Below are 144,179 nucleotides of genomic sequence, written 5' to 3'. Positions count from 1 at the left end.
ACTGACACCTTTGGCATCTGACAATGAAAACTGACCCAGTGCCAAGCAACAAAACTATATAATAAACAGCATAATGATTAATAATGTTTGGTGCTCGATTTCCCTCTGCCAATGAGAAAGATAAAATAACATACCTCAATGTACTGGACATTTGCAACTTTGCTGGTTTTCTCAAGCTGAAGTCCACGTGCTAAAAGCACCTGATAAGCATACATAACTGTAAGTCCATTTGTTTATCAATCTAGATCAGAAAATTTTTAAAATGGGGATGCAAAAGAAGAAGAAGAAACAATGGATCATTAATCGCCATAGTTATTGCATATTGAAAAGCAAGCAGAGGTTAAGTAGTTCAAAATAGCACCTCTGCAAAGAATGCCAGAACACTGAGTACAAGCATCAGCAGAAAAGAATAAAAACTTGGCAGCACAAATTCCTGCATAAAAGAAGTGAATATGTTCAGGAACACTTCGGAAGCACATATACAATGTGATGAAATAGGTATAAAGAAATATGCTGAATTATAATATTTTTTACCCAATAAGAATTTTTAACTCTTCACTAGTGTTTGGTATTCGTCAGGAATCAACAATTGGTGGTATACTAGGAATCACCATGGTTTCTAGCCATCTATTCTAACCTTCCATTATGACTTGGGTTCGGCCTCACATGGCATCAATACTTTTGCTAAAAGAATATGTTTTCCCATGCCGTTCAATTTACCTCAAAGAAAAATAAACATATTCCTGCAGCAGGGCTTGCCAAAGTGCCAAATGAAAAAACCGTGACCCTGGAAAAATTGCAGTTAAACAAAATTTAAGGGAAACATATTGCAGCATTGCGGTTGAACAAAATTTAAGGGAAACGACACTGCAGCATGAATCGCATAAAGGAAATTCTCCCATTTTGAATAACACCAAAATTTCAATCAAGAAAGCAAGTCAATCAACTTACAGAGGTTGGTCAGAAGCATTTGCCCCAGCTTTTATGAGGCAGTAGCTGATTCCACCAGTTATTGATGAAAATAAACCCACCAACACAGCCAACATATGGTCGCTTCCCCTAACATTTAAACTGATTGCTTCCCCAGGTTTAACCAATCCTCCTGACACAGCTGTAGATGAAATGTGAACCAAAGGAAGGAAAGAGGGGGGAAAAAAAGGTCTTATCCTTATTAATTAATACACACACTGCTCTATTGATGCATGCTTAAGGTGCTGTCATTTTAATTGCTTTGCAATTCAATGTAAGCATTGATCCTATTTCAATCCAAAAGCTTCAGAAAATCTAATGCAATTACTATCAGTCTGTGCACTAATATGTCCCAATCTTACTGGTATCAATAGCAACATATGCACAAATGAAGCGTGTTTCACCAGAGAAGACTTGCGAATTCACATATGCATGAAAACCATTCTTGGCATAGTAAAAAAGTTTTTGTAAACTCACTTCTCTACCTTGTGTAGTAAGTATCCGTCGAAAAATGAAGAGGACACCAAAGAAACTGAGAGCAAGACCTGGAAATGGTTATGATTAAAGCAATCAATTACTATCTAATGACAGGCAATCCAACTTTGATAGCAACATTCAAGAAGAAAGAAAATGCTACCACACCTCCAATTTCTGCAATTTTCAACTTCTCACGCAAAATAATTCTAGCTGCAATTGAAGCCATAATTGGAGCTGTGAAGCTTAATACAGTAGCCTGAGATAAAGGTAATCTTTGAATGCTGGAAAGGAAGAATAGCAAACTAATTGTTATACTGAGTTTACAACTCAATTTAATCTCCGAACAATAAAGCTGACAAGAAATTGAAACTTTCTCCAAGCATAGTAAAGCAGCCAACTAAAATTTATTGGAAGACATATAAGCATAAAAGGGCAACAACTAGATGCTGTACTTCTGTCTTGGCTTATCAAAAACAACTCCCTATTGCAGGGTATCAGCACAGAATATTTTAACTTAAAGCCTAATGAGCATGTAATGCATAACAATAAGCAGGAAGCATGAATATGAAGAGAAACTTACCTATAAACAAAACTGAACAATGACAGAAATCCCACTAGGGCTCTTAAAACCAGAAGATTCCTGGCATGCATCGGCCCAAATATAGGTTGTCCACTTCTTCTCAACCATAAATATGACAATATCAAGGTAACCGTGCATCTCATAAATACAGTCTCAAACAAGGGAATAGACTGAACTGGCATTGCAAGAAAAATTACATCAGACAGCACACACAATAGGCCTTGAGAATTATTTTCATTGAAAAAGAACAACAGATGCTACTAACCCATAAAGACATCAGAAATCACTTGCATGAAAAAGTAGATTGTCGATGACAAAGCCATACACATTAACCCTGAATATCTGGAACCATTCCACACCCACAGCATACAATTAGTTAAGGATGTATCCGTTTCTATTACATGCTCCTGCAAAACAATAACAAAGTCACAACAATACTTGTCATCTCCGCATCTCAAATTATGTACTGAATAAATCACTAAACCAAAAACCTTATTTGTCCACTACTTGTTCAATTAACTAAGCAACATAATTAACCAATTAGTTAAATGGGAATGTAATTATTGTGCTCCACTAATTAATCACTTATAGCTCCAGCAATTTGGCTGTTGTTTCACAACATTTCTCTTATAACATTTTTTTTTTTGGGTTTTACTGAATTACAGCAAGTCGGCAATTGAGAAAAATTGGTGAAGCGAAAAATCAAAGCGTCCATATAAAAAGAGACAATAAGAACAATTTGATTATCTAATTAAATTAGGGTTCGATAGATACCCGAGGTTTCCTTCGGGTATAAGAGACTGAGAAAATGTTGGTCTTGGGCTTCTCAGATTGAGCTAAGAGAGGAGAAATTTCGTCGGAAGCCGTACCGCCGCCATCAGCTGCTGAAGGAGATGAGTTACACACGATCAGCTCCACCGTTGCCTGATCTCCGTCGCTCGACTCCGTTGACGTAGACGACATCGTTTTGGACATTCAAAGAAAAGTAAATGCCGTAGAATGTAGTTTAGATACAGTGCTTTACAGACCACATTACCTTAGACTTCATCGAGGAGGGAAGATAAAATGTTTTTCTAGTTCGATGAAAGTGACAGGTAAACGGTCAAGTGGGTGTGCTACGTGTCATCCACCAGCAGCCGGAGCCCACTGTTGGAGGGTTCCGTCGCTTGCGCTGACCTGAGACGCAAGTTTATACAATTGATGGACGGCAGTGATTGTCTAGTTACGGCAACGTTTTAAACTAGAAATAGTGCGCATGAGAGCCTCACAGTTCAAAGCATTCTTCGTGCAAATAGTATAAGCTCAGACGCCGCAACAGCCCAATAGTCAATTAATCAAAGTAAATAAAATAATTGCTTATAAATCATTCGAACTTTATTTTGCTTACAAACCTACTCCAAAAGAATTTTACAGATCTCCTACGATGGAGTTATAGATTTTTCTAGATGTCAAGAAAATATATGTAACTAGATTTAGAGTGCGTTTAAAATTAAAGTTGAATAGCTATACCTTAAAACCTACAGTAGTAAAGTATTGTTTGGTAAACACTAACAATTGTGACTTGAAAATTATATTTCTATGATTTTTCACTTATATAACGAAAAATATATTATGTCTTTAATAATTTTATTAAAATTATTATTTAAAATTTATGATTATTACGTATTATTAACTTTTGTTTCATAATTACAATTTTTTTTTCCACAGCAACTGTAACTTAAAATCTACAGTATTTCAATTTCAAACGCACCTTTAAAATTTGTTTGAGATTTCTTCTACTTTTAGAAGACTTAAAGGTAATAAGTTAAAAAATTAATTTTAATATTTGATAATTTTTTTAAAATTTACTTTTGATAAAATCACTATATACTATAGTAGATTTTAAAAAACACAAAGAAATAACTTTTCAAAATATAATTTAAAAAATTAATCTTATATTTAATATAATTTTATAAATATATCTCCAAAATTATCCTTATTAATTAATAAATAAAATTAGTAATTTTTTTTAAAAAATCATTACCAATTATATTGAGATAAAAAATAAAATTAATGATATAAAATATTTATTTTAGTGATCAATTATTATATACATACAATAAAAAAATATTTTTTTATAAATATCTATAAACATATTAATAAATTTTATTCAACAATATATTCAATTTAATTATTTACATTATTATAATAGTTTAATAATAAGATTTACCAAAAATATATAATTTCTTTTAAAACTCATAACACTAATGAAAAAAATTTTACTAAACGTTTAACCGATTCATTTTACACCTGATTATTTTTTATAACATAACTAATATCAATTATTTTAAAAACTACAATATTACCAAAGTGGCCCCTAGTATCAACAAGGTTGCAAAACAACGAAGCGTGTGAAATGGTAATGTCATCTACATGCAGCTCTGGCACATTGACACTCCAGAAACCGGTTAGTCCGAAGATTGCAACAGCAATGCAGCATCAGGGATTTCCAACCGAGAATGTTCAATGAGCAAACGAGTGATCTTCAAGAATAGATCTGTTCAAATTCATCTTCTTGAGTTCTAGATTTGGAACCAAAAACAGTCACTTGTTCCCAGGCGTAGAATTGGCGTTTAGAGACATTTCTATTTCTTCAAGGGAGCGTCCCTTGGTTTCTACTATGAAGTAATAAGCAAACAATGCTGACAATAGGGAGACACCACCAAAACCAGCATAAACTGGAGCAACTCCAAATGTCTCCACTAAGTCAAGGAAGAATAGACCCACCAAGAAATTACAAACCTAGATCAAAGCAAGGGGGAAACAGATTTAAATCAACAGAAATAATGATTAAAGAGAACATATCCTTCCAGCTGCAAGCAAAACACCTTTTCTTTTCTGATCCTACTAAATTTTCCAGCAAAAGGTAGAGACTGAGAAATGGAGATCATAACATTCAGTATCACAGCACGTACAAGATAGGTGCAATAACCAATATACTTAAAAAATGAACATAACATATAAAAAATGAACATAACATACCCAGTGAACAGAGAAACTAAAGCCCATGATCTTCCCACGAGTCCTGTTGCTGCTGATCTCTGGTATAACAAGACCAGTTACTGGGCCAGCTCCAATTGCAAACATGAAAATGTAACTGAAAGAAAGAATGGCCAAGATGAGCATCCATGAGGTTGTCCAAATGAATTAAAAGCAAAAATGATTTGGGTGCCATTGACCAGTGATCTTTTATAGCGTTTCCATTTTGTCATATTTCTGAAGCTATTTGATAGTTCAATGAAAAAGCTGTTCTTCAATGTTCAACAGCCACGAAAAGCTGAGGAAGTGATCAACTAGATTGATTTTCATGAGCAGCTGGGGGCAGATATAGCTAATTATCTATCTCAATCCATCATTTTGCTTTTCAAGTCCAAACTCTTTAAGAAGTAAGATAAAGACTTAAAGGACAATAAGATAATCATTCGGAAGCTGGATATTTAATTGTTTATTATTATTGCAATTTTTCTTTTTGGGATTGTTCATAATCTGCAAGGATAAAGAAGCTTACAAGAGAGTTCCAAGAATTGATAAGTTGTGGCTGAAATCTTCATCTAATGGTAAACTGATAGCACCCACTACGAGTAACATTGAAATTGCCTGCAAATAAACAGAAGATATAAGTCAAAGTACTGCAAAACTAAAATCCCAGAAAGGTAGAAACCTCTTGTTCAGCAAAGGAAAGAAACTCTCATATGTCCAAGCCTTGTTTACTTGAGCGGATAATGGCTATGTTGTGGCATGTTCTAATACTCTCAGTTTTCATTTTTTAATGCTATTTCCCCATCAAATGACAAAATTTAGCCCCAGTATTTTACTGACTCACCATTCCCAAGTAACTTCCAATTAGAAGCTTCTGCCTTCCTTCCTTATCCATTAAGTACGATGCACAGAGTGCACCTGAAATGTCCACAAGTTGACAAGAATAAGATGTTGCTCAAACAAAAAGCACAGTTCAACTTTCATACATACCCACAATATTTCTCAGATCTCAAACCTGCAAAGTTTGTAACTCCAACCAACAAGCTTGCCAGAGCACCATCTGTAATTCCAACATCTTGAAAAGTCAATGACGAAAAATAAAGTACCCCATTTATGCCTGCAAACTGTTGAAGTAGAAAAAGTGCACCTCCAATTAATGCAACTGCAGCCATACAAAGGAAACCAGTCAAGAATCAAGAATTTGTTAGCATAAACTACACTTTGAAATAAACCATTAAGATGAAATACTAAGCCCAGCACAAGGCAGACACTGGGAATTGCTAATGTCCCCAAAAAAGACAAACTGTCATAAAACTTACGACTTCTAAATATACATTTTATGTGTGTTCTCAATAAAATCTAAATTTTGCAGAACATATCATCCAAGCTATTTCATAAACTACAATGTAACATAAAAAATTAAAAATACAACAAATGCAAACTCAATAGACCACCTTGATACAACCTCTAGAGTGTGGTTCCTCAAGGAGTTCCGACCATTGGCTGTCCAAATCACTACCATCCTTCTTGATGACTAACTGAAATTCTTCAATTGCTTTGTTGATTTCAGATTCTCCCCAAAGGTTGGCAATAACAGCTTTGGCATCATTCAACATCCCTCCCTATGGAACACCGTAAGACAACCTATCGGAAATGTGCCTAAAAACAAAACTAGTTGATTTTCTATCAAAATGTGAAACAAGAATCATACTTTACATAGCCAGCGGGGACTTTCCACAGTGAACTGCATACCGAGTGCAAGAATAAAACCAGGAAGACTTGCGATATACAGCATTGTCCTCCACCTAAAAAATAGTTAGCCACTCTTTTCATCAGATTCATCTTTAAAGAAAAAATCAAAATGTATGCCCTCATCAACAATAATGTAGAAATGGCAAGAAACAGATAGAAAGGACCTCACCAATGTGGATCATCTTCTGCGGGTATTCCCAGAAACAGAGAAGTAATAATCCCAAGGCATGTACCAACCTGACACAAGGTTCCAAGTGACCCCCTGTATTTTGTTGGAGCAACCTAAAACAACACCTGGAAATGGATGAGTAAGAAGAATGACACCTAGAGCATCTAGAAGGTTAATAGGAAGCTTTTATAGTCTATCATCACCCATCAATGGTGCAGCAAGTATGATATACCTCAAACATCAACTCCAAACATTAAAATTAAAGCAGAGCAGAATCTCATGTTTGCAAGTTCATTCAGTCCCTTTATAAAGAATAAACTAACAAAAGTCTGAGTTACTCTTAATGAACTCACAGCAGAGTCCATATTTACTGATATAGTTCGTACTAAAGCCAGTGGTAGCAACTTTATACAAATATCAAGCATGTATTCCCAGCAGCTCGGTAATGTTGCCATCAAAATCTCCATAGTAATTTTCTATTGTGTCATGATGAAAGTACATTTCTAGTTTGTCTGTTTAATGCAGTCAGAAACTTTTGGATGACAAGCAACATATATAGTTTGAATCATGGAATTGGTGTGCCAGATAGGATCTACCTCATTCAGCCTTGAGGGAATATTGGATTACATATATAGTTTAATATGATAATGAAACAGGTCAAGCACGGATTGGGTTGTCTGCATCTTACCTATTCATATTATTGCCTATTATAACCGGAGATAAGTTTTTACAAACAACAAGAACACTTTCCAATAAGAAAAGAGAAGAATAACTTAAAATTTTGCTCATTCCCATTTTGTGAAAACAATTTAACCAGAATGGAATAAGGTGTATGAGTGAAAAAATTGTAAAGTCAGCAAATTTGCTATCAAGTCATACCTCAGAAATATAAATTGGAACCAGAACAGTGTTTACACCAATACCAAGGCCAACAAGAAATCTTCCCCAAAGCATTTCATCCAAGGAGTGGGCTTGTGCACTGATATAAAATGGAAGCAGTCAAAAATCAAAATCTTTTTGCATTTCATGTCAAATAGGCCGCAAGTAATAGAGACAATAATTCTGCATCAACAAGGGCAGATTGAAGAACTCAAAAACTCCCTCAAATCTAACCTTGAAGCAGAACCATGTTTAACCATATGCCCCAGAAAACAGGAACTTTTGAGAGCACTAAAATTAGTTTCTGAGAAACACCTTAATCTTAAATGCACAAGGAGATCAACAAGTGCCAAACTTCACAGCATAACAGTGAAGCCAACAAGTTTCCCAAGATGCTCTCAATTGATACTCAGAACAGTCCTAAATACCTCGCTACGAGTAAATTAAGTACAAAAACAATTGATGGGAGGTCAAGCATAAGGAAAGAATAACCGTGAATACCTTATGATTGCACCAAGAATCAATGGTATGGTGTCAATCTGGAAAGTGCGGCGACAACCGAGCTTATCTGCAAGAGAACCTGAGCTTATGCTTCCAACAAATGCACCCGCTATAAAAATGCTCACCACAAGCCCCTCAAGAATAGGATTTCCTTCAAAACCAAGCTCTTTGGCAATTGAAACAATAGGACCATTCATTACCCTGCACAGCATACATTGATTGTAACCCAAAGAAAATTCACTCCAAAACTAAAGCAGATTTTCCCCAACAGTATATTAACTATGCATTGATTAACTTTTAGCAATTTTGTGTTGTAACAATTCTGTATAAAGAGACACGTTTGCTCTAATTTTAACAAAATAAAGACACCCTATGTGATAACCAAAGAGAAAATTGGACATTCACTCCAAAACTAAAGCAGCATTTCCCCAATAGTATATTAACCAATGCATTGATTAACTTTTAGTAATTTTGTATTGTAACAATTCTGTATACAAAGACCCGTTTGTTCGAATTTTAACAAAATAAAGACTCACCCTATGTGATAACCAAAGAGAAAATTGGACATTGAAGCAATTAATACGTGAGGAAAAGCAGGTAACCATCCCAAATCAAAGCCTGCTTCAGCCTTCTGATCACGTGATAACAAATTTTCACCATCTGTTATGTAATTCATTTTATACAGGCATGAAAAACCAAAAAAAAAAAAAATCAATATTAAAATATATAACTCAGATATTTTTTTCACTTAATATAATTTCATAAAGAGGCGAATTATAGAAAGAAAGTGGGGCGAAGAACCTTGCTTTTGCTTCCAACTCCGTAACTCGGGAAGTTGCTTCTTTGCTGCCAAAACTTTGAACTTAGTCGACCGATGCGAAAAGCTAAAACGCAGCGTTTTCATTTTGGGAGGGGAAGGTGTGAAGAGAGTCGACCGGTACGACGGAACCGGACGAACAGGATGATGAAGTACGGTAGCCACACGCATCTGATCACGGAGATTTTTTTTATTTTCTCGATCGCAGCGAGAGAGAGATTAGTTCTGATCACAATCAAGCAGTGTCGCGTCGATTTTCCTTAAAGCCACGTGATCGGCACGCTGATAAGCCTGGGTCCCACACTCCCACTGCCAAAAAAGGTAATTTTAAGATTGGGGAAAATGGCGGGAAAAAACGTGGCAATGAAGAGATGATCTGGATGCAATTTGGACGCCAGGAAATGGATTAGTGCGAGCCAAACTAGTTTGTTACTGATGAATGGATGGTGACTTGACTTTGACCTTGCCGAATATTTTCGGATTTTCTCCGAAAAGATTTTAACAAAATAAAAGAAGAGGTTGGGAAATTTTGGCAAGGGCATCTCCAATCCAACACTAAACCCATCACCAAATCACCTTTTACATCAAAAATAATGTAAAATGTTTCTTTAATATAGTACTAAAATTAATACTAAAATAGTGTAATGAATAGTATTGCACCAAATATGGTGCAACACTATTCATTACACCATATTTGGTGTTAGGGAAAAAAAAATCTCAAATATCCTTATTACTTTATCTTATTTACATATGTGTCCTATTTTATATAATATTTAAGTTATTATTATTATTTTTGTTATTTTTTAATTTCATTTTTTAATTTTTGAATATTATACTAATATTTTAAATAAAAAATATTCAACACAAAAATTAAAAATAAAAATAAAATGCCAATAACATTAATTACTAGATTACATATTACAAAATTAAAAATACAAAATTAAATTAACACAAATTAAAAAAACTACTACTACTACCATAAATTAAAACAATTATTTAGTAATGTGGGAGATCATTATTAGATCCTCCAATATCATCAAAATTTAGTAATTCGAATAACTAGAGTATTACTGTTATTGTATTGTATTTTTCTATATTATTGTTGTTATTTATTGTTATTGTATTTTTCTATATTAATGTAATGTTTAATTTTCATAATGTACTAATTTAGTTAATTAAATACAAATTTAATAATTTTCTATATTTTTTTGTTAATCGATATAAAATTACTTATTACTTAATTATCTATATTAATAGTAATATTTATTGTGTTAATTGAATTAATTCTTGAGAATTAAAGGAATAAAAAGAAGAATATTCTTTTTGGTGTAAAATTTGGTGTAAATGGCTTGGAGATGAAATAATAATTTGGTGTGAAAAATGTATATTTTTGGTGTTGGTGTTGCACCAAAATGGTGTTATGCATTGGAGATGGCCTAAGTAGCCACAAGTTTTTAGGTTTTTTAAAATTAATCGCTCTACTTTTCTATCATTACTAATCAATTATAATTTTTTTGAATGAATTTATCCTCACCATTTTCATAACTCTTGTTTCTCTCGACGATCTCTCAGCTCTTATCTCAACCTGTTGGACAGATGGGTTGCTAATGATAGGCTGACTTGACCCGACTAGACCCACATATAGTAACTGTCAAGTAGTTACCAAATACAGTTTTAGGAGTTTTAGAGGGAAATTGATTTTGAATCAACCTCCCCAACCTTAGCATATAATGATTCCTATCGAACGCAGAAGCTGGATTTCTACTCCTTCTCTTCTTTTTAATGGTGAACCAAAAAATTGAACAACCCATTTGAAAAGGCATTTATACTTTGATCAAGAGGAGGTAGGCTCTTGAACTTTTTTACTTTCCTTCATTGGTATCACAACATGTTTTTTTTTGTTGGATTCATGCTTTGGTTGAGTTTGTTTCTTGAAAAAGATTGAATTCTATATGTAATTGATTTTTTATGGAATATGTGATCTGGTGGCTGTTAGTTTTGTGTTTTGAAGTGCTTGAATTATAGTATAATTTCTGGAATTGATAGAAATAGAAATGGCCTAAGGTTTAGATTGCATAAACCTTAAGAAATCATGAAACCCAAAACTTTAATTACTTATAACTTTTGATTTAGGCAACATGACATTGTGTATAATATATCATTGAAAATACCTTTTCAAGGGCTTTCTAATGATATGTAATTTGTTAAAAACAAACTTAAAACGAGATAGTTATGGCCAAAATAAGAATTTAGTCGGATTTAGGGCTAAAAATAAAAAACCATAATTTTTAGAGAAGATGATGAATAGTGCCAGAATTGGTTTTTCGATGATTTCAACTTATTATGATCTCCATTTGAAAATCCGAGGGTTATAGTCGAATTCAACACTAAAAATAGAGTTAGACGGTGTTGGACCTGACATCATCGTGCGTGTAAGGCCCATGCGCTGGCCCCATGCGCACAGTACTATAGTATGCTTGAAGCTCGTGCACTTGCCTGCGCCCGTGGGAATGTATCTAGATTAGTCTTTTTTGTGTATCTTACTATCGAGGACTCCAATTTGGGTGTCGTTGACGACATTTGATTCGAAATTTAATTTCCTATTTGTTTTTAATATAAAACTAAAATATCTAATTATTTTTTTGAAAAAATTTGGATTGAATATAGAGAGTCTCATGTATGAGCATTATATGTTAATAAATATTTCGCTTTAGTGGGACTTTGAAAACATTTTTTTTTATGGAGATTGGCTGAAATTAGATCGTATCTCGTGTTTAGTCATTTGTTAGCAATTATTGATATAAACATTATGTTATTCGTCCTAAATGCCTCCCATTAGAAAATTGTAGACTAAGGAAGACATGTTAATGACATATAGAGCTTGAATTTCACCCATTGATTTAATTGAGATTAATGATAACATATCTTATGAAGAACTTATGAAGAAAATAGAGAATTATACGATGGACTCTGATCGTTCTATGTGTATGAATATAGAAGATATAGATGAGGTCTTTAGTTGGCTAAAGTATGGAAAAGCAGACATTAAGTATCCAAACTGGGATTATTATCAACAGGTCCTCATAAATTCCTTACCTAATGATGGTAATACGCTTGTCTTTAAGGCTCGCATGTTAGAGGAGATTAAGAATCTCTTGAGCAATAAATATCATATGTTGAGGTATGAAATTGAAATAATAGAGAAGCGTTGTCTTGCTTCAAAGATGAGGCGAACCTCGCAATACTGCTCAACATAGGAGGGATCTTGAGGTGAATCAGACCTGAAAAAAGAAGAATAACAATGCTCTCATAATACTATTGAACAGCATTCAAGACGACCTTATATGTGAATTTAAGAAGTATAAGATTGTTCAAGAGACGTGGCTCACTTTGCAAAATAGGTTTAATGGCACCTCAACCACTAAGCTTAGAAGGTTTATGATCAAGTTTGATTATAATCATGTTTAAATGTCTGATCAAGTTCGCGCAAGGTTTCAAGCTACAATTGCAAGATGAGCCATAAATATAACCACAAAGGTAATGGATTTGATCATGGTTAGAAAAAGCTAGATAGTAAGAAGTGCCTAAGGGGTAAGCACGTTGGCAAGAAAAAAGAAAAATCCAAGGTGAGATGCTGTAAGTGTTGCAAGCTAGGTCACTTCGCTCGTGAGTGTAATAAGTCGAAAAATGTAAGACCCAACTCTACTTTGTTGAATTATGCTTTAGTTACAAGTTTTGTACTCTTAATTGAATCTCGTTCTGTGTGGATTGTAAACGTAGGACCAATAGACCATATGGCTCATGAATGAGATGCATTTGTAGAGTGTCGTTGAATCAGTTAGGGGACTAGATGGATGTATGTGGCTCCAGCTTTGAAGCAAAATGAATAGGCACTTGCAAATTGACTTTGCATGGTGAATGTATATTTTGTTACATGATTTCTTATATGCACTGGAGATTCAATGAAACTTGGTTTCAGATCCTGTTCTTCTTAAATTAAGATATAATTTAAATTTTTATGGTGTTTGTTTAGAGATTTTCTTAAATTCAATTCTTACTAGAACTGCGCATTTGGTTAATGGTTTTATTGTATTAGATATGATGCTTGATGGTTTATGTTATGATAATAGTTGTTTTCATATGTTACTTCTCTCAGCAGTAATAAGATAGATGCAATTACTTGGCATGCTAGATTAGGTCATATAGGGCAACAAAGAAAGCATAGACTTGTGAGAGAAGACATGTTGAGCCTACTCACTAAGGTTGAATTGCCTATATGTGAAAATCGTCTAGTTGAAAAAACAATTAGAAAACCATTCAGCAAGAGAATTAGAGTCGAAAACCCATTACAGATAATCTACTTTGACATCTATGGTCCAATGAATGTAAATGCTAAACATGAAGCTTCATATTTTATCATATTCATTGATGATTATTCATGTTTCAGTCATGTCTAATTGATTTCTGATAAATCAGAAGCAACTAGACAACAATGTTAAAGTCTTAAGGACTGATTGAGGACATGAATATCTTTTGGAACAGTTTCAAGGAGTTGTGTAATAAGAAAGGAATAGATAGACAGCTGACAATTCATAGAACTCCGCAACAATTAATTCTTCTAATATCTTATTGGGGAGATGCTTTATTAATTGCTACTATTGGATGTTTGCTTATTGTTATAGGTGTTAATATGCAAGTGTACACAATAAGTAATACACTGATAAGTATTTAGATCGTTTCCACAGGGATTGGTGTTGTAGTATTTGCTACAACAATCTTAAAAGTATTATTTCAATCTAAATTAAAATAAAATAATTAATGAAACTAATGAACTAATTAAAAAATGCAATAAGAAAAATCTCAAGTCAAATACAAAGATGTAATTAATAGAAAATGAGTAGTTGAGTAATTAGATTCACTTAATGGTATTGATTATTTTTCCAATTAAGATTCTGTTGCTACAACATTTACTACAGCACAAGGCAGAATCACTCATGCATCCTCAGTGGTTGCCTGTTAGATATCTTATATTTAAATACAACCTAACAGTAACCAGTTGTTATGCTAACATTAGATATATCATTATGTGCTCTAGGTTCCAATTGCCCTACAAGGTGAATACATATATCTAATTTTTCACTAATTTTAAATCAAGCATGACCCTATTCAAATCGTGATTAACTTAACTTGGGAAGCCTAATGTAAAACCATATACTGTCTTAATTTGTTCCACTAAGTCATACATTTTTAAGACTTTTTATTAGCTAGTATCCACTAAATAGGTGGTAAGCCGAATAAAGAATTGTAATAAGTAAAATCAAGACAAAATGTTGTAGCAAATCCAGAGCAACACACATACATTAGTCCAATATACATTAAGATTGTTTAACACTCAACCACAACAAAGTTTAGTTCATGATTTAGGATAAAACGGTAACAAGAATCATTTTAGACATTAAATACATTCCCATAAAGAAATTAAAACAAGAAAATAAGATGAGAAATTGAGTTCCGCTAAATCTTTGTGATTTCTCCTTCTTTTTTCACCTTGAATCCTCTGTTGCAGCCCTCAAATCTCTTTTTTTTCTTTTTTTTTTCTCTTTTTTTTTCTTGAATGACAGCTTTCTCTTTTTCTTTTCATGTGTGCACATTTTATATTTTGGAATTAGGGTAACCAAAAGTTTGTGGCCACGTTCTTCTATTTTTGGAAACCTTGGATTGCAATCTTTTAGTTAACACACGCGTACTCTTGTCTGCAGTAGGGTTAGCAAAAACCCAAGTCCGGTCCAGGTTTGCCCTTGCCTGGACCGGCCTGGATCAATAACATAGCTGCCCGAACCCGGATTGGTGCTTGGGTTTTTCACATCTAGTCCAAGTTAAGCCCGGTATCTCCTGAGCACAAGTTTTTAAATCCAGGCTTCCCCTGTCCAGATAAGATACTGCCCTGTTGGTTTTGGAATTGGTTTGCCGTAAATGAAATCATTTGCAGATTTTTTATTTGAAAAAGGACTGATGTTAAAGAAAGCCAAAAGTAGAGGAAAAAAAGAAAAGAAAAAAAAACCATAAAACCATAGCCACAGAGCAGTAAGTAATGCCTATCAAATAGTGGTCAAAGCACTTAGGAGTCAAGATCTAAGCCTCTCAAATGGTGGTCAAAGCACTCAAGAGTCAAGACATTTTGCTTTTTTTAATCAGATGCTGATTTTGCAGGATATATAAGATGCTTTTTGCAATCAATGTTGGCTTGGAGTGTTTACTTAGGGTGTTTGCTTTTTGCAGCCGACAACTTGTGTTTCCTTGGAATGTTGAGTGGTGGCCGCAGGCTTCGAGTGTTAGAGAACTGGAGGTGCGGCAACCGGTAGTACTGCTTGTGTTTGTTTAACAATAGGATATAAAATTAGGGTTCGTTTCGATGTTGGGTGTATTGTATTCATATTTTCTTTCTTTTTTTTAACTTTTAAAAAAAAAGGGCATGGATATGAGTTTTGGGTTTTTGATACAATGCCTAGATCTGGCCCGGACCCAGAAATGTTCGGGTATTGAATTTTAATACCTAGAACCGTATTTTCTGTATATAAGGTTCGGGTAAAATCCAGACTAGATTGGCCGGGTCCGGACCAGATCCAATCTGAGTCCGGACGGGTTTTATTGCTACCCTAGTCTGCAGTTGCTGCAGCAACAACTACAACATCTTTTTTATTCCAGACTTATTTTAGTTCCTCTGCAATCAAGTTCTTTTGTTATCTCTACAAGTCTGTTGCTGTAACATTCTATTAATAAAACTTGAGCTTTTTGGTCACTACAATCATGCATATAATCAGAGTACAATGTGATCTAAAATATAATTAATTTATTAAAATTAAACTTAAACAGATGCTTGTGTAAAATGTAACTAAAAATGCAAAAAAAAAAAAAGACATCATTTACTTTATAAGTAATATTGGTTTACGTCTAAAAATGCCATGATAACTCTCATTTCATAGAGTTATCAGCTACTTATGTACTTAATTGAATTCCTTCAAAATTAGTTAGTTTCACTCTATATAAGTTATGGATGAGTAGAAAACCTAACCTATCTCATCTACGGTCATGAGGGTCTGCAGTTTATGCGTATAACCCCACTCATAAGTTTAGAAAATTGGGAGCTAAGAGTAAAAAGTGTATCTTTATTAGATACTCAGAGCACAACAAACGATATGTGTTTATTAGTGAATATACACGTAGAATTGTGATTGAACTGGAATCACGGGATGTTAATTTTTTAGAAAATGAATTTCCTAGCATTGGAGAAGTTGATAAAGATTTTCAATGGTATGAATTGGAAGATCCAAATGATGTTATCACTTCTAACATCAGTGCTAGTACTAGTACGGGCCCTTTGGGGTTATTATTTTGAGTGAGAGCGAAACGATGGATACTTCGATTCCAATTGGGGAATTAACTCGAAAGAGTAGTTGTATGCCAATTCCTTATTATTGTTTTGGGATTAAGGGATAAGCTTTTATGATTGCTTTACATGATGGTAATGAGCCAAATACTTTTAATGAAGCTCTCACATTGTTTGCTAGGTATTTATGGATGAAAGCAATGGAAGAAGAGATAGAGTCTATAAAAGTCAATCAGTTCTGAGACTTAATTGATCTTCTGCCTAACCGTAGAGCTATCGAAAACAAATGAGTTCTCCGAATAAAGCATAAGGTAGATGGGATAATCAAGATATATAAAACAATATTAGTCGCTAAAGGTTATAACCAAAAGGAGGGCGTAGGCTGTAAAGAGACCTTTTCTCCTATAATAAGGTTTGCTTCTATATGATTGATCTTGGCTATCTTTGCACATCTAGATTCCATCAAGCTGTAGTTTCTTATGGCTTCAGGATGGTTGAAGAAGACCATTGTGTGTACATTAAGAGGTTTGAAGACGTTTTTGCTATATTATCTTTATAAGTGGACAATATATCGTTGGCTGCGAACAGTAAAGAGTTTATCAAAACTGTTAAAGATTTGTTATACTCAAATTTTGACAAGAAAAATATGGGCAAAGCAACTTATATCTTAAAAGTCAAAATTTACAAGGATAACTTAAAGAAACTTCCGGCACTGTCACAAAAACCTTACATTTAAGAAAATCCTTGAAAGATTCAACATGATTGATTGTAAGTCGATAGATACCTTAATAGCCAAAAGACAATTTCTTAGTCTCAATATGTGCCCCAAGACTCCTCAAGAAAAATAAAGAATGGCTACAATTCCTTACGCAAATGCCATTGGAAGTCTCAAGTATGCAATGATCTGTACAAAGCCTGATGTCAATTACGTTGTAAGACTGTGAGTAGATACCAGTCTAATCTTAGTTAAAAGCATTGGAGTGTTGTCAAGAGGATTTTAGCATATTTCAAATGCACTGCAAATTATCGTTTATGTTATCAAGGAGGTGGTTTGCGACTTGATCGATATTCAAGTGCCGATTGGGGTGGCGATCTGGATGAGCACAAATCGACCTCGGGATATGCATTCTTGCTAGAGATAGGAGCAATTACATGGAGAAGCAAACATGAACGGCTTTATTGAAGATGGAAGCCGAGTATGTTTCATGTTTTGCAGCAATGCAAGAAGCCATGTAGCTTAAGAGATTTATTGAAGGACTTAGAGATTAATATTAGTAATGCTAGTTTAATAACTATCTACTATGACAGTCAAGTTGCTATTTCTTTCTCTAAGGACGCAAAATACCATAACAAATCGAAATACATTGAGACTAAATACAATTTCATAAGAGACATTTTAGCGAAGAAGGAATTAGCCATACAATATATCTCTACGCACAACATGACGGCTGATTTACTTATCAAATCTTTAACGAGGGATGTTATCGCCTCTCATGTTAAATCATTTAGGCTACATAGATTGTAATTTTACATTGTTAAGATGTATTTATTTTTGTGAACATCTTTGGTACATGAATTGTTTTGAAATGCAATGATGTTTAAAGTTCTCTTATTTCAATTTATTTTATAAAATACATAATTACAAACATATGAGAGTATAACTTCAAATCATGACTAGCTTTCTTATACAAGCGGTCGCCTCGGTTGCTCTAGAAGCAAGTTGATATAGGACAAGTAAAAAATAAAGACTATTCTACAAATTTTGTTGCCTTGACTTAAAATCAAGATAAGATTGTAAACGATATTCCTTGTAGATTGACTATGATGTACCACACCATTATGGAGACCTGGTTAAAGCTAGATATGAGATCTTATTTTGGCACTAAAAAAGAGCGTTCATTTTAAAAACTTAGGTCGAATGCGATAGAAGATCAATTGGACTAAAATCTGAACAATAAATTATATTAATGAGACTTATGCCGTGAAATGGAAGATTCGCCATAGCGTGTGTATCATACCGCACGTGCTTGGTGACCAAAATGGAAAATAAAATAATAGCCCTAGTATTATTATAACTATCAACTATCTTCTTCCTAATTGTGTAATTTTCATATGACCTTCTATAACTTAACCCTAGTATTATTATGACTATCAACTATATTTTTAAGGTCTGAGACTGATGTCCGCTACTTTACCATGTTATCTGTGACCTTGACATGATTCGGTCTATGAAACATGACTAAGAAAGTGATTATTCTAAATTAATGGATATGAGTATGATAGTAAGATTTAATTTTTTTTTCTTTTTGTATGAATCATTGGTCCACCAATTTTTAATATATGTAGGATATTACAATTGTGAATATATAAAGAGATTGCGCAATTTTTGGCATACCTAAAGGATTTAGTATGCCTGGGTATTAAAATAAATTAAATTTAAAATACAATGAACATATGTTGAAATTCTATGGCATACGATTGCAATTGAGATATCTTTTGCCTGGGTTAGTGTTAATGCATATTACTGTAGATGTCAATGTGCAAGTGTACACAACAAATAATATAATAATGAGTATTCATATCGTCTCCATGGGGATTGGTGTTATAGGACTTACTATAATAATCTAAACAATACAATTTCAATCTAATTAAAATAAATAATTGATGAAATTGATGACCTAATGAAATTAAAAATGCAATAAACATGATGCAATAAGGAAAATCTAAAGTCAAACACAAAGATATACTCAATGAGAAATGGGTAGTTGAGTGCTTAAACTCATTTAATGGTATTGATTGTTTTTCAGTTATAGTATTGTTGCTACAACATCTTTTATAGCTCTGGGCAAAATCTCTCATGCATCCTCAACTGTCGTATGTTGGATATCTTATATAAATAAGCAACCTAACAGTAACCATTTATTATGCTAACATTAGATATTGTATTATGCATTCTAGATTTCAATTACCTTATAAGATGAATCTCTATGTCTAGTTCTTCATTAATCTTAGATTAAACATGACCCTATTCAAATTGAGATTAACTCGACTTCGGAAACCCAATCTAAAACCATATATTGTCTTGATTTGTTCCACTAAGTCAGACATTTTTTAGACTCTTTTTTAGCTAGTATCCATTAAATGGGTGGTTAACCGAAATAGAGATTTGCAATAAGTAAAATAAAAATAAAATTCTACAGCAGATTTCAAGCAACACACATATATAATTCAAATAACCATTAAGGTTGTAGAACACCCAACTACATTAATGTCTAGTTGATGATAGTCGATAAAACAGTAACAACACACGTTTTACCATCAAATACATTTTTAGAGAAAGATGAAAACAAGCAAATAAAAAGTAGAAATTGAGATTTTCTAAATTCAAGACGTCCCTCTCTTAGGTTTTTGTGATGTCTCCTTCTTTTTCAAAAATTCGTTGCCGTAGCTAAGGGTGGGCAATTTCAAATTCGGATGAATCCGATTAGATTTTGGATAATTCGAATTGGGAAAAAATCCATCCGAATTCAATCTGAACCTTAAATCAGATCAGATTTGGATTGGATGAATATTTCAGATTCGGATTGGATTCGGATAATTCGAATTTCAGATTATAGTTTGAGTTCAGATTAATTCGGGTTTGGGACTAGCGATATGTGTTGTTCATTGTTTCTTTATCCATTACTCTGCTATTTCGATGTCATCTCATCACATGCGAGTGAGAGATGTTGGATGGATGGGTCGCCCATGATGGGCTAACCCGACCCGACCTACATATATAGTTTTAGGAGTTTTAGAGAATCAACTTCCCCAACCTTAGCATATAATAATCCCTATCAAACATAGAAACTGGATTTCTCTTGCTTCTTTTCTTTCAATAGTGAACTAGAAAATTGGACAACCCAATTGAAAAGGCATATATATTGTAATTAAGAGGAGAATCTCCACATGTGATTTTCTTCTAACCATTAACGTGATCCAACATTTGATCATTCCACTGATTGATTTGTGAGAAATAAGGTATGCACTTGAATATTTTTTTCTTACTTTCCTTTACAACCTCAACCCACAACGGCATCTTAACTCTGATGACATAACAATGGCCAACAGTATGCACTTGACATCAACAATGGCATTTGTAAATCCCATTAGTTAATTCTTAAATTTTTTGAAATTTGAGTTGTTCTTATAAAATTGAGTTAAATTTACAATTGATTGCATTTTATTGGGAGGTATTAAGTTTTTATTGGCTAATCTTATTGTTGTGCAAATTTTGTTGAACTCGCAAGCGCACGAATCTATTGTAGTATAGACTAATGGTGACGAGTGTCGATCCCACGAGGAGGCGGATTTTAATTATATGTAGAATTAATTTTGTAAATGGGTGGTTGGAATTGTGATGGAAGTGATTTAAATTATCCTAAAATTGTAATTGAAATGGCAATAATAAATTATAAAATTGGAATTGCAATGGCGAGAATAAATTGAAGCGAAATCTATTGAAATGACGTACTTGGGTATCTGGATCCGTATCAACATGCATCATGGGCTAAATAATCCGTATTAATGCCAATTAAATCATGAGGGGGGAATCCACACCTTATGAACTACGCTCTAATCAATATGGTGCTAAGGGCTTATCGTGCCAAATAATAATAATCTTGTACTAGAGAGCCGGTGAAACCAAAGCGGTACTAGACAAGATTAGTATTATTTGTCGACGAGAAGTCAAAACATTCACAAAAACTAGAGGGGAAGAGAAAATAAATTTACCAAATAAAGCCCATGACAAATGTTGAGACTTCACCTTCAACCCAAGCTTGAAAGAAAATTAGACACTCATAATTGAACTAGGGGCAAAATGGGAATTTATTAAAATACGAAGAAAATACAAGATGGAGAGGGAATTACAGAAAATGGAGTCCAAAAATGGATTCAGAGATATCAAATTAGGGAGGAGAGGCCCCTTTTTTATAGATACATGGAGTAAATCATGGTCATCGGATTAAAAACAGTTTGGACGCTCAGGATTGCACCACGTCATCAGTCAACAGTCCACAGTTTGACCACGCGGATGAACAGTAACACGGTTTGGTTGAAAATAATCCTGTGTGATGCATGCACCGTATGCGAGATTTTTCGTTCACTGATATGCTGCAACGTCACCATCAACAGTATATAAGAATTTTAGTCCAACAGGATCGTGACACCTCATCAGTCAATGCCACATCATCGGTCCGTCTATGTGAACAGTGTCGTGAGCAGTAACGTAGACAGTACCGTACACGTGAATAGTACCGTACATGTGAACAGTGCTATTTTTCCTTTTATGCTCCTCCTAAGGTTTTCGACCGTCTTGAGTTCAAAAGTGATGTCCGTTTTGCCATCTGATCTTTCGTTTATTGTGGAATGACTATGATGCCCCTAAAATACATAAAATACTTAATTAAAATAAAACACATGTAATTAAATCACAAGAAGGTTAAATACATAAAAGTAAGGGTTGTTAGTAAGACTTGAAATGTAAAATGACGGTTTTCTCCTTTATAAATATGCATTTTCTAACACTCAACACACCCCCTCAACCAGCTTATTGCTAGTCCCTAGCAAATAAAGCGAAAACAAAATTCAAATTCAAAATGATTTTTTTAATTTTTAGAAACACTCGTGTTTATTCAATCAGATTAATGATAGCAATCAAATAAAAGTATAAGCATTATCTCCAGTCTAAAGCAACATCACACCTACATCAACCATCCACATGAATTAGCCCAGTAGACTTTGTTATACCTACTTTCAAGAATGACATGTCAAACCCCAAAATCTCACTGGAAGTAGTGACACTCTCACAAATAAATTAAACCCAATAAAAATAGTCACTCCAATGAATGGTAATTGAGAGAGAAAATAATAAAGAAGTGATATCACATGCTCTCACCAAGATGAAATAAATATGCCCTCAGCTTAGAAATAATACGATCTCAAGTCAAATAAAATGTTAGTCAACCCACTTTATTTATCTTTTTTTTTTAATTATGCATCACTACATCTTTTTAGTCCATATAACTAGCTTCTACTTCGGACTATAGTTCCCTAAAATCAAGGACTTTTATTAGGACGTAACGTAGGCTAGGGACATGGTTAACAAAGAAGGGAAATAAGGAAAAGAAAGTGTATGTTTGAGAAAAATGCAGAGATTTTTTTTTTTTGGAAGTTGCAAGATGGATTTCACCTATTATTGTTATTTTTATTCTTTTGAAACAACAACTTTTGTTTTGTTTTGTTTTCTCTTTTTTTTTTGCTTTTATTTGGCATAACTTCACTGAACAAAATAATTATTTATATTTTTCTCAAACATAAATAGGTGATGGACCTTATAAGACATCGGGTAATACTCCAAATCGGAGTGGGTCAAGATGATAAGTTGACAAAGAAAAGGTTTTTTTTTTTTTAAAGGCTCAAAAGGGTTAACTATGGATATATCACAAAAGGGATGGCTAGAAAGGCTCAAACGGGACAAAGATGGCATTTCCATCGTCTTTTAGGGCTCTAAATAATCATCCATATCTACTAGTTAGATGGGCCTCCCAATGTAACAACACACATTTTTTTTTATTTTACAATTTTTTTTAAGGGTTAACTCAAAAGCAATTTAGAGATCGTGTGTAAAATAATAAACTGCTAAGCTGTATAAAGAGTGGGCAAAAAGGTTATTCTCCAAGAAAAATAATAGGCTAAAAAACTCACTTGGTACTTATTATGACATGTTCATTCCTTCAAGCAACTCACATTTGTCTCCGACATCAACATGTAGAGTAGCAAACATAACGTAACATCACTTAAGACCAAAGATAATACAAATACTAAAATTTGAAATTAATCATGTCATCCAATGTTAAAACAAATCACACAATTTTTTTTTTAAAACAACATTCTTTCCCCCAACCTATTCTAAACATGAAAGGAAAATATGCATGCAGAAATGTGAAAATGATGCAAAAAAACTAATTAGAAAAAGTACACTTAAAATGATAGAAAAAGAAAATGGTTTTTTTTTTACTAAGAAGATGTGTTTCTAGAGGCACTACACTCCATATTCAGCCATCTTCGACTCAAAAGTTGGAAAATGTATATTTATAGAGGAGAAATTAAAAAGAAAAAAAATAAACATAAACACTTAATAAAGAAAAAGAAAATGTCTGAATTTTTTTTTAAGTTTTTATTTTTTATTTTTTTTAAACGATGAAGATGCGTTTCTAGAGTCACTACACTCCATATTCAGCCATCTTCAACACAAAAAGTTAACAACAGTTAGTTTCTACAGCAAAAAATTAGTAAAAACTTAACCAAAATTCCACAATTGTCGACTATTCCCTCCCCCCAACCAGAATGAAACATTGTCTTCAATGTTTGAAATGAAAGAAGTAGAGTTTAGAAGACATCACCTGGGTGGTGCAACACAGAAGAAAATATTTACAGGCGGAGAGTTAAATCTAATTTGTACTTCTTACTGCGGTTACTGTTACCATCATTATTTGGACGCTCCAACACAAAGGTCCAGGGATTTGGCTCTGGTCTATAAGCTTGTAACAGATCAAGTAGCTCATTAGCAGTGTGAGCACAAATAAAGAGTTTTTTCACATTAGCGGGAATGAAATAGTTTTTTATTGCATGGTTAAGAAGTGCGATAAAGCCATCATAAAAGTTATTGACATTTAACAAACCGATGGGTTTCTAGTGGATGTGTAGATGGGCCCAAGATGCTAGTGTGATAAGTGCCTCTAGTGTTGCAAGATCTCCTGGAAGGAAAATAAAAGCATCAGCATGATTAAGCATTTCAGTTATTCTTTCTTGCATACCTGAGACGACTAACTCTTCTCCAGTTGATGAGTCAGACGAACTGCCCAATGGTTTTAGGACTCTTGGGATGATGCCTAACACTTGACTTCCTTTGACAAAAGCTGCTTCAGAGATCATTTTTGATAACCCTCGGTTACCTCCTCCATACACCAAGTGTAATTTTCTTTCTGCTATACTTCGACCAAGATCGATGGCTGCCTTAACGAACTCTTTATGTTTTCCATAAGTAAATCCAGAAAGCACACAAATGTTCTTGAATTGTCTATTTGGAGTAGCTGCCATTGTGATACTTCTCAAAAAACAACTTGTGAGTGCTTAACAAAAAAAATCACATTTAAGAGTCTTTGTGACAGTGGGTCACAGTTGTGTATGAGGTAACATGTCAGTGTCAAATAACGCATAAAGCACGTGGCTCGCGAGTCAAAAAGGAAACAGTAAAAAGGAAAAAGCAAACATTAATAAGGAAAAAGCAAACAGTAATAAAATTATTAAAGACAATAATGCACTCAATAAAACAATAATGAAATAAAATAACAGTAAAGTGAAAGGATATTTACAGGTAGTTGCGACTGTGGCTCACATCTTCCTCTGGTTTTACGTCCAGAAACGGCTTGAACGCCCTCTATGGGTCGAGGATAGGCTTCCTATCCAGTTTTCTTATAAACTGGCAAACATGGTCGTTTATAGTCAGATTCCCGAGACTATATCGTGCATGCTCTTTCTGGAATAATGGCCATAACTGGAGAATCGCTCCTTGCACATATCCACTGGGATGCGTTTCAAGAGACAAAAGAATATCATCCAATGACTCCTTATTCAAGCCATCCCTAATGAATTGAATCTTATCTTCCCTGTTTTCAGACACCATTCCTAAAGAACATGGGTTTTTATTGCAACTCATTCTGGCACACTTATGACAAGCAATAGAAATTCTTCGAGCTCGTCGTTTTCTTGCATAATTTCCTTTACCACAACCAGGCATGTATGCAATAAATTTTGGAGGTAACTCACCTGCCGATCGTACTTTAGCCTCGATTAACCAACGGATGTCAGCAGGTATGTTATTCCTCATGAGTAATCGCATGCGTTCGAACCGAGCTTTATAGATCGTAAGGAGGGCATTCTGAGGAAGTGAAGGGAATCGCTTGTGAAGTTTCGCTAGAATCTCGTTTCTGTCCATACCTTCGCCTCAGAATATCAGTTATTATGGGAAACTGAAGTAACCGACTTGATTGTCACGGAGTACCGTTATCCGCCACTTCACCGGGGTAACAAACTAAAGCACACAAATAGAAAAACAAATAAAAACACACAATTAAAATCGTCCTCTTATTGAATTTACCTCAAGCTCCAACTGGATGTCGTAAACACTTCTCTCAATGTCTCTGAGTTGGCGTTCTAAACCCTTAACATAGGCTACTAACTCTGGTGGTTGTAGAGCCCAAATGCGATGTGTTTTACAAAATTGAATCTGCCTTTTGAGATGAGTTTTGACACGTTGAAGTGGTTTAAGAATGTTCAGGAGGAACGGTCTAAGTATGAGACTCATGATTAACAATGATAAGAGAAAACTTAATAGTTAAACAAACACACTTATGCAAAAAATAATTTCAATTAGTAAAAGAATAATATAAAGAGAAAAAAAATCAAATCAACGAAAAGAAAAGAAAAAAAAATCAATTCAATTCTGGTGGGTCACTCAAATTTTTTTCGGTGTCTTCTCCATGTGGTTGGTACTCTAGATATGGCTTTAATCTTTGACCATTAACTTTAAACGTGACATCGTTCTTTGGGTCCTTAATTTCAATTGCCCCATGTGGAAAAACAGTATGTACAATAAATGGGCCAGACCAACGAGAGCGTAACTTACCTGGGAATAGGTGCAAGCGAGAATTGAATAAAAGCACTTTCTGACCTGGAGTGAACGATTTTCTCATAACGTGCTTGTCATGGAAGACTTTCATTCGTTGCTTGTAAATCTTGGCATTTTCGTATGCATCATTGCGAATTTCTTCAAGTTCTGCCAGTTGTAATCTTTTTTCTGAGCTAGCTTGCTGCATGTCAAAGTTGAATTTCTTGATGGCCCAATACGCACGATGCTCAAGTTCCACAGGTAGGTGGCAAGCTTTTCTATACACTAGCCTGTAGGGTGACATCCCAATTGGGGTCTTGAAAGCCGTTCTATATGCCCATAATGCATCATCAAGTCTTAATGACCGATTTTTTCTGTCCGGTCTCACCGTCTTTTCTAATATGTGCTTTATTTCTCGATTGGAGATCTCAACTTGGCCACTGGTTTGCGGATGATACGGAGTCGCCACTTTGTGTATGATTGAATACTTTGTCAAAAGAGCTTTGAATGCTTTGTTACAAAAGTGGGCACCACCATCACTGATTATTGCTCGAGGGAATGCAAAGCGTGAAACAATGTTGCTTTTCAAAAATCCTATCACCACCTTGTGATCATTGGTTCTGCATGGAATTGCTTATACCCATTTTGATACGTAGTCAACAGCAACCAATATGTATTGGTGGCCAAAAGAAGAGGGAAATGGTCCCATAAAGTCGATACCCCATACGTCAAAAATCTCAACCACTAAAATTGGATTTAGTGGCATCATGTTCCTTCGTGTAATGCTTCCCATTCGTTGACACCTATCACATGAAGAACAGAAAGTGTAAGCGTCTCGAAATATAAATGGCCAATAGAAACCACATTGTAAAACTTTAGTCGCTGTTTTCTTAGCATTGAAATGGCCTCCACAAGCTTGTTCATGGCAGAATGAAAGAATATTCTGAATTTCATTTTCTGGGACACATCGTCTAACAATTTGGTCTGCACAATACTTGAACAAATACGGGTCATCCCAAAAGAAATTCTTTATCTCTGCAAAGAATTTAGCCTTATCTTGCTTGGTCCAATGCTCTGGAAGTTTACCTGTAACAAGATAATTAACTATATCAGCATACCAAGGTAATACTTCCACATTCATTAATTGTTCGTCTGGAAATGACTCATTCAATGGTAATGATTCTGTAATTGTGTCAAAATGGAGACGAGAGAGGTGGTCCGCCACAACATTCTCTGTGCCTTTCTTATCTTTGAATTCTAAGTCAAACTCCTGCAAAAGTAACACCCAACGAATTAGTCTGGCTTTTGCATCTTTCTTTGTGAGAAGATATTTAAGAGCAGCATGATCTGTGAGTATAATTATTTTACAACCAATGAGATAAGATCGAAATTTCTCTAATGCGAACACTACTGCTAGTATTTCTTTTTCAGTAGTTGAATAGTTCAACTGTGCATCATTCAATGTCATACTAGCATAGTAAATAACATGGGGAATTCGATCAACTTTTTATCCTAATACTGCTCCTACTGCATAATCAGATGCATCACACATGAGCTCAAATGGTAAGCTCCAGTTTGGGGGCTGAATGATGGGTGATGATGTCAATAACTGCTTTAATTTGTCAAACGCTACAAGACATGAATCATTAAAGATAAAAGGTACATCCTTAGCAAGTAAATTGCATAAGGGTCTAGAAACTTTGCTAAAATCTTTAATGAAACGTCTATAAAAACCAGCATGCCCAAGGAAAGATCTTACTTCTCTGACTGTTTTGGGTGGAGGAAGATTAAAAATGAGATCCACCTTGGCTTTGTCAACCTCAATACCTTTGCTCGAAATGATGTGATCGAGAACAATACCTTGTTTTACCATAAAATGACATTTCTCCCAATTTAAGACCAAGTTCTTCTCGATACATCTCTGCAAAACTAGTGTTAGATGATGTAAACATTGATCAAACGAATCACCAAAGACAGAAAAGTCATCCATAAAGACTTCAAGGAATCGTTCAACCATATCAGAAAAAATACTCAATATGCGTCGTTGAAATGTAGCAGGTGCATTACATAATCCAAATGGCATCCTCCTATATACAAAAGTGCCAAAAAGGCAAGTGAAAGTAGTTTTCTCTTGATCTTTTGGTGCTATGGGAATCTGATTATATCCTGAGTAACCATCTAGAAAGTAATAAAATTCATGGCCTGCTAATCTATCAAGCATTTGATCAATAAATGGTAAAGGAAAATGGTCTTTACGTGTGACAGAATTCAACTTCCTATAATCAATGCATACACGTCATCTTGTAGTCACTCTAGTGGGTATCAATTCATTATCAGCATTGGTAACTACAGTGACTCCTGACTTTTTGGGGACAACTTGCACAGGACTGACCCATGAACTATCAGAAATGGGGTAAATGATACCTGCGTCTAATAGTTTAAGGACTTCAGTTCTAACAACTTCTTTCATATTAGGATTTAACCGACGTTGCATCTCCCTAGTAGTTTTAGCATTTTCATCAAGGTGAATGTCATGCATGCAGTCTACTGGATTTATACCTTTTATGTCTGCTATGGTCCATCCTAATGCTCCTTTGTGCTCTTTTAAAACATCCAACAACTTACCTTTTTGTTCGTCATTTAGGGATGATGATATGATTACCGGCAGAGTACTTTCTTCTCCCAAAAATGCATATTCCAGAGTGTTGGGTAATGGTTTGAGCTCGAGTTTTGGTGGTGATTCTGATGATGGTATGAGTTTCTTCTCTGATGGTGCTAGTTGCTCAACTCTTGACTTCCATTTATTAGTGTCCATAGATGGTGGTGAGTCAAGCAGGGTGTTGACCTCATCGACCGATCTGTCAATATCAAAATCCAAACCAAAGTGAGTTAAACATGTTTGTAAAGGATCATCACTAAGGTTTGAAACAAAAGTATCATTAACTAATGCTTCAATTAAATCCATATCAACAATTCCATCATCTGCACTGTGAGGTTGTTTGGCAATGTTGAACATGTTCAGCTCCATAGTCATGTTGCCGAAGGACAACTGCATATTTCCAATCCTGCATTGAATGTGAGCATACGCAGTTGCCAAGAAAGGTCAGCCTAGAATAATGGGGCTATGCTTCCTTGAATCCTGTATTGGTTGAGTGTCAATTACAATGAAATCAAAGAGAAAATAAAACTTGTCTACCTGGATAAGCACGTCCTCCGCAATACCACAAGGTATTTTTGTGGACCAATCTGCAAGTTGTAACACCATTGGAGTTGGGTGTAATTCTCCAAGTCCAAGTTTCACAAATTCTGAATAAGGCAACAAATTTACACTAGCTCCTAAATCCAACAAAGCATTCTCAATTGTGTGGTTCCCTATGCTACATGAAATAGTAGGGGAGCTTGGGTCTTTGCATTTTAAAGGAATTTTATGTTGGAGGATAGAACTAACGTTTTCTGTTAAAAATGCCTTCTTTTGAACATGCATATTTCTCTTTTTAGTACAAAGGTCTTTAAGAAACTTGGCATAAGATGGAACTTGTTTAATAGCATCAAGTAAAGGGATGTTAACACTTACCTGTTTGAAGATTTCAAGAATCTCACCTGTGGATTTTTCCTTTTTGCCTTTAGCTAACCTCTGAGGAAATGGAGCTTTCGGAACGTATTCTCGTAAGTTATTTTCGTCTTTCTCCTCCGGTGATGATTCCTCAACATTCACAGGTACAATTTGATTTTCTTTTGTCACCGGCATCTCCACTTTGTTGTCGACTTCTTTTCCTTTTCTCAAGGTCATGACTACTTTGACTTCTCCATGCTGCTGTGGTGAACTGGTACTTGCTTCATGTACTCCTTTAGGATTAGACACTGGTTGACTTGGAAACTTGCCTTTCTCAACAGTCATTGCCAAGGTCTGAACTGAAGAAGCAAGTTGTCCCACCATCTTCTCGAGGCTTGAAACTGATTGAGCTTGTGATTTGAAGCTCGCTCTCAATTCATTTCGTAGTCCATCAATGGTGCGGTTCTGTTGCTCAATCGTGGAGTGAGTAACATTCCTGAAATTCTGGAATGCATCCTCCCATGGTCTGGGTTGAGAGTGGTTCTGGTTCTGATTGTATGGTCTGAATGGTGGTTGAGAGGCTTGAAGAATTTGAGAAATTTGTTGTATTGGTGGAGCTGGAGCTGTTGGTCCATTCTGTTGGAATCCTTGAGACCATGAAAAATTGGGGTGGTCTCTCCATCCAGGGTTATATGTGTTGGAGTATGGGTTGTAATTTGATGGCTTTCTCATTACACCTATGGCATTGGCTTGATCTGAGTATGAGTCATGGTCATGTGGCTCTGTTGATTTAGCAGTCGATAACGATGCTATTTGTCGAGCAAGACCTTCAACCATCTCCTTGACTTCTTTGATTCCCGAAGTTGACTCGCCAATTTGAACCTCATTCACTCCTTTAATTCTTCTAGTAGTCCTGAGTGATCGACTCCATTGTTGGGAATTATCTGCTTGTCGCTGGAAGAATTCCCAAATCTCTGATGCACTTTTTGACATTAGCTCTCCTCCACTCGTTGCCATTAGCCATTCTTGCACATTCGGTAATAATCCCTCCAAAAAGTATTGGCATTGGTGTCATTTCTCATACCCATGATGTGGACACTTCAAGAGTAGCCCATTGAATCGCTCCCATATTTCGAAAAATTGCTCGTCCTCTCTCTGTGTAAACTCTGAAATTTCCCTGCGAATAGCATTGGTTTTATGCACTAGGAAATATTTATTCAAAAATTTAGTTACCATTTGTTCCCATGATGCAATGCTATTGGTAGGCAATGTATTAAGTCATGAACGAGCTCTATCTTTTAAAGAAAATGGGAATAATATGAGTTTAACATCATCATCTGAAAAATTCTCGTATTTAAAAGTTTGACAAATAGCATGAAAATCATTCAAATGATTATATGGGTCCTCATTTTCTAAGCCATAGAATGTGGGGAGACAATTTAGCACACTGGGTTTTAATTCAAAACTCCTAGCAGCTACATTTGGGTATCTTATGCATGATGTGCTCAAATTAGCTAAGGGACTAAAATAGTCCTTAAATGGCCTCTCCTGTGGTGCTTGTAAATCCATTTTATTTTTAACGTTCTTGTGCGTGCGAAGTGTTTTTTCTAGTTCAAGATCTATAGGTTCAAGATTAGGTAATAATGACCTACGACCATGCATAAAACAAATAAAAAAAATAAAAATGGAATCAAAACAAATAAAAATAAAGAAGAGGGAGAAATTACGATACTAACCTTATTGCGCTATTAAAACCTTTCTATAAAAATACACAAAAACAAATACGTGAAATAAATTAACTAAAAATAAATTAATAAGATAAACAAAAAAAAATTACAAAGAAAAATAAATTGAAAATTAAATTACAGAATTTTAAAGAAGAGAAAAACAAAAGAAATACTAACCTTTAAATGTAGATTCACTTTTTTTTTTCTTTTTCTTTTTTTTAATAATAAAAAAAATACAAGAAAACAAATAAAAGAAATTATTCACAAAAATTAATTCTATGAATTAAAATTACTTACCTCCCCGGCAACGGCGCTAAAAACTTGTTGTGTAAATTTTGTTGAACTCGCAAGCGCACGAATCTATTGTAGTATAGACTAATGGTGACGAGTGTCGATCCCACGAGGAGGTGGATTTTAATTATATGTAGAATTAATTTTGTAAATGGGTGGTTGGAATTGTGATGGAAGTGATTTAAATTATCCTAAAATTTTAATTGAAATGGCAATAATAAATTATAAAATTGGAATTGTAATGGCGAGAATAAATTGAAGCGAAATCTATTGAAATGACGTACTTGAGTATCTGGATCCGTATCAACATGCATCATGGGCTAAATAATCCGTATTAATGCCAATTAAATCATGAGGAGGGAATCCACACCTTATGAACCACGCTCTAATCAATATGGTGCTAAGGGCTTATCGTGCCAAATAATAATAACCTTGTACTAGACGGCCGGTGAAACCAAGGCGGTACTAGACAAGATTAGTATTATTTGTCGACGAGAAGTCAAAACATCCACAAAAACTAGAGGGGAAGAGAAAATAAATTTACCAAATAAAGCCCATGACACATGTTGAGACTTCACCTTCAACCCAAGCTTGAAAGAAAATTAGCCACTCATAATTGAACTAGGGGCAAAATAGGAATTTATTAAAATACGAAGAAAATACAAGATGGAGAGGGAATTACAGAAAATGGAGTCCAAAATGGATTCAGAGATATCAAATTAGGGGGGAGAGGCCCCCTTTTTATAGATACATGGAGTAAATCATGGCCATCGGATTAAAAACAGTTTGGACGCTCAGGATTGCGCCACGTCATCAGTCAACAGTCCACGGTTTGACCACTCGAATGAACAGTAACACGGTTTGGTTGAAAATAATCCTATGTGATGCATGCACCGTATGCGAGATTTTTCGTCCACTGATATGCTGCCACGTCACCATCAACAGTATATAAGAATTTTAGTCAAATAGGATCGTGACACCTCATCAGTCAATGTCACATCATCGGTCCGTCTATGTGAACAGTGTCGTGAGCAGTAACGTAGACAGTACCGTACACGTGAATAGTACCGTACATGTGAACAGTGCTATTTTCCTTTTATGCTCCTCCTAAGGTTTTCAACCGTCCTGAGTTCAAAAGTGATGCTCTTTTTGCCATCTGATCTCTCGTTTATTGTGGAATGACTATGATGCCCCTAAAATACATAAAATACTTAATTAAAATAAAACACATGTAATTAAATCACAAGAAGGTTAAATACATAAAAGTAAGGGTTGTTAGTAAGACTTGAAATGTAAAATGACGGTTTTCTCCTTTATAAATATGCATTTTCTAACACTCAACACTTATAAACAAAGATTCCACAGCATGTCAGTGGCACTAAAACACTGAATATGTGTTTGGGTGCCACAGGCACCTATTACACTTTTTTCCAAAATATAGATTTAGTTTAACCTGTATTTTTTTAACATTTGAATTTAATTTAATATATATTATTAATGAATAAAATGTATATTTTTTCACTGACACAATGGCCAAAGAGCGACTGACAAAGCATAATCCTCCTGAACCAAGGATGGAAATACACAAAATGTATGTACCTGCACTCGATCATTTCCCCAAATGTGTTATAAATACTTCGAAATTTAGACTTGTGCAAGAAGTTTTAAAAGAGAATTTCATGAAACGACAATTACATTTATTCAAAGCAAATGTATTTGACTGTTCCGTGAAGATAAATAATCATGCATTCAGTGGCACAATCATGCATAATGCGCTTCTTAGGTAAGCACAATAAAGATCAATTATGATTTTAATTTAGTGATCAATTAGTATACTTATTGCTTATAGAGTAGTGTTTAATTACTGAACTTTGCTATGGTACAAAAGGCATGGACAAAAAAAAAAAAAAGTTGCTACCAACTATAGGTTATTTAACAGTCATCTAGGGACTCTTCTAGAGTTGGATCGAAGTTTTAAGGATTTGAACTTCTATGATATAGATGGCATTGATACACTAAAAATTTACGAATAGAGTACTTAATAGGAGAAAAGATAAATAATGGTCGGATTTATTATTGTTAAATGAGGTTGATGATGTAGACTACTTCAGAAGTCATTTGTAGGTTCGTTCACAGTGGCAAACAATATACCACAGCTATGACAGTGCAGTGAACAGAAACTTTGATGCTTTCAAGGCTTCTAGTTGTAATGAGGTAAAGTACAACCTTTATAATTTTTGTCCTAGGGTTCAGGTGCATTGAAAAGAAAAAAAAAAATTTACGAATACATAGTTTTTTACTAATCTTTAATTAACAATGTTCTTTTGTATGACTTTGTAACTTTGCTTGCTGAAGGCCTGACTTTTCAAAATATTTAATGGTATTCTAAGTCAAAAGTGGATCATCAAAACAAAATGAAAACTCCTCACATCCTAAAGTAGGAAGATGTTGCTTATTTGAAAATAAGTTATATTGTAGTGTACAAGTTTTACAACGACAAGACTCATTTTACAAGTATTACATATATATTTAAAATCATTGTGAATATTTATTAAATAGTAGATGATTAGACTAACAACAAATTTTGGTTACTTTACGCACAGGAGAATAACAAAAAAACCCTCGACCCTAACAAGAATAAGAATAAGTTATATTAAAAGACTGTGGAGGTTTATAGGACATCTATCCCACATTGGGTCCATAATGTGAGTATATTATTTAACTTAGTTACAATGTAAGTATTGTTAAATCTCAAGTAACTATGAGTCGTTTAGTTTATTTTCGATGTTACTTTATGTAGCATCAACCCAATATCAACATGCCACTCATTCAGAAGGAAATCTATAAGGATAAACATAGCATGATCCCAACACCTAACCAACTTCAAATACTTGTTGACAATGAGAAAAAGTAGATAATTAGATACTCGTTCACAATGACTGTAAAACTAACAAATCACATAATTCAGACGCTACATGCTATTTTAAAAAATTTAATTATTATTGAAATATAAATTTTAGATTTAATCAGTTATATATGAAGTTCTTTTCTTTGGTAACTGTAAAAAATGAAGTTTCGTTATGAATATGTTATTCGTCAAATAGGATTATTATTGTATTAAAATGAAGACCCAGTAGTAATATCTCTTCTTTGGCACCTTCTAGTGTAATGTTGTTGTCATTAATGGGATTATTGTTGTAGCAATTTGGAGAGTAATATTGTTGCATTGATGTCGTTACTAGTAACACCTCTTCTTGAATATTAGGGAAAGATTCATTTGCTCTGTATGAAGTTGTTTGTGATATTATAGATTCTTGATTCGGATCTTTAGGAGATTTGGTAACAAAAATAGGGATGCATTCATAGTTCACCAAATTCGAGCCCATATATAACACAAACCTCACCATTGCATGAATTGGACCTCAAAATTATCTTCAACGTGATGCTATATTCATTTAGATTTATTTGGAGAACTACATACACTCTTGCAAGAAATTGATCAAATGTAGAGTCTTTAAAAAACAAAAACTCATATTCTTGCCATTGATGTATTCAATATGACCATTTGCCAACTTCTTCCACAATCTATCAAAACACATTTAAAGTATAAATTACTCCATTAAGCCTGAAAAAATAAGAAACATGAAAAAAATGATTAGATACTAAATAAATGAACCTGTTAAAAAGAGCGACATGCACTCTTGTGCGACAGGTGCTTGTCGCACATTTTCTAAATTTCGTCTTTTAGTTTGTTTTTACTCAAAATATCCACATAAGTTTAATTCAAACATAAAATGGAAAAAAATATATTGTGTAAAACAAATACCAACTTTAACTTTTTGTGCTCCAATTGATGATTCTTTCCTCAATTATGTGTAACTAATTTTTTTTTTTGAACTTGATGATTTTGTTGACAATGGTGAGTTAAAAACCCACAATATGTAAAAATGAACACTAATTTTAACTTCCTACTCTCCAATTGATGATTCTTTTTTCCAATTATGCATAACTAATTTGTTTTATAGATTTAGTGCTTTTATTAAACATGGTGAGTTTTTTATTTTTATTTTTAGAGTGGTGAGCTTTGATAATTTTTTGAGAGTGGTAAGCTTCATTAATCTGTTAAGTGTTATTATTTAGTAGTTTGCTAAGAGATGTGAGGGTAAATGTATCTAAAAAATTTATAATTGACTAGTTATGACAGAAAAAGTTAGAGTGGTTAATTTTAAAATAGCCAAAAGTTTTTAGGCCAGTTATATATATATATATAAGACTATAAATAAGAAATTTATAAATCCATAATTACAAAGTATTGTCAATCTCTATATTCAGTCACCAAATATGTCAGGAACAACGGCCAACATGCATAAGTAAAGTAAAAATCTTTAGAAAAATTAAAATGAAACAACATATTATGTGGAAGGAGTCAATATTTAAAACTTCCGAGTAAAGATGAATACAGACAATGAGAGTGAGTAATGACATATCAATTATGAAAGAAACAAAACATTTAATTTTGCTTCTGATGAAATTCTTAAGAGTTAGAAATATTTGCACGCACATCTTATGAATTTATTTCTTGTGTTTTATGATTAATTGTACAAATAATAGTTTCAGATTTAAATGCAACCTAGGACCTCTTCTAGTTGGCCAGTACATATATGTGATGTCAACATAACAATATAAAATGGAATAGGTTTAAGCAGTTAGAAGTCGATAACAAAAAAGTCAACCCAAGAGACTCATTTCTATAGTCGATTGTGACAAACGTTACGACGTCATTTTAACCATTAAATTAAGAACAACATAAACGCTAAGCAAAAGGAGTTCCATTCATCCAACACAATCCTCCTCAAAATTCATTGCCGACTGGCGTGCGATTTCTAATGTTATGGGTGTTAATGTGCAAGTGCACACAACAAGTAATATACTAATGGGTATTCAGATCGTCTCTATAGAGATTGATGTTATCAGATTTGTTATAATAATATTAACAGTGCAGTTTTGTTCTAAATTAAAATAAGATAATTTATGAAACTAATAAACTAATTAAAATAAAAATGAAATAAATAAAAAGCAATAAAGAAAACTCTCACGTTAAACATAAGGATGTAACCAATGGGAATAAAGTAGTTGAGTGAATAAACTCACTTAATGTCTTTAACTATTTTTTCAATTACAGTACTGTTGTTATAACATTTACCATGGTATTGGGCAGAATCTCTCATGCTTCCTCAGTTGTCGCCTGTTAGATATCTTATATCTAATACAACTTAACAGGGATCAATTGTTATGCCAACATTAAATATAGCATTAAACGATCTATGTTCCATTTATCGTACAAAGTGAATCCATGTGTTTAGTTCATCACTAATTTTAGATCAAGCATGGCCTTATTCAAATTGAAATTTACTCAACTTGGGAAACCCAATTTAAAACCAAGTATTATCTTAATTTGATCTACTAAGTCAGACCTTTTTAAGGCTCTTTCTTAGGTAGTATCCACTAAATGGGTGGTCAATCGAAATATGGAATTGAAATAAAAAAAAAAAGACAAAATATTATAGGAAACACAAAGCAACGCATATATGTCAATCAAACATCCATTAAGATAATTTATTACTCAACTACAATCAAATTCAGTTCATAATTTGTGATAAAATAGTAAATAAAATTGTCTCAGCCATCAAATGCATCCCCATAAATGAATAGAAAACAAGATAAATAGTTGAAGTTTGCTTAATCTTGCGATCTCTCCTTCTTATTCACTATGAATCCTCTGTTGCAGCCCTCAAATCTCTCTTATTTTCTGTTTTTCTTTTGTTTTTCTCTTTGATTTTTCCTTGAGTGACGGCTTTTTTTTCCTTTGCAAGCGTGCTCCTTTTATAACTCAAAAATAGGGCAATCGAAAGTATGTGGCGCGCGAAATCCATTTTTTCATTGCTTCTGGATTGTTACAGCAACGACTATAATATTTGTACTGTTCCAAATTAGTTTTAATTCTTCTATAGCCAAGTTCTTTTGTTGTCTCTGCAAGTCTTTTGCAGCAGCATTCTTTCCTTCAAACTTGAGCTATCGGTCACTAACAATTATGCATATAATCTAAGCACAAGTTAATCTAAAATAACTCACTTTATTAAAAATAAATTAAAATGCGATAAAAACATGTCTTTTACTCTCTAAGTAATCTTGATTTAAGTTTAAAAGTATTATAATAACTCTTATTTCATAGAGTTATCACCGACCTCCACCACTGAATTCTGTACTAGATTTTTCTAAAACTATATTTTTTGTATTATTCTAACTTGTAAGCATTTGCCTAATTTAAATTTCTAGCCATATAGATTTCAAATCCATTTCGGTAGCTTATGAGTAGCTGGTGATTTTGAGGGCTTCATAGTCGGACCACTAAGACAACGAGAAATTTCAAATTGGCCGAGCGCTATTTAAGGTTTGAACTTTCTCTGATGCTCCATTTGGATGTAAAGAGTAAATAGTTATAATATATCAGTTGTATTTAAATTAAGTGATGAAATTTGATTTAGGGAAAAGAAAATGTAGAAACTTAATTGGGTTTGTTAGCATTCCATTGATTGGCCAATTTCATTGACATTGAATTATTGAATTAATTTTTAATTTTTATTTTCAAGCGAGTATTTGGTTGGAATAAATGTAATTTACTTATTTATTACAGTATTTAGAATGGAATTATGTTATTAAGTTAGAATCGACATTTTTTTTAAACTTTTGCTCTATTTTCTTGGCAACTAGATGAACCATGAGAAATCTTGATAGTGGCATTTGACCGACCGACCAAGCCGTAGGTGGAAGGAGAAGTACCAACCACAATGACTTGTAGACGAAGATACAACTGCCTTGTAGACAAATCAACTAGGATTTGATTATTATGTTTCAATTTGGCATCGTCTCTAAATTTGATCACTCCCTCTTCAATTTTTTATTTTTTACCTTTTGATATGATGTTCAAAGTTCAAATCGCTTGGTCCGATTGCCTATCAGTTAAAGCTAACTAATTCAACCGATCTCCCTTTCGTTGCTTCTTCCCCACAAATTGAACATCAACCTCTATATTACATTTTAGCATATTCTTGGACGGCCGATATTCTCTAAGTTGTATGTAACATTTCCTAATAATAGTACTCTTTCTTTAATTTAAAAAAAAAAATCCTCTTTTGCTTCATGAGCTCTCTTGGTTTTGGACACTACAAATTATTATAGAGTAGGATGACTAGCACACCTCTATAAAATCCTTATAAAACCCCCATACTAGATGCATTCATTAAAATGTATGAGAATTACTTCTAATTTCTAAGCATACTCATCTTTTTTTTTAAAAAAAATAACTTTCTTTTGAGCCACATTATGAAGTCTGAACAATGAAATGAGACTCTTTATACAAAATATTTATAGAAGTAATTATGAATAGTCATCATATATTTAATTAGCAGTCTACTAGTCTCCAAAAGGGATGGAGAATAGGTTCTCTTAAGTTTTTTAATATTTATTTAACTACAAATCTCAATTTTTTTTTTATTTTTTAATATTTATTTGACTCTATTTCTTTCTTGTTGTTTACTATTAGTTTTAATTATAAACATTAAGGACTGAAAAGTTTCTCAGTATAGCAAGGCATAAAAAAAAAATGCTTGATTTTAAATCAATGAATACCAGAGCTTTATTGAAAAATAGAATGCGGGAAATGATTGATGATATAGGTTCTGTTTGGAATTAAGGTGTTGTACCTTTCAAGTTACAGCTGTTAGGGAAAAAAATTGTAATTATGAAATAAAAGTTAATAATATATAATAAATATAAATTTTAAATAATAATTTTGACAAAATTATTAAAGATATAATAGATTTTCCATCATACAAGTGAAAAATCATATCAACATAGATTTCAAGTTATAGCAGCTAGTGTTTATTAAATATTTTAGGGCTGCAACTTTTAAACTACAGTTATCCAACTTTAATCACAAACGCACTCATAATCATATAGGGGTGAAATTAAATATTAGGGTTATAATTGTAATTTTAACGGAGCCTTTTTGAGAGGGAAAAAAATGGGAACGAGTTGTGCTATTTGCACCTTGTTTCTAATCTTACGGAACTGCCATTCTTAAGTGCCCACTGCTCTACACTAATGAAAGTGTAATAAATAATAAATCACACACATTGCTTCTTTTTAAGCCCCACAATATTCTAAAATTACTTGTCAATTTTTTGCAACCAGACCGCCATTTATGACTCTTACAAGTCATAATCCCACTTATGGGGTGTTTTCAAACTACCATAATACCATGCATGTAGGACCATCGAAATAACATTTTTATTTATTGATTCTTTTCGATAAAGCAGGAAAGTAATTTATTTTAGCTTCTTGAGATACAAAGTAAACAAATTTCGGTTCTTTCTTGTCAAACCATCTACTAACCAACATAAATAAAAAGGAAAAAGGAAAAATAGTTTAAGTTGTATTATGATACAAACTTAGAGGGTGTGTTTAACGGTTTGTCTTGCACTATATTTTCCTACATTAAAATACTATTTTTGTACAAATCCATGTTTAGTTGCATTGTACTGTACTAAAATGGTAGTTAATACAATGAAAGAAATATAAAATAAATTTATGGACGAGTATGGTTTAGATTGTATTAAATTAAAAGACTGTTTGGATTTTAAATTTAATTATTTTACTTTTATTATTCAATAATTTATAATAAATTAAAATTTATATATTTATAGTTAAATAATAATATAAAATATTAATAAATCTAAATATCTAATAAATAAATGATAATACATCATTTTACTTTTATTACATGAAATGATTTTAACTATTTTACTTTAAATATGTAAAAAGTATTTTAATTATTTAATAATTTATTATTTACTAAAATATTAAATTTAAAAATAAATTTAAATTAAATAATTATATTTTTAATTATATAAAAAATAATTTATAATTATATTGAAAAATTATATTATATTATATTTTTATAATATTTATTCTTTATTTTTTTATTCTTCTATTTTTCTTTATTTATTCTTTCTTTCCCTTTTGACCTTACTCTCATCCCCACCAAGCGCCTGACCCCCACAACTTACTTTAAACCGTAAACAAAAATACATTTATTTAATAAGAAAAAAATATTTAAAAAACTTTAATTATGTGACAAATGATAAAATCTAATTTTAAAAGGAGACATCAAATTAGGGATGGCAAAAATCCCCACGGAGACGGGTACCCTCGGGGATTTTCCCCATTCGGGGAGGGTATGGGGATAATTTCATTCCCAATTTCTTATTCGAGGAGGGGATGGGGAAATTTTTTTACCCAATTTCTTATTCGGGGAGGGGACGGGGATGAAGTGGAATCCCCATCCCCTACCCATTTCCCCATTTTAATTTTTAATTTTATTTTAATTTTTTAAAATTACTAGTAAATAAATAATAAAATTTAAATTATAAAATTATAAATATTGGTAAAAATAAAAATATCAAAATATTTATATTATTAAACTTTTAGGCCTAATTAACTAATTAAAGTCCTAAATTTTTATTTAGGACATTAAAAAGATCGAGTAGATTCTATTAGCCAAACATTTTTTTTTAAATTTTAATATTCTTTAAATATTTTAAACTTAAATCTATTTTTTATTTATTTTTAGATGTTATAATTGCCCACAGCGAATCACAATTTTAATATCTAATCTAATCTAATATTTGCTTTTGATTTGCTCCGATTTAACTATTGTGTTGTAAAGGGAATAGTCCACATTTATAAAGTGCTCACGCCACCATTGAAAAAGTTAATTTTGAATCTAAATTCGATTTTATTTGTAACAATTTTGTATTAAACTATTAATTTGTTCATGATAGTTTGTAAAAGAAGTTTGTATTCCTTTCATGTTGCGTTACTTACTAATTTAATGTATTTGACTTTTGTAATAGATATTAATGTAAGATATATTTCGAACTTTACTTTTATTTGAATTTTTTATTTTAATATGATTAACTCAAAATTGAAAAAAAAAATGTATTAGTTATTCGGGGATCGGGGACCCTCGGGGATCCCCTGTTATTATTCGGGGAGGGGATGAGGATTCTCTCAAGTAATTCTGACGGGGACGGGGAGGGAACAGGAACATACACAAAATATCGGGGGTGGGTACGGGGAGATCGTTCCCCTCCCCTCCCCTCCCCATTGCCATCCCTACATCAAATAGTATACACTTTTATTCTCGAAGATGGGGATTCTTTAGCTATGTTTCATTCAACCAAATGTTACTCCCCGAGTACACCTCCACCACAAGATATGCCTATCAAATAACATTTTTATTTAGTGTGCTCAATTTTTTTTTTAATCACGTTTCATTTTCATTAGTTAATTTTTAATTTTGATGATATCATTCCACTTTAATTTTCTCGTCATTTTTTAATTAATTTATTATTATTTATTATTGTTATGATTCATCACTTACCGTCACATTCTTATTTTCTCCTTTTTTTTTTGTCTCATTCTCGTCGTTTCTAATTACTTTTTTTTTTCATCCACATTCTTTCATCTCGTTTCTAATTTCTTATAACATATCCTAACTTCTTGTATTATTCTCTTAAATTTTCATCTTTTTCACATTATTTATCGATAATTCTCATTACTCTTATTTTTATCTTTTTCTTCACATTCTCACCACTTCTGGCCGCGTCCTAATTAACTCCCGTTGTTTTTCTTTGACTTTCTTTTCATTTTCATTTTGTTGGTTTTAATTTCTCATAACATTTTTTTTATAGTCATCTAGTCTTTCTCGTTACCTAAGAATATCAACAAAAGACTATTTAAATAAGATTTCACATCTCATTTGAAGAGTTATATCAATAAAAATAGTACCAAAATACTACTTAAATGAAGTTCTTCAAATAAAATATCATTCTCTCTCTTCAATATTGAAAAAAAGAGAATCACTATCTTATTTGAAGAATTTTACGCAGAGAGTTTTTTACAACCTTTAATTTAGTATTAAATTATTTTTATCTCATTATTCTTGAAGGAAGAAAAATATTATACTTGCTATTATTTTGGTGAAGGAAAATTTTAATTAAAATAATATATATTTTGAATTTAAAGAGTATTTTGACTTTTTTTTCACTTTTTTATTTGTCACATAGATAAGCAAATAAGTATTTGAAGAGTAAAATTAAAAGAATCTTTTTTATGATGCTTTAAATGCATTGGTTTAGTTGAGTCTTCATAAAATAAGAAAATACAATTAGTCAATCTATTAGATTCTTCTTTATTGAACTACATTAAATATAATATGTTGAGAAATTTTATAATATATCAAATGTATTATATCAACCATATAATAAGTAAATAATGTTATTACATGTGTGTATAAGTATATTTATTTTGAAATATCACCATTCAAGTGGTAATTATTTTAAATTTAAGGGAAAAAGGACATTCAACCCCCCAACGTTTAATTGTACATATCATTCATTTATTAGTTTGCTTATATTACTTCTTATGTATATTAAAATTTGTCTTATACTTGCTGCCTCAATTGGTGGCAAAAATAGTTAGGTGTTCAACATCGAAAACGACACCGTCCACTCAAACTCAGACTTTCAACGTTCAAAAAAAAAGAGTCACAACCTAACAGTTAGTCAGAATTAATTAATTTCCGAGAAACAAAAAGTAGGGAAAGAAAAAAGAAGAAGAAGAAGAAGAAGTAGAAGAAGCTTCTAAATTGAGTCCATTTTGGCGGAGACAGATCATTACAGCAATGTCAAAAAACCACCAAAACACAAACCCATTGAAAAAAGTACCATTGAAAAGTAGGAAGTAAAGTTAAGAATAAAAAAAAGAAGTGAAGTTAAGAATAAAAAAAGGAAGTAAAGTTAAGAATAAAGAAAAAGGGGCAGTTGATGAAAATACAAACTATTAAAATAATTAAATGATATTTTTTAGTTGAACAACAGAAAACAGAAAACCAGCTGCTGACCCTTTGGTGCCTTTTTAACTCGCCCTTGATTCCGTATCAGCTGCTTTGTCTTCTTCATCACGTCGATCATGTCTAACAAAAGCTCTATCGTCAAAAGGGACGAAGCAGCAGGCCGCGTTGCTTCTATTTACACTGAACTACAAATCAGCAGAATGAATGTCTCCCTGCCTCTCCCTTCCGTCCTCAAAAACACCTTCAACGTCGTCGACGACGCTGCTAGCTCCGCCGCCGGTGACCCTGGTATTGTCCCACGTTTCATATTTACATGTGTGCATACTTTTTCCAAATACGAACAGACAACTCTTGACCTGAAGAGTTTCATAGTGTTTTATATATATATATATATATATTTTTAATTGGGTGTGAATGATGGCAGAGGAGATAAAGAAGTTGTTTCCGAAATTTTACGGACAGCCATCGGCAAGACTGGTGGAGTGTGATCCCATGGCTTGTACATTAATGGAGAACAAAAGTTTGAAGATCGGAGTTGTTCTGTCGGGAGGCCAGGCTCCCGGGGGACACAATGTCATCTCTGGGATTTTCGGTAGAGGCTTTTGCTTTTGGCCTTTTCTGAGTTTGTATGTCTATAAATCAAAGGGCAGGTTTGGGAATCGGAATTTTGAGAATGTTTTGTTTTGTTTTCGGGGTTTAAGATTATTTGCAGGAACGCACAAAAGGAAGCAAGCTTTATGGGTTCAGGGGCGGTCCAGCCGGAATCATGAACTGTAAATTTGTTGAGCTTTCTTCTGAGTTTATCTATCCTTATAGAAACCAGGTCAGGGATTTTGATCACTGCTTATTTTAGCCTTTTAAAGTTTCGTCATATCCTAATAATTAAGGATCTTGTAAACACTCCATTGACAGGGAGGCTTTGATATGCTTTGTAGTGGCAGAGACAAGATTGAAACTCCGGAGCAGGTCGGTGTACTCTTCGCTTATTTAGAACTTTCTTTGCTTCTATTTTTGGTCTATTATCATATTGATATGAAAAATGTTAATTTTAACTGAGGATCCATTGAGCCTAAAAGTATAGCAGAGCATTAATGGATTGCAAATATCAAATTTTGTTTAGTTTAAGCAAGCTGAAGAAACAGTAAAGAAGCTTGACTTGGATGGGCTAGTCGTAATTGGTGGGGATGACTCCAACACAAATGCTTGTCTGCTTGCTGAAAACTTCAGGTACCTACTTTATGCATAAGTTGAAGGCATTATCTTCATGTTCTGTAATCTCGTGAATTTCTGTTATTGCGGTTTGATTCATTGCTAGAAACTTTGATCAGGAGTAAGGACATGAAAACACGAGTTATTGGATGCCCAAAAACCATTGATGGTGATCTCAAATGCAAAGATGTTCCAATAAGTTTTGGATTTGACACTGCATGCAAGGTAATGGTTTGATTTTTGTATGTTCTGAAACAAAGTGAGCTTAAAGCAGAACTCATCTCAATCTATCCTGATTTAATTACATTTAACTGCTATTGTACTGGTTAATATTCATTCATGATCTACACTGGCTTTGAACATGCAGACATTTTCAGAAGTAATTGGAAATGTTATGACAGATGCTCGATCAAGTGGAAAATACTACCACTGTATGCTCTCTGGCTATGACATTTTTGAAACTTGGTCATGCTTGCTTGTTATATTTTGATCTTAATTATACCTGTTTCTGCAGTTATAAGGCTTATGGGCCGTGCAGCCTCTCATATAACATTGGAGTGCGCTTTGCAAACCCATCCTAATATTGCAATTATCGGAGAAGAGGTGCTTCTCATATCCTTTATCAATTTCAATTTGTTTAAACTCTTATATTCGATATATTCCTTGGTAGTTTTTATCAGAATGACCATGCAAACCATATAACTCAGAGCTAACAAGTTACTAGTATGATAATTGTGTTGGTGGTTTCCTGCAAATCCTACAACTTCTGTAAGGACTAACAATATTTTGCATTTTGTCAAAGATTGCTGCCAAGAAGTTGACATTGAAGAATGTTACAGATTATATAACAGATATGATCTGCAAAAGGTCAGAAGCTGGTTATAATTTTGGCGTTGTACTTATACCGGAAGGCCTGATCGACTTCATTCCTGAGGTACTTATAGGACAGCAGTAGATACAACAACTTAATGTTGTCATCACCCAATGCAATTCAAAGTTCAAACTGTCACATTGCTTGTAATGCCTTGCAAACTTTCAGGTACAACAACTTATTGCAGAGCTCAATGAAATCTTAGCTCACGGTGGTGTTGATAGAGACGGGGTGTGGAAAAAGAAACTCAAAAGTCAATCTCAAGAGCTCTTTGAGTTATTCCCCGAAGAAATTCAGAAGCAACTATTGCTTGAAAGAGATCCACATGGGAATGTTCAGGTATTTTCTTTGTTCATGACATCTTTATGCCATACATCTTTATCATCATTTATCGGATTTTAATCTTCTTCTTTTTTTCAATAATGTTTGTATCATATGATTAGGTTGCAAAGATTGAAACAGAAAGGATGCTCATCCAAATGGTGGAAGCGGAATTGAATAAAAGGAAGAAGAAGGGTACATATAAAGGACAATTCACCGGGCAGCCCCACTTCTTTGGGTAACCAAATATTCGTTCATCTATTTAATCTTGAATCACCTCTTTCGTGATGTTTTACATGCATGGTATATAAAATTCGCATTATGCATGATCTTCACCACGCAGTTATGAGGGCAGATGCGGTTTTCCAACAAACTTCGATGCAAATTACTGCTATGCATTAGGTTTTGCTTCTGGAGCTCTCCTCCATGCTGGAAAGACTGGATTGATTGCATCGGTTCGTGTTACTTCTTATTGAAGTTTCCTCTTTCGTAGTGATTTTTTTTTTATTTTTTAATGTGATGCTGGTTTATATTTTCAAAACCATCGGCATCCAATCACAGGTGGGAAATCTGGGAGAACCGGTGGAGGAATGGACAGTGGGAGGAACAGCATTGACATCCTTAATGCATGTGGAGCGTAGACATGGTAATTATTCCTAGCAATACATGACTAAGGACAGTAACTGACTAACTGTGACCTGCATGAATCACTATGGACTTTTGTACTTCTATCATCAACTCTGTTTTTTTTTCTTATAACCTTTCTCAGGGAAGTTCAAGCCTGTGATTAAGAAGGCTATGGTGGAACTTGAAGGTAACATCTTGAAAGTTTACTCTCTTCATTTGTTTTGATTTCTTGATGCAGAGAATTTACTGATGTTGGAAATCGCATATGTGAATTGTCAGGTAAACCATTTAAGACATTTGCATCTTTGCGTGAGGACTGGACAATCAAGAATCTATATGCAAGTCCAGGTACATATATTTCTTTGAAGCGTGTACAATTTGGCGGTACTGCAAGAGCGCCTGAAATTTTTTTTTTTTTTTTTTGAAAAAACAATTCACTAGTATTCCTGATAATATGTTTCCTTTGTTTTAATCAGGACCAATTCAATTTAGTGGCCCGACTGCAAATGATATCAATCACACTCTAATGCTGGAACTTGGACAGGGACAACCCGCGCAAGCAAAGTTGAACAAATGAATTTTGTTTATTTCCATTTCATTAATTCTCAATTGAGCTCTAGATTATTTGCCTGTGTACATGCAGCATGGAGTTAATAATTATTCACTAGCAAACCCCACAGTTTTGCTTCAGCTAGAAGAAAATCGGCAAAGAAAATAAGCATTCATGTTATTGCAAATTCAGTTTATATTTTTACCTTAAGACATTTATCGCCACCTCTTCATATCTTTGTAACTTTATTTATAGCTTGTGTGATGATAATTAAAGTTGGAGATTAATGTTTGCTTTTCTTCATCCTCTCCTCTCTCTCTCTCTCTCTCTATATATATATATATAGAGTCCTTCTTTCATGTGTGCACCCTTATTTTTTTCTATGTAAATACACTGATAAACCATGTGGTTTAATAAAATTAGTATAGAAAATTGCTGCTGCCTTCTTCTTCTCTTGCTTGGTTTTTCTCTCTATTTGTGTTCTTTGTCTTCTCACTTAACTTCTTTCCCACCTCAGCTTATATGTCATTTGGCTTCTTTACCTTCTATGATCTCTTAGCTTTTTTTCTCTTCTTTGTTTCTATTGTTGCTATTCTCTGTTTTAGCTTTTCTTTGCTTATGATCTCCGGCTTCTTTATAGCTTTTAGGTTGCTTGACTTCTTTGCGGCTTCTAGACTGCTTGACTTCTTTCATGCTCTGCTTCCTTGTTGCTCCTGTGTTGACTTTGCCTTTCTTTTCCTTCTCATACCCCGCAATTCGTTCCTGCAATTTTGACTTTTACAGACAACTTTTAATTAATCTTTTACAGGTGTCAATTCCTTATTTATTCACTAACAAATATACACACACACATCAGGCCGAACACGAAGTTAGTGAATTTGAATAGATATAAAATGGCACGATTAATAATTATGTCACATTTTTCTCTCAACTCAATTTTTTTATCACCTATTTTGGCTAAGATGGAGTTGGTGGAATGGAGTAACCTATAATCAACCGAATAAAAGAAATATTACAACTCAATTAATGTTAAGCTACATTAAATATAACAAATTTATTAATTTCCAGGTGCCAGGACATTATTTAGCTTCAAATAAAAAAAAATTGTATTTACTCTACGGAAAGTTTCAATCAAAGTACTTTATTTAAAGAAAGATACAATAAGACCTGGTAGTACTATTGCTAGTGATAAAAATGAAGAGTCTAACGCATATTGCCAGAAGAGCATTGAAATTACCAGCCCATAACAGTAGCAGTAGCACCGCTGTTGTTAACCTGCGACGTTACTGTGCTAATGCTCCACCTTCATCTCCTGCCCCCAACAGTAAACTCTTTGTTGCAGGTTTCTCTCTATCTAAATGACTCCTATTTTCACCATTTTTATGTACCCATGAATTAACACAATACTAATTGTATTAATCTAACGTTATGGTTTTCAGGTTTGTCATGGACAGTTGATGAGAAGTCCTTGAAAGACGCTTTCTCCTCCTTTGGTGAGGTCACTGAAGGTAAGTAAATTTACAACCTTCCCGTTAGTTCAAGCCTAGCAGTGTTGAATGGTCAGTGTTCGACGAATTGTCTGAATGACCGACCATAGTGATTCATTATTTGTATTCTTTTATGTGACCGCAACGAAGGACTCAAACAATTTGCTTATTATAATTAACAATTCACTGGCTATGAAATTTTTAGTTTCAGCTTTTAGAAGAAAGCAATTCTAATATTGCTGCTAAGCTTTAGTGTTATAGAAGAAAAGGACCTGTCACTAGCTGGACTGACATGCTTTCTAAATAACAGTTGCCTAATTATATGCTTTACTGATTTAAGTCAGTGATACAATCCCAACTGGGGTTGTGGCATTCTGTTTTTGATAGTGTACAGAAATGCAAGTTCCCCTTGTTTTGGTGGGATCATTTTCTTAAGTCTGTGAAGTATATCAGATACTTTTAGAGAAGGAAATGGTAGGTTCTGTGTCTGGTCGAAGAGAAATCTACACGTACTCAAAACTTTGATTTCCCTTGAAAAGGGTTCATTCATTTACAAGTAAATTACCCAAATTGGTAGTTTAAACCCCAAGTTCATTTTGGCATTCAGCTCTTTAGATTGTCCTTTAGATGTCATGTGATCAGGAAGCATGTTGGATTTTCTATCTTGCCTACTTGATGACAATGATAGTGTTACTAATTCCTGCAAATGCTGTGTTTCAGTGAAGATAATATATGATAAAGACTCTGGTAGATCAAGAGGCTTTGGATTTGTTCATTTTTCCAAAGAAGATGATGCTGAAAGTGCAAAACATGCCATGGATGGAAAGGTAAGCAAAGAATTATGCTTCCTGGAACTTGACGGGATCTTCCCCATCACTTTTGTCAAAACTGAAACTGCTGGCTATCATGGTTTTTCTTGTAGGGATTGCTAGGTCGCCCACTGAGAATAAGCTTTGCTCTCGAAAGGGTTCGAGGTGAGCCGGTTGTAGTCCCACGCATTACAAACAATGGAGATTTCTCCAGTCGCAACACTTGAACTTCATGAATCTAAATAAGCAATTTATTTGTTTTTTTATTTGCTGGTAAAAATTGATGGACTAATAGCTTTTTGGTTGCTTTCTATATGAGTGTAGCTGCATTGTACGAATACACAAGTTTTGCGACCAAGTCTTGTACTAGTTACTTGGATATTATGTTCAAAGATTTCTTATCTCCATCCAAATCTTTAATATAGATAATAATTTTTTATCTTCTGAACATATTAAAATTAAGAACAACTTAAAAAATAAAAAAGCTCAGTCTTGAATTTTATTATCTTAATTTCTTCTAAGTTTTTTTTAAAAGAAAAAAATTCTATAGATATCTTTTTGAACGCAGAGATGCAATCCAATCATATTTCGACTATAAATAAAATCGTGCTTAAACAATTTTTCACTCCAATCTCACCATATTCACATTTGGAATATGTTGTATATTTTGTGAAATTTATGCTTATTTTTCTATTTAATTTATGCTCTACTGTGTTCTGGACTTCTGGCTCTTTCCCCTCTCTCGGCCAGACTTGTGTGGGTTTAAAACTTGTATAATACAAGAGGTTCATAAGAATATTTGAAGTATGCCAGAAGTCTAAGTTTGAAAAATATGGAAAAAGAATTGATATACTCTCAACGTTCAAGAAAAAGGATAAAAATTTCCTAATCTTTTGAAAAACACATTTAGACCCATTGTTCTTAATAGATTCTATTTATTTAAGTAAATAAAAATGTTAATATTGCACATTCATGTAGGAATGACGCGTGAGCTTACAAAGAGATGATGTTGTTTGTTAGATCAAAAAATTCATGTAATATATTTAAAATAGCACCACTTTTTAAATTTTTCTCGCAAGTGCATGAATTTATTAAAATACATATTTAAAGAAAATGAGATGGAACCCACAAGGATTGTCTATTTAAATGAGAAAAACTAAATTAAACTTATATCAATTTAATTAAGGTTGTTTAAGAAGAAAAATGATTTTAAACTTAACAAGAAAGTAAATAAAAGTTTAGTGAAAAATTTTAAGAGTGATAAAATACTTAGGCTTTGGAATCCATCACTTTTAACTTCATAAATCCCAATCAAAGTAACAATCTAGAAATCAATCCGTTGTTTACTCAAGATTTTATCATTAAAACATATTTGAAATCTCTAAAGTTAATCCTCATATACTTCAAAAGTATTAAGACTGAGCATTCTATGTATCCATCTTGAAAAACACAAAATCAAGTAGTTAATAATTAAAAATTACTTAGCCAAGTTTAGATTAATTAAAAATTATTCCTAACTACCAAGAATACATGATATTAATGGTGAAAAGAGTTTCATTTTTATAAATCATGTGAAGCCAGGATTGTAGGTATTAAAAGTATAAATGAGGGATTAATAAGAATTGTGAATGGGTTGGCTACTTGATCAATTTGTTCGTACGAAAAAACCAAGGCAGAGTGTGTTCTCAAATTGGCTTCTTCAATTTGGCCTCATGTGTAGAATATGTTGGGCTGTAAAAATTGTTGTTGCTATTGGTGCTCACCGTTTGAAAGAATGTGTGGGCTGGATTTTAAGTTTTCGTGTGATGGCATTATTACCGATATCACGCTGACATGGCAGCATGATGTGGACAAAATGGTGGGACCATCTGATGATATGATGCTGAGGTGGCGAAGATGATACGACGCTAGGGTGGCCAAAATCTTATGACAAGAATGATGATGTCATGACGAGATGTGACAATGTTGACTAGATGAGGTGGGGTCAAGAAGGACATATGGTTGCATATGTGGATTTGCTAACGTGGCTCCTTCAAAAATCAAATTAACCCAAGATGTCTATGTTAAGAGTGGATGCCCATACCATTGCATCACAATTGAACTTTGGTAATAGAATGCAAAAAGTGTTTTACAACCTTGGTTTTGTAGCCTAAATTCCTTTAATTCCCTATTATTTTATCATATTTTTCCATTTACATTTTATTATAAAATAACCACTTATTACAATGAATTATTAAACATAATTAATTGATATAAATTAATCCCATCAAAAATCATGCAACAACATAAAGATTCAATGTCCCCAAATATATCTTAGATATCAAACACAATAATTTCTAAGTTTACACAAAAAATAGAGTACTCAAATATCATATAAATGCATACCTTAAACACCTCCACAATTATTCAATAATTTTGTTAGTGGAATGATAAAAACCAAGATAAATAATTTCGCTCCTCCCTTGAATCCCTCCTAGCCGACCACGCGGGAGAATAAGAGCCAGGTCTTATTTGCTATAAATTTTCTATTTTTTATACCTAGGGTATTGCTAATCGGCTTGGGTGGCATGACTTAAAACAATCTAAATTAGGCACAATAGTAACTCTAGGCTAAGATCAAGTAAGTCCAAACACTAATATAGTATTAATAATAAGACTATTATTAATAGTAGTAGTAGTAATAATAATAAATTTAACAATTAAATAAGAAAATAAATTAATAATTACAACAATAGAATCAAAATAATACTAATAATTATTCACTTGATCTTCGGACATTACAACTATATTATATCAATATCTTAATTAGTTCTAACTCATGCATATAAAAATTGTACATATAAAAAGAAGGATGTATATAAAAATTGAGATGGATAAAATGCTTAATTTACTTACTTTTATATACATTGCCTCTAACTTTCACTTGAGATGGCCTTACTTTCACTTGCCTCTAACTTTACTTACTTGGCCTTCTCTAATCGCATCATCTAATTAATCCCCTGCTATTCGGGAAACCACGAGCAAATCATATATACAGAGTATTATCCATCCTTGTGAAGCTAGCTAGCTCTGATTTTTATAATGCGTTATATAAATATATAGGCCGTCCCGGTTTGGAAAGATTTCTCAGGACATTTTCCAGTATTAATTAAAATAATCGTGCTTTCTGAACTTAGAGAATTAAACTAATTAAGTTAGTTGTGACTCAAATTGTCTAACCAAAAAATTATTAACGCAATATTATTGTCTACAGTGGTTAGCACTTAACATAATGTGATACTCAGGGGTTGTTTGCTTTTTTTTACTTAATTGACTTAATTTTAATTAGTTAAGTCATTAAGTATGTTTTTTTTTAATTTAATGAAATATTTAGTCATTAAGTCTTTAAGTTATTAAACCCATTATGTTTTTCTTTTAATCTAAAAAGTCTGAATGATATTATTAAAAAATATTCTCTAAAATATCGCTATTAATCAACTAATTTTCATTCTTACCTAAATAAAAATTAATAATTACCATTATTACCCATCTCTATAACTTGTGAAAATATAGTGGTAGACTATTATTATTTTATCCTTTTATTTTACCTAAATAAAAAATTAATAATTGGCTATTATTAAAAAAGAAAAATTAAAAATATAGTGGTAGACTATTATTATATTTTACCTAAATAAAAATTAATAATGACCATTATTACCCATCTCTATAACTTGTGATAATATAGTGGTAGACTATTATTATTTTATCCTTTTATTTTCTTCAAATTAGCATTATTTATTTTCATAGTTTTTTATGAACATTTTTCATATAAAAATATCATAAACTACAGTAAAATTGATTAACATATACTAATTTAGAATAAAAAGAGGTGTATTCAATTAACAATGATTTATGTTATGATAATATATTATCTTATTTAAGTTCTTTGATATGTTTATTATTTGTTTAAAATTTAATAATTTGTAAGGCCACAAAAGTAAAAAAAAAACTAATTTTTAGATCTTTAAAGTTAAAAACAAACAACTTAATATTTATTTTTAGCAATTTAGACAAAAAAAATATATCAGTCAAATTCAGACATTTGTATTCAAAATTCAGATTAATTCAGATATATTTAAAATTTCAGATAAAAAAATAAAAATCACCTCAATTAATCTGATTTTATCTTATGCAATATTAATATCTCTTTCATGTTAAAAAATGAAAAAAAAAATTCTTTTACGTTAAAATATCATACTATTTTTTGTTTTTAAGCTAACAAAATAATAATAGCCAAATAAGCTTCATTTTGGAGACGAATAATGAGAGATAAAAAGTCCGATACTTCCAAGTCCCCAACATTATTAGTTAATTGAAAGTATTTAATAGTTTATGCGACTCTAATTATCCGAGAGGGTGCATCATGGGATAAGATTTCCTCCATGGAGGATGAATTTGTGGCCCCCCAAAAGTCATTTTGAATTTGCTTTGGTGGTGACATAATTGACGAGCTCTGCTTATTCGTTCTAAAAATTAGTAATTTCCTTGTTTTATCTTTCTGAAAGTGCATTGATGATTAATTAATTAATTATAAATCAGCAAGTAGTAGCTAGCATAAACTTTCTATTATTATAAAGAGAAATAATAATAGTGATAATAATAAAGAGAAATGCTAAAGGTTGGGAAAGCTGAGAGAACCATGAGAGAAACGACAGCTTGTGCTGCCGTTTCGTTCTCTCAGCTCCCCCCCAACATGATTAAGAGAAATCTGGTCCCCCACGTGAAAAAACACTCCCTTTTATTAGTTTTTTTTTTTCTTTCACGACACTTTCTTAAATGGTCAACAAAAAGCAGGAGTAGGCCCCACACTCAAGTCACTTTTACCAAGTGAAATCTGGCCCCCCACGTGAAAGTCACTAGTCCCCAAAGCTCACTCCGACTCATGACCAAGCAAAGCTAAGTTTTCTCAGGGATCAGTTGCTTGTTCACTTCTCGTTCACTTCTTTACTCATCACAAGCCATTACTTCAGCTCATCCAATCAGTGGCCGATCTAGATCTTGAAGCAACACCCAGTTGGTAATTATCTCAGCTTAAAGAATAATTTTTTTTTTAATTTTTTGTTATATCATAATAATAGAAATGTACCTGCATTTACTGATTAAATGATAATGTGTTTGATTTAGAATTTTTTAGAAATCTTTTTATTTAAATTATATGTTTGATTTAGAATTTTTTAATTTAAATTTTGTTTGAACATAGAATTTTTTTAATTTAAATTGTGTTCGATTTATAATTTTTTTAATTTAAATTTTTAGAACTTTAATGGATTAAATTATTGCTGGATGGTGTTTGGAAAATTTTATAATAATTTATTCTTAATTTAAATTTTGTTCAATTTATCATTTTTTTATTTAAATTTTTAGAACTTTAATGGATTAAATTATTGCTGGATGGTGTTTGTATAAATGGATAATAATTTATTCTTAATACAAATATTAATTATTTTGTAGAAATGGATAATTTGGAACATGAAGATGGAGTCGAAGATGAGCAATCGGAAAAATATGAGCCGACTCTTGGGATGTTATTTGATAGCCATGAGGAAATGTGGCAATTTTACAAAGCCTATGATAAACAAGAAGGGTTTCATGTTAAGAAGCTAACTAGTAAGAAAGGGAGCCATGGAATTATAAGGTATGCGACGTTTGCATGTGGTTGTAGTGGCAAGTCAGAAAGTAAATCTACTGATGTGTTGAAGCCAAAACCTATTGCAAAAATTGGTTGTGATGTTAGAATTGGAGGTTGTGTAAATGAAGATGGAAAATGGATTATTCGAACTTTAAACCTTGAACACAATCATGGATTGAGTCCGGACAAAGCTAGATATTTTCCTTGTAACCGCAACATTAGTGCAAGTTCAAGAAAGCATATTGAAATGAATGATTGTGCAGGAATTAACATTGCCAGGAATTTTAATTCTATTGTTGTTGAAGCTGGTGGATATGAAAACGTGTCATTTATAGAAAAAGATTGTAGAAATCTTGTTGACAAAGGTAGGCGATTACAGCTTGGAGAAGGAGATGCTATGACAATTCTAAAGTACTTCCAGAACAAGCAAGCAGAATGCAATGGTTTTTTTTCAGTATTGATTTGGATGAGTATGATCAATTAAGGAATGTATTTTAGGCAGATCGGAGGAGTAGGGCTGCTTACAAATATTTAGGAGACGTCATCACATTTGACAGTACATATCTTACCAACAAGTATGACATGTCATTCGCTCATTTTGTCGGAGTTAATCATCATGGTCAGTCTATTTTGTTAAGATGCAGATTAATTTCACACGATGATACCGAGACATTGACGTGGTTATTTGAGGCGTGGCTATCATGCATGTCTAATTTGCCTCCCATTGGTATTATTACAGACCAAGACAAAGCAACTTTTATTTTATTTTGAATATACATAACAAACAATATTGTTGAACATATATAGACATCACAGGAACAAAGTGCTGTTAATACAAATCTCAACCAATACAGGACTTCATGCTACTATAATGTAATAATGTAATTCGTGAAGAAATTGTAATTTTAAATGTTTAATGTCGATTTTACATATATAATTTTTTCATTTGTACAGGTACCTATATACCCAACCCAAGGTGGTGTGCACAATATTTATCAACCATTTCCTTATAATCGGCAACAAGTAAGCTTTTATCTAAAAATCACAATTTGTTAGTGTACACTTATATTTTTTAATTTCTAAAATCTCATATCAGGTTTTAAATTTTTATGTATTATAGCAACCACTCCCGTTGTATGCTTTGCAACCACATTATCCTTCTCATTCGATGACGTACGAAGGATCTGGAAGTGGAAGTTTCCAACATTTGCTACATCAACAACATAATGAAGACAATAATGGATGTGATTGATGTTTGAATTTGGTTAAATCGAACTAATTACAGTAATGAACATGTAATTGCACAATTGTAGTTTTTTTTTTTCTATAATTGTTGTTGGTCTAGTAGCTTTTTTCTAAATTGCTTCTCGACAAGTGAACCAACAATAATGGAGTAGTTGCGTATATGCTACGGCTACTTTAGCTACTAAGTTGCGTATAGTTTTTATGCTAAGGAACATGTCCTCTAAATATTGAAGATATAGAGATTTTAGTGTTCTATTTGCCAAAAGTACGGGTAGGTATAGATAATTTCAAGGATTTTTTTGTTGTGATTTGAATCATAGATGGATCTTGTAGTTTGGCCATCTTGCTTTTTGTTTGCAATAATTCGACTAATTCAATTCAATTTAATGCTAGGCGGTACTAATGGTTCGTCATCATATACTTAGTGTGTCTGGATAATGTTGGTATCTTGAAACTTTATTCACAAAGGATATTCTTATATCGAAAATCCTGAACATTGTTTTCTGGAGTGTGTATCATTGCTTAGCTGAGTTAATTCTTTCATTTTCAATCTTTATTATTATTATTTTAATATTGTGTTCCATGAGGATATTATATGCAATTTTCCATGACATAAATCAATACAATAATAGCAATAAAAAACTTATAACAATAACTTGAATCTTATATTTACAGGGACAGTACAATTATATATGTCTACAAACCATACAAAATAAATAATTGTACAAATTAAAACAACTTATAAATAAAACTTTAATATAAAGCACAACACAATAATTATAAACATTTTAATAAAATAGTAACTCGGTCCATATTTACTTTGAAGTTGCGTATGCTCAAGTTCTTTATGCAATAATTGAAATTTATCGGATAAGCGCTCAATTTCCAATGTTAACTTCCTAACTTCTTCCACTAACAAGTCAATTTTCTCATCGCTAAACTTACGATCTTCTGCCCATTGAAAGTTTTTACATACTCTACATTTCCAAAATTTACGATTTGGATTTTTTGTAGTATGTGATGTGAACAACTCAATTTGGCCACCACATTCATTGCATATTTGCAGTGAATTTCGACTTTCATTTGTGCTAGATGACATTGTCAATTATACTACTTTAACTGCCACAAAAAACAAAAAATTATTACCAACAAAATTATTTTCAAACTTAATCCAACAATTTTCACCAAATTATTACTAGCAAAATTTTTAACATGTGCAATACATATACCAACAGACAATTTTCACCAAGTAGTTACTAACAAAAACTTATACCCAACTGGCAGTTTTGACCAAATAATTGTCAACAAAATAATTATTTACAAAATTACCAACAATTATCCAAAACTAAATAATCAAAAAGTAATTCTTGAAATAATTATCAAAAAGTAATTCCCAACAACATAATCACTCTTATAATAATTACCAAACAAAATTACCAACAATTATCATAAATTAATTATTAAAATAATTATCAACAATACAATTACCAAAATAATTCCCAACAAAATAATCACTCAACAAAATAATTACCAAACAAAATTACCAACAATTATCATAAATTAATTATTAAAATAATTATCAACAAAACAATTACCAAAATAATTCCCAACAAAATAATCACTCCACAAAATAATTACCAAACAAAATTACCAACAATTATCATAAATTAATTATTAAAATAATTATCAACAATACAATTACCAAAATAACTCCCAACAAAATAATCACTCAACAATAAAATTACCAACAATTATCATAAATTAATTATTAAAATAATTATCAACAATACTGATTAGTGCATATTTTCCATATATTTTACTATTAATTTCTCCATCTTTTTCTTGTTTTGGTCTTAAATATTCTAGTTATTTTAGTTCATTTTTAAATTATACATATTTTACCCTTAATTATTTAATTACTAGTGATTTTTATTTGTTATTTTTAAATTTTAATTAATTGAATTATTTTGTTGAATAAGGAATTAATTGAAGATTAAGGATAAAAAGGGCATGGGAAGTTTAAGTTGGGAAGAAATAAAAATTAAATTAAAAGACAAAAATGCGGCCAAGAATTAATGGAAATCAAGAAGACCAAAATTAGAAGTCAATCTCTTCAGAGCATGAACGATGGGCATGCATTTGGAAAGTAAAGATTTGGCAATTTGGAATGCATATGCTGGGCATTAAAAGAAGAAATCATTAATTGGTTTTTTGCTTTTGTGGTCAAACGTGTGGTTAGCTTTCAAAGTTTAATAAGGAAATAATTTAAAAAGGGCTTGGTGAGTGGGCTTTGTAAGTCGGTGGATGGCTTTGACTTATGATAAGTGTTGAGTGTTAGAAAATGCATATTTATAAAGGAGAAAACCGTCATTTTACATTTCAAGTCTTACTAACACCTTTACTTTTATGAATTTAACCTTCTTTTGATTTAATTCCGTTTGTTTTATTTTAATTAAGTAGTCGGTGGATGGCTTTGACTTATGATAAGTGTTGAGTGTTAGAAAATGCATATTTATAAAGGAGAAAACCGTCATTTTACATTTCAAGTCTTACTAACACCTTTACTTTTATGAATTTAACCTTCTTTTGATTTAATTCCGTTTGTTTTATTTTAATTAAGTAGTCGGTGGATGGCTTTGACTTATGATAAGTGTTGAGTGTTAGAAAATGCATATTTATAAAGGAGAAAACCGTCATTTTACATTTCAAGTCTTACTAACACCTTTACTTTTATGAATTTAACCTTCTTTTGATTTAATTCCGTTTGTTTTATTTTAATTAAGTATTTTATGTATTTTAGGGGCATCATAGTCATTTCAAAATAAACAAGAGATCAGATGGCAAAACGGACATCACTTTTGAACTCAGGACGGTCAAAAACCTTAGGAAGAGCATAAAAGGAAAAATAGCATTGTTCACATGTACGGTACTATTCACGTGTACGGTACTGTATACGTTACTGTTCATGACACTGTTCACATAGACGGACAATGACGTGGCATTGACCGATGATGTGGCATTGACTGATGAGGTGTCACGATCCTGTTGGGCTAAACTTCTTATGTACTGTTGATGGTGACGTGGCAGCATATCAGTGGACGAAAAATCTCGCGTACGGTACATGTATCACACAGGATTATTTTCAACTAAACCGCGTTACTGTTCATCCGGGTCAAACCGCGTTACTATTCATCCAGGTCAAACCGTGTTACTGTTCATCCGCGTGGTCAAACCGTGTACTGTTGACTGATAACGTGGGGCAATCCTGAGCGTCCAAACTGTTTTTAATCCGATGGCCATGATTTACTCCATGTATCTATAAAAAGGGGGCCTCTCCCCCCTAATTTGATATCTCTGAATCCATTTTTGGGATCCATTTTCTGTAATTCCTTCTCCATCTCGTATTTTCTTCGTATTTTAATAAATTTCCATTTTGCCCCTAGTTTAATTATGAGTGGCTAATTTTCTTTCAAGCTTGGGTTGAAGGTGAAGTCTCAACATGTGTCATGGGTTTAATTTGGTAAATTTATTTTCTCTTCCCCTCTAGTTTTTGTGGATATTTTGACTTCTCGTCGACAAATAATAATATTCTTGTTTAGTACTGCCTTGGTTTCACCGGCCCTCTAGTACAAGGTTATTATTATTTGGCACGATAAGCCCTTAGCACCATATTGATTAGAGCGTGGTTCATGAGGTGTGGATTCCCCCCTCATGATTTAATTGACATTAATACGGATTATTTAGCCCATGATGCATGTTGATACGGATCCAGATACGCAAGTACGTCATTTCAATAGATTTCGCTTCAATTTATTCTCGCCATTGCAATTCCAATTTTAAAATTTATTATCGCCATCTCAATTCCAATTTTAGGATAATTTAAATCACTTCCACCACAATTTCAACCACCCATTTACAAAATTAATTCTACATATAATTAAAATCCACCTCCTCTTGGAATCGACACTCGTCACCATTGATCTATACTACAATAGATTCATGCGCTTGCGAGTACATTAAAATTTGCACAACAAGTTTTTGGCGCCGTTGCCGGGGAGGTAAGTAATTTTAATTCATAGAATTAATTTTTTTTTGAATAATTTCTTTTATTTGTTTTCTTGTATATTTTTTAATTAAAAAAAAGAAAAAAAGTGAATCTACATTTAAAGGTTAGTATTTCTTTTCTTTTTCTTTTTTTTAAAATTCTGTGATTTAATTTTCAATTTATTTTTCTTTGTAATTTATTTTATTTTATTAATTTAATTTTTAGTTAATTTATTTCACGTATTTATTTTTGTGTATTTTTATAGAAAGGTTGTAATAGCGCAATAAGGTTAGTATCGTAATTTCTCCCTCTTCTTTATTTTTATTTGTTTTGTTCCCATATTTATTTTTATTTTATTTGTTTTGCATGCATGGTCGTAGGTTATTATTGCCTAATCTTGAACCTATAGACCTTGAATTAGAAAAACACTTCGCACACACAGGCACATTAAAAATAAATTTGGAATGGATTTACAAGCACCACAGGAGATGCTATTTAAGGATTATTTCAATCCTTTAGCCAATTTGAGCACATCATGCATAAGATACCCAAATGTAGCTGCTAGGAGTTTTGAATTAAAACCTAGTGTGCTAAATTGTCTCCCAACATTCTATGACCTAGAAAATGAGGACCCATATAATCATCTGAATAATTTTCATACTATTTGTCAAACATTTAAATATGAGAATTTTTCAGACGATGATGTTAAACTCAGATTATTCTCATTTTCTTTAAAATATAGAGCTCGTTCATGGCTTAATACATTGCCTGCTAATAGTATTGCATCATGGGAACAAATGGTAACAAAATTTTTGAATAAATATTTTCCAGTGCATAAAACAAATGCTATTCGCAGGGAAATCTCAGAGTTTACTCAGAGAGAAGACGAGCAGTTTTTCGAAACATGGGAGCGATTCAATGGGCTACTCTTGAAGTGTCCACATCATGGGTATGAGAAATGGCACCAATGCCAATACTTTTTAGAGGGATTATTGCCGAATGTGCAAGAATGGCTAATGGCAACAAGTGGAGGAGAGCTAATGTCAAAAAGTGCATCAGAGATTTGGAAATTCTTTCAGCGACAAGCGGATAATTCCCAACAACGTAGTCGAACACTCCAGAATACTAGAAGAATTAAGGGAGTAAATGAGGTTCAAATTGGCGAGTCAACTTCGGGAATCAAAGAAGTCAAGGAGATGTTTGAAGGTCTTGCTCGACAAATAGCATCGTTATCGACTGCTAAATCAATAGAACCACATGACCATGACTCATACTCAGATCAAGCCAATGCCATAGGTATAATGAGAAAGCCATCAAATTACAACCCATACTCCAACACATATAACCCTGGATGAAGAGATCACCTCAATTTTTCATGGTCTCAAGGATTCCAACAGAACGGACCAGCAGCTCCAGCTCCATCAATTCCACAAAATCCTCAAGCCTCTCAGCCCCCCATTTAGACCATACAATCAGAACCAGAACTACTCTCAACCCAGACCATGGGAGGATTCATTCCAGAATCTCAAGAATCTTACTCACTCTACGATTGAGCAACAGAACCGCACCATTGATGGACTACGAAATTAGTTGAGAGCAGGCTTCAACTCACAAGCCCAATCAGTTTCAAGCCTCGAGAAGATGGTGGAACAACTTGCTTCTTCAGTTCAGACCTTGGCAATGACCGTTGAGAAAGGTAAATTTCCAAGTCAACCAATGCCTAACCCTAAAGGAGTGCATGAAGCTAGTACCAGTTCACTACAGCAGCATGGAGAGGTCAAAGCAGTCATGACCTTGCGAAAAACAAAAGAAGTCGACAACAAAGTAGAGATGCCGGTGACAAAAGAAAATCAAATTGTACCTGTAAATGTTGATGACTCATCACCGGAGGAGAAAGAAAAAACCAACCCACAAGAATATGTTCCCAAGGCTCCATTTCCTTAGAGGTTAGCTAAAGAAAAAAAAGGGAAAATCCACAGGTGAGATTCTTGAAATCTTCAAACAGGTAAGTGTTAACATCCCCTTACTTGATGTTATTAAACAAGTTCCATCTTATGCCAAGTTTCTTAAAGACCTTTGTACTAAAAAGAGAAATATGCATGTTTAAAAGAAGGCATTTTTAACAGAAAACGTTAGTTCTATACTCCAACATAAAATTTCTTTAAAATGCAAAGACCCAGGCTCCCCCACTATCTCATGTAGTATAGGGAACCACACAATTGAGAATGCTTTGTTAGATTTAGGAGCTAGTGTAAATCTGTTGCCTTATTCAGTATTTGTGAAACTTGGACTGTGAGAATTACACCCAACTCCAGTGGTGTTACAGCTTGCAGATCGGTCCACGAAAATACCTTGTGGTATTGTGGAGGACGTGCTTATCTAGGTAGACAAGTTTTATTTTCCTGTTGATTTCATTGTAATTGACACTCAACCAATACAGGATTCAAGGAAGCACATTCCCATTATCCTAGGCCGACCTTTCTTGGCAACTGCGGATGCTCACATTCAATGCAGGACTGGAAATATGCAGTTGTCCTTCGACAACATGACTATGGAGTTGAACATCTTCAACATTGCCAAACAACCTCACAATGTAGATGATGGAATTGTTGATGTGGATTTAACTGAAACAATAGTTGATAACACTTTTCTTTCAAACTTTAGTGATGATCCTTTACAAACATGTTTAACTCACTTTGGTTTGGATTTTGATATTGACAGATCGGTCGATGAGGTCAACGCCCTACTTGACTCAGCACCATCCATGGACACTAATAAATGGAAGTCAATAGTTGCACAACTAACATCATCAGAGAAGAAACTCATTCCATCATCAGAATCACCACCGAAACTCGAGCTCAAACCATTACCCAACACTCTGGAATATGCATTTTTGGGAGAAGAAAGTACTCTGCCGGTAATCATCTCATCATCCTTAAATGACGAACAAAAAGGTAAGTTGTTGGATGTTTTAAAAGAGCACAAAGGAGCATTAGGATGGACCATAGTATACATTAAAGGTATAAACCCAGTAGACTGCATGCATTACATTCACCTTGATGAAAATGCTAAAACTACTAGGGAGATGCAACGTCGGTTAAATCATAACATGAAAGAAGTTGTTAGAACTGAAGTCCTTAAGCTATTAGATGCAGGTATCATTTACCCAATTTCTGATAGTTCATGGGTCAGTCCTGTGCAAGTTGTCCCAAAAAAATCAGGAGTTACAGTAGTTACGAATGCTGATAATGAATTGATACCCACTAGAGTAACTACATGATGGCGTGTATGCATTGATTATAGAAAGTTGAATTTTGTCACACGTAAAGACCATTTTCCTTTGCCATTTATTGATCAAATGCTTGATAGATTAGCAGGCCATGAATTTTATTGCTTTCTAGATGGCTACTCAGGATATAATCAGATTCCCATAGCACCAAAAGATCAGGAGAAAACTACTTTCACTTGCCCTTTTGGCACATTTGCATATATGAGAATGCCATTTGGATTATGTAATGCACCTTCTACATTTCAACAATGCATGTTGAGCATTTTTTCTGATATGGTTGAACGATTCCTTGAAGTCTTTATGGATGACTTTTCTGTCTTTGGTGATTCGTTTGATCAATATTTACATCATCTAACACTAGTTCTGCAGAGATGTATCGAGAAGAACTTGGTCTTAAATTGGGAGAAATGCCATTTTATGGTAAAACAAGGTATTGTTCTCGGTCACATCATTTCGAGCAAAGGTATTGAGGTTGACAAAGCCAAGGTGGATCTCATTTCTAATCTTCCTCCACCCAAAACAGTCAGAGAAGTAAGATCTTTCCTTGGGCATGCTGGTTTTTATAGACGTTTCATTAAAGATTTTAGCAAAGTTTCTAGACCCTTATGCAATTTACTTACTAAGGATGTACCTTTTATCTTTACTGATTCATGTCTTATGGCGTTTGAAAAACTAAAGTAATTGTTGACATCATCACCCATCATTCAGGCCCCAAACTGGAGCTTACCATTTGAGCTAATGTGTGATGCATCTGATTATGCAGTAGGAGCAGTTTTAGGACAAAGAGTTGATCGAATTCCCCACGTTATTTACTATGCTAGTATGACATTGAATGATGCACAGTTGAACTATTCAACTACTGAAAAAGAAATGCTAGCAGTAGTGTTTGCATTAGAAAAATTTCGATCCTATCTCATTGGCTGTAAAATAATTATAATCACGGATCATGCTGGTCTTAAATATCTTCTCACAAAAAAATATGCAAAAGCTAGACTAATTCGTTGGGTGTTACTTTTGCAGGAATTTGACTTGGAATTCAAAGATAAGAAATGGACAGAAAATGTTGTGGCGGACCACCTCTCTCGTCTCCATTTTGACACAATTACAGAGCCATTAATATTGAATGAGTCATTTCCAGATGAACAATTAATGAGTGTGGAAGTATTACCTTAGTATGCTGATATAGTTAATTATCTTGTTATAAGTAAACTTCCAAAGCATTGGACCAAGCAAGACAAGGCTAAATTCTTTGCAGAGATAAAGAATTTCTTTTGGGATGACCCGTATTTGTTCAAGTATTGTGCTGATCAAATTGTTAGACGATGTGTCCCAGAAAATGAAATTAAGAATATTCTTTCATTCTGCCATGAACAAGCTTGTGGAGGTCATTTCAGTGCTAAGAAAACAACAACTAAAGTTTTACAATGTGATTTTTATTGGCCAACTATATTTCGAGATGCTTACACTTTTTGTTCTTCATGTGATAGGTGTCAACGAATGGGGAGCATTACACGAAGGAACATGATGCCATTAAATCCAATTTTAGTGGTTGAGATTTTTGATGTATGGGGTATCGACTTCATGGGACCCTTTCCCCCTTCTTTTGGCCATCAATACATATTGGTTGCTGTTGACTATGTATCAAAATGGGTATAAGCAATTCCATGCAGAACCAATGATCACAAGGTGGTGATAGGATTTTTGAAAAGCAATATTGTCTCACGCTTTGGATTCCCTCGAGCAATAATCAGTGATGGTGGTGCCCACTTTTGTAACAAAGCATTCAAAGCTCTTTTGATAAAGTATTCAATCATACATAAAGTGACGACTCCGTATCATCCGCAAACCAGTGGCCAAGTTGAGATATCCAATCGAGAAATAAAGCACATATTAGAAAAAACGGTGAGGCCAGACATGAAAGATTGGTCATTAAGACTTGATGATGCATTATGGGCATATAGAACGACTTTCAAGACCCCGATTGGGATGTCACCATACAGGCTAGTGTATGGAAAAGCTTGCCACCTACCTGTGGAACTCAAGCATCGTGCATATTGGGCCATCAAGAAATTTAATTTTGACATGCAGCAAGCCAGCTCAGAAAGAAGATTACAGCTGGCAGAACTTGAAGAAATTTACAATGATGCATACGAAAATGCCAAGATTTACAAGCAACGAATGAAAGTCTTCCATGATAAGCAAATTATGAGAAAATCGTTCACTCCAGGTCAGAAAGTGCTTTTATTCAATTCTCGCTTGCACCTATTCCCAGGTAAGTTACGCTCTCGTTGGTCTGGCCCATTTATTGTTCATACTGTTTTTCCACATGGGGCAGCTGAAATTAAGGACCCAAAGAACGGTGTCACGTTGAAAGTTAATGGTCAAAGATTAAAGCCATATCTAGAATACCAACCACATGGAGAAGACATCGAAATAAATTTGAGTGACTCACCAAATTTGAATTGATTTTTTTTTCTTTTCGGTGATTTGATTTTTCTTTCTTTCTTTCTTTCTTTATATTATTCTTTTGCTAATTGAAATTATTTTTGCATAAGTGTGTCTGTTTAAATATTAAGTTTTCTCTTATCATTTTTTATCATGAGTACCTTACTTAGACCGTTCCTCCTGAACATTCTTAAACCACTTCAACGTGTCAAAACTCATCTCAAAAGGTAGATTCAATTTTGTAAAACACATCGTATTTGGGCTCTACAACCACCAGAGTTAGTAGCCTATCGTATTCTGTTTGTGTGCTTTAGTTTGTTACCCCGGTGAAGTGGCGGATAACGATACTCTGTGACAATCAAGTCGGTTACTTCAGTTTCCCATAATAACTGATATTCTGAGGCGAAGGTATGGACAGAAATGAGATTCTAGCGAAGCTTCACAAGCGATTCCCTTCACTTCCTCAGAATGCCCTCCTTACGATCTATAAAGCTCGGTCTGAACGCATGCGATTGCTCATGAGCTATAACATATCTGCTGATATCCGTTGGTTAATTGAGGTGAAAGTACGATTGGCAGGTGAGTTACCTTCAAAATTTATTGCATATATGCCTGGTTGTGGTAAAAGAAATTATGCAAGAAAACGACGAGCTCGAAGAATTTCTGTTGCTTGTCATAAGTGTGCCAGAATGAGTTGCAATAAAAATCCATGTTCTTTAGGAATGGTGTCTGATAACAGGGAAGATAAGATTCAATTTATTAGGGATGGCTTGAATAAAGAGTCATTGGATGATATCCTTTTGTCTCTTGAAACGCATCCCAGTGGATATGTGCAAGGAGCGATTCTCCAGTTATGGTCATTATTCCAGAAAGAGCATGCACGATATAGTCTCGGGAATCTAACTATAAACGACCCTATTTGCCAGTTTATAAGAAAACTGGATAGAAAGCCTATCATCGACCTATAGAGGGCGTTCAAGCCGTTTCTGGACGTAAAACCAAAGGAAGATGTGAGCCACAGTCGCAACTACCTGTAAATATCCTTTCACTTTACTGTTATTTTATTTCACTATTGTTTTATTGTGTGTATTATTGTCTTTAATAATTTTATTACTATTTGCTTTTTCCTTATTACTGTTTGCTTTTTTCTTTTTACTGTTTCTTTTTTGACTCACGAGCCATGTGCTTTACGTGTTATTTGACACTGACATGTTACCTCATACACAACTGTGACCCACTATCACCAAGACTCTTAAATGTGATTTTTTTTTGTCAAGCACTCACAAGTTGTTTTTTGAGAAGTATCACAATGGCAGCTACTCCAAATAGACAATTCAAGAACATTTGTGTGCTTTCTGGATTTACCTATGGCAAACATAAAGAGTTCGTTGAGGCAGCCATCGATCTTGGTCGAAGTATAGCAGAGAGAAAATTACACTTGGTGTATGGAGGAGGTAATCGAGGGTTATCAAAAATGGTCTCAGAAGCAGCTTTTATCAGAGGAAGTCAAGTGTTAGGCATCGTCCCCAGAGTCTTAAAACCATTGGGCAATTCGTCTGACTCATCAACTGGAGAAGAGTTAGTTGTCTCAGGTATGCAAGAAAGAATAACTGAAATGCTTAATCATGCTGATGCTTTTATTTTCCTTCCAAGAGATCTTGCAACACTAGAGGCACTTATCACACTAGCATCTTGGGCCCATCTGCACATCCACCAGAAACCCATCGGTTTGTTAAATGTCAATAACGTTTATGATGGTTTTATCGCATTTCTTAACCATGCAATAAAAAACTATTTCATTCCTTCTAATGTGAAAAAACTTTTTATTTGTGCTCACACTGCTAATGACCTACTTGATCTGTTACAAGCTTATAAACCGGAGCCAGACCCCTGGACCTTTGTGTTGGAGCGCCCAAATAATGATGGTAACAGTAGCCGCAGCAAGAAGTATAAATTAGATTTAACTCTCCGCTTGTAAATATTTTCTTTTGTGTTGCACCACCCAGGTGATGTCTTCTAAACTCTACTTCTTTCCTTTCAAACATTGAGGACAATGTTTCGTTCTGGTTGGGGGAAGGGAATAGTCGACAATTGTGGAAGTTTGGTTAAGTTTTTACTAATTTTTTGTTGTAGAAACTAACTATTGCTAACTTTTTGTGTTGAAGATGGCTAAATATGGAGGGTAGTGACTCTAGAAACGCATCTTCATTGTTTAAAAAAAATTAAAAAAAAATTTCTTTTTCTTTATTAAGTTTTGATGTTCATTTTTCTTCTTTTTTTTTCTCCTCTATAAATATATATTTTCCAACTTTTGAGTCGAAGATGGCTGAATATGGAGTGTAGTTCCTCTAGAAACACATCTTCTTTAAAAAAAAAATTCATTTTCATTTTCTATCATTTTACGTGTAACTTTTCTAATTAGTTTTTATGCATCATTTTCACATTTCTGCATGCATATTTTCCTTTCATGCTTAGAATAGGTTGGGGGTAGAATGTTGTTTGAAAAAAAAAATTGTGTGATTTGTTTTAACATTGGATTACATGATTAATTTCAAATTTTAGTATTTGTATTATCTTTGGTCTTAAGTGATGTTACGTTATGTTTGCTACTCTACATGTTGATGTCGGAGACAAATGTGAGTTGCTTGAAGGAATGAACATGTCATAATAAGTACCAAGTGAGTTTTTGAGCCTATTATTTTTCTTGGAGAATAACCCTTTTGCCCACTCTTTATACAGCTTAGCAGTTTATTATTTTACACACGATCTCTAAATTGCTTTTGAGTTAACCCTAAAAAAAAATTGTAAAATAAAAAAAAAGAAAAAAAAAGTGTGTTGTTACATTAGGAGGTCCATCTAACTAGTAGATATGGATGATTATTTAGAGCCCTAAAAGACAATGGAAATGCCATCTTTGATCCGTTTGAGCCTTTCTAGCCATCCCTTTTATTAAATATCCATTGTTAACCCTTTTGAGCCTTTAAAAAAAAAAAACCTTTTCTTTGTCAACTTATCATCTTGACCCACTTCGATTTGGAGTATTACCCGATATCTTATAAGTTCCACCACCTATTTATGTTTGAGAAAAATGTAAATAATTATTTTGTTCAGTGAAGTTATGTAAAAAAAAAAAAAACAAAAGTTGTTGTTTCAAAAGAATAAAAATAAAAATAATAGGTGAAATCCACCTTGCAACTTCCAAAAAAAAAAAAATCTTTGCATTTTTCTCAAACATATACTTTGTTTTCCTTATTTCCCTTCTTTGTTAGCCATGTCCCCAGCCTACGTTACGTCCTAATAAAAGTCCTTCTTGATTTTAGGGAACTATAGTTTGAAGTAGAAACTAGTTATATGGGCTAAAAAGATAAATAAAGTGGGTTGACTAGCATTTTTGTTTGACTTGAGATCGTATTATTTCTAAGCTGAGGGCATATTTATTTCATCTTGGTGAGAGCATGTGATATCACTTCTTTATTATTTTCTCTCTCAATTACCATTCATTGGAGTGACTATTTTTAGTGGGTTTAATTTATTTGTGAGAGTGTCACTACTTCCAGTGAGATTTTGAGGTTTGACATGTCATTCTTGAAAGTAGATATAATAAAGTCTACTGGGCTAATTCATGTGGATGCTTGATGTGAGTGTGATGTTGCTTTAGACTGGAGATAATGCTTATACTTTTATTTGATTGCTATCATTAATCTGATTGAACAAAACACGAGTGTTTCTAAATTTTTTTAAAAAAATCATTTTGAATTTGAATTTGAATTTTATTTTCGCTTCATTTGCTAGGGACTAGCAATAAGCTGGTTGGGGGGTGTGTTAAGTGTTAGAAAATGCATTTTTATAAAGGAGAAAACCGTCATTTTACATTTCAAGTCTTACTAACACCTTTACTTTTATGAATTTAACCTTCTTTTGATTTAATTCTGTTTGTTTTATTTTAATTAAGTATTTTATGTATTTTAGGGGCATCATAGTCATTTCACAATAAACGAGAGATCAGACGGTAAAACAGACATAACTTTTGAACTCAGGACGGTCAAAAACTTTAGGAGGAGCATAAAAGAAAAAATAGCATTGTTCACATGTACGGTACTATTCACGTGTACGGTACTGTATACGTTACTGTTCATGACACTGTTCACATAGACGGACGATGACGTGGCATTGACCAATGATGTGGCATTGACTGATGAGGTGTCACGATCCTGTTGGGCTAAACTTTTTATGTACTGTTGATGGTGACGTGGCAGCATATCAGTGGACGAAAAATCTCGCGTACGGTACATGCATCACACAGGATTATTTTCAACTAAACCGCGTTACTGTTCATCCGGGTCAAACCGCGTTACTATTCATCCAGGTCAAACCGTGTTACTGTTCATCCGCTTGGTCAAACCGCGTACTGTTGACTGATAACGTGGGCAATCCTGAGCGTCCAAACTGTTTTTAATCCGATGGCCATGATTTACTCCATGTATCTATAAAAAGGGGGCCTCTCCCCCCTAATTTGATATCTCTGAATCTATTTTTGGGATCCATTTTCTGTAATTCCTTCTCCATCTTGTATTTTCTTCGTATTTTAATAAATTTCCAATTTGCCCCTAGTTCAATTATGAGTGGCTAATTTTCTTTCAAGCTTGGGTTGAAGGTGAAGTCTTAACATGTGTCATGGGTTTAATTTGGTAAATTTATTTTCTCTTCCCCTCTAGTTTTTGTGGATATTTTGACTTCTCATCGACAAATAATAATATTCTTGTCTAGTACCGCCTTGGTTTCACCGGCCCTCTAGTACAAGGTTATTATTATTTGGCACGATAAGCCCTTAGCACCATATTGATTAGAGCGTGGTTCATGAGGTGTGGATTCCCCCCTCATGATTTAATTGGCATTAATACGGATTATTTAGCCCATGATGCATGTTGATACGGATCCAGATACCCAAGTACGTCATTTCAATAGATTTCGCTTCAATTTATTCTCGCCATTGCAATTCCAATTTTAGAATTTATTATCGCCATCTCAATTCCAATTTTAGGATAATTTAAATCACTTCCACCACAATTTCAACCACCCATTTACAAAATTAATTCTACATATAATTAAAATCCACCTCCTCGTGGAATCGACACTCGTCACCATTGATCTATACTACAATAGATTCGTGCGCTTGCAAGTACATTAAAATTTGCATAACAATAAGTTGTGAAGAATTAATGCAATTAGAATCCAATAAGGATTAAGTAAGTCAGTAACATTATATAAAGGCCAAGAGGATTTGAGGAAGGGGGAGCCGCAAGAAGGAAAAAAACAAAGGAGAAGAATTCGGGCAACAAGAGACTTTGGAAGAGGGCAGATCCAATTCGGCAGCAAGAGGAAAATCAACAGCCGCTTGAATTAATCTCCATGATTGGTTTTATCAATTCTCTTGTTCCTAATTCAATTATGTTAGGCTAGATTTTTATTTGGTTGAGGGTGAATTTAAAACCCTAAACATGCTATGCAATTAAATTTAAATTCTATCATTTAATTTATTTAATTGAGATTGTTTATGTTCTTCTATAATTAATGTTCATGGTTTATTCTTGTTTTATTTGAGTGGCCAATTAGATAGGACTTGAATAAATTTTATTGCTAGATTAAAATTCTTGATCCGTAATTGTCTTGATATTTTAATCATTAGTAGCAGGTTGGAATTAGTGATTTCAATTGAAGAACATAACCTAGGTTAAATAATCCAAGCTTGTGTGTTTATTGCCTAGATCAACCTAATATCTTTCTTTGTTTAATGCTTCCATTATCTTAAATTTAAAGAGCTTGTTTTAAATTATTTAATGGTTAGAGATTAGGTGAAGAGCTTATTTTGCCTAACGACACACTAAGGAAAGATTGAGACTAACAGAGCTTATTATTGTCTACGGTTGATAGTTTCAATATAAATTGATGATAGAATTAATATATTATGTGCATGTTTGGTGGTGGCGAATGATCTTTTAACCAAAGTTTTCATCATTATTATTTCTTTCTCATTTAATTAGAGTTTTTATTAAATTCTTGTTCGTAGTTTTAATTTCTTTACTTCTTACTATTTAGTTAAAAATTCATAAACCCCCTTTTATTTTTAATTGACATTTTCTTTAGTTAGATTAATTTATATTATAATTATTATTACTATTATTATTATTATTACTATTACTATTATTTTATTTTAAATCTTGCTTTGGAGTTAATAATAAATATAACTAGCATAGTCTTTGTGGGATCAATCCTTACTCGCTCTGTACTAATTATTTATATTAATGATAAGGTTTTAAATTTGGTGCACCTTAACGACACTACCAAATACAATTACCAAAAAATTCCCAACTAAATAATCACTCCACAAAATAATTACCAAACATAATTACCAACAATTATCATAAATTAATTATTAAAATAATTATCAACAATACAATTACCAAAATAATTCCCAACAAAATAATTACCAAACAAAATTACCAACAATTATCATAAATTAATTATAAAAAAATAATTACCAACTAAACAGAGAGAGTGACCACCGACCACCGACCACCGATTAGATCTGGATCAAGAGAAGACGGAGATGAAGCTGGGGAGATGGAGACGAAGCTGTTGTAACGTCAGGAAGGCTGAGACTAAGCTGCTGCTGGAGTGAGAGGAAAAACGGAGCGAGAGGGGGGAGGGAGTGAGAGGAAACTCGTTTTCGACCACCGACAACAGCGACCACTGATTAGATCTAGAGCGAGAGAAGACGGAGACGAAGCTGTTGTAATGTCGGGAAGGCTGAGACGAAGCGAGTTGTTGCTGGAGTGAACAAAAGGAAAAAGGAGTTGGAGTTCATGTGGGAGTGCTGGAACGGAGCTGTGAAAGCGAAGAAGGAAAAGGATTTGAAAGGGAGGGCTGGAACGAAGCTGTGAAAGCAAAGAAGGAAAATGATTTGAAAGGGAGTGCTTTTTCACGTGGGGGACATATTTCTCTTAGTCACATGGGGGGGGGGAAGGTGAGAGAACGAAACGACAGCACAAGCTGCCGTTTCTCTAAGGGTTCCCGATGTTTAGTAGCACTCAATAATAAATAACGAACGAGTAAAGTATAGGATTTTGCTGCTCTTGGTTCTTGTGCTGTAAGTAGTAATATCACTCGAAGAAACATGCTACACATGAGTAATGTTAGACATTTTAAAATTTTCATTTGATGGTATATATGGTTACTAAATAGTAAATTAGACAATTAGTATTTAGTATTTAATTGTTGTAATTATGTATTTTTAAATGTTAGTAATAAAATCAAGAAAATTGGCCAACCCGAACCCGAACCCGATCCTATCCGAATTTAACCTGAACTTACAATTTGACCCAATTCGATCTGATTATAAAATTACATAAGATAAACCCGAAACCCGTTTAATCGGATCGGGTCGGGTTGTAAGTTCGGATTGCATTTGGATTAATTTTTGCCCAACCCAAACAACCCGAAACCCGATCGGCTTGACCCGAACCTAACTCAAACCCGATTTTGCCCACCCCTAACTATAACTATAAGAAGCACTGAAATCAATAACCTTGCATTGGATTGATAGCGAATGAGTACCAACGATAGTGATAATAGGAGATCAAAATCCTCTCATAATATGATATTCTTTTGAGCTAATTTATTAATATGATTGGCGGTTAATAAATTTAAAAAATAAAAATAGTGAAACTCTAATCATACATTAACACTAAAATATAAGTGGCAGACAACTTATAAAAAATCAGGACAACTCAGATTAGGAGAAAATCTTACTCTGATAATAGGAGGAGCAAAGTGACTAATCCAGTTGCAAAAGTTACCTCTAAATTTAAGAGAATCTCGTTCATCTAAATACCTAATGTCATATATTATTTGTTCAAGAAATAAATTAATTCATTAACTGAAGAACAATTAACGACATATATTATATTATATGCACGTAATGACACATGCATGCCTAACAAAAATCTAGGGATTCAGTAAATTGACTTATATTCTTCAAATCCGCCTTCTAAAAATAATGATATCACTACAAGAAAAATGATCTATTATGATAGGTAAAAACTGTCATCTTAAGGGGTAGATGACAGTTATCCTTACCGTCATTATAGCCAGCGTCAAGAAAAGATGACAGATAAAATCGCGTCACGAGTTGTGAGAGATTTTACCTATCATAATTATGTCATACTACTTAGAAGAGGGAAATTAATTTTTTTTTATATTTTCATTTTTTTAGAAATTTTTGGATTGTATTTTTTTTTTGGGATATCAATCGCATGTATGACTAGCATTTTCTATCACAATTTTTTTGAAACAATTGATTATTTATTTTATTTATTAATTTAAAATAAAAATTATGCAATTTTAAAATTTAAATTATTAAAATTATATGAAAGAAAATAAATTACTAAATGCAAATAAATCCAAAACCAATGAACAAATTAGTGAACTTTATTAACCATAAAAATATCCAAAGTACATTACATTAGTTGATCAATATTCCAAAGTCAAGCCAATAGGCAACAAAGGCCAATCCAAAACCAAGCAAAGTACTCCGCATTCAGCAACATCCAGCAACAAACCTATGCAAAATGTAGTCTTCCAGCAGCAAAATCCAGCAGCCCTAAAGCCAAGACATGAAAATTCATCCAGCATCAGATCTATGCAAAATGTAGTACTCTGGCTATTCAATCCACTAACTAATTAATTAATTAATCAAGCAAACTAACTTATGTAATTACACTAAAATGGAAGTGGCACACCAGATTAGCAGCAATGACAGGTGAGGTAGTAGTTAAAGCCCAAATAGTAAGAAAGCCACAAGCCACACCTTTAAGTTCTTTTGATCTTTTGTAGCTGCTACTACTACTACTACTACTAATAATAATAATAAAAACCATCACATTAATTTATACAAGTCCCAATATAAGTATATAACTAAACATAGGGTTCAAGAGTTCCATGTCTTAAAACTAACAATCACAGAGACATTTCCATAATGGAAAAACGAAGATAAAGCTCATAAAAAATAAATATACCTATTTAGTAATTTAACAGCCTCATAAACCAATCATGGACACATTTCCATCGGCCCACAAGTAATCAATCATAGCCTTCAGATTATCTTTCTGAAAAACAAGGCATCAACTTCAGACGGACCTTAATTACAAGAATAAAGTCCAACAAGACAGGTAATTGATCTCATAAGTGATTTTTTCCCTTTAAAAGTTAAATTTTTTTAAAGAAATTACTAGCTGTGTAATTTCTTCCCGCTAGTTAATCAGCCACCTACTTCATTCGATCCTAGAGTAAAATGCTCTCCTACAGAGAGCCCAGATCCTGAAAAATCTCCTATAACTTTCATTATTCATTTATTTTTCAATTGGAAAATAATTTCAATGAGCCAAATTCATATAAAATATAGATTTAGATTCTCGCGATCCTTAAATCTCCTATAAGTTAACACAACACAGTCCTTCAAAAAGCAAAGCAACATTATGTCAACATAAATTAAACAATATATGAGTGATGAACTATACACCTAGACTAAGCATGAGCAAGATTAAATAAAACACTTCATCAAGCTTTGCCATGAATTGTATCAGCTTTGCTTTGTGAATGAATATAATAAGCTTCATATTCCTTCGCTCCTCATAGGTAGAAATGGCCTGCAACAATTAAAGTGCCAAGATTCATTCATGGTTTTTATCAAACACTTGGAGGGAATACAAAAATTCTAACTATATCCCCAATTCGAAGGTAGTGAGCATATGACTACATGCAAGTATATATCAATATGTATATATCCTTTAGGAATTCTCTGCCTTGAGGTTGAAATAATTTGTGGTGCTAGCAAGCTATGTTATTAATTGGTATAAATTTTTGAATGGTACAAAAGGCGTGAGATTCAAACCATGCTCATATGAGTGCGGAGAGTGGAAATTGAGTAGAAACCACAATACTATTAATATTCTTAGAGGATCTTTCCATGTGACATTCATTCAAAATTGTAACTAAGAGCAAAATGCTTAACGATTTTTAATGCATTGTACACATATCTATCAGACAATATCTTGTAAGATCAAAAAATTGATAACATTCCCTCAAGACAAATGAAAAATGGAACTGAACTAGTCAATACCTGCATTACCCAAAAGAGAAACAAGGGATGGGGAACTCTGATGAAATAATAAATTCTCTGCTCGGTGCAAAAACAGCCACTGGAAACACACATTGGTTGGATCATATTGACATTATTTCCAACACACAATAGAAACAATACCAATTGCCCACCAAGTGCATGACTCAATGTGCGCCCAGCCTGACACCACTTCCTGCACATGCGACTCGGCCCACAATCACCACTAATTTCAACGAATTAGTGAATTTAACCAATGAAATTTTTTAAAAAAAGACTTTGCATCATAGTGAACGAATTTGAAAATTATCTTTATAGATAGTTCCATGCATCCACAAAAAGTGAAAAAAAATTAGTTATTAGAAAACCCCAATGATAAAGCAGCCTAGACAATATCCCAACACCCATCACCAGTAAATTGGCAAGGATCTTTACAGCCTAAATCAAATTTAACAATAAAGCTATAATAATTAAATTCCAAAAAAATCAAATAAATGTTTAAAATTCCATAAATAAAGAAACATAGAAGACCAATCAAATAGATCCAAATTTAACAAGAGCACACCTAGGATTTTCAAGTTTTACATGTACAGGGTTCAAATTTGACAAGAAAACATCTAGGCTTTTCAAGATTTAGGTGTGTAGGGTTTGAATTTGACAAGAACACATTTAGGGTTTTTACGTTTTACATACATAGGGTTCCAGTTTGACAAGAACATTAAAATTGAAATGGAACACAACACTAGAAATATTATTTACCTGTATTGATCGAACGGTTACAACAGTGGGTGAGCGAGGGTTCTCAGTTAGGGTATTGAAATTCAATAGTAGCAGCACATGCGTTTTGTGGGTATTCCATATAGTTCTCGGTGAGAGCCAAAATCGATAGTCAAATACAAGAGAATGGCGGCAGTGGTTCAGTGCCCATGCAAGGATTTTAGGCGTCAAGGGCTTTGTGAGTGTGAGATTGATGAGAGTGACTGAACGAGAGACAAGAGTGAGAGTGCCAACACTTGGGGAAAAAAAATTCGATGAGTGAAAACTGAAGAGGGTTTTGTTTTTATTTAGTTTCAATCTAAACGGTGACATTTCTTGTCTAAAGAGAAACTTTTAATCCAAACAGTACTGTTTATTTTTTATTTATTTTTTTATTCATTTTAAAATTTTCAGTCAACCTTGTGAAATAAAGTCAAAATAAAAAAGCTACTTGATGATCAAAATTATATCACAAACTTGTCATTACTTCTTGATAATCAAATAATTTATCATCAGTCTATCATAAGTGCTTGATAAATAAAATTTCTATCACAAGTATGTCATAAATGAATGATAGAAAAAAATTTTATCATCCATCTGTCGTAGTAGCTCTGCAGACAAAAAACTGTCACACAGAGAACTGTCATGGTAGGTTATTTTTCTTGTAGTGTATATATATTATAATTCATTAATAGTTAAAGTTGTTAGATTAATTTTATATTAATCTAATATATTTCGGGCCACACATGAAATAAATACAATGTGTGTGCTATTATTTAATAAGCCAAGAATTAAGTGATCTATTTGAAGTTAATTAAATGGTTAAGGGTATAATTATTGTGGATTAAATGCATAGATACCAGAATTTAATCATCACTTTAATGAGGGCTGAAGTGATAATTATTATCATAAATAACGTGACTATTGGGTTTTCTAAAGAAAACCAAATGTCACGATATTTATATAAAAGGGGTTATGGTCCCCAATCTCTCATCATCCTCTGCAATTCTCTAATCCTCTCAAAGAGAATTCTAAACTCAAGAGAAAAGAGAAGATTGAAAGTCCATCTCCTACACTTAAGAACCACTACGAATCACCATGGATTCAGGTACGCTTCCACTTTCGTATTTCTCAGTAATTTAATTTGGATGTTATGAAGATTTAGGGGATAACAAGTGGTATCATAGCCCCATCCATGATTAGATTATTGAGTTATTCATATCATTTTACTTGGAATTTTGTAATTGTTATGGTTAAACCACGTTTCGGTTACGGTTTTATTAATTATTTCAGTTATGGTTTTATAATCTTTAAATTAAAATGATTATTGGTCTAACACTGATGATATGCTAATTAAAGCAGGAAGTCACCAAAGTGATATCTCTTGTGTAGATTAGTTTATTTGGGGTGTTAGATGTTTGTGTTTGTGTAATTCCTGCGGATGTTAATCGACCCAAAGGAAGGTTAATATTTGGCCTAATTGCACACACACTTGTGATGGTAAATTTGTGACAATTATTAAGATAACTTAATGTGAGTAATGTACTAATCCAAAGATTGGTTCATTACTTGAAATAATTTATTGTCAAAATTCGATCATTGCAACAAAAGTACCATTTACAGTTAGTATTATAGTCTAAAGACTTGTTACTAATGTTGTGCTAGGTATCTTGAAATGTTATAATTTGTTTTTAAATTTTTAAAGATTATTAATTGAGTTGTTTAATGTGAGCATTATTTATATTTTATTTTTGTTCTCTATTCAGCTTTTCCGTCTGCTACTTCTATATCTGCAAATATAAATAGTGTCCCGGTTCTGAATGGGACTAATTTTAAGGACTGGAAAGAGAATATGATGATTCTCTTAGGCTGTATGGATCTAGACTTATCATTCAGACACCCTAAGCCGGACGAAGTCTAGTACATCTGAGGATGTGTTGTACTATAAGAAGTGGGATTGATCTAACAGGATGAGTCCTATGATCATGAAGCGCAGTGTTCTAGAAGTATTTAGGAGTGCTATAACTGATTAGGTTACAAGTGCTAGTGAGTTTCTTACCGAAATTCAGAAACGTTTTACAAAAAACGATAAGGATGAAACAAGTACGCATTTAGCAAGCTTGATTTGAATAAAGTATAAAGGCAAGGGAAACGTTCAGGAGTACATCATGGAGATGTCTCATCTTGCTTCTAAGCTTAAGGCATTAGGGCTCGACCTATCTGATGATTTGGTTGTGCATTTGGTCTTTATCTCTCTCCCATCACAATTTAATCAGTTCAAAGTCAGTTACAACTGTCAGAAAGAGAAGTGGAATCTCAATGAACTGATTTCCTTTTGTGTGCAAGAGGAAGAGAGACTGAAGCAAGAGAAATCTGAATATGCACATATAGTAAGCACTTTTAAAAATAAGGGCAAAAGAAAGAAAAAGGGTGAAGTTGCTGCTTCTAAGGGTCCAGAGCCAAAGAAACCAAAGGCCGAGCATTGTTGTTTCTTCTACGGCAAGCTTAGACATATGAAGAAGGAATGTAAAAAATATCATGCATGGCGCGTAAAGAAAGGTACATTTCTTACTTTGGTTTGTTCTGAAACTAATTTAGCTTCAGTACCAAGAAACACATGGTGGATAGATTCGGGTGCTACTACTCACATTTATGTTTCACTGCAGGGTTGCCTGAGCTACCGGTCGCCAAGTGATGCTGAAAGATGCATTTATGTAGGAGATGGCAAGACGGTAGAAGTTGAAGCAATTGGGCATTTTAGATTACTTATGAAAACTGGTTGTTATTTGGATTTGTTAAATACTTTTGTTGTTCCGTCTTTTAGACGGAATTTGATTTCAGTTTCTGTTTTGGACAAATCTGGTTATTCTTGTTCATTTGTAAACAGACAATTTAGTTTATCTATCAATTCTAATGTTATTGGAACCGGTTTGCTTAATGCTTATGATAATCTATATTTGCTAGAAACTGTTTTAAGTTATAATGAAAACCTGCATTTTAGTTCCAGAGGTACAAAGCGTAAATTAGAGAAAGAAAATTCGGCCTCATTATGGCACAAACGCTTAGGTCACATCTCTAAAGCTAGAATTAAGCGATTAGTGTTTGATGAGATTTTAGGATCTCTTGATTTTACAGACCTTGATGTTATATTGAGTGTATCAAGGGAAAACAAACCAACAGTAAGAAATTAGGAGCCTACTGAATATCAGACGTCTTAGAATTAATTCATACAGATATCTATGGATCATTCCCTACAGCTACTTGGAATGGTCAACAATATTTCATTATATTCATAGACGACTATTCAAGATATGGCTATATATTCCTGATTCATGAAAAATCATAGTCTTTGGATGTGTTCAAAACCTTTAAAGCCGAAGTTGAGTTACAACTCAACAAAAGGATTAAACATGTCAGGTCTAACCGTGGTGGTGAATACTACGGTAGATATGATGGTTCAGGAGAACAACGTCCAGAACCGTTTGCTAAACACCTAGAGGAATGTGGAATTGTCCCTCAATATACTATGCCAGGATCGCCTATCATGAATGGTATATCTGAGAGACGAAACCGCACTCTTAAGGATATGGTAAGAAGTATGATCAGTCATTCTACTTTACCAGAATCACTCTGGGGTGAAGCACTCAAAACAACAGCATATATCCTAAATCGAGTGCCAACTAAAGCGGCTGCTAAAACACCTTATGAGCTTTGGACGGGTCGAAAGCCTAGTCTAAACCATTTACATATTTGGGGATGTCCAGCTGAAGCGAGGCCTTATAGACCTCATAAAAGGAAATTTGATTCCAAAACTGTAAGCAACTACTTTGTTGGCTATGCAGAGCGATCAAGGGGTTTTAAGTTTTATGATCCCAGTACAAGGTCGATTTTTGAGACGGGAACTGCTACATTCTTTGAGGATGTTGAGTTTGAGGGGAGAAATCTAGTAATAAACATTGTCTTTGAAGAGGAAGAGGGATCCACTGTTGCTTTTGACAATGTACAAGTTTTAATACATGTCATTGATCATAAAGTAAATTCGGATCCTCAACCATATGACAATGTTGTTTAACCCCAACATCAACATGAGATGATTATTCCTGAGGAACAAACTCAACAACCTCAAGAGCCTGTGCAATTAAGACGATCCACAAGAGAAATGAGAAATGCTATTCCAGATTATTATAAAGTATTTCTTCAGGAATATGAGAATGAAACTGGAGTGATGGAAGATGACCCAATCAACTTTCATCAAGCCATGCAAAGCTCCAATTCTCATAAATGGATTGAAGCTATGAATGAAGAGTACAAGTCAATGCAAGACAATAAAGTTTGGGAACTCATTTCATTACCTTCCGGTGCGAAGCCCATTGGTTGTAAATAGATATTTAAAACCAAAAGGGATTCAAATGGTAATGTGGAAAGGTATAAAGCACGTCTTGTAGCTAAAGGCTTTACTCAAAAGGAATAAATTGACTATAAAGAGACTTTCTCTCCAATTTCTACGAAAGACTCTTTTAGGACAATTATGGCATTTGTTGTACATTTTGATCTTGAGTTACATCAGATGGATGTTCAGACTGCTTTCCTTAATGGTGACATTGAGGAAACAATTTATATGGTGCAACCAGAAAATTTTGTGTTAGGAGACCCAACGAAAATGGTTTGTAAACTAACCAAATCCATCTATGGGCTCAAACAAGCTTCTAGTCAGTGGTACTTTAAGTTTCATCAAATAATTATCTCATATGGTTTTGAGGCAAATGTTATTAATGAATGTGTGTATCACAAGTTCGGTGGGAGTAAACATATATTCCTGGTTTTATACGTTGATGACATATTGCTTGCCACAAATAATATAGCCATACTACACGATACCAAGAGTTTTCTATCAAAACATTTTGAGATGAAAGATCTTGGTGATGCCTCCTTTGTTTTAGGAATCAAGACACATCGAGGTCGTTCTCGGGGTATTCTGGGATTGTCACAAAGGAACTATATCGATAAAGTTTTGAAGAGGTTTAGCATGCAAAACAGTAAACCAGGTGACACCCCTGTTGCCAAAGGAGATAAATTCAGCCTTAGTCAATGCCCTAAGACCAATCTTGAAATCTAGGAAATGGAGAAGATTCCTTATTCTTCAGCTATATGGAGTCTTATGTATGCTCAAGTATGTACGCGTCCAGATATTGCGTTCATAGTTGGCATGTTGGGCAGATATTTGAGCAATCCCGGGATGGATCATTGGAAAGCAGCCAAACGGGTTATGAGGTACTTACAGAGAACAAAGGAGTACATGCTCACATATAGGAGGTCGGATCAGTTAGAGATCATTGGGTATTCCGACTCTGATTTTGCTGGATGCCAAGACTGCAGAAGATCCACATCAGGCTATATTTACTTGTTGGCTGGTGGAGCAATTTCTTGGAGATCTGCCAAGCAGACACTTGTAGCTTCATCGACTATGGCAGCAGAGTTTGTAGCATGTTATGAGGCATCCAATCAAGGAATATGGCTGCGTAATTTTGTCACTGGGCTGCGCATTCTAGAGGGTGTAGAAAGACCGCTCGATATATTTTGTGACAATAAGTCAACAGTTTTATATTTCAACAACAACAGGAGCTCTACAAAGTCAAAACACATTGACATCAAGTTCCTTGTTGTGAAGGAAAGAGTGCAAAGTGGACAAATATCCATAGAGCACATTGGGACAAACTCCATGATAGCGGATCCGCTCACTAAAGGATTACCACCTAAAGTCTTTCATGAGCACACTGCTCGTATGGGTATGATTTTACTTGAGGATATTCAGATTTAGTGGGAGTTTGTATAATTACTAAGTGTGACTTTTAGATTTTGATTATATTATTCGGATTATTTTCTGCAGAAATAAAGTATTTCAGTTCCTTACACTCTGTTGTACTAACTTAAGTTTAGATCTCAATAAACTAAATTAGGACCAGTTGGGAATAGACATATTTAGATCAAATTGCATGTAATTTCCATGCTATGCATCCACAATTGATCTATGTCATGTAACTATATTGATATATGTAACTGACCATGGATGGTTGAGTTACAATTAATGTAACAAAGACCGCTATGATCCTATACCGATGTGGTTATTAAACTAGATTGTTCAGATATACTCTAAGGACATAATAGCAATTTTATGAGCTCATTAAGTTAAACACATTTCAATTTTCACTTGTGGCCCAGTGGGAGATTGTTAGATTAATTTTATATTAATCTAATATATTTGGGGCCACACATGAAATAAATACAATGTGTGTGCTATTATTTAATAAGCCAAGAATTAAGTGATCTATTTGAAGTTAATTAAATGGTTAAGGGTATAATTATTGTGGATTAAATGCATAGATATCAGAATTTAATCATCACTTTAATGAGAGGCTAAAGTGATAATTATTATCATAAATAACGTGACTATTGGGTTTTTTAAAGAAAACCAACGGTCACGATATTTATATAAAAGGGGTTATGGTCCCCAATCTCTCATCATCCTCTGCAATTCTCTAATCCTCTCAAAGAGAATTCTAAACTCAAGAGAAAAGAGAAGATTGGAAGTCCATCTCCTACACTCAAGAATTACTACGAATCACCATGGATTCAGGTACGCTTTCGCTTTCGTATTTCTCAGTAATTTAATCTGGATGTTATGAAGATTTAGGGGATGACAAAAGTGTGTTTGGATAATTAATTAATTTCACATACCTTTTTGAAATATTTGATACTGACACCACCAACTGGAACTCTAAAACTACTGTGATCACTAGTTATTGCTGAGGCACAGTAATTTGCGGTCCATCCTGCAATCGATTCAAGAAAGGGCTCGCCGTCTCGACCGCCGACCATGATCACACAACAGAATAAACTGAAAAACACTGCTGCAAATATATGCAATAAGGATATTGTTATTTGGTTTGAATACGAAGAGGCCTCTCGTTTGTGTCATGCAATTTTAATGAGAGTGAGATTCAATACAAATTAAAATAATCGTCCGTCCCGTCCGGCCACAATCTTTTTGTGCATGCCCGAATATTTAAGCATCTTCGAGAAAATTTTTATGAAATTTCTCCAAGAGTGACCTATGTGGCTGTATCTCAAATTAGCCAAAGAATTAATCGCTATACTCAAGTGTCGAGAAGTAACGAGTGAGAAGTGTCAATCACTTTTACTTGAGGTTATGTTTGGTACATCGGATTAGACAACATTGCATGAATCAATATAATATATCTCATGTTTGTTTAAATTAAAAAGCTACATTATAGACCATAATGCAGCTTTTGCGCGTTTGACAAAACTTGAACCCCAGTTTGCATTAGATTTATTTATTTTTAATATACAACAATTAACAAATTAATTAAATAGTGACAATATTCCATCAACAAATAAAAACTTACTAGAATAGTGTTACCATTGACAAAGGACTAACGGTGCTTCTGCCAACCACTGCCATCCGCCGTTGCTAACTCTGGTGACAGATGTAATTTGAATTAAAATGTGGTATCATCGAAATATTTATTGCCGAATTTATACAGTAGTACAACCATTAATGATAAAGGAGGTTTTGTTCACCATAAATTTACAATCAAAGTCTTAGATTACATAAATTTGACCATAGATCTACAACGAATAAAGCTTACTTTCAATGGTATTTATACCATTGTATAGTTTCAACGATAAAGATTCCAATGATCTAAAAATTTCATTTAAAAGATACCAGAATACAATGGCCGAAGACTGCACACGAAGGCCGGCGGTGGTTGGCTATCATCGATGGCAAAAATTATTCTTTTAATTAAAAGATTATATAATTAATTAAGTATATCTAATAATAATATTTAAATTATATTTATTAATTTTAATATAAAACAATAACGCAAAATATTATTTTACATAATAATATAGTCCGAATAGTACTATATTATAGATTAATACAATGTACAGTAATGAAATACACTATAATACTATACAATTAATGTCATGCAATATAATACAGCGTGTCAAACACACATCGAATGTATTCCACTGTATTACTTGCTAATAATTTCATAAGCTAGAGGAATTATATGCCTATGGTAAAATGTGATTATTGGGCCATTGGCTTGTAGCTCGACAATAAGCTTTTTGTATTCATTTTCATAAAAAGGGGGAAAAAAAAGTGGTTAGAAGTAGATAAGGGTGTGTATGATACTGTTTTTTAACTAGTGTTTTTTGCTCTTATTTTAGAGAAGGAGATTGATGTTTTTGATGTGATATTTTTTAAAATGAAAATTTATTTGGTAGTTTGTTTTCAAAACAATATATAAAAATAAAAACAGTAAAAATGCATTCGATTGTTTGTTTGAAAATATAGAATTTTTTATAAAATAATTTTCTTCAATTTATTTATACATATTTTTTTATCATTATAATTTTAATCAAAATGAAATCAAATTTCATACAGCAATAATAATTTTCAAAAAACCTCTCATAATTTATTACGTTTAAGAAATAAAAATAAAATGAAAAATAAAATAATTAAATAGAATTAATTAGCATATAGGAAAATAAAAATTCATACTACAATTATATTTATTATAGACATTAAAGTAGTTCATTTGTGCTAATTATGTTTACAACACAAAATATAAAGAACAAAAGAGTACAAAATATTTGCATCTAAAACATGCCTAAATATCTACATCTATTCATTTCAATATAGAGAACGGCACCTAAAACATGCCTAAATATCTACATCTATTCCTTTCAATATAGAGAACGGCACCTACATAGAAACCAAAAAAAAATTTCTATATGATATTTAAGAACAAGAAGAAGAAGAAGATCATAAACTCAAATATATGACAAATAAAGATTGACATACACATTATCTCGTGTATGGTCATGCCACAATACTCTTGCAATCATATCTCTAGCGGCATTCATTTCCCCAATGTACTCTTGATTAGATAAATTTATGTCCATCAATACTCTTTCTTCATTCTGTTCTTCGAATAGCATATCTTCTACTTGAAACTTTTTGAACAATCTATCATATTACCAAAAAGATTTGGGTAATTCAAGAAAACTACTTAACATCAAACAAGTATAAGATAAAATCGTAATTAGTAGATTCAAGTAAGCATCATCATCAACAAAAGACTAAAAGACAAGAAGCCATACATGCTTAAAATGCAAAAAAAAAACAAACAAACAAAAAAAAAACAACAAAGTTTTTGTGTAAAGTGCAAAAAATGCATAAGCACATATAAACTTAAATTAAACTTAAATAAATAATTTAAAATAAAGCTACCATTATTCATTCTTACTAGGTAAAAAATACTAAAAAAAAAAAAGAAAGAGTTCTTCATCTTATATTCAATATAATAGAAAATCATTCAAAATTTTAATGGACAATAAACAAAACCACAAAATTAAAAAGCTCGAATGCATCTTTAAAAAAAAAATTGATAATAGAATTCAAATTACTAATCCGCAAACGGCAGTTTAAATTGGAAGATAATTTATATACGTTTAGGCCTTTTCCCTATAGTACTATTATATTTAAATTTGAAATAGGGACACATTTATGATGAATAATGAGAATTTTGATTTATAAGACTTTACGTTATAGTTTAAAAAATTTGGATATAAATGTGGAAGGTATATCCATAATAAAATATACGTTTGGTACACCAACCAGTATTAACTCAGAGAGATAGGATCTCAAAATGTCTCCATGTAGCCGAGCCCAAGCCCAAGCATCTAGCTGTCATTGATCTGCACCTTAAAATGGCAATATTATTTCATACCCTTTATGAATAAGTGTTGATATGAAAATTAAACACAAAAAATAAAAAATAAAAAGCATTTATATTTAGATATCAAGTCAAAAGCATGCTCCGAAAAGTATTTAATCTTCAATCTGATGTGTATGTATATTTGCTAAATAAATTTTAATGTTTGAGTTGGATATTAATAATATAATTAAAAGCGAATGTGTTTTGGAAAAACATTTGATAACTACCCTTCATTAATGAAATAATTATAATTATATGAATGTTCATCAAACTAACTTTTTGACAGTATTTTTTAATTGGATTGGGAAGTCTGAAAAGTGAGAATATTGAGATCAGGAGTGTGAAGTGGGAGTAGAAATAGATTGTTTACTTACACTGAAATGAAAAATGTGAAATAAAAATAAAGTCTCATTCATGTGTTTACTTTGTCTTGAATTAAAAATGAATTGTTTCAATTTATAATTTTAATGTGAATAAAAAAATATATTTTAAAATAAACTATTTATTTTATTATTAATTTTAATCCTACAAGTTAATAATAATTATTAATATTCTTAATTATGTGAATTATAGATTTTTCATTCATTTTAATTTTAATTATCTAGGTTAAAAATTATTGATAAGAGCAATACAAATGAAACATTATTATAAATGATATATTAGAAAATTAATATTTCTTAGAATAAGCTATTTATTATTATTAATATTAAATAAAGATAATAATATTAAAAATAAGATATATATTTATATATAATAATATTACTATATTTTCAAATAAAGATATTAAATAGTAATATTATTAATTCTATATGAATATAATATTATTATTTAAATAAATATGATATTATTATTTTTAAATAAATGTAATGTTATTTTATTTAAAAATATATACATATATTATATTTAAAATTTATTTAATAAATATAATTATATCATATTTAAAGGGAGGGGAAAAAAAAGAATAGGTTGGAATGGATTCCCACTCTCATGAGGGGTAGGAGTTGGATAGTGTGGAGTCGGATTCTCACTCTCACTTTTCAATAAGTATGTAAATAGTAAGGTATGACAACTCCACACTCTCCACTCTCACTCTAATAAGTAAACACACTCATTATCTTCTTATTAAACAACTCTTCATATCCTAAAACTCTCACTATCTGATAAGAACTTATTGGATCGAGGTAGTTATTGCAACTTCCAAGCATGTCACTGAAATGCAAGTTATGCAACCCAAGAGGGGGGGGGTGAATTGAGATTTTAAAATTTATGTAATACAATTCGCACAACAATTTAATCTATTGCCTTAATCAAATCAAAAACAATAAATTCAATCAAGCACAATATTAAAAGAGTAAGGGAAGAGAAAACAAACACAAGAATTTTTACATGGTTCGGCTATCCACGCCTATGTCCACGCCTCCAAGCTCACCTGGTTTGAGGATTTCACTATCCAAACCTCCTAAAGCTTCAAATGTTTACAATTGACTTCCAATGTGTCAATGAACCTTTACAACAAGAGATTATATCCCCAATCTCTTTACCCCAAGTGTTTCTCACACTTGTACACTCACAATTTGATGAGAAATGAAAATCACAATAATAAAACTCTCTTTAAGAGTGGATAAACAAATTATAGCTTAATGATGATTCAACAAATGATGATTTACGAAATAGAAGCTCAATATATGTTATATGATCTTGTTTTTCTTTGTATTGATTCTTAAAATGAAGTTTGAGTTGAATTTTTATAGTTAAAGCCCGAAAACTAGCCGTTATAGGTAAATTCCCGTGCCCAAGCGGTTAGCCGCTTGATTTATCCGGTTAGCCGCTCATGAACAGTGATATTACCGTTATTTTTTAATTTGCTACAGTAATACTGTTCACTAAAATTATATTTTAACCCAAAACTTTCTATAATTATACTATGACCCAAGATGTTATAAAAACTTTACAAATAGGTCCCATTTCATAATTTCCTAATAATACTTATCCTTTCAAAACTTTTTGATATTATGATATGGCCCCAAAGATATTATTATTTTGCAAAAAGATCCTTTTCAACATAATACCTATATTTATCAAAGTTCTCAAAACCTTTTACTTTAGTCTAAAATATTCATAAATGATAGTATGACCCAAAACATTTCAAATGTTTGTAAAAAGGTCCAACTCCGAAATTCAATACTAGTACTTATTAAAATCAAATATTTTAAAACTTTACATTTAAGTCCAAATTACTCAAAACCACAAGGTACTTTATCTTATAAAAATAAAATCTTTTTGTTTATAAAAAGTAATTAATTAAATTAATCTCTTGAGCTTCTCAAATGTTAAATCATGCATCAATTAAATCATACCAGCTTTACAAGAATTTATCGCACTAATTTGTCCGTTGAGCTCTAAACTTTATTCTTGATTTCACCGTTGTCCGTTGAGTGTCTTGAGCTTGATTTCACTTGATTCACTTGCATAAATATTACCCTTCAAAAACTAGTGAAAATGTGAAATACAATATTTATTAAATTACTTAATACACATGTTTGTTATCATCAAAATTACATTATGTGTAGCCATTTAGGCTAACAGTCACCCATTATTAAATTTCAATTAAGGCACTTATTGAAATTTCTCTACCTTCAGCACGCTTAACTACGAAAATTTTGAAGTAAAGATTGCCATATTCCTCTAAAAATCAATTGGGTACTCAGAGCACTAACCCCCCATAAGGCCAACAATCTCCCTCTTAGTGATATTTTGGAACGCGATCTATCTTGCGTCTATGTTTCGACATAATTGTTAGCTAATACAAGGTGAACTCTTCACTTTCAGCAAACTTAATATGGAGTTTTGAAGTAAAGTAAAGGTTGTCATATCCCTCTAAAAATCAATTGGGTGCTCAAGAGCATTGGCCCCTATAAAGATAGCAATATCCTCATGGGCAATATCTTCTGACTCGATTGTCGTATTGCTCTGAAAATCAATTGGGTGCTTAGAGCACTAGCCCTTATAAAGCCAACAATATCTTGGGACTCGATCTATGTTATGCCTATGTTTCAACATAACTATTAGTTGATATATTGCTACCCCACTTCACTAGTTGACTTGGCCACCCACTTTACTGGTTAACTTGGCTACACACGAGCCTCTGCCACTATGACTTGGCCACACTCAACCTCCATCATTCATGATACAAACACACTATTGCTCTCATGTTTCGACATAATTGCTAGCTGATACAATGTCGGCCCACTTCAGTGGTTGACTTGGCCACCCACTCTACTAATTAACTTGGCCACACTCGAACCTCCCTCATGCCTCTGTCATTATGACTTGGGCATACTCGGCCTCCACCATCCACAACGCTTGCACATTGTTGACTAATTGAAACAACGCTAGCACACCTATCAAATACATGATTAGGCTCTGATACCATTTGTTGGACTAAGGCGCTTATTGTAATTTCCCAACAAGTCACCCATCATTGAATTTCTCCATCTTCGGCATGCTTAACTATAAAGTTTCGAAGTAAAAGTTGTCACATTCCTCTGAAAATCAATTGATACTAAAAAAATAGATATTAAACCATTTAACTTTATCCCTTCGTCATCCTAAAGGTGATCACTAGCCCATATAAGGCCAGTAGAAATTATAACTAATGATGTATCCATTTACAAATCAATTTTCTTGACTGGAACTCATTTAGAGAGAAAAACCCTAATGAGTGGTTTGCAAACCCTAATATGTTGCCACTACCTATTCATTCCAGTTCGCTGCGCATTTGTCACCACTACCTATTTCAATCAATTTCTTACTGTCTAGCCTTTGTTTTTTACCATCACATATAGCCAATCTAGTTACTAATCATCAAAATCGTAAAGCATCATTACTGCCAGTTTGTTGTTGTGATTTTTTGACCAAATAGTTATGCTAAAAGACAAATCACCACCTCTATTGTGCTAATCAATTCTAAGCCATCTAGATCTATCCATGGCTTCCTTTTTCCTGACCTAAACTAAAGGCTTCCGAAGGTTCCGGTCAGCGAACTCGCACACTCTCTCTCTATCTAGCCGGCACTGTATTGTGTCTATTTTTTTAGTTTTATTTTATTTTATGTTCCTATCCTTTCTATTTGTTTTTGTTGTAGTTTTCTTTCTTGTAATGTTTTTTTTGTTTGTTTTGTTTTACTATTGTTGTTGTTGGATGTTGGTTGGTTTCATTTTTTGTGGTTGATCCTGTTGCTTTAGGCTGTGTTTCTGATGACTGTTGATGGTGCCGACATTGTGATTTTGATTAGGAGGGCACACCTATGTTGGAGTCCTTGTTTGGTTCTGATGGTAGTGCTCAAGGTTTTTGGTAGCCTACAGTAGGAGCTCATCATGGGTTTATTTCGTACATCATTTTGGGGCGGCATATAGTCTAGATTTTAGGTGTGATCATCTTTTGGTTATACATACATTTTCACAAAGAAACAGCCCGAGATTAATTACCGGGGAGATTTCCTCATAATAATTAAGCTGGAGACAATACCAATTCAAATTAAATGGATTCAAAAGGTTTTTATTTTTGTTTTTTGTTTTTTGTTGTTCTAATAATGTCACTGGACGCAACTCAAATCTAGTGAGTTTGTTGTGTTGTAGTGCTATGTTACTGTGATGTCTTTCCTTTAGTTTGTTTGGATTGTGATTTCACCTTACAAATTTAAGTTAGGTAGCTAGACCTACAAAATTTTCTCCAATATTGCATGAGACCTAACTGTGAAACTGCTTCTCATTTTGAGTATAAAAGAAAAGTTTGTAGAGAGCAGTACTTGAGTCTTATATTCTCCTAAATATTATATTTGAGTCTATTTTGGTATTATATCTCCTATTCTTGTGATAGTGCATTAGTGGTTGTTTGGCCTCTAATGAAATGTTTACTTTCTATTAAAAAATAATTTATCCATTTATTAATACTTCATTTGTATAGTTACATGACTATAAAAAGAGAGCTCATTTCTTTATTTGTATACACTTTGAGATTGAATAACATTTTTCTTTACACTATTATGTCTCTTATTTCTTTTCTCTCTTTTTTCTTACTAAATTGTTGCGCTTTTAATTAGTAAATAATTTAACCCATATTTATGTAGATCGTTTTTAATACTTTTAGTATTCGAGGGTGTTCGAAGTTTCCCAAAAATATTCTTGAAAATTATGAAAATTGGGTGAGTTGGGCTCAAAAAAGCGGCTAAAAATAGTTCAGTTGGCTCAAATTAGCTCTGTAGCTTAAATGCAGAAAAGTGCTGCAGCTTAAAATTTTCATGTGACACGCATCAGTGTGTTGCCACTTGGTCCACCAATTCGCCATCAATTTCTCCAAAAAACACGTTGATGAACTTGAAAAGAATTGCCAAGTTATGAAAATTTTCAATAAAAACAAATTAAATAATGTCATTCTGTTGTCTGTTTATTTATTAAAAAAGAAAGGGTCAATTCAAGACAATAAAATAATTTTGTTTATATTTTACCACAAACAAAACAAGCATGAAATTTGAAAATTTGATAGTTTGAAAAATATTTGACTCCTAGACCTAGAGCCCCAAATTTACAAGAATGTCGGCGAAAGGGGGCAGGCGAGGTCCACACAACAAGTCGGTGCTACCAAATCGAGCGGCCAACCTGCTCTTACTTTTGAGGCGCCAGTTACCGCCAATACTGGGAGATTTGCATGCGTTAAATTTCTTACACGTGGAGGTAGCACCGACAGTTTCCTTGATATTAGGAGACCGAAATGGATCTTAATTATCTGTCTTATCACGCTCAGCATCCTTTGATATTAAGTTTGAAAATTGAAACGCTATAGTTAATTTATTTTATAAATTTTGACAAAAATAATATTAAATAATTTTATAAATTTTTTTATTTTAATAGGAGTTTTTGAAACCAAGTCTAAAAAGTAACTTATTTAAATAAGCAAACAATTCTTATTTTAACTTTTCTATTCTAATAAAAAAATAATTATTTTTTATTTTTATAAAATTTTAATGATAAATAAAAGATAATTTAAATTTATGTCTATTTTTGTTATTTTATAATAAAATAATATTTTCATAATAAAATTTATCAAACACGTGTTCTCTATTTCACAACAACTATAATAATACAATTTATCAAACACTAGCTATATTTTTAATTAGTTTGGGTTTTGATTTGGAGAATTTAACCCAATTAAGTTAGAAACTGAAAATCAAACTAAAATGAGTCAAATTTAATTTGATTTGGTTACAACAAACAAAAAACTTCAATTTTCATTTTCTTTTCTCCATTTTCCCATTAGCCAAATATAATCATGCAGGGAATAAAAAATAACCACAAAAGGCAAAGTGAAAAAATAGAGATAGTAACAGAACAAAACAAGAAAAACAAAAATGTAAAGATTGAAGTACACAAATGTATCAAAATGGAGCTTGCCTGCTGCCTTGAACTGGAACTAGATGTTGACATTCACGCCACGAGGAGGCAGCGGCGATCGGTTTGCATTGCAGTGGCAAGTTAGGGATGCAGAAGACAACAACGCAAGGCAGCGGACGGTTGTGGGCTTGTGTGCAGCAGGCTATAAAGCCTTGCTTTCGTGTGACTGCTGGGCGAGTTTGGTTACCAGCATTTTTATAAAGAAAAATAAAAATTAAATTCAGTTTGAATTAAAAGACATTTCAAGATTAAAGAAACAGAAAAGCAAATCCAAATCGAAAAAATCAAAGACGTGTGGGTTGGCGAGTTTTGATTTTGGCTCCCGTTACTCTCTTGATTTTGTTGATTTGGAATTTTGGGGATTAGGCATTGTGTTTTGATTTTGATTTTGTTTATTTGGAATTTTTGGGATTAGATTTTATTGTTTATGTGTTTTCAATTAAGTTTACGTTATTTATTTATTTATTTTTGTGTGTGTTTTTTCAAGTTAAACTAATTGGATTGCTTATTGAATCTGAATTGGAATACAAATTGATTGGTTTAGAAATTTAAAATCGATTAGGTTCAAAAATTTAACCCAAATGAACCCAAAATGAATTTTGGGTTCGTTTTGACTTAATTCGGGTTAACCCAATCCCCGCTCCTTTGCATAGTAAAAAAAACTTATTTAATCAATTATTGCAATCCTAAATTATCCTATGAACATAATTTAATTTATTAGACAATGCCATCACAGTATTACTATGCTGATGTATTAAAATTGTTCGACCATACATGTATTGTCATTTATGCTGTAAGAATTTATAAACGAACGGCAGAATATCTAGATTTGACCTAAGAATTTCAATCATTAGATGGAGGGTGAGAGAATTTAATTATGCTTGTTAGAGCATCTGAGCGAAAGCAAGTCAACATATTTCACACAACCGCACACAAGGAGTAAAAAATTTCATTTTGTGTAACTACCAAATTTCAGCATGATATGGTATAATAATTACTTGATCGCTTTTTAGTAATTCGGGACTATGATTATGATATGATATGCCATACGGGATGGGATCACCAGCCTTATACTAGCTTGATTGGTGTGATTGAAAAAATAATGATGAATTTCTTCTTTTGTTCACCTTGCGGTCCAGAAGGTTCATGATTGTAATCCAATTTAACAAGCAACAATTCAAATATTTTTCTTCCTTTTTAGCTGGATTACAGTGAGTATATAGTGTAATCATCCATGATTAAAAACATTGATTTGCCAATTGAAGTGAAATTTTAAGTTTTGACTGACGAGATTGATTGATTTTAAAGAAAATAACAAAAATAACAAAAATATTTGGATACCAAACACTGTAGTAGTAGTAGTAATAGCAGCACGGAGACATAACCATTAAATGGTCTAGAGGTCAAATAATTTTCAATGGGAATTGTTAAAGAAATCTGACAAAATCAAATGGATAATAAGGCATTGATTTTATTACCATACACAAAAAGTCACTTTTTAACCTCAATCTAATGGGTGCATAATTACAAATTTAATCATTTACTGTACGACAAAATATTGAATTCTGCCTTACCATTAATCGAGACAAATCTCTATCTCTCTCTCTCTCTCTCTCTCTCTCTTTCTCTCTCTCTCTGTATATACACACACGCATCCCCATAAGAAGAATTAAAGAAACTTATAAAAAAAAAATACGATGAATATCCTAATGAATTATTCTTTTCTAATTTCGGTGCATCTCATACAGTTCTGCAATCAACTGCCTCCAAAGCTCTAATTCCGAGTAATCATGGGCATTTGGGCCACCCCTTCATTTCCCTACTATTTAATTAGACCTCCTATGCAATCTACTATTCTCTCGTATGTACACATGTCACGAAGTAAAGAGTTTAAAAAATTGCATAAATTTGACCCCATTCTAAAACTTGTATCTTAGACATGAGCAGTCTTGTCTCTGTTGCTGCGGATGTTCACATTTCTCGAAAGTCAAAGCATGAACACTCTTTATATGAAAAGAAAATTGCATAATTAATATGTAATGTATATTTGTATTTTAACAATTTTTAAAGATATTGTTAAGCTGAATTTTTCAAAATTTATTTCCTTTCAAACTAATTATTAATAAGATATAGAGTTACGATAGAATCCAGCATAGAAAATCACACATTCAAAAAGAAATTCAAGCACCAAACGCAAAATTCCAAAAATGCCCCGGAGCCAGAGCTTTGAGTTGAGAGCCCGTATCTCCTTTTATGGCTCAAAAGAGGCAGTGAACTCTTGCACAAATCACGCTCGCAAGATAAAAAGAAAAGAAAAAGAGAAGAATTCGTCGTTCTCACGTGAAAGTCACATGCACATGGTATCATACAGACTACGGACCGGTGAGTCATCAGCTCACATTTCATTTTCAATTTCAAATCAAACACATAAAACCAAACTGTCTGAAACTTGAAACTTTAGCTTCACTTTCATTACCCCCCCTTCACTCCTAAAAAGCAAAGCAAAGCAAAGCAAAGCTCTTTAGGAGATGAAGGGACCCCAAATTAAAAATAATAAGAACCCAAGATTTGCTTTTGTAAAACAGCAGCAGCAGCAGCATTGCTTACTAATCTTAATAAGCATTTTCATTAATGTCTCCGCTGCTGCAACGGCAACGGCTTTCGATTATGCTGACGCCTTGTCAAAGAGCCTCCTTTACTTCGAAGCTCAACGTTCAGGCCGCTTGCCGTACAACCAACGTGTCACGTGGCGGGACCATTCCGGCCTCACCGACGGCTTGGAGCAAGGGGTCGGTTTAACTGTAATCGCAATGTTTAGATTTTGTTTATTATGGGATATGATATGATTAGTAATTTTTAAATGCATATACGTGTTTTTAATAGGTTGATTTGGTCGGAGGGTATTATGATGCTGGTGACCAGGTGAAATTTGGCCTGCCAATGGCTTTCACAGTGACTATGCTTTCATGGGGTGTCATCGAATTTCGTGAACAGATCGCTGCTGCCGGTGAACTAGAGCATGCTTTCGAGGCAATCAAATGGGGCACTGATTACTTCATTAAGGCACACACTAGCCCAAATGTGCTATGGGCTGAGGTACTACGGAACTTGTACTCAATTACTTCACATACGTTAACATTGCTCTAATGCGTTTTGGTTTAATTCAAAAACATCGTTTTGTTTTGATAAGGTGGGTGATGGGGATACTGACCACTACTGCTGGCAACGCCCGGAGGATATGACCACATCAAGACATGCTTACAAGATTGATGAGAACAATCCCGGGTCGGATCTCGCCGGAGAGACGGCTGCGGCGATGGCCGCCGCGTCGATTGTGTTCAAGAAAACTAACCCACATTACTCACACCTACTCTTGCACCATGCCCAACAGGTACTTTAAAATTTTGCTAGTTGAGTTGTTGATAGATCTCTTAGTGTGATTCTAGTCTATAATTTGCACTAACTCGATTAGTTTCTATTAAGTACAGTAAAAACAACTTATATGAGGCAATACTAAATTTGGCACCATTTTGGTTATAGTGAGTAGGTTCACTTATAATGGCACTACTACTTTAAAAGCTAGAAAGATCCTTTGCTAATGTAAACTCTATCTGGGGTTTAATTGTGTGCTGCAGTTGTTTGAATTTGGTGACAAATTTAGAGGGAAATATGATGAGAGTGTGGAAGCGGTGAAGAGCTACTATGCGTCGGTGAGTGGGTACATGGATGAGTTGTTGTGGGGGGCAATGTGGCTTTCCAAAGCCACCGACAATGACAAGTACTTACAGTATGTTATCAATAATGCTGATAACTTTGGTGGGATTGGCTGGGCTATTACAGAATTCAGCTGGGATGTCAAGTATGCTGGCCTTCAAGTTATGGCTTCAAAGGTAAAGTTCTTTTTTTTTTTTTTTTAGCCTTCTTTTTTTCAAACTTAGCTTGGACTTATCACTTATGGGTGCCAATTCTCCACTACCTTTTGCTTTTCATATTTTCTTTTGTCTTTTTTCGGAGACTTGTAACTTGTTTGGTGATTACACTCTCAAATCTTTAGGGGATTTTACTTTGTCACTAGATTCAATAGAAATTGTAATATATGTGATCTTTAATAACCACAATGTCACACTTTTTAGAATAAAGTTAATTGGTTGATGGAGTAAGCGCTGGTTAAGTACTGTACGACCGTGACTGCAGAATAAAGATAGAGGCTTCTCAATAGCTAGTCCAGACTACGAGAACAAAACCATGTGAAGCTGATGCTTCTCATGGCAGAGCTTTAAAGTGGTCAAGTTTCAAAAAAACTAGCGCCACGTATCTCAAAACTACTGTTTGAACAACCACGTTATTTTGTACTCCAGCAGCTCCATATTTAGATCTCATCATTCATGATTGAACTGCTCATAGCAGGGCCCGATCAACTGATTGATTTGTTATGTGGGGTCTGGTTTAAATTTGTGTTCCATTAGAAAACTCAGTGTATGGATGCAATTCCTTCATTTATGGCTTATGGGTATTAGTCTGTTAGATGAGGCACAAAGGCAAAAGCTTTCTTTTTTCCAATAGCGACCCACATTTGCTGGCTCATTTGCTGCAGTAATTTCCTCTTATGGTAGTGATAATCTGGTAGGATGATGTTTGTTTTGACTGCAATAGTTAATAAAATGCACATGATGCACATGCAATAAGCCAAGAAAACTCCTAGGGCCACCATTTCAGTAATGGGGCATCGATAATTACATGATCACAATAATGAATTCTTTTGTCACATCTTGATTTCCCTTTACTATTTATAGACAGAGACCCTATAGAAGCTTAAAAATTTTCTTTTCCTTTACAGTTGCTTGCAAAGGAACAACACAAGAAGCAATATGGATACATACTTGAACAGTATCGACTAAAAGCCGAGTACTATATTTGTTCATGCCTTAACAAGAACAATGGTAGCAATGTAGACCGGACGCGGGGAGGTCTGTTATACATCAGGCCATGGAACAACATGCAGTATGTTTCAACAGCAGCATTTTTGCTCACCATCTACTCTGACTTGCTGCTTGACTCAAATCAACCGCTGAATTGCAATGGTGAAATTGTCGGTCACCAAGAGATCCTTAGCTTTGCCAAGTCCCAAGTAGATTACATATTAGGCTCTAACCCAATGAACATGAGCTATTTGGTGGGTTATGGACCCAAATACCCCACAAGGGTGCACCATAGAGGAGCCTCAATTGTGTCATACAGAGAGAACAAAGGGTTCATCGGGTGCACCCAAGGGTATGATAACTGGTACAGCCGGGTGGACCAGAACCCGAATGTTATAGTTGGAGCTTTGGTTGGAGGACCCGATTGGCGAGATAATTTCATGGATCAAAGAAATAATTATATGCAGACTGAGGCCTGCACATATAATACGGCACCATTGGTGGGAGTTTTTGCCAAATTGTCCCAATTAGAGGAACAAAGGAATAGTAACCCATCCCTGGTTGCTTCATCTTAGAGAATACATAGTCATTGCGTTTTTTAAGAGCCTTTTTTTTAATGGGGGGCTGAACTAAGTGTTCCAGCCCTCATTTGTAGCTTCACTTCGTTTGTTTTGTTTTTTTTTTTTAATGTTTATAATAGTAAAATATAAAGTTTAACATGTTTCTTTTCTCTTGCTTTCGTTATTGTAAAGGAATCAAAGATACCATTGGATGACACATTGCATCGTTGTAATGTTCCTAAAATTAAAGTAACCAATAAAAGTATGGTAGAATGAAAGAAAAAGCTGCATGCCTTCAAAGTAATTAAACAAGATGGGCCGTTGTTGGGGTCTAGTCGTTCAGACCAGTACTCTCTGGGAGTTGTTAATTCTCAGAGCTGGGGAGATGTGATCAATTATAATATCATCATGTTTAAAAAAATATAAATAAAGAAAGAAAGAAAAAGAACAAACATGAGAATTATACAAGAAGATGCGTTAAGCGGCCGTCTTGTTATGGACTTGACAATAGTTGTTTACAAGACCCATTTTGAGGACCAGTTGAAGAGAATAACTAAATACACCTATTTGGTTTCTAAATACACCTACTTCCAGGAGCGCATTGGATGGAGCGGCTCTCTCTTGTACGGGTTGCCTTTGCTCATACAAGAGTTTAAAGCATTCAAAGAAGGTGACAGCAGAAAGCACACAGCTCTCAAATAGTTATTTTCACACATACACCTCATCCGTTTATTCTTCGACCAAACCTAACACAGGGTTATAATCACAACATTTGAAACATTCCAAAATACCCGATCAAGATCGGCAGTTTGAATCATATTGTACTTTTTTTTTCTCATTTACCAGAATGTTGCTAGATAAACACAGGGAACAAGCTCTTTTCTTTGTCTACCTCACTTAAAATCTATCTGTTGCACTTGCACTTGCACTATATATACTTGAAGACCTTTATTACTTTATTACCTTACATAATAAGGTAATAAATATCATAGATTTGACAAGCATTCCTAACTCTCCACAATTTCTATTACAATTACCTTGTATTTCTATAATCTTTAAATTTTTATACTTCGAGATCCAACCTTTGTTATTTGCTGATGTTTATTACCTTTTTATGTAAGGTAACAAAACCTAATAAGATTCTTGTATATGATCAACTTGTAGCAATTATCGGTTTTCATATGCCTCATATTGTTGTTTGCATATATATCTAGAATTCTGATCATGTGCACGATGGGACGCATGTTGAGTTTTCATTAACACAGTTGTCTTCTAAGTCCCACAATCTGGCCAATGAAATATTGATATACATCTCGGTCACGTATAATATTAGGCATCTCTCTACACACGCACTCACACACACGCGCGCACACACATTCTCAAGGAAAAAGAAGACAATAACGTACTGACTCAAAATCAGGAAAGGTTATTAGGGATTGAGGGTCCTATGATTCAGAAATTTGGTAGGGTTTGTTTGCGATCAAGCACCCACACCAACCCTTATTAGTGAGACGGTTTTATAATGCAGCTTTCACTCGAGTAGATATATCGACCTTTAGCACATTCCTGTAAAATCATTTGCTTTCACAGAGAACGATTAAGGGGACATTAGAGGTTTTTCCAGCGTGAACCCTTCAATACTTAAGTTAGTTATCTAGATTTTTTTGAAAAAATTTGTACCATAATTCACGTGGTTTAGTTATAATTACCTCAAAGAAAAAGCTTTAAAGAAGATATGAAAGAAGAAAGCTAAAAGAGAAAATTTTGAGTGAGAAAGAACCAATTTCGTGTTAAAGAGAGAAAAAGATTACTTACCTACTTTGAATTTTCTTGGGTTTTTATAAACAACCAAAATTATCGTCCCTGGATTGTTGTATGACTGTTAGTGGATCGACCTTGTGTCCCAATTTTTCAGTGAGAATCCACGGGTTGACCTCTGACTGAGTCTTCAGGTTGACTTAGTCTATACCTCTCCTTGCGAGTCTTTTAACCGACCACACATATTTAGTTATCACCCTCGAGGAGGTACTTTAGTATCTTAAGTTGAGAGAAGCATGCTCATGTAAAGTCACACCTAATCTTGGTCCTTTTTTTTATCCTTCAAACATTGATCACCACTTTCTAGTATTAAGAGTGAAATAAGTGAAAACTAGAAACTTAAAGAGTTCTATTAATTATAATGACCACTCAATTTAAAAACTACCCATATTCAATCGAGCTCAATTTATTCATGTATTCACTTTGGCTTAAACGCAAGTGACATGGCGCTTGTTAGGTTAGGCGTTTGAATTTCAAAACGAAAGTTTTGCATTTTTCAAGATGCTTCTCTTCAAATGATATGATGGTTACCAAAACTGCTTCACTTTCCTTTATCTTTCCAACTGTTTAAATCTCTAATTTTAATTCTTGTTCTACTTTCTCCCATTTTCTTTTTTCTCCCCAGAAAGTAATGATTCTCTCTTGAAGAATAAATCGTGCTTACTGCGACCATCCCACTACTGGTTCTGGCTTGTACTAGGTACTACTTCTTGAACTCATTGTTGGTTGTTATATTTTGCTTGGACTGGTTGGTTTTTTCATAAGTATTACTATTGTAGTTTTTTAGGATTCAATATAGGTTTATTTACGAAAAATGTCAAAGGGTAAAGAGAAAATGATAGAGATTATTGATGATGATGAATTGGGTTTCTTGTCTGACATGCTAAAAAGGTTTGGTTTTAATCCTAAGACCCCTTGAAAGAATATAGGTGACCCCAATGTTAAGGATTATACAAAAAGAACATCCTCTAAAGTCTCTTTCTTATTCGAAGAAAACGTATAAGATAATGAGAATATTAGTGAGGATTTAATTTCTAATCGAACTCTTGGTGTAAACCTAGGAGAGAGTAGTAGCGAGGAAAATAACGATAATGAAATAGACCTGAATAAGACTCGACGAGCTAAAAGGAGAAAAGTAGTAGAAGATCTTTGGCTGGATCTTATCCTATTGACAAGATGAAGTGCAGTATTAAAAGAAGTGACCTAGATAGGCTTAAGAGAGTCTATGACATACCTGATGATGTAGGCCTTAGGGTTCCTGGTCTTAAGGACACGTCTAATCATCCCCCTAGAAGATATGTCACCTTAAATTTGAAATGCTTTAAGGTAGGGGTTAAGCTTCCTTTACAACTCTATTTTGTTCGAGTCCTAGGCATAATGAACTTAGCCATTAGTTAATTTAACTCGAAATAGTGGAGAGTACTTTTTAGTCTGTTCGTCTTGTAGAATAAATATGGGGAAGTTGAGCCCTTTGTTGATGAGATAAAACACTTGTACTAGCTAATGAGTAGTTTAAAGGACGTAGGCTTGTACTATTTCATGACGATATTAAGAAAAAGAAACCCATAACAGATATCTTAACCTCAGCCGGCAGTTGGAAGAGCACATTTTTCTTTGTTGAGGATAACTAGAGCCATGTGGCTCTCACAAGTGGAACAAATATTCATGTTCATTTTCCTTTTTCTAGTCCAAGTTCTTTCCTAGCTCATAATGCTTTTCAACTGTTTAATTGTCCGAATTATATCTTTTTTACAAATCTGGTTTTGTGCTACAGACTCCTAAAGCGTGGTCTACAAAGTAAAAAATAAACCATTAAGGAGAGTTGAGTTTGCCTTATCCAATCTGTAATCATGTAAAGACTTGTTTTCTATCTCTAGTTTAGTCAATTCCCACATAGTGTATATAGCAGAAAATATGGAGGGTTAGATTACTAGAGCCATGAATATGAAGTGTTTTCATTCTGGCGGTGCCTCTAAAAACTCGAGTAAAAGAACCACTTAAACAAAGAATCCTAAAGTTTATCAATATACCTATGCTCTAAAGACACTCCCCTCATTCATGTACCTGGAGTTGGTAAAATGAGTGGAACAACTATTGAGAAGAGTCTCGTTTCCTCTCATCTACTTATTAAAAAACATCTCAGCAAGCATATGAGCAAGCAAATTACATGGTCCCATATTATAGTGAATATGCCAAACTGTTGAAAAAGAAGGTCCTCAAGGATATGAAAGGTCATACACTTGGCGACCTGGAAAATACCCTCCAATTAGAGTGTTTTAGTTGTGTACTATAGCTTACAACTATAAGGGAAAAATCCCTTGTTATAAGAAGAAGGTATATATCGATATCCAGACTTTAGAAAAAAGAATAAAAAGTAGAGCTTGCAGAAGAGAGATCAGCGAAACTTCATATCGAAAACTTAAATCTTGAGGAATGATCATCCCTATTCGAGGGTAGAACAACCAAGCTTGAGAAGTAGTTGAACGATGCAAGGGGAGAACTTTCTAGGCCAAAATCCTTGTATAAGCATTAGCTTGAATCTCTACAGTCGAATAATTAGAGTCAAGTTGAAGCTTTAAAAAAAGAAGTCGATGATAGCTACAACTTCAGTCTCACATTCTCTTATAGATGCATCATGGTCGTCTTTGAAAGGTAATCGCTAGAATTTGAAGATAGACGAGCTTGTAACTAGTGTTATTGAATACATAAAGGAGCAAGACATAAAAGAGGATAAAGGCAAAGATGAGCCTTCTGAAGTTTTTGGGGCTGCTACTTCTCATTCTGTTGATGATGACCCTTTATAAGTTTCATAAAAGGTGGATCCTCCTTAAATAAAGTGGATCCTAATACCTTTTAGATGTAACTTTCTTTTTTCAATGAAGACTTTTGTGAAAACATTTTATTGTATTCATTTCTTTTTAATATTATGAATATTTTCTTATTGCTACTCGTCTGAATCTTGGCTAAGTCAATGTAAACAACTTCTAACCTCTGGCCTCATCTCAAGAAGGTTTTGAGACTCACAGCCTTAATCTAGCCTTAAAATTGTTTTTAACAAAATCTTGTCTGCCTTCTCTTGGTCAAGTAAACAGTGGCAAGTTCTGACTTTTTGCCTCACATCTTGAAACTCTAAACCTTGTACTTGCCTTAGAAAAAACTTCAACAAAATCTTGCTTGCCTTTTCCTAATCAAATATAAAATGGCAAGTTTTGACTTTTTGCCTCACTTTAAAGAGGTTTTTAGACTCAAAACCTTATATTTACCTGAAAAAACTTTCAACAAAATCTTGACTGCTTTTCTTCTGGTTGAGAAAGAGGTGGTAAGTTTTGACTTTTTGCCTCACCTCTAGAAGTTTTTGAGGCTCATAACCTTATATTTTCTTAGAAAAAAATTCAACAAAATCTTGCTTGCCTTCTCCTGGTCAAGTAAGAGGTTGCAAATGTTGACTTTTTGCCTCACCTTGAAGAGGTTTTGAGTTTCCTTAGAAAAAAATTCAACAAAATCTTGCTCGCCTTTTTTTAATCGAGTAAGAGGTGGCAAGTTTTTTTTTTCCCTCACCTCAAGGAGGTTTTGAGACTTCAAAGCCATTTACTTACCTTAGAAAAAATTTCAACAAAATCTTGCTCACCTTCTCCTAGTCGAGCCAAGGGTGGCGAGTTTTGACTTTTTGATTCACTTTGAGAAGATTTTTGAGACTTCAAAGCCTTTTACTTGTTTTAGACAAATTAAAAAATGTTGAACCTCTACTAAAGGCGACCAGCTTATTACAAGAAATGCTCATTAATCTTTTAATTTCACGACCATTTGCATAGACCAGCTTATATCTCCCTGGCCTAGTTGCTCGAAAAATCTTTATGGCCTTCCCAGATGGGGCTAAATACTCCTTGATTCGAATCTTTTGTATTTTGATTCACCGTTTTAAATCACCGCTTTTGAACAGTGAACTTGCACATTCTGGTTGTAATAGCGAGCGACCCTTTATTGATAAGCGACTACCTTTTCCACTACGAACATTTTTTTCTCAGCTAGTAAATCTAAGTTTGAACACATCTACTCGCAATTTTCCTATTTATCTAAACACTTTGTTCAATAGGTACTAATCTTATGTTGAGGTGATTGGCTATCAGTTGGGAGTCAGTTTGAATCTTCACTCTATCTGCTCACAAAGCCTGACCTAACTTTAATTTAACAATGAAGGCCACATATTCGACTTGATTAGTAGTCGCTTTAAATTCAAACCTTAAGAAATATGTGATCTCTTCTCTTTCTGGACTATGCAATATTATTCCCACTCCTGCATTTTGGTTTCCATAGGATTCGTTCATTGTTACTAGCCAAATTTTATTTATATTATCATTTGTTGCTATTGAGCACAACCATTTTTCTTCTCCACTTTATGCAATCTGCTACAAAATCAGCTAAAGCCTGCGTTTTGATTGTTATTTAACGTTTATAGCTTTTATCAAATTTGCTCAATTCCATTGACCATTTCGCCAAATATTCAGAAGCCTCTAATTTATGTATAATTTACCCACATGATTGATATGTTATAACCAATATTAGATGCACCTGAAAGTATGACCTCAACTTGTGGGCAGTAGGAGGGGTGGGATTTTCGGTTTACAGTTCGGTTTTTTCGATTTTCGGTTCGGTTTACAACCCGTTCGGGTTTGAGAGTTCAACCCAAACGAGTTGGAAAATTATTTCGGTTCGGTTCAGTTCAGTTTTGGGTTGGAAAATGGTTTGGATTATTAATTCGGTTCGGGTTAGTAATTTGGGTTGGGTTAATAATTCGAGTCAAACCAATATTAGCCAAAACTAAACAAATTAAATAGCAAAATAAGCAAATTAAATAACAAAATAAGCAAATGATGAAAATATTCAACAAATGATGAAATTTTCAGGTTATCAAAACACCAAATTAAAAATATTCCACTAGAAATTACAACAATAAAAGAAAATAACAATAAAAAAGTAGCTTCCGAATTCTAATTCCAATTCCATGTCATGAAGTTAATCCAAATAAATAAAAACAACCATAAAATTATAGAATTAAAGTAAAACCATCTCCATTTCACCATCAACAAATAGAAAATGATGAAGCAAATCTGCCCATTAACAACAATTAACCTCCACCAAACAAGCATCAACAACCAATATATTTATCAATCCTTCATTCTTTACCCAATTGTTATTTCTAAAACATCATAACACCACTAAATCATGTAATTTATTCTTTTTCAACCAACTATTATTGCAACTATAAGCCTCAATTGCAAACAGCTCATATTTATAAATATGCACATGAAGATTAATAATTCAATAATTCATCAATCATAGCCTTTGTAAAAATAAAAAGTTACCTAATTGCAAACAACTAACCATCCAAAAGTCTTCATGTTGAATCACTTGGATGGTTCGGTTGTGTTGATTTACGAAGCTCTACATGAAACAAAAGGACTTAAAATTAAATAATTCATAAAATAAATAACCAAAACGTCTTAATAAAATAATCATAAAATAATTATTTATTATACCTTCAGCAAGTGCATCCATAAACTCATTTTCCTCAACAAACACTTGAAGGTTTGTTGTTGCATCCACGAAAAGCGAAGATCGTAACCAATTTTGTGTCAATATAAGAGCTTCCACCATGTCAGGAGTCATAGAACTCCTATACTCATCTAGAATACGACCTCCCGTACTAAAGGCGGACTCGGATGCAACAGTAGAAACTGGAATGGCAAGGACATCTCTTGCTATTTGCGATAAAATTGGGTACTTCGAACTGTTAACCTTGCACCATAGCAAACTATCAAATTGCGTATGCAATGAATTAGAAGCTTGAAATTCAACCGTTTCCATTAAATAAAGGTCTAACTCATTTGACAATTCCATGTTATCTCTCGTCTCAGCAACCATCTCAATGTATTTAAGAAATGATCCTCATAATCATCATCGGCGTCACCAAAATCAAGAAAAGTCAGCCCAATACTAAACCCACAACCACTAGCATGGCTTGCACTTGCACTAACACTCGCACTAGCACTTGCACTTGGGTGTTTTGCATTATATGCTTCATAAAGCCTATGCAAAGTGTTTTTCACTCTACTTTTCATCTCACCACATTTCGCACTATCCTTGCTATATAAACTCTCAAAGCAAACTACTATGAAATTCATTTTTCTTCGTGCATCTAGTACGGTCGTAACAATCAACAACTTGTTTATTTTCAGTATACTCTTCCCAATACTTGTCAATTTTTTCCTCCATGTTCAATGCCATCCCTTTTAAATGTGGATCAACATTTTTAGACATTGAATTCAAAGCCTTTTCGACTTTGCATATCTCATTGTAGCATTTACTCGATGTCACCCTTAAAGAAACAAAAAATACTAATGTCGCATCATAAAAAATCCGCAAAAACCTAACCATTCATCGAGCATTTTCCCAATCATCACTTCCCAGAGGTCCCATTTTTCTCCTATCACTCTCAGCCGTATTTCACTCATGATACTAGGCGTGAAGAGCCGGTTTAAGACCAGTGAAATTGGGGACTGAAAGGTCTATGAGACCGATAAATGGAAACATTGTGGTGTTCTTCAAAATTGAAAATGCTTCGACTCATATTCCCCAAAAAGTGGATCTCGCTGAAAATAATATCGGATGGTACAACAAACCTCGATCCCTAATTGTATAGTAAAGCTCTTTAAGTGAGATCTTCAAAGGTATATACTGCCTATAAGTAGTACTTTATTCAATCATTTGGGTTGGTCGGTTGAACCAGGTATTTTATGTTGGGTTGTTAGTTAGGGTGAAAACAAATTGATGGTTTTACTATCCCAATATAAACATCCGAATTATTGCCCGTCCCCATCAAAATAGGGTCTTTCGATGTTTGACCTACTCAACATAATTCAAGCCAAGCAAAACAACATTTTCGTATAACAAACTAAAGGTATATTTGATAATGTTTTTTAATTAGTGTTTTTTGCCCCTCTTTTGGAGAAGAAGAATGATGTTTCTGATGTGGTTTTTTCAAAATGAAAATTTGTTTGATTTTTTTTTCAAAACAACATATGAAAAAGAAAACAGTGAAAACATGTTTGTTTGACTGAACATGTGAAAAATAATTAAAAAATGTGTTTAGTTGTTTGCCTGGAAAAATTAAAAAAACTAGAAAAATGTGTTTAAAGATTTTTTTATAAAATAAAGTTCGAAAAAAGTAAATAAAACAATCAACATAGCATTAATTATTATATAACAAAATAAAAATTTGTACTACAATTATACTTATTACCGACATTTAAGTATTTTATCAGCGCTTAATTATATTTTACAATAGAAAATATAGAGTCACGTATAAAATATTTGTATCCAAAAAATGCCCAAAATATGTACATCTATCCCTTCCAACATGAAGATCATAATCAATGGCCGTCACCCACAAATAAACAAAATAAAAATTAGATTTATGGTACTTAAGAACAATAATAAGATCAAAAGCTTAAATATATAACAAATAAAATTTGACATACACATTATGTCATGTATAATTAAGAGTGTGCAAGAGATATAAGTAACTTGTATATTGGCTATTGGCTCTGTCTACAAGAGATAAAAGGAAATAGTTTTTATAGTTGAAGAGATAAGTTAGAAGTAATGGTGTGCTAGAAATAGCTGTTAATGTAATAAAATAGTAGAAATAGTTGTTAATGTAATAAAATAATAATTAAATAATGAAGAATAGTGGCAAGTGGGCCAAGAGACCACTTTTTTTCTTTAATTTTTTTGTTTGTTCTCTAATTTTTATTCAAAAAATGGAGAACGCCAATTTATTATTCTCCAATTTTGTGAAGAAAAGTGGAAGAACAAAAATATTTTATTCTTCAAATTTTTTATCGATTATTAGAGAATAGACTTATCAAACATGTTTTTGTGTTTTTCATTTTTGAAAAACCGAAAAACCCAATAAAAAAAATACCAAACGCACTCTAAGAAGCTTGAAATTTTGACCCTAATAGCATGATAGTTTAATCGCTTGACCCAATGCTTAAGCTACTATTTTGGTCATTAAAATTGAATTGAAACAATTTAATGTTAGCCGATAAATATTCCACAATTTCATATCAATTATTACTCCACATTCAAAATTTTTTGATGTTGTATATACACCATTTCTCATTAGATTGTAAAAGAGCATTTGTGTTGTAAGATAAATCATCACTTAACCCAAAAACTTAAACTTATTGAGTCTAAAAATATTAAAGACCAATCCAACAAATATACAAATAACAAGTGGGTGTGCATGCACTTCAAAAACCCAAAACTTTCTAATGAAAAATATTCAAATTTGGCAATCCCTAAGTTACATTTAACGTAACTTATAGCTCATTAATCTTACACCATTAGATATCTTCAATTTTAATCCAACAGATGAAATTTAGTTTATGCAGAAATAGTAACAATAGGGAACCGGTTGAATTGGTTAGCTGTAATAGATGGGCAACCGGATCAAACGATTTTAACTTTCAACATTGTTTGAGACGGAGATCATATTTAGGGATTGTGGAGTGGAGAAAAGATACGGTGGCAAATTGAAAATCCTAATTGATTTGCCTACAAGTCTTTACCGTCGGTGGTTCTTTATTTTTAATCTGAACCATTTTTAATACGCATGCTAAATTTAAAGTAGATCTCTATGTTCGTTCATTTCAACACAAGAAAACTTTTAGCCCTCACAGCCTTCAATCAACACACAACAACCCTAAGCCAAAAGTGCAAATCATGGCGTTGTGGCCATATTTTCACTGTATAGAAGTTGCGAGATCTTTGAGAAGCTTTGGGATCACATAGAGTCCAGTAATTCTTCATCCATTGATGTTCATTCCTCTTTTTCATTTTTATTCTATATTTATTTCTTTATCTGTTTGTTTGCCAAGGAAGCACTCCTCTTCACTTGGCAGCTAAAGAGGAGTTTATTGATTACATTGGCGAGCTATTGGCATGGGTTGCAGATCGCCTTTATAAAGATGCATCTGGTTAAGATTTAATTTCTTTTTTGATTGATCACATCGATTGATTTTCATTATAATAATTTGCTAAGTCAGTGTTGTGATTGTGTTTTCATCACTACCTCACATTAATAGCTTCAAAACAAGTGCAAAATGGCACATTTGGATTTCCGGTGAAGTTGGAAAACTTTTGGTGTTGTTAGTTTTATTTAAAATAAAGTTATTACATTTAATTGAAGCCATCAAATGACCAAAAGTTTTAGAACAGAAGCACTTGTAGGAACTCATTTACAAGTTGATCATTTATCATAGCTCGTATCTTTGTGTTGCGTCACGTGCAATCTGTTCCATTCAATCAGTTTTCTTCAAAAAATGGATGCAAGTTTCTTTTCTCTCAGATTCAATTTTTTGAATATTTACAGCTAATGGTTTTGCTATGAAATGGTGATATCTATGTAGGATGATTCCATTCACTGTTGCATTGAAGCACAAACATGGAGCTTGTGCAGCCTCATTAAATCTTGGATCTGCAGAGCCTCTTGTCTAGCCATCACCTTCAAAGTTCATCAATGAGCTTAATCTTGAGGCAAAAGCTCTCCTAGAAAATGTCTTAATAAATGCAAACAAGGAGAGAGAGAAGAACGATTTAAAGGGTACTGCGTACTTACTTCCATCTCTATACATTTTGATATCAGAGCAGATGACAATTTTTCTGAGGTATATTTATTTCTTACTTATATTAAATATCAATCAAAATTTACACCAAGAGTAAAAATTTTGGGTTACCTAAATTATTCAAACCAAATGGATTGTCTCAATTTTTGAAATGTCAAAGACTTGTTCTGTTGTTTTCAACTCATTGTTTTCAATTGAATGGAAATGATAGATTTAGAAATTCAATTCCACATCTTGACTTGCTCCGTGGACCATAAGCCTTTTTGCTGAAAGTATCAATAAATAAACACTTGTACGACTGTGAGTGACCTGAAACTGTAGTGCAGTCTGACTAATTGACAGAACTAAAAAGCTACTTGCTAGCTGATTTGTTTTTGGCACAGGTCTCAGATTCCCTAGAGTTAGGATTTTTACGTTCCTTGTGCATATGTTAGTTCTGTTGCTAAATGAATCCAAAAATTATAAGAACTCCTATACAGAGTTCTATATGTGGCAAATTCACTGTGGTATGTCATATGTTTTAGGCTTGTCCTGATTATTCAATGATTAGTTCTATATAGATAAGTCATATTACTTAAACTATTTATTTAAACATTTATTGATTTCCGAACCAATTAGATTGATCTGTTCTTGCTCAATGCAGGCTAGTGATACCCGCTTGATAAAATTTTTCTTCTTTTCAGGAAATGTTTAGTATTGTGTCATCGAAGAAAGTTTGATGGGTCGCTGATTCAGTGATACTCTTGTAACATCATAATGATTAACAAAAACTGCAGTTAAAAGGGAAAAATTCATGTAAGAGATTATATGATTGAAAATGTTTAGCCCTAATCATGTTTATCCTCATAAAAAAATTCTTGCCAACATTTAAAGTAGTGAAGTTGGAAAATTTTCTTTGACAACTGCCAGTTTCAATTATGTTCAACAGTAAACAATTTGCTTGTGCGTTAGAAAGATTGTTGTTAATATTATTATTCTTCTCTCTTTTTGATTTGCATGGAGTGAGGAAAATAACTTAGATGTAAAAGGAAACGATTTTTTATTTCGGTTGCACTTTCTGTCATGTTACAATTCTGCTGTTGCTATGGCATAACTACTCAAGCGGCAGAGGACTATGGTAAATAATAGATACCAAAGATATTGAAATTAAGAATTCATGTTTAATTAATTTAAAATATGTTAAAATCATATTTACAAATATGAGACTTTACGGATCAATCGCCCAAAGGAAGCAACAAATATTAGTTAGGGCTACAACATTCAAACAGTATTTACAAACAAGTAGCACTAATACTTTGAATGATGACACACATATTCACAGCCTAATCCTTAGATCCATTAAGCTACCAAAACTTAACATCACATTACCTGCATCTTAACAATACCACATAATATAAGCATTCACGCCTATGAACATAAGAAAAAGTAAACTGGGTTCACTGCAAACGAATGAAGCAATTTCAGAAAAATAGGCACAACATGAAAAAACGCACAATGCGAAACCACCAAAGGCATTATCCAAATAAAAAAATTACAATTGCCGACGTTGCTTGCCTTGCACAATTGATTCAACAGCTACATTAGACAATTTATCACTGTTATTATAACAGCTGGAAATAGGAAATTTTCAACCAAAATCTCCTCGTGTACATGATGTTGCTACATTAGCTAATTGCACTCTATAGAAATAGTTATCAACTTCATAATTTTTAACAAAAATGAGGAAGTAATCCACTTGCACCCAATCGAATCAACACATATATTCTTCCCATTTATATTGATGCTAAAATATTGTTATATGGTTACAATATGATCATCATCATTACTACATCAAAAAGTACGATAACTAAAGTCACAAAAAGTTGCCCAGAGTCTTGACGATTGTGTATATATTACAAACGATAATATTAGCTGTAATAACAAAAACAAATGCAGTCTTGTGCACTTCCTCTTCTATGTCAGCAAAATACCATCACTGCTCAGTTTATCATATATCAAAAGGATAATGTTTCATAATAATGATTGCATAATTGTAGATTTGTTATCAATTAAATATTAAGAGTATGGACGAAAAACACACCATAACATGAATTAAATTGAATATACAACTGTGTGGAGTAAGTTATAAACAACTTACTGCTATAGTCCTCTGAATTACAGTCAATGTTCGTGTTTTCACATAGGCTGGTGGGAGTAGAAATTTCTCCTTCTTCAAGCAAATCCTACAGACATGGAGCAAGAATGAAATTACAAACTAGTACTAGACAGAAATTTAACTTGATGTTACTAGGGGTATTCAGATAATCTACATGGCTGAATTCAGTAAAGAGATATTACCACACTAACTTCTTTTACTTTCAAAATACAGAATCCGCTCTTTTTGGCCTTATGTATGGTCGGCTGGGTAATGTTGGCATTTTGTGGTGGCATATTGATTCAAACTTCGAACTTGGCCAACATTTCTCCTTATGAAACAGTTGCATCATTAAGGCATATGTTGACAAATATCTATATTTTGTTAGCAATGGATCAACGAAGTCCTTGACCTATCTCCCTACATTCAAGATGCATTTTGATGCATGAGCACAAGGGATTCCACTAAACTGCCATCCGTCACACTCACAAAATTGTTTATTAATATCAACGCTGACTCAATTAATTCCATTCTCTAAAACACACAGGACCTATCCCTCAGTTGTTTCCACGTTCATCTCTCTTGTAGTCTCAATTGCTTTATTAACCTTTTCACGGGCAACTAGTAGAAGCTTGCCTTTCCATGACAAACACGCTGAGTACCTCATCTCGAACAAATGTCTTGTCTTCCTCACGATCGCTTCCATTCTTCTCATGATGCTTTGTGCAAAGTATTCATGTATCCACAATTGAAACTTCTTTCCCATTTTGTTCGTAACATGGGTACATTTTGCCCAAGCAGGCATGCAATGCAAAGCCCACATTTCCGATTTAAATTCCATCATCCATTCATATGATAGGAAGGTACATATGATATGTTGGAGTATCGTTTCGCTGTAGGAAGTAAATTTTCCATTGAAGATGAGATAGAGAGTTTGTATTTCATGTATGCTAAGTTGAAGGGTGTTGGAGTAAGAAAATATGTGAAACACATTAATAGAAATGGCAAAGTGAAGGGCAGGAGATGAGTTTGCAGCAGGGAAGGGTTCGGGCCTTGTAAGTATATGCAGAACACCAATAGAAAAAGGGTTGCAAGGTCTGTTACTAGAAATGGATGTAGGGCAGAACTACGAGTTCTGTTTGATTAGAAAAAATGTGTTTGGATCTTAATAATTTTTACTGTATATCACAATCATAACGTGAACCCACTGCATCATGTTCACTACATTCGGGCACACATGAAAGTTTCTAAGGTAGATTTGGCTATCGCTTCTGTAATGCATCGTGTGGGCATAAGGCCTTCTCAGATACATGAGTACATGGTTCAATGTTCTGATGGATATAGCGAGGTCGGCTACATGAGAAGGGATATTGAAAATGAGGTTGGAAGTTAGAAGCGAAAACAACAACATGATTCTGATTCTGAATTATGCATACCATATATTAATGGGAAAAAAAGCTCGGACCATTCTTTCTATTTCGAGTACACTATTAATGACCAACATAAATTGGGTGACATTTTTTTTGTGTGATGGTAATTGTAGGGCAGACTATCCAATATTTTGGGGATGTTATTGCATTTGAAGCAACTTACCGCACAAATGTTTACCACAACCCTTTAGTTGTTATTGTAAGTATTAACCACCACTATAAAACAACAATCTTTGGGTTCGTTTTGCTGACGGTAGAAATTGAACAAGCCTATACGTGGTTGTTGGTGACATTATTAGATGCTATGGAGGGCAAACATCCAATAGTAGTCTTGACTGATGGAGACAAAGCAATGCGCAAAGCAATTTCAAAGACACTTCTACAATCGATCCATAGGTTGTGTTGTTGGCATCTTGAGAGGAATGCACAAACAAATGTCGGTAAAATAGAATTTAAGGATGATTTCAAGGATTGCATGCTCTACACAAATGACCATTAAGATTTTCAAAACAAATTGGATGCGATAATGCGTAAATATAAAGTTGAAAACAATGAATGGGTGAAGAAAATGTATATTGACAGAAAGTTATGGGCATAACCTTATTTCAAAGGATAATTTTTCGGAGGGATGCGAAGCACACAAAGATGCGAGGGATTTTATGATTTCTTGAACTACTATGTCAGTAGGAAACTGCGCTTAAAAGAATTATGGGTTACATTGACAGGTTAATAAACAAATGGCAAGAGATGATCGGAAATGATGATTTTCACAGTTCATATGGGTCACCTGTATTGTGAACCCACTTAAGACAATATGAGCAGCAAGCTGGGGAGATTTATATGAAGTCCATGTTTGAGAAAGATCAGGTAGAATTGAATAAGGAGGGATTACTTTTTATAAAAAGATATGTAGATGACATAAACACCCGAACTTACAGCATCAGGGAGTTCCGAAAGGCAAACAAAGAGTGAAAGGTTGTATTCCATCACCAATCTAAGCTTGCTGCATGCTAGTGCCAACTTCTAGAGTAGCTGGGCATACCTTGTTCACATTCATTTACTGTTTTAAAAGTTGAGGATGTTCAATCAATTCCAGAATGTATGCAACTAATGTAGTGGCTTAAAACTGTAAAGATAAACAACCCTCCGCAAAATGATGACCAAGTAGAAAAGGTGTACATGGGGAAACTGGTGCGTATAGGGTCAGTCAATGTAGCATGCAGGAGCTTGCAGTATCTTATTGGGTAGAGCCTCGAAGTGTACAAAGAAGCGATGAAATGAATCCACAGCCTGATATTACGGCTACAATCTATGTCCTTGACAACAAACAGAACAACTGAACCAGATTTTAAAAGAAATCCTAATCTCATTCAAGACCCAATGCTTGTATTAACAAAAGAGGCACAAAGGTAGTGAAAATGGGCCCAAAAAAAAAAAAAAAATACAGTCGATGTAACAACCTTGGTCATAAAGTTAGAACTTACATTAAGAATCCATCACCAATTCCAACAAACATATATGGCTGGAATGATTGCAGCGACTACATGTCGGACAATGGCCTGGAAGAATCACCCCATAATACCTCTACTTGGACTAACATATATATCGATAGAAGCTCAGAACCTACCCCAACTCAAGCTTCAGGATCATGGCTTAACAATAATCAAGCTGTTGGCATCACTACACCAACCGAGCTAAATCTGTTTGGAAATGATTCAGCATACTAAGTATGTATAAAAATGGCTTGCTAACCACTTATTTCAACTGAGAAGGTAACATTTTGCCTACGCTATGAGTTTATAGTTTTTCAGTTTATTTATGTTGCTGACACATGGGAGTAGTTTGTTGTGTTAACATGTTGAGGGACTTGGGTTTATGACAATTGTGTTTCCATTGTGCTGTATTAAAATGGAAGCTGTAGGTTTTGATTTAAGGGTTTTCTTTAAGTTAGGAGTTCTATTTCAGCATATCAACGGTAATGCCTTGTGTTTGGTTGCATTAAAAGTTTCGTATTCATGTTCTACTGGTGACAAATTTTGGGAAATGACAAGTAAATGCTTTTATGTTCTTGTTCTGGAAACTGTGGATTCAGATAGGTTTATGACTGATTTTGCTGGATTGCACTCATTATTACTTACTTGAAATTTTGACAAAGATTACTCCCATGCGACATTTGATGTTGAACAAGAACAATGTAACAATGTTAAGATGAATTGAAATTTTGATGTATTATACCACAATGTGAGTCTCAATTTAAGTTCGGGAAATTTTCACATGATTTAAACTCATGATTACTTGTGTGTGAATTCCTAAAGTTTGCCATTTGCTACTGATGCTAGATTTTTTACAGATATCAAAACTTACTCTTTATCTTAAGAAGCACATGTCTATAAATATCAAAATAAACTCAAATTTTGAATTGTTAGTTCGAAATACACAAAATCGTTTTCTTAAAAGTTTGATTAAACTATTATAAGTAGTTCCTTTGCTTTTGTGGCTGCATCGACCATTACAGCTGATGTTGTCATTTTATTGATAGTTTCAATGGATGTGATAACCTCCTATCTTGTGAAATGCCGAAATAACTTAATGCGTCATACATTTTACTCGTCTATCAATATTTCTAAAAATTTCTTAGTGAAGATTAGGGGCAATTTAGGCATTTAAATTGAAATTCTGCTTTCTTATTGAAATTTCAGGTGTTGCAGACTTGATTGTCTTGGAGTAATTGATAGCTGCATGCCTTGCATTTTGCTGAAAAAAGTTTTAAACTTTTCTTGCTCCATACGCTATTATTGGGTGGTTGAGCATGTATTCAATTTGATTTTATTGCCACTACTACCTTGTAACATCTTCAAAAAGATGACAATGTTGCAGATTTTGATTTGTTACCATAAATGTTGCTGGTTGCAGATCGTATTTTTTTATGGAAACTGTCAGTTAATTTCCTAAGCATAAATATTTGTACGAGAAGTGTATATTTTCAATTTCAAAGGCCATTATTATTTCACTCTTCTTTAAACATCAATTCTAGCATAGCAACACTTAGTAGCTTGAAAAGGCTACATCTATTAGCTTTAATTACAACTACTTTGATACATAAAAAAAAAAAAAAAGACTACTACAAGGAATACTTGACATTGGTATAATTACAAAAATCAAAATATCATTGCTAACTGAAGTTTTCATTTAACTACGATAAATAAAAGTTAGAATCAGACCCATTTTCTCTGCACAAGTATTCTACATGTCATGACAAATAAGAAAGAAGACTTCCCGGTCATTGGAACATTCTTACATGAGTGGTGACTTTGATTGGATGTTATATGACAAAATGTTTTTTAGCTCCTCTTCTGTCTTTTCTGAGAGCAAGTATAAGTTACTGTTTGTGTGCTCCAACAGTTGGGTTTTCTTCTTGGCAGCTGCATCCCTCGATACCCGTAACTTGTCCACTCTTGTCAATTCTAGCTGCAATTCTTCTTCTACAATCCTCATCTCTGCCTCCATCAAATCTGCGTCAAACACATGTTGCATATATTCGAGAATTGTGCTTTCAATTTCTATTTTTCCCTTCTCTCTAATCTCTAAAAGAGCTTCTTTTTCTTAAAGTACACAGCCTGTTGTGCAAGTTCCATCTCTTTGAACCCTAAGACTAAGTTTACATTCCACTCTGCATTTCGATTTGATTAAGTAAACCATTAGCTTGTGTGTGTTGACTTATCAAATCATGCTTATCCAGGGCCAGGGGAGACTAGTAAAAGTATTTCTTCATGTTCATCAAATATATATATTGAGGAACAAATTCCAAAAATTGAATTGACCACTTATATTGACATCTGTTTTGGCTTCTCGAAACACTGTGAGTGAGAATGTGATTATACGAAGCGTTTCATCAACTACCTTCAAAGAAGGGGAAAAATGTTCTAAAAAGGAAAAAAAACACAAAGAAAAGGATTTTAAGTTTGGATTGAACATTCAATTTGATTGACTCATCAAAACAGTCAAATGATATACCTTAGAAAGATAATCCATTTCTCGAATTTTATTGAGGGTCAAACCCTTCTATGTAGGTGACCTTTTTTTTAATAATAATCACTTGCTCTGCCTATAAAACAAAAAGTAAGCAAAAGTCAAATTACAAGGACAATGTAAAACTTGCAAAATAAAAGAAAACAAGAGTTGTTAGTATTCATTATGGATTGGTAAAAAGGCATTTAAATTATTTGTGTTGGGGTTACTTTAGCCTTTTGAAGAAATTCAAGGTGTTCTTGCAAGAAAATAGTAGCCCACATCATGGTATGGCTAGAAGATTCATTGCCAGCACTCAAGTACATCAACAGAACATCAATGATCTCCTCGTCTTTCAATTTTCTGCCATTTTCATCCTTAACACTCAATAGGGCATCCATCATGTCTTTCTTCTTTGGAAAGTTATCGTCTTTGGTCCGATTTCTTCGATCATCCACTACAGACTGTAGTGTTGCCACAATCAGAGACATCCTTCATAGCTCAACAAAATAAGTGCAAAACTTCATCAGTGCAAGAATGCAATAGATATGTGATATCAATAAATTAAAAACAAGGTGGGGAAAAGACATTTAATCAGTTCCCACACGTAAAAGACTAAATCTACAAACTCTTTAAAATGAAAAGATCTTCAAGCTACTTTCTGACGTTCATGAATGTTTCGACGGGGATAGTCGACCTTTTGATAGAAAATTGATCGTGGGAAACTAAGGTAAATGATAATTAAAAGGAACAAACAGAATATTAGTAGCCCATATAAGAGACCAAATTTCTCACAATTGCCACGAATCCCAAAATCTTGGCCATTGTTAAGATATCCCTTTTTTAACATGAGCTTAAACAATGTCAAACATCTGCTAATCACATCATGAAAGCTAATTGTCACTCTTTTTTATTTTTATTTTTATTTTTTTAATGCTTGAACCTTGTAATAAGCTTAGATGACTCCGCATCCCACTGAAGAACACAAAATATGTATCTTTCTATTGCGATAAATAGAAAATCTTATGCTTCACCCTGATATGAGCACAAAACATAAAATAAAATCAAACCACAACCAATATTAGAGCTGTAATTGTATAACTCTTAGGAGAATAAAAATGGCAACTCACATAAGGGCAGAAAAGTTCAAGCGTTGTAATTCTTCCATATATCAGTACATCCAACATTAGGCTGAACACGGAAACACATAACATCAACAAGCCTTGTCCTAGTATAAAGTGCGTCTATATTCTTATTCTATTAGTGAAAAACATAACTCAACACACTCAAGGCTCCAATTGAAGCACTAACGGGCACATTAATGCAAGAATATAAGAAGAAAACTAATTAATGATATCTGTAGACCCTAAGGAGTAAGCAAATGTATTTCGATACGTATACATCTCCTAAAAGAATATTGAACTATAAATAGACTGCCAATGGATCAAAACACACTTTCAACACAAAATCCAACTAAATTTGCGCAAAATAATTAGTAGAAATTTGTACTCATGACACTAGAATGAACCACACAACAATCTTTTCACAGATCTTTCAGCAAATATATAACCCAAAAAAGTTTAAGATTTTGCACAATCTGTTCCGAAGCAAAGCAATATACACAGAATGGGAACAAATTATTTCTCCATTACATTAGTATAAGTCCCTTGCAGGGGAACAAATTGAACTTTTAAAATGAATTACAACTTAATAATGAACAAATGTATAAACTAATAACAACAACAACGACAATAATAATCAACTAAAAAGTAAGCAAGAATCATAAATGAGCAATTTATAAACCAAACCATAGAAAATTTTCTTGATTAAATTAATAGAAGGTCAGTTAACAGGAAATAAATAGAACCAATAATAATTGGATGAATCAAAACCCTAGAGCTAGAAATTACAATTAAACAAAATATCTGAGACAAGAAATTAATTTAATAAAATAAATACTAAAATAAACAGATAATAAGAAGAATAAGAAGAGAAGGAAGGGACATTACGCAATGATGAAATTAAGTGCTTGCGGGCTGGAGAAATTGCCGACACAAGAGTGAGTAACGTTTGTCGTCTTGTAAGCTGTAACTTCGTAGTTCTATATACTCACCGTTGTTTCTCTTTCGCTCGATGGTCTATAGAGTCATTGATTTTGGCTGGAATTTGATGGTGGAGGTCTGAATTTTGAGGAGGATTTTGTCACGACCGGCTGTAGAAGGGAGCCTTTCGCATTGACTATTTTTAGTGACCGGCTTCAACCGCTTGAATCAATTTTAATTTATCACTGTTATGTTCACTTGGCATGTATTTATTGGTCAACTAATCATTTCACTGGCTGTATGTTACGATAAATGTAACTTAGAGCGATACTTCAAATTTATATACAAATGTAGATAACTAATCATCAAAGAATCTACCCATGCCGTGGCATGGCGCATAATCCCTGACTCAGAAATTGCTAAAAGAAATCTCGAAAGCGTTACGTTTGGTTTAAAAATAGAATTGAAAGCAAACAGGAAATCCACGTTCTTAAAAAAGTGATTTTGATAACCATGAATCACCCTTCCAGCTTTACTGCATGGGATTTCCTTGCATCGGTTTTGTTCGGGTCGAGCGACAGTCCCCTAATGTCAGATATTTTGCAGGGAAAATACCAATTAAATTTCGGCAGCTTCTCTCTGGTCCTTTCCCGAGAAAAATAATTATGTAAAGGTTGATTTTCACTCTAGTTGCCAAAATATCTAGTAAGATACTATCTAAAATATTATATTATTACACCAGTTCTTACCAATAGGAATGAGATAACCGAAGCAATTAATACAAAAGCAAAAGAAGAAAGAATGTGTCGACATTTCACTGTTTGGTTGAATAGAAAATTATAGGATTTTTGTTTTAGGAGAAAGGTGTTATTTTGGTGTCCTTTCAAAATATATGATAAAAATAAAAGGTGTTTATGCTATATACTTTCACAACACACGCTACGTGCATTAAAAGTTAGCACAGAAATTCAGGAAAAGATATGCACCCACGAAATAAAGAAAATTGAGCTCTCAATCTTAAAAATAAAATGAGAAAAATGCTCACTGCACAATCAAAAAATCATATTCTAAAGGTCAAAAAAAAAAAAATGCCCACTCAATTTTAATATTTAAACTTCATGTACTTCTATGAATATGCGCAATTGTTTAAATTGGTTAGCTGCTTGAATCCAATTAAAAGAAAATGGACAAACTAATTTAAAGATTTTAGTTTTATGCGATTAAGAAGATTATCTTCAAGCATCCTTCCCAAACAATATATATATATATATATATATATCCCTTTTGAAAAAAAAAAAGAGGATTATCTTCAAGCATCATTTGGATTTTGATCAGTAATAGCAGTGGTCGGTGTGATTTTGCTGGGTGGTGGTAGACTCACTAAATGCGCTGGTAAATTCTCTTTAACTTTTTTAATTTCTCAATAAACAATAGGGAGAATAATATTAATCACCAAATGAACACATTCCACAATTAAAAATTAGGTGCAGTGCAACTAGCTGGATCCAAATTAATGACGAGTATTTTCATCACAACACAAAAAATACACACACACGTATGGGCAAAACTATTCTGCAACATGGCTTTGGTATCCCTTTTTTTTGTCTTTTTTAAGGTCAACTAGAATAGAATCTTGTTATTTGTCACAACAACAAAAAAGTTAAAAACTTTTAAATTTTTACACATTAGTCCTATACCCACACGTAGTATCATTTTTCTCACTTATTTTGCACCGTCAATGACATCATTTTTCTCACCCATTTTAATTAAAAGATAATTAAGATTATTTTTAATATAGAAATAGAATAATAAAACAAAATTATTATTCTTATTTTTTAATTAATTAAAAAAGATATTTTACATTAAAAAATATAGACAATCATTGGTGACCACTGCTTCTTCGCATGCAACGCCATTATTGATCGAAAGGGGTCATGAAGGGTACCATTAGACTTGAAATTGGATGATCTACACATCGATAGTCTCAATGCCAGAAAATGGTGATGTGTAAAGCTGGCACGCCCCTTCCAAAATAACTACAACCATAACTACACTACAAAAACACAACAAGTTGCACTACACTGCCACCTTTTTTCAAGTTAGAGACCCTCAATTTGGTTGTTAAAGGCAATGAACCTTGAAACGCCATCTAATCATTGGGTCTTTCTATAATTGTTTGCATAATTGCATTGGAAGGTGCATCTATCATCGACGCATATCCATTTATTCGACAACATTGTCACCATTATATAGATCGGAGAATTTTGAATTTGTTGATAGTATTTTTGTTTCTGTTCACTCACATCTATTTCTTAGTGATGGTGTCGTCATTGTTGTCATTAATGATGCAATAATTTTTAGCAATGTTATTTTGATTTTTCATCTAATTTACAAAACTTAAATATTAATCATAATATTCAATTTTAGTCTCATACGCTTAAATATTACTAATATTCAAGTTCATGGATGGATATCAGATAAATCAAATTCGGAGTATTTTGTATGGATATTATCCAATCTATTTGGATCAAATACTTAGATATCCAACTTGAATGGATTTGTTTGCTCTTCCTAGCTGTCAACTCAATTAATAACTATATTGAGTTTTAAAACTCCTAATATGATAACCCATTTATGATACAATTAATTATACTAATAGACTTATATTTTAATTGATAGATATGTGTTAAATTGTCATCTGTATTGTTGTTCGTGTGCGATGTTAGCAAGAGACAAGAAAGAATAAAAAATACTTATTTTTAGTTTATTTTTACTAAAGAAATATTTAAATTATTTTTAAATAGAGTAATTGTCTAGATTTTTTTTCCTTCTCTCAAATAAGTTAATAAAAGATCTTAACTGTATGGATATGTATTAATGACTATTTAAAGTATTGGGGTGGAGTAACAAATATCAATTTATTTAAGTGTGCAATTAAATTTATTCTTTTTTTATTTAAGGACAAACACGAAACCAAAAATACAAAACTCATTGTTCAAACAAACAAAAATGATTTTACAAATTCATAAACTAACACTTCATTATTATTAGTAAATTAACATATTTTTACTACATAATTAAATAATTGACCTTATGTTAAATAAATATTAGGTTACAAAAAAAATAAATCATTAACTAATAGAATATGAAATTAAATTTATTTTCCTATTTTGTGCATTCTATCTACTTGAGATGGTAAAATCTCTTATGTTAAAAAAAAAAAAAGGTTATGGGGTTTGAACCTTGTTCACATAGGTGAGAGGAAATTGGTTGTCATAATGTTAAAATTAAAAAAATCATATTTATATTTATCATTAATTATGGTTAGTAAATAATATACATAGTTTAACTATATAATAAATTAGTCAATATATTAATTAATATGTAAATTTATTAATTTAAATAGATATTAATAAATATAAGAGTAAGTCATTTGATTGGAAACCTAGTTCAATAGTGTAAACAAAAAATAGAATATTATGGACTTATATGTCATAATTTTAAAACTTTTGATTTTTTTTATTTTGCATGAACAATAGGGACTTTTAATGTTAATAACCCAATAATCTCATTGAGCTATTGTACAACTCTTGCTTTGGATGTGGATTCGAAAAAGACAATATATATATATATATATTTTTTTACCGCCTAATTGAAGAGATTTCAGTCTGAATGATAATACCTTTTATGGAAAAAAAAAATGTTACCAGAAGGTTCTCAAATATGAGTATTTCTTCGAATAGAAATAAAGATAATAATAGCGAGAGTGCAACTTGAATGAGAGTCACTTTCTTCAAACAGACAAAAGTGAAATTAAACCCCAAGAAATTGATTATTAATCTTCCATAATTTTTATATGAAACAGAAGGAAACAGACAATTGTTACGATTTGGACAGTTCAAAATGACAACAATGAAATTGTGCCCACAAATGCTTTGCTGTTTTTTCACTCTTTTTTTTGGGGGGGGGGGGGGGGGGGCCCTTAAATGACAATTCATCCATGAGAGCGTTAATTTGCAGGCAGTTTCTTCATTTTGTTTCTTTTCTTAAGAGTTAAGTCTCAGCCAAAAAGCTAAAACTCCTACAGCCATGCATTGGAGAGACTATCATCTCATGGCCGATGAGGATTTTAGATCACGAAAATCACTACCTATCATTGCTCATATATCTCCACTCGTGTCATTCGTGACACATTTTACACATTTCTTACTGGGAAATGATACTTGCTTTTCTCTATCAATTACATATTTAAAGACACCTAACTTAAATTAGTTTTATTACGTTACATCTTCATAAGTTTGGACTACATGTCATTTTGAGTCATGTTTGATTGAGCGCATTTTGAGGCTTCATATCTATCTGCTTCAATTTTTAAAAAAATGTCCATCAGGCTTGAACGCCATATCTCATGAGAGTTAAATGGCTCTTAACAAGGATGGATAACAAGTATATGGGTGGCAGGTGATTTTTGTCTTTTTTTTTTTGGGGGGGGGGGCTGCAGCATGACATTTTTCAGGTATTCTTGATAATATGACAATTAATAGATAGAACTCATTTGGGACAGCGGTATAGCCATGTAGTGACTTTTGACTTGCAATTGCTATGAAGTAGAATCATTATCTGTGCAAGTGGGAACGAGCATTTTAATGAAATATAACTGGTTGTCAATTCAGAAAGTGATATAAGTTCCTTTTATGTCGATAATAGATTAATTTTCGAAGCAAAGTCGAAACACTGTATCAGTTGTGCTTATTAGGCAGATTAATTACAACAATTTGCTAAACCATTAGATCTAGCATAGTGTATTTTTTACTAATTCTTACTTTTAAGAGGAGAAAAATTCTTAACTAATTGTCCCTCAAGGGAAATGAAACATTTTTCACATTAGTTGAGGTTATTTGCACTCTAAAAAATGCTCTAAATATTCTATTATTTTACACACTCTTCTAACAAATTTAAGAAATTAGTTTTTACTTGTACGCTCTTTAAAATTATAAAAAAGAAAAGAAAAAAACTTTACTTAAACTTTTTAAATTAATTATCTTTATTTACTATACACACTCATAAAACATTAAGTACACTCTAAATATAACTTTGAAAACCTATTTTTTATAAGGATTATTTTTTGCCTATCCCCATATGTTTCAACAAATTTGGGCACACACCTTAATGTTTCAAGAACTATCACCGCACACCCTAATCAATAAATTCTGCCATTAACTTTATGCGCTAATGTGTTGTTTTAAAAAATCTCACAATGTTGTTACCATCATTTTCCTTTTTATCCTAGTTCCATCAAAGTTAACGGTGAAATTTACCGATTAGGATTTACGTTGATAATTGTTGAAACATTAAAGTACACGCCAAAATTCATTGACACAGGTGGAGGCAGACAAAAAATAACCTTTTTATTGAAATTTATTGGGTCAGGAAATCAATTATGAAAAAACAACAAATTCCTTTTGTTTTTATATGCATTATTTCTCTCACCAACCACTTGTCTTATCTTCGCCTTCATATTACCATGATCAAAGCAACGTTTAGTATTTTGATTTGCAAGCAACTACAGTACCATAACTACTTAACGAAATTAATCCCTTTATAAAAAAAAAGTTATTATCATTTTACTACTTCAAAAATTGCCAAATATCAAATGACTACAACAAGTATTGTCTTCCATCATTTTCCTATTATATCTTTATAAAAATATCATTTTACTACTTTTCCGTTATAACAAATATCATTTTACTATTTTTCCGTTACAACCGTTAGTTGACTCGTTAGTTGATCAGTTAGTTGATCAGTTAGTTGACTAACAAAATACCAAATTTACCCTTCATGATTAAAAAAAAGCTTCATTAAAAAATAATAAGACAAATTTATTTTGTAAATAAGCTTCATTTTCATAATTCCAACAAAAAGAATTATATTGGTATTTTATATTCATTTTAATAAATATATTAAAAATTTATTTTGTAAATAAGTTTCAAGTAATTTTTTTTAATTATAAAGGGTGAAATTGGTATTTTATTAGTCAACTAACGGTTATAACGGAAAAGTAGAAAAATGATATTTTTATAAAGATATAGTAAGAAAATGATAGGAAACAATACTTATTGTAATCATTTGATATTTGATAATTTTTAAAGTAGTAAAATGATAATAACCCTTAAAAAAATGCTCTATTCTTTCTAAGAGAGTTGAATGAATTTTTTTGTCATAAATAATGCTTATTATCTTTTTATGATTAAAAAAAATCAACATCTTACAATTTCAACGAACTAATGTAGACTTGCATTGTCCCATCATAAAAATTGAATAAATAAAAAGAATTATTTGTGATGATGCCAAGAAAAAAGGTAAAGAAAAGTTATAAAGTTTTAAAGGAAAAGAATCGATAATGTCGAATGAATGTATTAAATGAGTGTTTGGAGCACTAATAATATTATTTTTTATTGTAATAAATCTTACCTAGTGGTAATTTATTTCATAGATATTTTTGTAATAAAAATTTTATTAAAATATGAGTATTCAAAATAAGTTTTACCGTACAAATAATTTCACCCTTTCATGTTTCACATAGAGGTCCTATTGCAAGATTCAGCATCTAGAGGTTTCTATAAAATTATCTTTTTCTTTTCGTGGCCTCAATCTTATCTCATTAATAATACAACACTGCTGTGTTATCTTGAACACTGCTGTGTTATCGGATCTTAATGGAAAGTGGGTATCATTGTCTTGCCGACCTGAAAGAAAGAGAGATAAGTTTCAAATGTTAACGATTTTGCATTTGGAGAATGCCACAATTGGAATCTCACGGTCCCATTGGGTATTGACTCTTCAATTATCACTAATCAATTAATTGCTTTTGGTTAATCATAAAACTCTAAAAGGGTATCGCTGTTGATTAGAAAAATAAAATAACTTAGATTTTCTGCTTAAAGTTGCTATTCCATTATTGATTTTCCTTCTCTCTTTTTCTCTGAACCTTAAAGTTTTAAAGAAGTATAGTAGCATATTACGAGCAATTCATTGCAGTAAACAGTTTGACCAATCATTAAGATTCTATGGATGAGTGGAGAGAAATTTATTACAAATGAATTTTTTGAGAATTCCTCAAATAAAAGGTCACGATTACATATTAGAATTTTACAGATATCTCGTGAATTACACCCTACCATCCGAGTTAACTAATGTTTTATTTCAATGAAATCCTCAACAGTAAATATTGTAACAAAACTAACTACAATGGTCAAAATACAATTTCAGTTACAAAATTCTGGTCAAAGCTAGCATGTTTTTCATGATGATAATTAAAGATTGGAAATAAGAACATTTACTTTCCAGAATTATGTTCACTAAAGGTCTGCAACCACCTAAGCCATAAATATGATAGCAACAATAATTCCAAAATTGTACTAAAACAAAATGAAAACAAAAAATCAAAATAGAAAGATGAACAATTGCAACACTCAAGCTGCCCTGGACCACTAGAAATTGCGGACAATCAATCAATCATGCACTTGCATATTGCCCTTTGCCTATAAAGGCTAACAAGCTTACAGCTTCATTATCCTCTTCTCTTCAACTTAACCATGGTAACTAATTCTTCCTCAAACAGCTTAATTTTCATGCTTAATGTTAATCATGTTGCTGAAGGCTAAATGGTTTCCCTTTTCCTTAATGCTTTAACAGGTCTTGGTTGCATCTCATGGTGAAAAAGATGAAGCAGAAAATGTGGTGGATTTCAGAGGGAATCCTGTTGATAAGGCCAAAACTGGTGGATGGCTAGCTGCAGGCCTCATCTTAGGTGCTTTTTTAGTTACATGAAGCAGAGCTAATGTATTTAATAATTGTTTCATGTTAATTCATTCATTTATATCAATCAAATTGATGTTGCAGGAACTGAACTCTCTGAAAGAATATGTGCTATGGGCATATCAATGAACTTGGTGACATATTTGGTTGGCGATTTGCATTTATCATCGGCAAAATCTGCAACCATTGTCACCAACTTCATGGGAACACTAAATCTTCTCGGTCTGCTTGGTGGTTTCTTAGCTGATGCAAAACTTGGCCGATACTTGACGGTCGCAATCTTTGCATCCGTCACTGCTTTGGTAGGTTTTTGATTCATCAAAGTTCAAACTACTTATCATGTTCAAAATTGATTATCAGTGGGAACTTATCATTAATACTATTTTATTTTGCAAATCTTGTAACAGGGAGTGGGATTATTGACATCGGCCACAAGCATTCCTAGCATGAGGCCTCCTCAATGTGATGATTACAGAAGAAAGCATCATCAATGCATTGAGGCAAACGGCAAGCAACTGGCTATGCTCTATGCAGCACTCTATACAATAGCACTTGGTGGTGGTGGAATAAAATCTAATGTCTCAGGCTTTGGCTCTGACCAATTCGACACATCAGACCCCAAAGAAGAAAAGGCCATGATATTCTTCTTTAACAGATTTTATTTTGCCATTAGCATAGGGTCTTTATTTGCTGTGATAGTTTTGGTCTATGTGCAAGATAATGTTGGAAGAGGCTGGGGATATGGTATTTCAGCAGGGACTATGGTAGTTGCTGCAGCTATATTGCTAATTGGGACGCCCTGGTACCGGTTCAAAAAGCCTAGAGGCAGCCCTTTAACTGTTATATGGAGGGTATTGCTCTTGGCTTGGAAGAAGAGGAGTCACCCTTATCCTGATCATCCTAGCTTATTGAATGAGTACCAAAATGCGAAGGTCCCCCACACAGAGAAATTCAAGTAAGTAACAAGTTTAATAAGTATTGTGCCATATGTTTAAGCCTTTCATTAGACCAGCAACTAAGAAACTTCTTTTCCTTGTGCTTGTGAAAATATAAATAGGTGCCTGGACAAGGCTGCAATAATTGAAGACAATGCCGTTGCCAATGAAAACAAAAACAATTCTTGGATCGTTTCTACCGTGACTGAAGTTGAAGAAGTGAAGATGGTGTTAAAGCTTCTCCCAATTTGGGCCACGTGTATACTTTTCTGGACAGTTTATTCACAAATGACTACATTCACTGTGGAGCAGGCAACCTTCATGAACAGAAAAATTGGCTCCTTTACTGTGCCTTCAGGTTCTTTATCAGCCTTTCTATTCATAACCATCCTTCTCTTTACTTCACTAAACGAAAAAGTGTTTGTTCCCCTGGCTCGAAAAATCACACACTCCATCCAAGGAATGACAAGCCTTCAGAGGGTTGGCACTGGACTAATTTTTTCAGTGATTGCTATGATTGTTTCTGCCGTTATTGAGCAGCAAAGGAGGGAAACTTCAGTTCAAAAGCACATCCAAATAAGTGCTTTCTGGCTAGTCCCTCAGTACTTTCTTGTCGGCGCAGGCGAAGCTTTTGTTTATGTGGGACAACTTGAGTTCTTCATTAGGGAAGGGCCAGAGAGGATGAAATCAATGAGCACAGGGCTGTTTCTAAGTGCCATTTCAATGGGGATGTTTGTTAGCAGCATGTTGGTGTCTATTGTTGACAAAATAACCAATAAGCACTGGCTGAGAAGCAATTTGAATAAAGGGAAGTTAAACAACTTCTATTGGCTACTTGCAGTGCTAGGACTTTTGAATTTCATGGTGTTTCTTTTCGTTGCAATGAAGCATCAGTATAATGTGCAGCATCGTGTTAAGGGAGATAAAGAGCTTGAGAATTTCAATGATGGGAAAGTTTAAGATTTGGAGAACAATTGGATTGCTGAGGGAAAAATGGAGCTCTAGTTGGTGTTTGCTTTTGAGCTTAAATATGTAACAGTATATTGCCAGGTTGTATTTAGTTAATTTTAAGCATTCTTTTGTGTGCCCTATTAAGCATTGTGGTAAATAAAAGATCTTGTGATGTGTTAATTTTTTTTTTAAGTATGTATTAATTAATTAAATGTTTATGATAAGAAGTTTTATGATTCCAAATTCTCAAATTTATTTATTTTATGCGTTCTGTTCATCCAGCAAAACTAACTGCCCTCTCTTTTGGTTCTTAAGCCCGTGGGCTCATTTGGTTTTCGAGACTGCAATTCACTAAAGCCCATTTCTTATACAAAGAAAATGAAAATGAAAAAAAAAATTATAAGAAATAAAAAAATAAAACTCAATGTGTGCATTATGGATTTTTTAAAAATCATTTTCTTTCCTTTTGACCTCTCAATCTACCGTCTATCCCATTTGCTAATCCACAAACATTACCCTCGTAAACAAATATAAATTGAAAGATAACTCACCGTCAATTCGTCACAAAATACACGTAAAAAGCTTTGATAATCATTAAGAGTGCATTTGATTCAGAGATAAAAAGTTTAGAATTGAATTACGCTAACAAATTTTAATATAATTCATGTTTGGTCCACCCATTATCACCGAGAATGATGGTATTTGAGCTCCTCAGTTTATCTCATCAACCTCCACGTCTTAACCAACCCCACTAAAAATTAAAAATAAAAATCTGTCAATATCTCTCATCTAATCCCCACTTTACTCTTATTATAATTTTTATCATTTTCATGCACCTTACCATATAAAACTTAGAGAATCTGTTGGTTATGAAGGCCTATGCTAAAATAAGGAAGATACTATGATATTTTTTTTCTTTCTTTTTGAGTTTTTTTTATATAAATAATCTACCATAAAATCCATTCAGCTTTTTAATAATACTGATTCACTGGATCATAAGGCGAAGAATATAATGTCAAAATTTAGAAGGCATCATGAGGAAAATGTAAAATTATTTGGGCAAAATTAGGTTTTTAAGAATCAAATTAGCTTCATGGTAGATATTTACCTTCCTCTGTATTCATATTGTTTAAGTGTTTATGTGTTAATTGATTTATGTGATTACTAAGTGTGAATGAAACTAACTTTGTATTTCTTAGGAAATCTAGGGTTTTGTTGCTTACTAAAGTGGCTGATTTTTCTATTTTAGTGTTTTAAGTGAATGATTTTGTAAATTTAGGCTAGAGGTGTTTAATAACAATCTCATCCTCATTTGGTCTCGTAAAACCATTTTCTTTGTTGGGTGGTTTATGATTTATAAATCACTTAGGTTATGGTACTAAAATTGGTGAATTTGAGATTTTAGTTCTTGAATCACCTCATTGATTAGTTATGTCTTTATAGCTTCAAGTGCTTAAGACTTTTACTTTTAGATAGTTTAAAAGTGAAAAGTAAGTTTATTGTTTCTTTTCATGTCTAATTTTGCTTTAAACATGTGGATTGATGATATTCGAGATGTCAGAAACATGATTTTTAAGGTAAAAATTTTATTAATAATTTATGGAATTGTACAAAAAAAAAATTTGAGGGTTGATGGGTTGTTGTAAACTTCGTTGTTTCAAAACTTGATTAAATGATGTTTGATTGACTTGAAACTTGGAGAAACTAAAGGTAAATGTGTATCATTTCAGTTCTAAAAATTCTAGATTGAATTGGGTTTGTATTTGATTTTTAATGGATTTTTCAAAATGATTAGTTGCTGTCCAAGTTTATTAGAAATTACTCATATATTATATTTGGTGTTGCAAACGAATGGTCTACCAGCATCGGAATAAGCAGAAATATGGAAAAACTAAACTCCTATATGCATAATTCAAATATAGGAAATTTCAGATTGATTGAACTTGTAATTTATTTTTAATGATTTTTCAAACTCTGCTACTTCTGTAGTAAGTTCTTTAATAGAATATTTCGCTAACTTTTGATCTTATAAAACATCAGCCTAATGATATCAGAATGATGGCCGCCTCCCTTCAAAACTTGGATTGCTGGGTTTATATGTCTCCTGATTGGTTCTCCAAGAAGATGGGTGTCAATTTTTCTTTCTATTTGAATTGTCCCAACTAGTTCTTTCTAAGTAGTTCAAGTGCTCTACTCATGAATTAAAAGAGGTTACCACCTATTGTTTATAGTTCCACGGCCCTTTATCTATTAGTCATTGATCTTCTAGAGGCAAAAAACGAATGTGATATGATTCCTCAAATTTTAATATGTTGTTGAATCATATTAAAATCTAGAAAGTATCATTCCGATATATTTAGTAATTTAAATATATAAATATCCAAAAACCTATTGCTGCTATTGTGGTTTCATAAGTAGTTTTGACTTATAGTTTATCACACAAAAACCTAATATAGAGTTGTGCAAAAGACATGAGAATTTTATATGTAAAGCATTGACATGTCTAAATATGTTCTATAAGTTTTCATAACATTCAAGAAGTAATAAATTTTAAAGAAAGTTTGAAACTCATGTTGTCAATGTTTCCAATTGAATTTGATTAGTGAAAATCTGCTAACTTTTGATATTTTTTAGGGAGAAAAAAATATGTGTCCACACTGTGACTGCAAATAAAATACCAAAACCATAAATCTTTTTTCATTGTATTTGAGAATGTTCTTAAAGGTTCGTCTTTTTTTTTTCTTTTATCTTTTTTCTTATTGAAATAATTTAATTTATAATTAGCCCCATTATCGATTTGTAGGGTTTACGATTTATTTGAGTTTTGTGTTTAATGAAGCGATATCTTGATTATTAGGATCTGTTTCTGAAATTGAAAATCTAAGATTTCTAGTCTAATTAAGTTTGAGTATTTTTAATTATTATTATAATCCATAACTCAAAAGATGAATTTTGTAATAATAGCTTTTCTATTTGCTAGTTAGCCCTATTAATGATGCATTGACTTCAAATTTTAGACCTTGCCTTCCATTTGGAAATTTTGTAATGCTTGGCTTCTATGTCAAGCTAGTACCTTTAGATGTACGTGTTGTGTCATGAAGTACATTCAAGATATTACTTGAAATTTGATCATTTTTGAAAACATTGTAAGTTTCTCTATAAGTTTCTTTAATATTTTGTTAAATGCATTGTGCGATGTAGATCTTCGAAGTAGAATTATTGAGCAATTTGTAGGTGCTGATATGATCTGTGGTTTTTTTTTCCTCTCTTTATAAAGGATGGTTTAGCGTTCAGTAAACTACTTAATCACATCTATTATGGCCAAATTAGATTGTCTATTGGTTCAGTGGTTTAAATGACAGAGTACCAAAAATAAGTGCCCGCGTGATTGGGTTACGAAGACATGTTGCATCCCTTGGTGAGGCGTTTGTTATTTTAATACCATGTTTAATTAGTTATTTACTTATATACTGGTGATTGTGAATTTGGTGGAGTTAACTAATTTTTAATGTCTTTTGCTGTGCTTCTAAGGTAATATTTAAATAATAAAAATGATTACTATTAATTTTGAGCTTGTTAGGCGTCTTAAATAGGTACTGTTCAGTGAGGTACTATTTATTTGTATGTTCTTTCTTTTTGTAATCTCTAGAAAATATTGAGCGGTTGGTTGTATAATACTATTTTGGTTCTGAAGTTTGTAACATATACTGACTTAGTATTTAGATTTGAAGTTTAAGGGATGTGATGAGTACACTATGGATGATCTTCTATAACTTCGTGATGAGTGGACCAAATATGTTGCCAAGTTAATTGTAGCATGCAATAATAAGGTAATTTATGAGTATTTTTTTTCTTCTAAATGTCCAAGACTTAATTTATGTAGCATACTAACTAGTTCAATATGTCATGCCATGATTGTAGGTAGGAAAATAATGAAGGTCAAGGTGTAGAAGTATTAGGGCAAATTTTGTTACAAACTTAATATTGTTTTCATATTACTGAACACCATTTTTCTTGTAGTGTAATTTATTAGACGTACTGATGTAAAACAACTTACCTTAAATTAATTTTATTTAAATAATTTAATTAATGAATAATATGTCATGTCATCAATATGTTGAATAAATAAATAGGTTATCATATAAATATTGAGAATAATTCCAGCCAGTAGCGAATCTATGCGTGGGCTAGACCAAGCTGTACAGAAAAATTTGTTTATTAATTTAGTAAAATAATAGAATTTTTACTTCTTTCATATATGTCCATAATTCAGTTACCCTTATGATTTCATCAATTTAGTATAACAATAGAGTTTTTATTTTATATTCAAATATGTCCCTAACTCAATGACCCTTATGTTTTCATCAATTTCATATAATAATAGGGTTTTATTTTATTTTCAAATATGTACGTAATTCGATTATATTATTTTCAATTGAATTTAGTGACTTATTTTATAAAATGATTAAATTATATATTTATTGAATAGATTGTAAATATTAGGGGGCTAAAATTTTATTACTGGTTTAATTTATTTTAAAAAATTCTAATTGAAAAAAAAGTATGTCAATTTAATATAACATCATCAATGATATTAAAAATACTTATAAAACAACATATAGTAACAATTATCAACATTTTCATAAATTTTTTATATGAATTATCAACATTATTTTATTTTAGAAAATAAAATTTTGAATATTTTAAGGAGTTTTTGATAGAAGGATTATCAACATCTAGTTCTTTAAAAAGAGATAGAGCACCTGATAAAGAAACAACAGCATCCAAGTACCTTTTTTGCTGAATTGAGTTTAGTTTATTATTAAAACTTTTAACTAATAATACTTTTATAATTTGAATGGATGAATAAATTTTAATTGTTTAATTTATTAAGCCTGGAAATTTAATACTTGATTTCGAACATAAGAGTTTTACTTGTAATTTTTAATTGATTGTAATTACATATATTAATCTATTTTAGTTTGAAATTCTTAATTGATTTCTTAATCCTTATATAATTACATGTTATTATAAGTTGCAGCATCAGATTCCATAATTGAAAAATAGTGTTTTGATATTTAAATTATCTTTTGTTTTCTACTCTTTTTTTATAATTATTTTTGTTTATAATACGTATTTATGGGGATAGAGTTCTTAATGTTCCCCCTTATTTAATGTACTTCTTTTTACTTATAAGTTTTTATGTTTGTTTCAAAATATAAATTTTAAAATTTAGCCCGGGGTAATAATAAGTCCTGGAAACGCCCCTGATTTTGGCATGTTGTCTTTGTCATTAATTGTAAATGATATTTTACATCCTTGAGGGGCTCTAATTGAAGATACCATTGTTTTTGGTGATATAACTTTTACTCCAAAGGATTAATTACAACATGTTGTCATCTACGTGGTTAAATTATAAATGACAATTCATACCATATCCTTAAGGGCGTGTTTGGTGCATGGGATTGTGTGGTATTATATCACTATTCACATTAGTTTATTACCAAGAAAATGTTTGGCAAAATTTGAGACCTCATTATACTGCATTATAATGCAGCATAATGAGGCATGGGGTTGCATTACGCAAACCCGAGGGAACCTCGGGTTTGTGTAATGCGGAAGCTTTTTGCCTCAATTGAGGCAACAGTTAATGCCTCCATTGAGGCAAATTTATTTTATTAAAATATTATAAAAATAAATTATTTTATTATTAAATACTAATATAATGAATAAAATATAAAATAAATTATATGATAATATTATTTTATTTATTAATGATTAATGATTAATGTAAATAATATATGAATATTATAATATTATTTACATTAATATTAATTTTAAAATTAATATTATTTAAATTTATACAAATTTAAATATTTATAATTATTTATATTAAATTATAAATTTATTAATATATTAAAATGTAAAATAATAATATATTGTAAATTAAAATATAATTTAATATTATTGAATAATAATTTATTAATTTATATTAACAATTATAATATTAATTATAATCTAAATTTATTATTTACATATAATATTAAATTTTATAAATTTATTTTATCATAATTATAATACAAATTTTAGAAATTTAATCATTAATTTTTAATATTTACTAAAAAATTGTTAAATTTCTACAATTAAGATTTCTATATTTATTATTTTTCTAAGTATTAATAAATATAATTTTTAATTATTTAATTAAATTAATCATAAAAATTAATACAATACAATGTAACACCAAATATAGTTTAATTAAAAATTAATACAGTACAATGTAGCACCAAACATTGTACAGTATTGTTATAATACAATGCTAATGCAATACAACATAATACAATACATCAGCATTAAAATAATGCAATACAGCATAATACAATACAGTGTGCCAAATGCACCCTAAGTGTATGAGATGCAACCTATATCTAAGGACGAAACTTGGAGTAAATTTCTAAGGGAACCTTGTTCAAGCTTCAATTATTTGCAATAGATTAATTTTAGACAAATCTTCTATTTGTGGTTGAGGTGTAGTGTTGAAAATTTTAGAATTTTGCTTGTAGTTACAGTAATTTTGATTGATAAATAAGGCAACTGTTATAAATGAAAAATAAAATGAAAAAGTGATTAGCAAAATAAGATAAAAAAGTTGGGCCCAAATTTTATCAAATTTTACAAGGCTATTTATCATTTTGTTAGAATGGAAAAGTATTTAATAAAATGAAAATCAAACAATCGAGCCACTGTAATTTTATTTCACAAAATATAAGATTTATATATAGTAAGTTTATATATCAAATGTACAGGGGACAAATTGATATTTTTAAAACTAATGTTTAATATTGCATATAAAACTTTCAAAAAAATTTCAAGAGCTAGTAGGTGTCATGGCCCCTTATGGTCCTATAAAGCCTCCATCCCTGTCTATATAATGAATTTATAAGCAACGAACCATACAATTTTTGTTTCGAAGTAAAAAGCTTGACATGCCATCTGTCACTGGCCTTTTTCAAAATACGTGTGACAACTCGCTTGATGGCGCTAAGACTCTATTTAGCCAGCCAACCCAAAAGCCCAAAGAAAGCGATTTGTAGGAAGCGCGTCAACACTCGTACAGAGGAGGTTACGCAAGAGCGTTTTCTCGCCAACACAAAGAACAACCACGCACACAAACACCAAATACAAGGATTGGTTTTTATAGAGGCACCAACCCCAAACTTTTCTAGTCCGCAACAAGAAAAAGATTTACAAATAGTTCAAGTAATGTTTGCACAAGGACACAATGCTCAACAAACTCATGCACCCTCACATACACCTCATCACTATCTATATACATGGTTTGCAAGTGACACCCCTGCTTGTTGAGGCTAGGTGGCGCGCCACCCACACGCCACCTCAAATCCCTCCCCAAGTTTTTACGCTCCCACTAAGCATGTAAGGGGAGCACATCTCCACTCCCCCAAGGAACAAGGCAATCGATGCCCATAAGTCTCTAAATAAGGAAGTTGTGGGGCACAACCGCCGCTGCCCACTCTTCATGTTTCCCTATTTCTAGTGTTCCAGGGCCATGTCTCCCACTCATGCTTGATTTTAGGTCCACCTCTTGGAGAATCGCAACCAACCATGCTCTACGTTCCACAGTCACTGTCCTCCCATAGTCCACGCACGACGCCTCACATTTTCGCATGACTCGGCCCCCACATGCATGCCACACATCGCTGCACATTGGTGTGCACTTTGGCCCGCCACTAAGACACAATCCCGCAACTGCCCACGCAATCCAGCAATTGACTTGCGCGTTGCTGAGCACCACGCTCGCGCACCCCATGCCATGCTTGCTCATGCGCTATTATGCCCCATGTCACCGTGTCCCAGCGCTTTGTGTTTGCGCGCCCCATGTCCGCACGCCCCAGCGCCTCGCTCTCGTACGCCCCTTGGCCTCATGTCCACGTGCCCACTGCACCTCAGTCTTGCGAGTTGCTGCGCACGCCACCTACGCACGCTCTTGCGCTCGCTGCCCAGCATTGCTTGCGCCCATGCTACTGCGTACGCCTTGCTGCCGCGCCCCAGGCAATGCGCCAGCTCTGCTTTGTTTTCGCGCTGACCACAAGCCCGCCCATATGCTGCCAAGACTTGGCACAAGGCCCCAAGCCAAGCTGTTGTGCAAATTTTAATGAACTCGCAAGCGCACGAATCTATTGTAGTATAGATCAATGGTGACGAGTGTCGATCCCACGAGGAGGTGGATTTTAATTATATGTAGAATTAATTTTGTAAATGGGTGGTTGGAATTGTGGTGGAAGTGATTTAAATTATCCTAAAATTGGAATTGAAATGGCGATAATAAATTCTAAAATTGGACTTGCAATGGCGAAATAAATTGAAGAGAAATCTATTGAAATGACGTACTTGGGTATCTGGATCCGTATCAACATGCATCATGGGCTAAATAATCCGTATTAATGCCAATTAAATCATGAGGGGGGAATCCACACCTCATAAACCACGCTCTAATCAATATGGTGCTAAGGGCTTATCGTGCCAAATAATAATAACCTTATACTAGAGAGCCGGTGTAACCAAGGCGGTATCTAGACAAGACTATTATTATTTGTCGACGAAAAGTCAAATCATCCACAAAAACTAGAGGGGAAGAGAAAATAAATTTACCAAATTAAGCCTATGACACATGTTGAGACTTCATCTTCAACCCAAACTTGAAAGAAAATTAGCCACTCATAGTTGAACTAAGGGCAAAATGAGAATTTATTAAAATACGAAGAAAATACAAGATGGAGAAGGAATTACAGAAAATGGATCCCAAAAATGGATTCAGAGATATCAAATTAGGGGGGAGAGGCCCCCTTTTTATAGATACATGGAGTAAATCATGGCCATCGGATTAAAAACAGTTTGGACGCTCAGGATTGCGCCACGTCATCAGTCAACAGTCCACGGTTTGACCACGCGGATGAACTGTAACACGGTTTGACCCGACTTTGAACAGTAACGCGGTTTGACCCGGATGAACAGTAACACGGTTTGGTTGAAAATAATCCTGTGTGATACATGCACCGTATATGAGATTTTTCGTCCACTGATATGCTGCCACGTCACCATCAACAGTATATAAGAATTTTAGTCCAACAGGATCGTGACACCTCATCAGTCAATGCCACGTCATCGGTCCGTCTATGTGAACAGTGTCGTGAACAGTAACGTATACAGTACCGTACACGTGAATAGTACCGTACATGTGAACAGTGCCATTTTTCCTTTTATGCTCCTCCTAAGGTTTTCGACCGTCCTGAGTTCAAAAGTGATGTCCGTTTTGTCATCTGATTTCTCGTTTATTGTGAAATGACTATGATGCCCCTAAAATACATAAAATACTTAATTAAAATAAAACACATGTAATTAAATCACAAGAAGGTTAAATACATAAAAGTAAGGGTTATTAGTAAGACTTGAAATGTAAAATGACGGTTTTCTCCTTTATAAATATGCATTTTCTAACACTCAACACACCCCCAACCAGCTTATTGCTAGTCCCTAGCAAATGAAGCGAAAATAAAATTCAAATTCAAAATAATTTTTTTTTTTAAAATTTAGAAACACTCGTGTTTATTCAATCAGATTAATGATAGCAATCAAATAAAAGTATAAGTATTATCTCCAGTCTAAAGTAACATCACACCCACATCAACCATCCACATGAATCAGCCCAGTAGACTTTGTTATAGCTACTTTCAAGAATGACATGTCAAACCCCAAAATCTCACTGGAAGTAGTGACACTCTCACAAAGAAATTAAACCCAATAAAAATAGTCACTCCAATGAATGGTAATTGAGAGAAAATAATGAAGAAGTGATATCACATGCTCTCATCAAGATGAAATAAATATGCCCTCAGCTTAAAAATAATACGATCTCAAGTCAAATAAAAATTGTTAGTCAACCCAATTTATTTATTTATTTTTTTATATGCACCACTACATCTTTTTAGCCCATATAACTAGCTTCTACTTCAAACTATAGTTCTATAAAATCAAAAAGGACTTTTATTAGGACGTAACGTAGGCTAGGGACATGGCTAACAAAGAAGGGAAATAAGGAAAATAAAGTGTATGTTTGAGAAAAATGCAGAGAAATTTTTTTTTTTTTTGAAGTTGCACGGTGGATTTCACCTATTATTTTTATTTTTATTCTTTTGAAACAACTTTTGTTTTTTTTTCTTTTTTTTTTTGGCATAACTTCACTGAACAAAATAATTATTTACATTTTTCTCAAACATAAATAGGTGATGGAACTTATAAGACATCGGGTAATACTCCAAATCAGAGTGGGTCAAGATGATAAGTTGATAAAGAAAATGTTTTTTTTTTTAAAGGCTCAAAAGGGTTAACTATGGATATTTAATAAAAGGGATGGCTAGAAAGGCTCAAACGGATCAAAGATGGCCTTTCCTTCGTCTTTTAGGGCTCTAAATAATCATCTATATCTACTAGTTAGATGGGCCTCCCAATGTAACAACACACATTTTTTTTATTTTACAATTTTTTTTAAGGGTTAACTCAAAAGCAATTTAGAGATCGTGTGTAAAATAATAAACTGCTAAGCTGTATAAAGAGTGGGCAAAAGGGTTATTCTCCAAGAAAAATAATAGGCTCAAAAACTCACTTGGTACTTATTATGACATGTTCATTCCTTCAAGCAACTCACATTTGTCTCCGACATCAACATGTAGAGTAGCAAACATAACGTAACATCACTTAAGACCAAAGATAATACAAATACTAAAATTTGAAATTAATCATGTCATCCAATGTTAAAAGAAATCACACAATTTTTTTTTTCAAACAACATTCTACTCCCCAACCTATTCTAAGCATGAAAGGAAAATATGCATGCAGAAATGTGAAAATGATGCATAAAAACTAATTAGAAAAGTTACACGTAAAATGATAGAAAACGAAAATGATTTTTTATTTTTTTTAAAGAAGATGCGTTTCTAGAGGAACTACACTCCATATTCAGTCATCTTCGACTCAAAAGTTAGAAAATGTATATTTATAGAGGAGAAATTAAAAAGAAGAAAAATAAACATAAACACATAATAAAGAAAAAGAAAATGTCTGAATTTTTTTTTAAAGTTTTTTTTTAATTTTTTTTAAAACGATGAAGATGCATTTCTAGAGTCATTACACTCCATATTCAGCCATCTTCAACACAAAAAGTTAGCAACAGTTAGTTTCTACAACAAAAAATTAGTAAAAACTCAACCAAAATTCCACAATTGTCGACTATTCCCTCCCCCCAACCAGAACGAAACATTGTCCTCAATGTTTGAAATGAAAGAAGTAGAGTTTAGAAGACATCACCTGGGTGGTGCAACACAGAAGAAAATATTTACAGGCGGAGAGTTAAATCTAATTTGTACTTCTTACTGCTGCTACTGTTACCATCATTATTTGGACGCTCCAACACAAAGGTCCAGGGGTTTGGCTCCGGTCTATAAGTTTGTAACAGATCAAGTAGCTCATTAGCAGTGTGAGCACAAATAAAAAATTTTTTCACATTAGAAGGAACGAAATAGTTTTTTATTGCATGGTTAAGAAATGCGATAAAGCCATCATAAAAGTTATTGACATTTAACAAACTGATGGGTTTCTGGTGGATGTGCAGATGGGCCCAAGATGCTAGTGTGATAAGTGCCTCTAGTGTTGCAAGATCTCCTGGAAGGAAAATAAAAGCATCAGCATGATTAAGCATTTCAGTTATTCTTTCTTGCATACCTGAGACGACTAACTCTTCTCCAGTTGATGAGTCAGACGAACTGCCCAAAGGTTTTAGGGCTCTTGGGATGATGCCTAACACTTGGTTGCCTCTGATAAAAGCTGCTTCTGAGACCATTTTTGATAACCCTCAGTTACCTCCTCCATACACCAAGTGTAATTTTCTCTCTGCTATGCTTCGACCAAGATCGATGGCTGCCTCAACGAACTCTTTATGTTTACCATATATAAATCCAGAAAGCACACAAATGTTCTTGAATTGTCTATTGGGAGTAGCTGACATTGTGATACTTCTCAAAAATAATTTGTGAGTGCTTGACAAAAAAGAAATCACATTTAAGAGTCTCGGTGATAGTGGGTCATGGTTGTGTATGAGGTAATATGTCGGTGTCAAATAACGCGTAAAGCACGTGGCTCGCAAGTTAAAAAGAAAACAGTAAAAAGGAAAAAGCAAACAGTAATAAAATTATTAAAGACAATAAAGCAAACAATAAGACAATAGTGAAATAAAATAACAATAAAGTAAAAGGATATTTACAGGTAGTTGCGACTGTGGCTCACATCTTCCTCTGGTTTTACGTCCAGAAACGGCTTGAACGCCCTCTATGGGTCGAGGATAGGCTTCCTATCCAGTTTTCTTATAAACTGGCAAACAGGGTCGTTTATAGTCAGATTCCCGAGACTATATCGTGCATGTTCTTTCTGGAATAATGGCCATAACTGGAGAATCGCTCCTTGCACATATCCACTGGGATGCGTTTCAAGAGACAAAAGGATATCATCTAATGACTCCTTATTCAAGCCATCCCTAATGAATTGAATCTTATCTTCCCTGTTATCAGACATCATTCCTAAAGAACATGGGTTTTTATTGCAACTCACTCTGGCACACTTATGACAAGCAACAGAAATTCTTCGAGCTCGTCGTTTTCTTGCATAATTTCCTTTACCACAACCAGGCATGTATGCAATAAATTTTGGAGGTAACTCACCTGTCAATCGTACTTTCGCCTCAATTAACCAACGGATATCAGCAAGTATGTTATTCCTTATGAGCAATCGCATGCGTTCAGACCGAGCTTTATATATCGTAAGGAGGGCATTCTGAGGAAGTGAAGGGAATCGCTTGTGAAGTTTTGCTAGAATCTCGTTTCTGTCCATACCTTCGCCTCAGAATATCAGTTATTATGGGAAACTGAAGTAACCGACTTGATTGTCACGGAGTACCGTTATCCGCCACTTCACCGGGGTAACAAACTAAAGCACACAAACAGAAAAACAAATTAAAACACACAAAGAAAATTAAAATCGTCCTCTTATTGAATTTACCTCAAGCACCAACTGGATGTCGTAGACACTTCTCTCAATATTTCTGAGTTGGCTTTCTAGACCCTCAACATAGGCTACTAACTCTGGTGGTTGTAGAGCCCAAATGCGATGTGTTTTACAAAATTGAATCTGCCTTTTGAGATGAGTTTTGACACGTTGAAGTGGTTTAAGAATGTTCAGGAGGAACGGTCTAAGTATGAGACTCACGATTAACAATGATAAGAGAAAACTTAATAGTTAAACAAACACACTTATGCAAAAAATAATTTCAATTAACTATATCAGCATACCAAGGTAATACTTCCACACTCATTAATTGTTCATCTGGAAATGACTCATTCAATATTAATGGCTCTGTAATTGTGTCAAAATGGAGATGAGAGAGGTGGTCCGCCACAACATTTTCTGTCCCTTTCTTATCTTTGAATTCCAAGTCAAATTCCTGCAAAAGTAACACCCAACGAATTAGTCTAGCTTTTGCATCTTTCTTTATGAGAAGATATTTAATAGCATCATGATCTGTGAATAGAATTATTTTACAACCAATGAGATAGGATCGAAATTTTTCCAATGCAAACACTACTGCTAGCATTTCTTTTTCAGTAGTTGAATAGTTCAACTGTGCATCATTTAATGTCATAATAGCATAGTAAATAACGTGGGGAATTCGATGCATCACACATTAGCTCAAATGGTAAGCTCCAGTTTGGGGCCTGAATGATGGGTGATGATGTCAACAACTGCTTTAATTTTTCAAAAGCCACAAGACATGAATCATTAAAGATAAAAGGTACATCCTTAGCAAGTAGATTGCATAAGGGTCTAGAAACTTTGCTAAAATCTTTAATGAAACGTCTATAGAAACCAGCATGCCCAAGGAAAGATCTTACTTCTCTGACTGTTTTGGGTGGAGGAAGATTAGAAATGAGATCCACCTTAGCTTTGTCAACCTCAATACCTTTGCTCGAAATGATGTGACCGAGAACAATACCTTGTTTTACCATAAAATGACATTTCTCCCAATTTAAGATCAAGTTCTTCTCGATACATCTCTGCAGAATTAGTGTTAGATGATGTAAACATTGATCAAACGAGTCACCAAAAACAGAAAAATCATCCATAAAGACTTCAAGGAATCGTTCAACCATATCAGAAAAAATGCTCAACATGCATCGTTGAAATGTAGCAGG

At 33.2% G+C, this 144,179-nt stretch overlaps 8 protein-coding genes and 2 non-coding genes across 19 annotated transcripts in view; 7 read left to right on the top strand and 3 right to left on the bottom strand.

Moving 5' to 3' along the window:
- The window catches only part of LOC102616448 (uncharacterized membrane protein YMR253C), a 3,799-nt gene extending 464 nt beyond the window's left edge, over positions 1–3,335 (bottom strand). Inside the window, exons 1-9 of the mRNA XM_006469557.4 lie at positions 2,801–3,335; positions 2,292–2,433; positions 2,027–2,201; positions 1,612–1,727; positions 1,455–1,514; positions 952–1,111; positions 721–787; positions 362–433; positions 135–200 (exon numbers count right to left, since the gene is read on the bottom strand). Coding sequence (XP_006469620.1) covers positions 135–200; positions 362–433; positions 721–787; positions 952–1,111; positions 1,455–1,514; positions 1,612–1,727; positions 2,027–2,201; positions 2,292–2,433; positions 2,801–3,001 — 1,059 coding nt within the window. The 5' untranslated portion in view covers positions 3,002–3,335. The remainder of the gene's footprint in view (positions 1–134; positions 201–361; positions 434–720; positions 788–951; positions 1,112–1,454; positions 1,515–1,611; positions 1,728–2,026; positions 2,202–2,291; positions 2,434–2,800) is intronic.
- A 935-nt stretch (positions 3,336–4,270) lies between these two features.
- Positions 4,271–9,554, bottom strand: LOC102616741 (probable plastidic glucose transporter 1). Of its 10 annotated transcripts, XM_025095651.2 has the most exons (14): positions 9,147–9,554; positions 8,882–9,005; positions 8,346–8,546; positions 7,845–7,944; positions 6,966–7,078; positions 6,756–6,849; positions 6,510–6,666; positions 6,192–6,206; positions 6,060–6,104; positions 5,889–5,962; positions 5,574–5,662; positions 5,048–5,162; positions 4,894–4,938; positions 4,271–4,807 (listed from the first exon to the last, which is right to left on the bottom strand). In XM_025095651.2, the coding sequence occupies exons 1-14, from the start codon at positions 9,331–9,333 to the stop codon at positions 4,610–4,612; spliced, it is 1,557 nt and encodes a 518-aa protein (XP_024951419.1). In that variant the 5' UTR covers positions 9,334–9,554; the 3' UTR covers positions 4,271–4,609. The 10 variants fall into 10 exon arrangements, 7 of the variants coding, with proteins under 7 accessions (XP_024951419.1, XP_024951420.1, XP_024951418.1 ...); XM_025095652.2 differs by lacking the exon at positions 6,192–6,206; XM_025095650.2 differs by having other exon boundaries at positions 6,060–6,206; positions 9,147–9,552.
- Positions 9,555–30,895: 21,341 nt separating this feature from the next.
- LOC127900489 (small nucleolar RNA R71) lies at positions 30,896–30,999 on the top strand. Its single transcript, XR_008052672.1, has one exon. It is a non-coding gene; the product is annotated as a small nucleolar RNA R71 (small nucleolar RNA).
- Positions 31,000–43,766: 12,767 nt separating this feature from the next.
- On the top strand, positions 43,767–47,685 carry LOC102617821 (pyrophosphate--fructose 6-phosphate 1-phosphotransferase subunit beta-like). Its single transcript, XM_006469563.4, has 16 exons — positions 43,767–44,097; positions 44,234–44,401; positions 44,511–44,632; positions 44,722–44,775; positions 44,930–45,036; positions 45,138–45,243; positions 45,386–45,449; positions 45,533–45,621; positions 45,821–45,952; positions 46,058–46,228; positions 46,333–46,448; positions 46,554–46,665; positions 46,772–46,856; positions 46,980–47,024; positions 47,117–47,185; positions 47,314–47,685. Exons 1-16 carry the CDS (start codon positions 43,926–43,928, stop codon positions 47,412–47,414), a joined length of 1,713 nt encoding a protein of 570 aa, XP_006469626.1. The 5' UTR covers positions 43,767–43,925; the 3' UTR covers positions 47,415–47,685.
- A 640-nt stretch (positions 47,686–48,325) lies between these two features.
- LOC102618101 (glycine-rich RNA-binding protein 4, mitochondrial-like) lies at positions 48,326–50,090 on the top strand. Its single transcript, XM_006469564.4, has 4 exons — positions 48,326–48,729; positions 48,827–48,895; positions 49,595–49,701; positions 49,797–50,090. Exons 1-4 carry the CDS (start codon positions 48,582–48,584, stop codon positions 49,908–49,910), a joined length of 438 nt encoding a protein of 145 aa, XP_006469627.1. The 5' UTR covers positions 48,326–48,581; the 3' UTR covers positions 49,911–50,090.
- A 5,085-nt stretch (positions 50,091–55,175) lies between these two features.
- Positions 55,176–79,226, top strand: LOC127900315 (protein FAR1-RELATED SEQUENCE 4-like). The gene is made up of 2 exons (XM_052434947.1): positions 55,176–55,794; positions 79,072–79,226. The coding sequence occupies exons 1-2, from the start codon at positions 55,176–55,178 to the stop codon at positions 79,224–79,226; spliced, it is 774 nt and encodes a 257-aa protein (XP_052290907.1).
- On the bottom strand, positions 61,490–61,593 carry LOC127900480 (small nucleolar RNA R71). The gene has a single exon (XR_008052663.1). It is a non-coding gene; the product is annotated as a small nucleolar RNA R71 (small nucleolar RNA).
- A 3,198-nt stretch (positions 79,227–82,424) lies between the features above and the next one.
- On the top strand, positions 82,425–83,123 carry LOC127900314 (secreted RxLR effector protein 161-like). The gene has a single exon (XM_052434946.1). The coding sequence runs from the start codon at positions 82,425–82,427 to the stop codon at positions 83,121–83,123; it is 699 nt and encodes a 232-aa protein (XP_052290906.1).
- Positions 83,124–95,919: 12,796 nt separating this feature from the next.
- LOC102618390 (endoglucanase 11) lies at positions 95,920–99,263 on the top strand. Its single transcript, XM_006469565.4, has 5 exons — positions 95,920–96,349; positions 96,444–96,656; positions 96,751–96,951; positions 97,196–97,450; positions 98,398–99,263. Exons 1-5 carry the CDS (start codon positions 96,089–96,091, stop codon positions 99,052–99,054), a joined length of 1,587 nt encoding a protein of 528 aa, XP_006469628.1. The 5' UTR covers positions 95,920–96,088; the 3' UTR covers positions 99,055–99,263.
- A 28,448-nt stretch (positions 99,264–127,711) lies between these two features.
- On the top strand, positions 127,712–130,100 carry LOC102619172 (protein NRT1/ PTR FAMILY 6.4). The gene is made up of 5 exons (XM_006469567.3): positions 127,712–127,758; positions 127,856–127,970; positions 128,063–128,280; positions 128,386–128,933; positions 129,036–130,100. The coding sequence occupies exons 1-5, from the start codon at positions 127,756–127,758 to the stop codon at positions 129,871–129,873; spliced, it is 1,722 nt and encodes a 573-aa protein (XP_006469630.1). The 5' UTR covers positions 127,712–127,755; the 3' UTR covers positions 129,874–130,100.
- The last annotated feature ends 14,079 nt before the right edge of the window (positions 130,101–144,179 follow it).

This window comes from Citrus sinensis, chromosome 2, assembly GCF_022201045.2.
Source record: "Citrus sinensis cultivar Valencia sweet orange chromosome 2, DVS_A1.0, whole genome shotgun sequence".
Classification (NCBI taxonomy): Eukaryota; Viridiplantae; Streptophyta; class Magnoliopsida; order Sapindales; family Rutaceae; genus Citrus; species Citrus sinensis.
This window is presented reverse-complemented; position numbering and strand designations above follow the sequence as displayed.

Excerpts from the sequence above, each read along its gene's own strand:
- LOC102618390 (XM_006469565.4), top strand. The coding sequence starts at position 96,089 with ATGAAGGGACCCCAAATTAAAAATAATAAGAACCCAAGATTTGCTTTT. Across the intron at positions 96,657-96,750 it reads CAAATGTGCTATGGGCTGAG|GTGGGTGATGGGGATACTGA; the intron begins GTACTACGGAAC and ends TGTTTTGATAAG. Across the intron at positions 96,952-97,195 it reads TCTTGCACCATGCCCAACAG|TTGTTTGAATTTGGTGACAA; the intron begins GTACTTTAAAAT and ends TGTGTGCTGCAG.
- LOC102618101 (XM_006469564.4), top strand. The coding sequence starts at position 48,582 with ATGAAGAGTCTAACGCATATTGCCAGAAGAGCATTGAAATTACCAGCC. Across the intron at positions 48,730-48,826 it reads CAGTAAACTCTTTGTTGCAG|GTTTGTCATGGACAGTTGAT; the intron begins GTTTCTCTCTAT and ends TATGGTTTTCAG. Across the intron at positions 48,896-49,594 it reads CTTTGGTGAGGTCACTGAAG|TGAAGATAATATATGATAAA; the intron begins GTAAGTAAATTT and ends GCTGTGTTTCAG.
- LOC102619172 (XM_006469567.3), top strand. Across the intron at positions 127,971-128,062 it reads AGCTGCAGGCCTCATCTTAG|GAACTGAACTCTCTGAAAGA; the intron begins GTGCTTTTTTAG and ends TTGATGTTGCAG. Across the intron at positions 128,934-129,035 it reads CCCCACACAGAGAAATTCAA|GTGCCTGGACAAGGCTGCAA; the intron begins GTAAGTAACAAG and ends AAATATAAATAG.
- LOC127900314 (XM_052434946.1), top strand. The coding sequence starts at position 82,425 with ATGGAGAAGATTCCTTATTCTTCAGCTATATGGAGTCTTATGTATGCT.
- LOC127900315 (XM_052434947.1), top strand. The coding sequence starts at position 55,176 with ATGGATAATTTGGAACATGAAGATGGAGTCGAAGATGAGCAATCGGAA. Across the intron at positions 55,795-79,071 it reads CAAGCAAGCAGAATGCAATG|CTTTTCCGTCTGCTACTTCT; the intron begins GTTTTTTTTCAG and ends TTCTCTATTCAG.
- LOC102616741 (XM_025095650.2), bottom strand. The coding sequence starts at position 9,333 with ATGCGTGTGGCTACCGTACTTCATCATCCTGTTCGTCCGGTTCCGTCG. Across the intron at positions 5,663-5,888 it reads TTGGAAGTTACTTGGGAATG|GCAATTTCAATGTTACTCGT; the intron begins GTGAGTCAGTAA and ends GTTTATTTGCAG. Across the intron at positions 4,808-4,893 it reads GTAGGATCAGAAAAGAAAAG|GTTTGTAATTTCTTGGTGGG; the intron begins GTGTTTTGCTTG and ends GCTTTGATCTAG.
- LOC102617821 (XM_006469563.4), top strand. The coding sequence starts at position 43,926 with ATGTCTAACAAAAGCTCTATCGTCAAAAGGGACGAAGCAGCAGGCCGC. Across the intron at positions 45,244-45,385 it reads GATTTGACACTGCATGCAAG|ACATTTTCAGAAGTAATTGG; the intron begins GTAATGGTTTGA and ends TTGAACATGCAG. Across the intron at positions 46,229-46,332 it reads ATCCACATGGGAATGTTCAG|GTTGCAAAGATTGAAACAGA; the intron begins GTATTTTCTTTG and ends TCATATGATTAG.